This window comes from Epinephelus lanceolatus, chromosome 20 (assembly GCF_041903045.1).
Source record: "Epinephelus lanceolatus isolate andai-2023 chromosome 20, ASM4190304v1, whole genome shotgun sequence".
In the NCBI taxonomy this organism is placed as follows: Eukaryota; Metazoa; Chordata; class Actinopteri; order Perciformes; family Serranidae; genus Epinephelus; species Epinephelus lanceolatus.
The window spans coordinates 26,339,471-26,483,649 of NC_135753.1; positions in this window are offsets into that span (position 1 = coordinate 26,339,471).

The window sequence follows — 144,179 nt, forward strand, 5'->3', positions numbered from 1 at the left end:
GCTTCAAAAGCCTTTTTACTGTACATCATAATGCCTTCTCAAGTTTCTATTTTACACTACTGTGCAAACATCGACTAATTTCTCCTTCAAGCAACTATAGTTGCTATACTATTATTCACGTTTATCACCAGACAGTACATTTTACAAGATTACACTTAAACATATCATTATAAAATTCTAATATAGCTTCACCTGAGAGCTTTAACGCATCATAATGTAACTGTATGCAACCTCAGTGAGCTGTTAGTTCTGGCCACCGGCTGCAAACAGCTAATGTTACCTAGCTCTCCTTCTGCTGATTTCAACACAGATTTGTTGTTCACAATGTGGCATTATCAGGGAGAAAACAGGATGCAGCTCCTGACACACTGATAGTGACTTTACTGTGTCCTTTTGTCCCAAAGGTGTCCTGGGGAAGATCTCTGTCTGTTTTCTATTGTCCCCGCAATGACAGGACAATGTAAGTAATCGAGCCGTGCTTTTTAGCCTGCGCAAAATTGATGTGTCACAATAGAAAATCATTGACAACCGCCATCGCGAATATTGGCCGATACCGATGTTCAACCAACGAATGTTGCATCCCTGTAAATAAGCTGATACCCAGCTCTACATAACTTTATTGTGTATTTGTTTTCTTACACTGTTAGCCATCAACAGCCCTAAAATAAAGTCAGGAATAAATAAAGGTAATGGTGATAAGCTTTAAAGAGACTAGTTACATTTATAGGTGTGCTGGGAGCGCTGACTGTAGGCAGGGTATGCATCTGCATTGCTCAGTATCAAAGCACAGCCTCCCCCAAAGACTCTGCTCCCTGTGGTGTATTTTTGTAGCTTTGAACACTTCTTTAAAAAAACATGATATGTAATCTCATTTTCCTTTCCAAAGCACCATAACAGAACCTGAGCGCAGGGAAACTATACATTTGATAACAGAACATGAGAATGAATACAAATCAAGAAAGTTGTAGTGCAGAGCAGGAGCGTCTGCCGCAGTGTATTGTATCTGAAGTAAATAGTGAATGACTAGTGAGGCGGTGTTTAAAACACACAGTGCCCCCAGTCAGAGCCTGCTCTTCATCAGTCAGAAAGGCAGAAATGAGAAATGCATCTGAGCGACGCTTTAAAAGGCAAAGTTCAGTAATTGGGAATGACAGACACACACAAAGCATCCATCACTCATGACCTTTCCATTTCTCCCTCTCTTTCTCTTTTCCCCCCTTCTGCTGTCTCTCCATTCAGGACAAGGACGAGAGAAGCAAAGCAAGAACCGGAAAGCACGTCTTTTAGACGACTGTATTTAATCGCTCTCTGAAAGACGCACCGTGATGCTATTAACTTGGAATCAGCTTGAAACCGATATTAAATAAAAGGAACAAACATTTTGCGTGTGTGATGGCAAAACATGCTTAAGAATGCCACAACCATTTAAACTGCTTAAGTCATTATATCAGAATCTGATGTGGATGTGAAACTAGGCTAACTGGCCTTTTTTTCCAGAAGCGAAAAACATGAAAATAACAAAAGGGTAGCACACACAAAGTAGACATAGTTCATGTCCCGGTGCTGTGCTCGAATTCTAAGGATAATAGGTTCACAGAAAGTTAACTTGTTCAAATCATGGGATTCCATTTGTCACAAATTCTTGTTCATGGCCACACTCTTTATTAGCCCTCTCTCCTCTCCTGTCTGTCTTACTTTATTTCTTTTCATTCCTTCTTCTTTCAGCTGTGGTAAAATGACCAGGCCGTGCACAAGAAACATGCTTCCCCCCTCTGTCTGTCTTAGACACACACACACACACACACACACACACACACACACACACACACACACACACAGACACACACACTTCACATCTGGACTTGTGTTTAATTTTACGTCAAAGTCCGGACAGGAAGCACCTGTCTAGATGAAATCCTGCAAGAAAGAGAAAAAAGGAGAGAGAGAAGGGACTGAAAAAGAGAGGAAGAAATACACGGGGAAAAGAAAAACATTAATCCATCTGTTGTGGAAATGCATGTCACAGTCGTCACATTAAAAGCAACATCAACAAACAGAGCGAAAAGCAAATTGGTTTGGAAAAGGCAAGTCATCTGAAATTAACACAAATTTCATCCCATCTAAATGTTAGCACGTCTGTCTGTGTTTTGGAGCTGAATGCGGGTCATTCTTTTTCTCCGAGGCTCAAGGGGCTGCTCGCTAGCCGCAATTACAGAGTAGTAAAACTTCCAGATGTGGGATTATTCTTCCCTTCACATTAGCAGATTAAAAGATCACTGTCTGGATAGAGTCACACACCTGTTAGAAAGGCGGCCGCGTGTGACAGTCTTGACATCATATTCGACTGGTAAACTTATGGCAAACAATGTTTTTCGTCTAAAACAACGATCGCTACTTGATGTTCGTCGTCTTTACTGTGAATAACAGTGTCTAGAACGATAAGGGAACCACAAATAAGTACTGAATGGCTGAATTAATTTTAGCTCCACCACGACATATGTGTTTTTTGAATATAAGGGAAAAAGCAGAAGCAGAATTGCAGTATGTAGAACGGCTTAAAATGGATTAAGGACCTTTCTAACTCGAGTCCTCAGATGTAAACGCAACAACACATTTGATTTAGCCCTAAGATCCCGGGAAAGGCTAAACTTTTCGGCAAAGAAAGATGCAACTCTGCATTTTTTGACGACTTTGCTCATCAAAAGAATAAAGTTAAAGCTAAAAGAAGCAAGGAGGAAAAGAGTTGACATTTTCTCAATGATCCCAAACACAGCTACAGTGAAAGCTCAGGGAAGTACATACCACCCAAAAGGTGACATTTTCAAATGCACACGTGACTTCGAGCCTCGCTGTGGTGCGTTTCTTCCCCATTATTTTGGAAACATTATTGTTTGCCATTAAAATAAGGGCAGCTGACCTCACTTCAGATTGTGTCTGCAGAGGCAATGCTCAGGTAAACACATTGTGTTTTGTTTCTAAAAGGAGAGTACAGAAAATACCTCAAATTAATCCTGTGGCAAGAACTAGTACCTTCTGCGATTCTTCAGCAGGGCTGAGTATAGAGTGGAGTTATTATTTACATATGAAGGAGTTCCTGACCCCCTCAGTTGGAAAAGATAATTGAAACCATGAACTATTTGCTTGTTTAATTACTGCAAGTATAAAAGAATCTCATCCCTCTATATAGCTATTGATCTTGAACATCCTGCACATCGTCTGCACCGTGAACTATGACAGTTTTTCTTTCCACTCTTGACTGACAAGATTGTTATATCAAAAAACTAAGTTAAATTAACTTTTCTCCAATTTCTTTATAAACTCTCAGGGATATTCATCTTTTAAACTCGGTGGGTATCATCTAGTCTTCTGGATGTAACCTCCTCTGAGATGATTAAATGAGTAATGAGAACAAATGGTCTTTCTTTTTTCCAACCATTGTTAATGAATCCTTGGTCCTTTTTTATGCCTTTAGATTTTGAAGCAAGCTAGCATATGAGTCTTTAAAAAAACATGTCCTCAACCTGCATGTCCACTCATTCATTTCCTTTTTAAAAGCTATCCTTTATTGTCAAGTCCTTGAAAAAGTGGTTGCTGAGTAACTTCTTTAAGTAGCTGAAATGACATCTTTCATGAATTTCAGTCAGGCTTCTGCCAAAGGGAAGGCAACGAAACTGCAATTTTGAGGGTCACAATGGTTGTAAATTCAGACAACTGTTCTGTTTGATTTCTACCTTACTTGATTGCTGATGTTTCTCACATGGATTTATTATCTTCACTCACAGCTTTATGAAGAAACGTGGCATATAGGTAAATAGTGGGCTTGTCTCATTACCAGCCTCTCTGACATGGGGCACCACAGGGTTCAATTCTGGTCTCACAACTATTTTATTTACATGTATTTATCCTATATGGACACTATTTCATCAATTTGGATGCATCTTTTAAAGTTACAGCATGTGACATTCAGAACATTCAGAGCAAACCACTATTTGCTATGTAAAGAAGTAGTGGAGTAAAGGTGACCTGAGCAGAGAAGGAAGTCACACTCCCTCTGTGTGTATTGTAAGCCAAGCTGGCCTTTGTTGTGGTAGTATGTGATTCCCTGTAAGTGTGTCCCATTGGCTAGCTAATCAAGGTTGTCCCAACCCACAGTGGCGGGACAGCATTGTTGCAAAAGAATAGCGCCCACTGGGACTGCCCCCCAATAGTCGACCAAACGTTAGTCGACCAGAGAGGTCATTATTAGGCAAGATTTCTTTGGTCGCTTAGTCGCAGAAAAAAAAACTTAAACTTTAATAGGAGCTGTGCCTTGTCAAAATAAACCAAAACCTGGATTAGAAAGGACAGACATAGGAAGAGGCCACTCACGCTAAGCAGACAGGAGTCACGTTACAAACCAATCACAGCTGACAGATATCTTTCCCTTCTCCTGTAAAAATTCAGTCTGATAAACACGGAAAAGTTGATCATGTTAGTGCAGGGCTACCCAGAGCTTTACATCTGTCCCATGGACAATAGGCCTACACACTTATAAACAGCTCCTGGAAGAAGATCAGCTCTGCACTCAGGATTTCAGGTAAATAGGTTATAAGGTGCTTGTTAAGGTTGCTTAGCAACCTCAGATGCAAGCTGCCACTGTGCTCTTGAAAGCTGGCACCAAAAAAGGCACAAGAGTAGCGCCCAACCTCACATTTTCTTGGCAATTAAAAATGCAGCATGTGTACAGCCTCTAATTTCCAGGGCTGGCACCTGCGGTTATTCCACAGGCTAGTTAATAACATGTTGGGCAGGAAATCCAAAGTGTGGGTTCATTTTGAGAAGGTGAAGGATGAACCCATGGTGATATGTAAACTCATCTTCATTGATCGACTACAAACATAACGTATCATCTGAAACATGGAAGTAGTTACATGCCCATTAGCCCACAGCATCATTAACAGGCGGCTCGCTCAGTGTGTGACGTGCACTTGTAGATAAAATATAGGCCTATATTAATGAAGGTTCATTAGTGTGGTTTTGTATTTCTCTGTAATGTAGCACAGTGTTAACAATGTTACTGATACTATTCTTTCTCACACCTTCAACTCAAACCATTGTGTTGTACTTGTTAGCTGGGTTTATAGAGTTAGCACTGTTAGCTGTTAGCTCAGCCTGCCCCAGACTGTAAATCATAGATATGCAGATGATACCTACATGTGTATGTAATTTCGAACCTGATAACTAGATCAGTCAAACATATCAATTAGTAAAGACTGGATAAACTGAAATGTCACCCAAAGTTTGAAGTTATTATCTGTCAGTATATTGGCCACCGCCAATATAGTTTATATCAATGAAACCTGTGATCATTACATATATTTTTACATAGTTAAGTTGTTAGATGCTTGAAAATATTTTTCTATGATTATTTATTCATTAGCAAATGCACTAGGATAGGTGTTATTATCTGTACCATTCTGATTAGTTATACTTTTTTATGACAATGGGGATGATTAGTTCTACATTTGAAATCATTTGAATGTATATACTTAATGACCAAAATCTGCTTTTAAAGCTACAGTCAATTGTTAGGCAATGATTACATTTCTAAGTCTGTGTTTCTGCGAATTCCTAACATTAAAAGATTCATGTTTGTGTTTGTGTAATTTTCTTAAAATAAATCCATAAAGACTCAATAAAAATTTAAAATTTCACCCTATGAGTGTAAACAAAATGTGGAAGTCCTTGTTTGTCGTTAAATCATGAATGTTTCCTCCAATCTTGGGGGCCGTCTTGTTCTATTTTCCATATTGTCATTGAAATAATATTTGATCTTTAGCCCGATTAGTGAAATTACTCCTTTCCTGTTTCAGATTGAGCTCCGTGACACAGAAGATTACTGACATTCAAAATTACTAACATGCAGTTCAGGAGAGTTCAGGCAAATCCACTCATGCAATGTTCTCAGCATGTCCCTTACATCACATCTGAGACATAACCTGATGTTTATGTCAGAGCATGTCTGTTAATTGAGTTGGTCAGAGCTCAAGTCGGCGCTGCGGGTAATGTCCCATCACAAGTGAAGACGCCAGCTGTGGGCCACATCTAACCCTGTTCCACTTCAGTGTGCAGCCTTAGACGGCGAAGTTTAGGTGTGCCAAAGTGGGTTAAGCTCAACACATGCACTCCAGGTGACACCAGACAGCTGCTACCGTGGGTTAGAAGACCTCAAAGGTTCTAAAGGTTGATGCAACAAGCATTCAGTTATGGTCGAAATCCTCACGTAACACTGAACATACGGTCATCTCTCTGCAATCGTATGTGTTTCTCGGTGTCCTTGAAACAGTACATTAAAAATCTTATTTACAATGCATAAAGTGAAGCACATAAAATGCCATCACAGCTAAGGACAAAAAAAGAAACATATATCTTGATCTCTGCTTGATGATATTTGCTGAGTTATTAACAAGTATGCTGTTTATCTCTGGCACTGTGGCCTGTATGTGACAATGTTTAATGTCTGGTTGTGAGCCAAAGTGCCATTAATCAGCTAATTAATTAGCACATGTTGGCAGTAGATACTTCTGGTGTAACTATGAGAGATAGGAGTGGAACGAAAAGTCATCAATTACACACAATCACGGAGAATGATCAGCAGCAGGAAGACAAGATGAAGCTCTGTTAACTCTGTTGGTGTCCCATAACTGTTTCTGTATTAGTTTCACAAAAGATAAATCAGTTTTTCTTTGCACAGACCCTGATTGATTTAGCAAATAAATGAATTTTACATAAATATTTAACCTGCCTTAATGACCAAGGTAAAAGGGTTGGAACTTCAGTTTCCACTGCAAGAAAAATCCTTCACATATCAACCTGTTTTCTTCGCCGAATTCCAGGTTTTATTTCGAGATGAAATGTTGTAATTGACTTCTTGATGTGCCTGTCATCCAGTAACCTTGTTCGCTTATCTCCACATCAGATAGTGATTTCCTACATTTTGCAGGATGACTTTCAGCAGCCCCCAGAGAGCATGCCTGAACTTGTTGCATCCAGTTGTTGGTTCGAGGTGTAGGTGGGAGGCAGCATTAGTGCAAGTGGTGGGGATAATAAGTGCAAGAGAGCAAATTTCTCTCTCGTCGAGAGAAGCCAGCGGTGCCTCGAACTCACTGTGTAGCATGTCTTGTGTCTCTGTTGAAATATGGACTGTTAAGGCAGATTTTTTTTTTTTTTTAGATTTTCGGGTATGATTTTAAATATTGAGTGTAGAAAGAAGGCTTTTGTATCTATCCTGCAGGGCTGTTTTCAACTGCAGAAAATGTGGCATCACACTCCACCAGTTAAGAAACATACAGCACCAAATAACAAAAAGGACCCAGACAAGGTGGACTCATTTAAGGTGGACTTCAATTAAGGCACTGTATTTAACTTTGTGTATGCCACTGTCCTAAATTCACCACGAAAGCCCTGCTAGCAACAGAGATCTGCCATTTTAAATCAGCAAAGGACTAAAGTTTAATATTCTAGACGTGGGAATAGCACATACAAATGCTCTTCAGCCAGTTTAAAAATGGCTACTCAAACACATGTGCATTTTATAGCATTACTAGTATTTGGAGGATGGCATTAAGATAGCTCAGAGAGTTATAACAAACAGACAGAGGCAGTAACGACCATGGCCGTATTCCTCTTTTTTTCTTCCTTCCCTCCTCCCTTTTTCCTTCCTTCCTTTCGTCTCCTTCAAGGTCAATCGTCAGAGTGAGGCTGCATGTCACTGCTCCTTTGTCTATTCAGATAAAATTGCTGCATTCATCGTATGTCAGATAAACCTCAAAAAAGGGAGCGAGGAGGGTATAGTGAGGGAGAAAGGGAGGGAGGGAAGAAAGGAAGAGGGAAGAGAGAGCGAGAAAAAAAACACAACACCCCTATCACGGCGTCCTCCAGCCTGGCCCTAGCTTGTTTTTATCTGTCCGTGACAAATTCAAGCGTTCACTCTCTCCTCTCCTCTTTCCTCCACATTTTCTCTTCACCTTATCTACTGTCTCAGCACTGCATCACTTGCCATTTTAGAATAATGTCCCCCCATGTCTATAATGACATTGCCTTTGTGCTTCAGATTACCTTGGGATTTTCAGTCCCCCCCCCTCCAACACACATGGATGCTGGAATAAAGATACACTCACACACACACACACAGACACACACAAACACGCGAGTTTCAAAGAAAACCTGTCCATAAACCTTGAAAGAGACTAGCTGAATCAAGGTACACCATTAACCAGCACATTTCTTAATAAAACCAGGGTTACGACCAGCAACGGTGTATAAAAATATTATTTCTGACTGTCATTGTTTATTCAGAAGGTCATGTGTGGATTGGATCTGGGGAAAAAGCATGGAGGCTCTCAGGGTTTAAATGTGAAGATGCATTCAGAATCAGACTTCAGAGTTTGAATATTAAGGGCTGACCGGATCAGATCAAACTAAGCAACTTTGAGTCTATAATTGTGCAGTATTATTTTTTTGAGGGATGACTGAGTGAATCTTTCATCTTTCAGATTAGTACAATAAAAAGGTAATGAGCAAAGTTACACCACAAATTAACGCAAGCTAAAAAAGTGCAAAATTTGTGAATTAAAAGTGCTACATCCCCAATATTTGCAGCTCATAATTCACAGTGCAAGTTCCTCCTTGCTATTTTCGCCGATAAAGAAATTGTTTTCCTCCAGGTACCATCAGACATGAAGCAAGTCTCCAGCATGTATTATTTCTGTGCTCTGATGAGCTCCTTAAACTGTGACAGGTCCTTCTCTCCCCTGCCTGGCCATGTCTCTTAATGAGATGGTAATCAGCCAGTCATCAGCAATGGGACCATGCAGGACATATAATGAGAACATTAGGCTGCATACTGAAAGGACCCCCTGCCAGGTGGAGGATCAATGGTCTGGCCTGATGAAAGGTGGATGATGCTGCTGATGGTTGGAGAGAAAGAGAGGGAGGGAGAGAGAGGCGGAGAGTTGCGGTGTTGATTGTCCAACACATTATCTACTGTACCCAGTCCTCTGAGTCACACAGAAGTCACACATGTGCAGGTGAAAAAGAAAAATAAGCAGAGAAGTCACGTTTACTGCTTTAACACCCAAACCAGTATCATCATTTTCTTTCTTTTTTCACTTTTAACTCCATTTTATTGGATTGATTCCTTTATATTTACATACTTCTATTTCATACTCTTCTTCTTACCTCTAATAATTCTCTATTCATTACATCAGAGCGACTGTAACGAATCATAATTTCCCCTCAGCGATCAATAAAGTATTTCTGATTTTTATTTATTTTATTCAGGTTTATCCTGTTTCGGGGAAATTTATTTGACTTCCAGTAATTTGATTTATCTTAACAGTCATTTCACACAAGTCTTTCTTTAATTGTGCTTCTCTGTGGTTCATTTTCTGTTTTCTGCTCAGCTTTTTTGACTGTAGCTGTGTTGGCCATCAGCTGTCGCTGACTTTATCCTAAACCCAGTTCAGACCAAAGATTTGAGAAAAGACAAAACCGTTTTAGAACGTTGCAGTGAAAAGTTGCAGCGGTGTGAACTGGCCTGTCTCAGCTCGACTCAAGCCGGCTGATTGTGTCACCTGCAACTCAGCATATCAAGGCGCCAATGGATGGTTTTAGAACTTACAGCATGTCACCTGTTTGACAGCCAATTGGCTTGTAGTGAAGTCCGCTGCCGAAATCAGTTACAAACTGTAAGCAAATGGCCTGTTCACTTGCTGTGACATCCTCTGACAGAGGCCCTCAATTTCCACTAAGCCCGAGTCCTTCTCATGTACATCCCTGCGGCTCTTGACAAGTATGTCCGTCTCGGTCTTGTCGATGTGTCGATGTGAGGTGGTGGGTCGATGCTGCTACTTGCTGTAGTGCATATCATACACTCGCTCATGTCGTTTTTATTTATATTTTTGCTGTTTCATCACTACTAGAAATACAACTGTAGCAAGTATCACTATCCTCAGTCATATTTTAAGAAACTACAAATTACATTCGGCTACAAAATAAGCCTGAAAAGCTGGAAATCAGAACGCACGAAGACGATACACTGTCTTGTTTAGTCTCATTGCAGTAAACTGGCACGTTTTCAGAACATTGCAAACCGGTGCATTGCAACTAGTTGCAAGTTTCGACTCGTCTCGAAGCAAGTCTTTGGTCTGAACTGGGCTTAACAGCTCAAGCCAAGCACCTGTACTCCACTGGAGGAAGGTTTGACCCAACAGTTTTGATACTGAGGAAAAAATTATGCTAAAATTCTAAATCCATCAAGGTCAACACTGTCAACAAGACTGCTCTGGTCAAGTATGCTGTTAGCCTGTTTATTTTCATGAATTCCCTGAATCACTGGCGACACAAGGACAACCGAATGCCCTGTGTTTCAGTGTTTCAAGCAGTGCTATAATAGAGTTAGACAGCAGGGAAAAAAGACTCATATCTAGAACACCAGGGCTAAATGTTTTGTCAGGTGCTGCTCTAAAAGAAACAAAGACAAAGAGCTTACTCAGCAATACACAAACACAAAGGTACCACATTTTCCACTGACAATGGAACAGGATCCAATATAGCCACAAGGGTTGGCATGTTACGTTCTGATGCCTCAAGGTTCCCAAACTAATGAGTTCGCATGGTAGCTGTATTTAATTGCCATAGACCCACCTTTGATTGAGAACAATGAGTTCATGCCTGTTTTCTGGGTTCTGTCAAAAAGGATTCTGGGAAATGTAAAGCGTAATGAATTGGCTGAGTTGTGACATGAGCGCTTGTTAACATGGCTGATTGGAGCAGGAAGTCCCATATAAACACTGAGGAATAATACACAATAAATCTAAATACATACTGTTTTTTGTAGTTTCAAAGATTTAAATTCCTTGTGTCCTTGTGTTGTTTGAATTCTTAAAAATCAAAAACTTAAAGGGATAATTTGCCATTTTTTTTGTGGGTAGTGTGTTTAAACAAACTTAACTTCCGTCAATCTTACCAGTGCCCAGATCTCACTGATCATCTCTCAACTCAGATCTGCCCAGTGATGCATTTTGCATCATGTAGTGGATTTTCACTGGCTCTATGGCCACCCTTCTCCCTCTCCCTTAAACTTCGACCAAACTCCAAACTATAAAACTCAGCAGTTCTGATCAAATATAAACCAAGATTCTATTCACCTAAAATATGAAAGCTATCTGTCTTCTTTCTTTTTTTTTATTGTCTTATGTCGTGATAAGAGTGATAACACACATTGTAGAAGCTATTGTTCACAGATATATATATATACAGGTGTGCCTTGAGATTTTGGCTTGCCCTTTGGTGTGGCACAAAATGTTTGAAAACCACTCCTTTAGTGCACTGTTTGTCTGTAATATGAGAATTTGTGAACAGGAAGTGGGTGCCATAGTGTTTCCAGGTTGTAAAAAGGGAGGAGGCTGAATATACTGAGATCAAATGCTAAGACTAAGCAGCGCTGATCAATATTAACCAAGATTCTTTCACTGCGTTACCTTTCTTGCCTCAATTATTTTCTGACACATATTTTAAACATATTATTTAATGGTTTAAGATATTTTGCTGCCAGTTGGCTGCCATATTGTTTCATGTGTCAAAATGGACAAGCTCATATTACATTACCCATCAGGCATGTTTATTTATTATTTTAACTTTTTACTATATTTACCCTCATATTATGTATTGTGATACTGTAATACTTGTTTATGACTGATATTATTTAATAGGGGAGATAAATTCATAAGCCAATTTTGGCTGCTAACCTCTCCTGCACAATGTTTTAACTTTTTCCCCTGTATTTTCTACAGATGTATGTGCAAATAAACTGAACTAAACTATTGTACGAGTACAGTGCAGGGCATTCTGGTAATTATGGGATTTCTATCTCTTGAATGAAAGCAAATGCCAAAGACCTTTTCCTCTGTTTTCAATGGTTGTGAAGCACCAATTTCAAAATTATTTGTGTCTTTTTACTGCATAGACAGCCCAGTTTCATGAAAAGACCATCTATCCACCTGTGAAATACTTCTTTAACTGGCAGCGTTGTGAGGCAGGAAGGGTCAAAGATAAGATGTTTCGGTAACTTTGGACTAACCAAGGACTAACTAATGTTTCGCAATTATTCCCTACTTAAAAAAGGTTTTGCTAATATTTAATATTTGTGATTATCATTCAATACCAGCTGGTGCTCAGTGAAAGGCAAAGAGTACTTAAAGCAAAAAGTGTCACCAGAATAACAAGAATCTCAGAAATACAGACTTCACCTCGGGCTGATGTGCACTGGTGCTTCTAATGGATTTCATTTCTGTTAACCGTCTTTGTGCTGCTCGTTACATGCGGCTGTTTAAGTGGCGCTGGTTTTGGGTCATACTTTAAATCTTTGACAATAAAAGATACATTACTTAATTCACTAGGCCGCATGTGTATTTAGAGAGTGAAATCGCATTACACATAACTGGAGACTACAATCAAAAGCATGTGATGTAGCTCAGCGAGCACTTACAATGGGTATGTTCTCACTTATTTGTAATTATGCAAAGAGGAATTAATGTGAGGAAATAATGGGAACCAGGGTCAACACTGCTTAAATATTTAGATGGGCAGTAAGAGTGCCACTGAACAAAACAGGGCAATAAAGACTGCATTCAAAGCAATATATGTATATGTTTTATGGGGTAATAGCAGCAATGGATATCTTAAACTCATCAAAGATAATAAAAAATCACTCAGTGCCGAGCAGCTTCTTTATACCTTCACATAAAAACAACTGTTTTTCTTCTAAGCTTAACAATTACAGTCAGCTCATATGACTTTATTTGTGCATTTAGTCTGATTAGATACAACCTGATCTAATAAAGTACAAGAAAAAAAACAGTATTAGGAAAAAAAGACTTTCAGTGTGAGTCATTCTGGTCCAATCCAGGCACATGTGAAGCACCAGAACATGACAACTCCCATCATGTTGTACATCATAAAAGCCACTGTGACAATTCAGATGTGGAGGATGAACTCTCCCACCCCAACTTCCCTTTCCCATATAAACCATTTGGTAACCCTTTATGGATTTCACATATGTATATTCTTATTTATGTCCACTCTGTCTTCTATCATCACTGTGAAACGCAGTCCCCCGTTTGAATCCGGCCATAAAACCGACTGGAGTCACGTTAATTGTCAGACACAGACGCAAGTTCTGATCATAAATGCTGTACTACATACTGCTGCTTTAAATCACAGACAAATCTATCCCTCCCCTCGCTGGTGCCTTCCAAAGTGATTTGGCCTCAATTTGTAATAAAAAAAGGACCAGCAGAGAGAACGCGTCGCCAGTGCCGGCGATAGGCTTCTCTTTTGTGTTTTGCATTTTTTCACCTTTTCTCTCGTCGCAGTGACTGACTTTTAATCTAATAAACATTGCATGAGCCCACTGACCAGAACAAAGGGGAAGAAAAAAAACATCTTTCTGAACATCTATCAGATCGCTCTTGTTAAAAAAAAGAGAGAGGGGGTTGGGGGTGGGGGGGTTCCTTAATAGGAATAGGGTAGGATATAAGGTTTCATGCCAAGATCATAAAATTACTGAGGAATAAAAGCCATTCATTTCACATGACATCACCACCTTCTGAGGATGTGAGCTTCAGCAGCTTCAAAAAGAGGACAAAATGTTTCCTCCATTGACTCCAGCACTGCTGTTGTCTGACAAGACGTACAACAAAGCAGAACAAAGGGAGTGGGATTAGCCTCCCTGCTATAGGCTGGAGTGTTTGAAACACGCAATAAAAATATAATATTCTTAACAGCATAACTGCCTTGGTACATAGTTTATATATATGATCAGACAGTGAGAGACTGTGCTTGGGGCAGATCTGAATGGATTTCTTTCTTGTAAGATGTGGGCACAGTAAAAGTTAACACACGCCTCACAGTGACCCTAGTGGTGAAATCACAAAGCAACAGCTTACACAACAGGGATGATAAATAGCTGCTCATCACCCTGCCAACTTGTTACCTTCACATCAGTGTTCTGCATTCCCCGTTAAATACTCGCACTTAAAGCATTCCCTCTTACACGCGCTATTAGCGCCGCCCGCTAATTTACACTTAAGCGCTAGTTTCCAGTGGGATCACAACCATTATGTTTATTCACATGGCTGTCAGTCACTTGCCATGGGAGCAAGTCAAATCAGTCTTGTATGCTTGACACAAATGATACAGCACTGGAGCATGCTCCAGGGGTACTAATGGTCGGTCTGGAGTAGTTCTCAGCCACAATGTCACAGAGAACACATAATTTCCAACCTGCTCCACAGCAAATCCATGCAACACTCAGAGATATACATTCGCTAATGGCAAATGCATTGGCGAACAGAGGTGGGCTAGGTACCTGTGATACATATCTGCTATCAGCGGTGACTCTCCACGTGTGGGAGAGAGGAGGAGGTATGTGTTTAGTGACTGTTAAATATAAATCAGTGGTGTACTCAACAAAACATGCACCATATGAACTCGGACGGCTTATCATTCCTGCCAGCACCTCTCACACTCTACGATGTATGGAGCCTTAAAGGACAGAGGGCCTGCAATAATTGGCAGTGCCAACGAGAGGCCTCACATCACTCTGTTGTATTAGTTTATCTACATAAGACAAACAGGGATGCTGCATTCAAAACACAGGCAGACATTATTAACAAAGTATAAAAGAATAATTTCATTTTTCTCCCTCTCTCGGAGAAATGTGACACATCATCTGGCACGGTATTGCGTTGCCCGGGGTGAGGGCCCTGCACAGTAGATGGACCGCTGTAATTTCTCATCTATCAAATTATGGTTTATTGTTCAGCACAGCAACCCCAGGCTACACACAACCCTGTGCACTGACAGTTATGAAACATTATATTTCCACTGTCATAGTCCAGGCCCGAGACAAAAGCTTAAGAAAGAAAAAGAGAAAGAAAACAGAAAGAAATAAACTCCAAAGTAATCTTAACACTCGACATGTCAACATCTATGTTAACCAGAGCTTTGATCATAGCCGTTCGAGCTACTGTTGCTATTTCTGGGGTTTGCTAACGACATTAGGTTACTCAAATTGCCATTAGCCACTACTGTATAAGCTTGTTTATTATTGCCATGGTAATGATTTTTCTACCAAATGAAATTTGTCGGCAGGAAATTGTGTTTAATGACGGTCTAATGAGTCTGCTGTAAATTAGCTGGCGTGCCAGCGTGGATGACTAAAAGGCCTTTAAGTAACCTTTGGTCTCTGTTGAGGGTAATTTGATACTGCCACTGATGATTCACTTAGCGAGGCAAAAAGCTATAGGCTTGCATCTCAAGGAGGACATGTGAAACTACTATCGCTTTTAAACTAGAAGTGAATGTGAAAATAATCAAATCGACTTGACAGTGGATGACTTTTAGACGGTGGACGTGAACTCCTGTCTGGAGTCAAACCAATTTAGTGTGTTTTTGTCACCAAGGTCAAGGTTCAGCTGAGCTAGTCTCGGACCTTGGCCTAAAATGGGCGCATCTGGTGCCAAGCTAACATGAATGCTCATAAAAGACCAGCAATGTGAACTCCAACATTCATACAATAATGTGTTTTTTCCATTGAAATCGAATTGGCACGTTAAATTGCACTGGGTGAACACACAGGGCCTCTTAGACTGGTCATCACTTGACATATTGTTGTTTTACAGCAGAACAATGAAGAGCAAATTATCAAAATAACAGCAAATACGAAATAATTTCAATGTCAAACAGTAAAAAACATTTGAAATAATATTAAGTACAAGTGAAAGCATACATACTGTGAAACAAAATACATGAAAGTCGAGTTATAAGAGGTGTCAAACATAAAAATGTGGTTTATTAACACTGATCTCTACGACTGCAGAATACAAACATGAGAGTGAAGTCTTACAGAGGAATAAAAACTGTTCCTTTAAATAAACACAAAAAAATCAGTGTATCAAAAGACCGTCTGGCCCAATATGTGTGTGTGTGTTTTGTTTCTTTATACATGTACACTACCAGGCACACAACGTCTGTGCGTTTCTGGCTCGGTGCCAAGTCTGCAGTAAAGACTGAGCTTCCTGATGCATCTGCGTATGCAAAAAAGTGCGAGTGTGTGTACGAGTGCACACACATCACTGGCACCCCTGCAGCGCTGTGGAAGCACACGTGGGTATCCCGTGTGGAAGTTACCCTGCTTCGTCACAAGCATGGCAGCCACACCCCCTTGGCATATTCCCCTGAGGTCTGATACGATAAGTGTGTGTGTGTGTATGTCTGTGTGTGTGTGTGTGTGTGTGTGTGTGTGTGTGTGTGAGGAGATTGACTGTGCGTCTTGTGTTTTAATGGTGTGACATTCCTCCTTAATGCAGGTGGCCCCTCAATCTGAAAACCCTTCCTCTTTAGACACTCATCTGTGTTTAGTGCCACCCCCCTGCCGCGCCCCCCATCTAACCCCCCATTTCCTCGTACCTCCCCCTGCACCTCGCCCACCCACGTCGCCCATCCTCCTTCGGCAACACGTGCCCCCTCTTAGTGCCAACATGCCCTCGCCCCCCCCCCTTCTCCTTCCCTTTCATCCCCCCTCCACTCCACCACTTCTTTTTCCCACGCCCGCCTCTTTCTGTCATCACGTAGTAGGAGTGGTATCACCGCACGTGCCCCTTTTTAGTGCCAACAAGCTCCCCTGTGGCCCTCCTGCCCCCCCACGTTCCTGTCTACCTCCTCCCCATCGTGTTTTACCCCCCGCCCAGCTCCCGCCTCCTCTTTCTCACACTGTTCGTCTCATCGCTATGTAAGTGGGGATACCAGACTGTTTTGCATACGGCTGTTTAGTCCTTTGTGGCAGGCGGGGCGGCATGCGAATATGCAAAACGGTGATGGGGAGGCATTTTGTAGTGTGATGAGGAAGGGGAGACGGCGGAACTGTGAATGATGCCGCCGTGTGTGCGAATGCTTGTGCGTATGTGTGTGTTTTCCAACAGATTCTTTGGCTCGTCAGAGCGATGGTTGGTACAGGAGCAGGTGCCATCAGAGCCAAAGCCCAGTTGACCAACGTGGCGATGGAATACCACCCCAAGCAGCCATAAATCCTACATGGAGGGATACTCTCATCTTCTGTGGCCTTTTAATTCCATTTAAGGGACAATGCAAGGAAAGGTCGTCATTTTTTTTTTTTCTTTCAACATACATCGTTACTGTAAATCCACACGACACAGAATCTGCAAATATCAGCGGCAAATTAAGAAGAAAGGGACGGGGAAGTTCTTTTCGCTTCCCCCTCCTCTTCACCCATATCCTTCTCTCTCCTACTTATCTGTGGCGGAGAGCCAATGGTTCATTATAATTGGCCGTTGTCATCATGCAGATGACACACAGTCAGCGCTCTGAATATCATTAGCGCCTTTGCATACCTCCGCTCTTTTTTCTTTTTTCTGTCCTTTCTTCTTGTTCCTTCATTCCGAGGCTCGTTTCGGGATTCGATATTCCAAAAGGTAATTATCATCCACGAAGCAGCCTATCAATATGTGGAGATAGGCGTAATAGCAAATGAAGGTGCATGTCTGATTGTCGTTTTCTCTTTCGCCATTTCCAGCGCAAAAATGTAGAAGAATCTCCCAGGGTGTGTGGGAGAATAAGAGTGTATTTGTGTGATTGTATTTGACTCTCCTTTGCAGTGGAGTCCATTGTATATCTCTGTGGTTAAAGAGTGTTCTTTGCCATCCTCCTCCTCCTCCTCCTCCTCCTCCCCCTCTCCCCCTCCTTTGCATATATCAGCCTCTCCTTGGGTAGAATAATAGCTCTTAATTCTTCTCTGCAGCTCTTGCCTTCTGATCCATGACAAAAAGAAAGAGCCAGCCGGTCAATTTGCATACTCCGCATACTGATGAGGTCTGTGTTGCCGGCTGCCTAATTACCAAGTCCTCCAGTGACTCTCTCTCCTCCTGCAGCTCTTGCTTTTAACCCTCGCTCGCCCAATCGCCATCTCTTCGTCTCCATAGGAAACCATTGTCGCATACAGCATTAATTCATCTGGAGGGGCATGTAGAAACAATAGAGAAACAAGAAATGAACAGGAGCATATTGCAGTGACGAGCGCTTCGTTCGTTCACCTTCGTTTATTCCCCCGTCTGTGTTTATTGGCTAATTTGCGGCTCCTCTCGCTCGCGGCGGCTCTCCTTAAGCTACCCTCTTTGTCTTTGCCTTTGAAATTTACAAAATCTTACAAGAAATCAATACTTAATTGATTATTCACTTTCCTGCAGCCTCAAACGACCGGCGAGTGCACGTGCGTATTAAATCCGGCGTGTGTCTGTGTGTACGTGTGAGTGAGTCTCTGGTAGATCCCATGGTATTCCCAGTTCTTTCGAGGCAGCAGGCGGACGAGGTGGCAGGGAGCTCTGAGAGAAACACTCTGCAGCATCTACGTGCATGTGTGTGTGTGTGTGTGAGTATGTGTGTGTGTGAGTGTGTGGGCATATGAGACGTACCAGGGTCCCGTCAATAGCACCAAAGCCAGGGAAGTTCCAAGGTTTGAAGAGGGTTTACTTCACAGCCTTTCTTTTTTTTTTTTTTTTTTCTTTTGCTCAAACTGCAACAGCCATCCAGAGGAGGGAGAAGCAGGGAAATCAACAACAACAACAACAACAACAAACCCAACACCAAGCCTGTGGGCACAGGAAGCACAGCAGGCTCCAAGCAGGATGTGGAAAGGAGTATATCCTCTTTTTCGGGGGTTTTTTTTGTTCTCTTCGCCGCGCTTCTTTGTTTTCCGTCCTGGCTTCCGAGAAGAGAGCAGGGCAAGATGCCACCTGGACCCTTTAGAGAACTCCGTGGCGAAGTGGGCGCGGAAATAGGGGCGTGAAGAGAGGGGCGTGAGGAGGAGGAGGAGAGAGAGAGGGGTAAAGGGTGCCTGGCGCCTGCCTCTGATATGCCATAAGGATGGCAGGCACGTAATGATAGCAAATGTAGAGCAGATTGGCTTGGAGGAGGAGGTGGAGGAGGATGAGAGACAGGGAAGGGGGGAGAGGAGGCAGATGGCAAAGCTGGCCTGGTGCCAACATAACCAAGACATGACTGCGCAGGGAAACCTCCCCCCTACACTCTGACACTTGTTGCTTTCTGTGTTTACGTGTTACGATCACATGTGAGGACGCATACTGTAGCAAGAAATTACCTCACCAAACCATGGGGCCAAAGAACTTCTCTTGTCTTTTATCTGCGAAGGAATGATGATAATTTAATGATTCGCAGCGTTGTACGCATTGAGGGAGATATTTAACTATGTATGAGAGCCTAAAGCAAAAGGAGGGTGAAAGATAGAGGTCTGGCCTCCAATCTGACCTCCATTTATGCAATGTGGCAAAGGTCAAATATTGACTGTCCTCGCATATCTTTTTTCATGGCCATAAAAAATAGATGTTGCAACCCTCATTTTTTTTCTGTCTTTGTACATAATGACGTTTGAGTTTTAGTGGGAAAATGAATGTGATTTTTGTCTCACAGTGTTCAGGGATAAAAACTGCTGGCTTGTGTTGGTTTATGACGAGGAAAACGGATGGCAGCTAGATAGAGTATTATGATGTTCATATTGAAATGTGCTGAGCAAACAGCTTCCTGCACCAGTAGACGTGCTCTGTGTGTGTGAGAAAGAGAGGGAGGGAGGGAGGGAAAGGGAGAGAAATGTTTTTGTGTAGGGTTGGGTGGTGGTGGTGGTGGTGGTGGTGGTGGTGGTGGGGGGGGGGGTGCAAAACACATACTGTACTGTATTCTTGAATGTGTGCCAACCAAGCAAGATGCATTGAGGTATGCTGCATATTACTGGCAGACCAGTACACAGGATATACAGGAAAAAAGGCTCAGACACCCCAAGGTGTCGTGAAATGGCCACAAGATTGGAAATGTGTTTAATTTTTCATGTTTTACTTGTTTTGCATGATTGGCAGCAAAGCAGGGTGTAGGAGCAGATTGGGCAAAGCTCTGTCGTCTGCAGATAAAGAGGAATGTTATCATATACTGTGTGTGTTCATATGTGTGTGTGCCAGACTGGATGGAAGGAAAAGGTGGTGGTGGGCGGGGGGGTTACCCAAATCAAACACCCTATTTGAATAAGAACAATCACAGCCCCAAAATCGAGCACAGAGATAGGGGGGGAAATAGCGAGGCGATTTGACTTGCGAATCAGCCAATGCATATCTGCATGCTAATTATGTGACAAGAAGGGGGAAAAGAGTGGAAAGCGCCCCCCATGCGCCAGACACAGAGAGGGCGAAGGAGGAAAGACATAGCAGACACAAGAGAGAAACAAGGGGGATGAGCGACGGAACAAGCGGACAAACAAACGAAGGAATCAAAGGGAGCTATAGACGAGACGGGTAATTAATTCCCCATAAGCCTTGATTCTGCGGCATTTGATTTTCTTTGGAAACAAATCGACGCGCACGGAGAAGGAAGAAAGGAGCTAAAGCAGAGGACGAGGGCAGGGATTGGAGCGGGGTTGGGGGGCATCCGAAAATTAAAATTATTGATTGATCTTAGGGTGCTGGGGATTGCAGAGCGGAGGGCATTTTGAGAATGTAATTAGAGCGGACTGGGACCAAGGCTGGAATGATAATAGATGACGTTGGAATTCGCAATGGCGATTGGCCATTAATCTCCATTAATGCCAACCAGGATATTAAAAATTCTAATTGGAGGGACAAAAATGATGTGGATGGTGTGCGTCTGTCTGTTTACAAGTGTGTGTGTGCCGGGATGTTGATCTCTGGTGTTTTGCGATAATTGCCACCATGGGGGAATTGTATCCTGAGGTAAAGTATATCAACTGTATTAACCCGCTGATTGGAATTATGAACTGTTGACGATGCAGCGCTGAGCTTAACGTACTTTCTTCTTCTTTTTTTTTTTATTTAATAGATTGACATAAACTCTAATTTATGGTTTGGGAAGATGGATTTTGACAAGTTAATTTTGTTTTTGCCTGTGTATGTGTTTAAGTGATTGTGCGATCGCTTAGTATGCACAGATACATGCTGATACTTGTATTTTTGCTTGGCGTATGATGACAAAGTTTTATTGATGCTTAAATATGAATTTGCCAAGTTTGCTATTAAGTTGTTCAAAACTAAATTATAAATTGTTTTTGTTGTTATTTCATTTTTATAAGTGAAGATTTTTTGTTTTATGGACTTTTCAGGACACTTTCAATGACACTGTGTAATTCCGTCATCTGTGCAATGAATAAACTGTGTCTTACTTGTATCAAAAACAATAAATGGCTCTCATATCCTTCATCGTCTATGTGTTATTTGGTGGCAACCTTAACAAACAGGAATCCCCAACGCAGTGCACACGGAAAAGCCCCGCTTTTAGGGAGTCCTCAGCCTCCATGGGTGCGGTGATGTCATCAGCAGTGGCCTTGGATCTGCCACTTGCACGAAGTTACATCAGCCCAGATTAAGGAACACGGATGACAGGCCAATACTGTGTTTATCAATAGCTCCACCACCTTGCATGACTGTGCTGTGACACTGTCAATAGATTATGAAATCTTACTGTGTCAGCTATTCAATATTACAAATTGCCTGTGTGTAGTCAGCATGCGTGCGCGCGTTCACGTTTGTGTGTGCGTGCGAGTCCATGACGTAAATATGCAAGAGGTTAATGCATATGTTCCTGTAATGTCTCCATGTATTCACTCTGCATGATTAGGAACTGTCCTTGAATTAGTAAGATGAAACTGCAACCCCCAACTGGGCAGCAGCTACACACACACACGTTCGATTTCCAACGCACATACACAGATATTGTAGCCAAACAATCGCAAAGATCTGCTGTTACCAATAAAATGAAGACGTAGCAGCACTCACACGAGCATAATAATGAAAAACATTTCACCTCCGCTGTTAATTCATCGTTCATTAGTGAAAGAAGAGAATGTCACCGCTCAGAGTTAACGCGCTCCTGTGTGTGGCGTTTGTGTGTGTGTGTGTGAGATGGCCAGTGTGATGTCATTACGTTAATGGTCTTTCACTGGGGCTAGTCATTAAATGAGGATATTAAAGCAGTAGGCTGTTTTTATATGCATGGAGGGGTGATGTGTGGGGGTCACAGTTGCTTAAAGTCATCACTCACGAGCCATGGGAGGACACACAAATACACTCAGGGACACAATCACACATACAAATGAGCAAAATATGCATGTAAGGGGTCACTCAGCTCTCTTCAGGAGAAATGTGTCTATTTGTCTCTCTCTCTTTTCCTGTGACGTGTACAATAATACCGGCGGAGCACTCACTTGCCCCTCGTTTGAGTTGTTTTTTTTATGCATATGTTCCCTCTCTCAAGCCAGATTGATCCCGATATTTATGAGCTGGGCTTGACGTGCATATTATTATTATCATTATTGTTATTATGCATTTCGGGGGAGGGAAATAACATTAGGCCATGCTGAGGCGGTGCAGTAGCAGCGGGTATCACTGCTGCAATCATCAGATTGGTCTGATTTATGATTTATGCAAACCGCACACTGCTTGAGACAACGCCCCTGGAGGAGCCGGGCTGTAAAAAATTGTTTTAGCCAATTGATTAATCAAGACTGGTCATATGTGCAAGTACTTCATTTGTATATGTGCTTAGATTGCAGAGGGAAAGAAGTGTTTATCATGTGTCTGTATCTGTATGGGCGAGAGGGTGTCCATCTGTGCTTGGAGAACTGATTTGGTGATGTGACCTTGTCTGGCAAAGTGAGAGCAAGGATTGGTGGATTAAGAAAACAGGCATGGAGAGGGAGGCAGGTGGTAACATGAAAGAGGGGCTGAATGAAATTAGATTTGGTAAGAAAATATTTCATTTTTAATGTCTTATTTTGTAACAGCAATGTAGGATTCGGCTTTGAATTGTATGGGAGCAAAATAAAGGACACGTAACAACAAATTCACATCATATAAAGCCTTGTTTGTTACAATGTTCCGTGCTGTTCATGTCTGGGCAAGACAATGGGCATTAAGGTCATACCCCAGCAATCCAAACAAATATATTATTCATAAGTGTAATGAATGGTGCAAAACATGCGCAGCAAATATGCCAGTCAGCATTCTTTTCAGCGTTCGCTTTAACCCCCTGAGGCCAGCTGGGTTTAGATCTGACTTCATGATTATCAATTTGTTCTGAAATTACAAATGTATGTGATCTGTCCAATCTCTCTTTCTCTTGGTAAGCAAACAAAAACACCCTCAACACATTCTGCCTGTGTAGTTTGAGCTTTAGGTTCTGTGTTAACTGGATAATTTGACACCGAAGGGAGAAGCTTGTGATTTTACACTAGGCACTGCTGGACAGATTCCTTTTAGACATCAGTTCAACCAGATGTGGCTTCACTACCTGCAAAATTTATTTCACTGAGAGAGGTTTATGCACAGAATCAGTCTTTGCTCTTTCTAAACAGTTAAGTCTTTTATTCTCAGTTTGTCTTTTTGTTTCAGACTCTAGATTATGACAATGATCACTGGGCAAATAATGCTTCTTCCTGCCGTATGTATAGCCTCCAACATGCTAAACCAATAAAATGCTTTAGGTTACAGATGTTAGGTTATGGCTATAGTCTGCCTGTCCCTGCAAAGGAGGCCGGATTTGCAAAGGCACAGACACCAAACTGACAACAACGAACTAGGGGTGATGAACGCTGACTGTTGTGTTGCCTTACATCGCCTGTGTCTCAGCCAAAAAGCTGCATTGAACACATGGCAAAGATTCCAACCGATGGCCAACTAGCACATATGTTCTGCACCTGTGTGAGAAGTAATAATTCCCCACAGTAGCAGGCAGAGGTAGTCTGTATCCGTCATTCAAAATGGGAAAGACTGACAAGACAGATTCAAGATGCTAGTTAGCCTAATGTGCATGCATGCAGTGATAAAAACATCAACAATTTCTGCTAAAAAGCTCAATGGCTAAAAAAATAACCTTACCTAAGATAAAAGTTTGTTCGATCTCACTCCCTCTTGACTTAAGCCATTTGGTTGCTTTGCTCACTTTGCTTCTGTTCTCATGCACTGAGCTAAACTGCTGATCAGAATGATTTCATTCACTGATGGGCTCTGCCGTCCCTGACACCTATTCAACAAGCTGAACTGGCCGAAAAAAGCCGACCAAAAAGGGCCAACGATGCAGACAAACCGCAAAAACTAGGGTGATGGACGCTCACCAATGGCTCAACACTGACCAATGGATGACCATTGGCTTGGTTTGTCAAGGTCTTAAGATGCTTTGGGGAAAGTTATGTCTGAGAGGCCCAACGCAGGGCAAATAGCCCCTGAACTCCAGTCACAGCAACTGGATAACTGAATAAATCAGCTTGTTCCAATAATACAGTCTTAATCTACACAAAGAATACTATACTGTAAGAACATAAGAAAGGTACAGTTTCTTTACAGACTAGCCCCCAAGAGCATAGTGTAGTGTAGTGTAACCTGTGTATTGTGAGACGTTCTGATATGGCTTTATGACCCCTGAGATTTATTAAGGAAATACTGTACAGACACAGCACACACATACACATACATACTAACAAAGGTCAAAGATTCAGATTAACTTTATGATGGAGGTTTCTATGACTTTAACAATGTTCAAGAACAAGAAAGGGAAAGGTTTAGTCAGAAAACTACATAGACAAAGCCAACTGTACTCAAGGTCAGTTAAAACTTCAAAAAACATTTTGTCTGCTTTTGCCAGCTGTTCAGGGTAAATCAATTGAAAGCTCCAAAATAAAGGACACAATGATTCAGTTTGGAAATCAGGATCAAGACGAGTTGTAAAGCTAACCTGTATAACAGGACTTGAATCAGTTACCCAATGGGAAAGTGGTGCCCTTTTGTTTAAAGACAGGGGTATATTTTAAAAAGCAAAAAATAAGTTTGTCTGTCTCAGTCTTTCTGAAACTTCTCGCCACATCAAGGTTGGATTTTATAGACATTTTGGAAACACCATGAGTGGATGTTTTTATAGAAGTATAAGCTTTCTACAAAGGTACGTCCTCACACAAATTGGACAAAATATTGGACACAATGAAATAAACTGAGCACCACAGGCTAACTCTTCAAAATATGTAAGCTGCATTAAAAATGTATTTGTTTTGGGGAAAAATATTTTCAATTTGCTTTCAACAACAGTAATAACTGATGCGACGGTGATGCTGGCATTGGGCGAGGTGTTCTTTATGACAGGCACAGCATATTCAAAGTGGCTTACCTTAATGACGTGTTGGGAGTTAGAGCACTGCAGCCACTTCATCCAAGTAGCTCACTGTGGCTCCCTGCAATATATAAAACTGATCAGTAAACCAATAAAGCATCAAACCTATACGCACCATTATTATCTATGCCAGTGGTCCCCAACTGGTCCAGCCACGGGGTCCAGATTTCTCCTTAGTCATTAGTTCAAGGTCCACACAGTTGAATATATTCACCATCATATCTGTGTTTGGCCATGTCGTCGAGCTAGTTGTCCGTTCTCTACAGCAGGAAACTGCACTTTAAAATAAAAGCTCCGTGCCAGAAATTTGGTGTACCTCAAAATAAAGTGTGTTTTTTACAAACTTGGCATGTTTGTGAGTCACTTGAGGTCCATTTAGAATGGATCCACAACCCACCAGTTGGGAACTACTGAGCTATGCCACTGCTAACCTTGATAATAAGGGCTACATTTCCTGTAGCCTCTTCACAATGCAATTTCACTGGTTTCCCAGTAAAAGACTTTGAATGTGAAATAGCAGCAGCTGAACAGCAGTGAACCTCATGACATTAGTTTGTGGTGCTTTATCGTTATTAAGTTTTTATTTAAGCAATGATGTGGTATCTTCAATGCCACTCATCCGTTTGTTAAAGTACCTCTAATGGCTAGAGTTTGGTTTTACCATTGATTGCCATCTCATCAGTTTTTGCAACCGCATAATCTCTAACAGAGTAAAGTTTGAACCATATAAATAAAATGAAAGTAGAACAGATATTCCCATTCAAGCCAATGTAGCAAGATGGTCAAAGCAGTGTCAATTTTTATGTGTGTGTTGCCACTGCAACCATTGTAGCCAGCTAACTGTCATATAAACTTCCACATAAACAAACCAACTTGCGGTAAGTCACAAACTCATTGAAGTGAGGTTTTTGCAGTGACGACCAGTGAAGCAGTAATGCTACATTTTAAAATGATCGATGTGTTAGTTCTGAAAAAGCGTCATAGCTGTTATTTTCTTGTTTCTTTTTTGCCATTAACTGCATGTTTGTTGAAACATGTAAACTAAAACCATAGCTGCCTCCGAAGAACGAGTGAGAGCCACTGCTCAGTGGACAGCTGAGAGACAGAGACAACTGGGATAGACAGCATGCAGATCAGCACAATATCACATCTAACTTGGTAGATTAAGGGTTCATGTTGACCAAAGCAGAGTTGGTGATTGTTAGAACACTGGACTAAATTCCTAAATGACTAACAACACCAACTGAGAGGGTTTTGGTGAGTTTCATTTTGTTTCTGTTGAGTTTGATTGAAGTGTTTTACAATGAGTTAACAAGGCAACTAAGCTGACGTTAGTCTTTGTTTAGTGAAAGACAGAAACTTGGACTGGTGCACAGTTGTCTTTTTTTTCTTTTACAAGAAAGAGGTGTAAAAACAGTTTAACTAGTTACTAATAAAATTTCAGTAATAATATTACAGTTACCCCAAACCAAACAACTGCATAGGCATGCCACAAAGCAGCAAGCTAAGTATGAAGATGGAATCGCTTACCTCAGCGGCTGGAAATATTCCCATTACTTTGATTTTGTTGTGAGGAAAGATGACAAGAATACTACTGCTGCAGGTAGATGTACTAAAACTCTTTGCACTGTAAAAACATGTTCTCAAATCTTTAGTCTGAAATACCTTCTACAACCCACAGCATAGCAACGTGAAGCTCCAGGAAATACACCCAACCAAAGGTGAGCACTCCTCGGCTGCAGAGGTCAGCTGTACACTAGCTAAAGAACCAAAACTGGATTTTACTAGTCGACAGCTGCAGCTACAAAGAAGTAATGAAGCTTGTGGCTGGATATGTTGTGGATGAAATGTTGTTCCATGATAAACTGTCTGTCTTTCAGGCAGATCTTATAAAATACCGGTCACAGGCAACAGAAGCTATGTAGCCTTACATTACACTTACCCTGGCATTCACACAGAGGGGCACATCTGAATTTTGGGGTGTAATGAACTACTGTTAGACAACTGTTGGCAGGGAGTAATAAGTAAAGTACTTTTGAAAGTTTTTGCATTTGAAGACGTATTTCTCAATAATCTGGGGGACAATGTTGCTGTAATCAGCTGAGTCTATGAACTTCTGTTTCGGGTGTCCAAGTTATCCCAGTGAGCATCTATGAACCTGGCAGTGCCGCCTTTATACTCAGTGTACTGAATACAACACAGTTATTGGGCAGCAGGTTGAAAAGGAGCAGCAGGTGGCACAATGGGCAAGAGGAAATATCTGCCACACATGTATGCATTAGTCCTCTTTGTCATAGGGGTAAGATTTAGGTGACTGCAAGTAAAACATCAGGTGATTGCATGCAGTACCTTACTGCAGGTTGTATGTGTCCTTGTGAAAACACACATACATAGAGAAAATCCAATCTACAGGCAGATTTCAGGGATTGGGACCAATTGCAGTATCGCTGAAGCAGAGCTAAAAGGAGGTGGGCCTGTATCCAGCCAGGGCCAGGCTGAAGGAACCACTGCTGAGGTGATTGTACATTCTGAAAGCAGCGCTGGACTCTGAGGCAGAGATTATTATAAATTTGGTCATTGGCAATGAGGACACTACAGGGGAGGGAAAAACAAATATTAGGGCCCCCTTCAATGCTGGGGCCAGTGTGAGCTGTTTTCCATTTTAATGCATTATGTGTGTATAAGGGAGAGAGGGGAGATGAGGTTTTTTTTTTTCTCCTCTGTGTGGGCGTGTGTGTGTGTGTTAGATTCAGCAAACTCAGATTTACATTTCCCTTGCACTGCCTGTGAAATGTTTTCAGACGTGGGCAGCGTGACTGAAATAATACATAAGGCTCGTTGCCTCGCACTCTCTCACCCTCTTTCTTCCTTACACGTACTTACACGCACACTGCGGGCAGAGACAGTTTGAGAGAATGAGGATAAGGGAGTGCGGCCGTAATTACCAGCCGTGTGAGAGAAATGGAAATTCACACTTAGTCTGATTCCGTGGTTAGCTTTCAAGCCACTCCTTCACTTAAGCTTATATTGACACATTGACTTAAAGCAAAGGTCCCCTGACGTCAAACAGTTAAACACACTAAGAAGTCGGATTCCACAAGTTCATCATTTGGAAGGTCTGAGAGATACACACGAGAAAAAAATGTGTTTTGCACAAATTAAATGTAAAATTCTGTTTCCATCTGTCAACTGAAATTACAGATTTTCATGTGCTGACTCTTAAGATTCTTGAAATCTTTTCTTCACTGTAACAGCACCTGTAGTGATATTTAAGTAAACTTTAAAGTACTCCAATATATTGACACAGGTGCTGTGTACACTTCTTAATAAACACTTTTCAGTATCACAGTTCTGATTACTTACCTTCCTATAATTCTACACAAGTTGCATTGCTGGCAGCTTGTCATGGTAGTAATTACTTTTTCATGGTTGCTATAATATATCAAAAGAATGCAAAGCAATTAAAGCTATAAATGTAATATCAGCAGGCATAAACAGATTGGTCGCATCACTGTTGATTTAATTGCATACCAGAAGCAGCTGAACGCCCCGCTTGCATCTGCGCTGCACTATTTCAAGGTAACTCACTGTATTCGTTATATCGCTTCTATCGCTCAGATGCTCCACCGCTGGAAAGGTTGTCTATGCCCGAGGGGTTCAGATTTGCAAGGATCTATCGCACAACCAAAATCACAACCATAAACGATCCGCACATTCATCTATACATTCAAAACTTACCCCGGGGCTGTGTGCCTGCATGAGCTCCGTCTGAGCACTTTGTCATTTTAAGTGTAACACAGGTATTGATTCCATAGGTTTGATTCTAAATGCAATGATGTCTTCCTCAGAGAGTTGATTAAACCCTTTTGGTATTGATGCACTGGGCCTATGTGTGTACGTGTGTGTGTGAGAGGCAGAAGGTGTATGGTTGCAACAGCAGAGACAGTTTGTGTACATGCATGCATGCGCTCATTGATAAAAGCATTACAGAAAGCCACGACGTCAGGGACTGTGTGATCTAGAATCATAGTCCCTCAGAGTGGGGATCCTGGATCGAGGCCTTCAAGCTCAGGGTTTATCTCGCCTTAAGTCATGTCACATTCACTCTGCTCTCTTTACTCCTCTCCTCACTTCTCCCTTCCTCAATCAGTGCTAAGCCAGTCAGTATATTAGTCGTCGCACCCGAAGCGAAATGTCAATCACACTTGGCTCTTTAAGTGAATGACTACCAAGTTGTTTTTGTAGCTAGACTAGCAGTACTGGCACTATCTTTACACCTACATTTAAACTGAACATACTGTAGGTACCAATTAGAATTAGGGCTGCAACTAATGGTTATTTTATCAGATCAATTCCCTTTTAATTGAGTAATAGTGAGGTGATGCTTTACATAACATCCATCGGCTTACTGGTGATGTGCCAGTAACAAGTAGTGTAACAAATCGCGAAGAAATTTCAGTAACAATATTACAATTTCCCAGAAACAAATAACTTGTTAATTTGATAGTATGATTGCTTTATTGAAAGTACAGCAGTATCATTGCCAATAGTGGGATAGTTAGTGGGCTAAAACTGTACATTAGTAGTTGAGGTAGCATGTTGAAAGGCAGATAGTTAAAGTGTTTATATGTTGTATTGACTTATAAGTGGGGCGCACTGGTAGAATGACTGACTGACTGAATGACACACTGACAGTTTCCGTGATTATGTACAGCATACCATACCATGACTTAGTCATACCAAAATTTAGGAAAAAAAACACACATCTGGCCACAGGGGGAGCCACAGCGATCAGTCGCATTTTAGCCATTTTTAAGCATTTTTCTGTTGTTATAGCACCACCCAGCTGCCAATTATCTACCAAGTTTAGTAAAAATCAATATGGCGGTTAGGTCTAGATAAGAAATTAGCTCTCTAGCGCTCCCATTTTGTTTGATGGGGTCAATAATGGAGGGGTCCCCTCAGATTATGTGTGGTCATATGCCTACAAAGTTGCGTGGTGATCGGTGAAACCCTTGAGATGTTATACACCTTTATGTGATGAGCCACGCCCTCCGCAATATTCATTGCCTTATAGAAGCTCAGTTTTAGTGAGTTTTCCAACTTTTGCCAAGAGGGAACTTTAGATATTGGTCCCTAGATTATGTTCACCCAGTTTCATGCAGATCGGTCAAACTTCCTAGGAAGAGATCAGTTTTAAGTGTTTTTCAAAAAAAACAAAATGGTAAAAATCTATATAACTGGAAGTTATGGGTTCTTGAGGCAAATTTGTTCCTCATGAGGAGAGGCATCTCTGTGCAAAGTTTCATGTCTCTACGACATACGGGGCATGAGATATGCCCATTCAAAGTTTACAATTTCAATCAGTTGCTATAGCGCCCCCCTTTGGCCAATTGATGTAATATTGCTTCATTGGCATCCTCCCATGACCCTCTACCACTGTGCCAAATTTCACATGGATTGACCAAGTCAGTGAGGAGAAAAACGTGGAACAGACACACCCACACACACACAGAGTTTTCGTCGTTATGTAGTAAGATAAAAAGCAAAAGCAGAAAAAACAACCTCACATTTGTGAAGCTGGAGCCATGAAATATTTTTGCACTACAAAACGACTCAGACGATTATTACAAGAGTGGCAAATTTATTTTCTGTCAGTTCAATAACTGACTTACAGATCCAGCTGTACTTTTACATTTTCATGTTTCAAATGCAAAACCTGAATTTGTAAAGTAACTAGTAACTCAAGCTGTCAGATACATGTAGTGTAGTAGAGGTAGATGTGGAATAAGAAGAAAAGACTAAGATTTGTACTTACAGTACCTGAATAAATGTATGATTTGACTTGTGACTTTCTTGACCTGAGCAACGATTTGACTCCACTTGCTTGACTTATAGCAAGGACTCCACTTGACTTGATTTATTTTCACTACAGTGACTTGGGACTTGCACATGTGTGACTTACTCCTACCTCTGCCTCACACATCCAGAAACACCTTCTACGACCAACAGCACAACAATGTGCAGCTCTTGGAAATACACCCCACCAAACAAGAGGCCTTCACAGAGGTTGCAGCCCTACACTGCCTCAACAACCAAACCTGGATTTAAATTATAGACAGCAGGCTACCAGCAACAGAGACCTAATGACTCTCATGGCTGGATATGTGGTGGATGAAATGCTGTCAAGCTCCACATATGACTCTCTGTCTTTCAGACAGATCTTGGCAAATACCAGTCTCAGGCAACAGAAGACCCCAAGGTAAAAGTCTTTTGCAAGCTACCCAGCCTCAGCTGCGCTTAGTGGAGATTACATGATGATGACACTCAAAGGCAAATGTGCAATGAGCAATTCTTTGGAGTGTAATGGAAAAGTAATAACGAGTAGTGTAACAAATTACTGTTGGAAGGGAGTAATGAGTAAAATAATACTTTACTTTTGAAAGGAGTAACAAGTAATGAGTAATTAATCATATATTTCTGAGTATTGACACCAACACTGGAAAATATCCTTACATTCATTAAATGTTTGGCACATTTGCTTTAAAAATCGACAAATCGATTAACTGACTAATTGTTTTAGCTCGAATTCACAAAACATTTTTAAATCCTCATGTTTAAAACAAATTTTAAAATTACTAGTGAGCCACATAGAATTGTAACCTCACACGAAATTCAAAGTAGAGACTAATTCAATACACCATCTCACCTTTTTTGCTAAGCTTTAAAGACAAGGTTAGTGAACTTAAAGACATCAAAATTCCATTTCCAATCTCCAGGACCGGAGTATTTCACGGTTTTGTTGAGCCTTTTCATGAAAAACTGATACTCGTAAATCTCTGTAGTAGTGTATGTACAATACAGATGGAAATGGGACTCTCTTACCAGTTTTCCAAGATTTCTTACACCTCATACAAACTATTTTCCTTGTAATATTTCCAAATCTGCCAACTTTAATAATTACAAAAAAATACCAGTTCTTAACTGTGCAACTAAGGAACGTTAGCGTCTGGATAATCCTGATGCATTATATAATTTAGGGTCATATTAATACAGATATATAGATACTTATCACTATCATCAGTCAACTAGCATTTTACGGGGTCTCAGAAATCTAAACACATGATCGTTCCCTCTGTTGTCCAAATGCTGTGTATAATGGGAATGGGAGAAACAGGGGAGCTCTTGAATGATAAAGAGAACTCTTCTGCATCTTGTCAGTTATTTAGCCACAAAAAATATCAAAGGACCACCTTTACACAAGCACTAAACTGCAGCACATCACCACAGTCACGCGGTGTAGCATGCATCTTAGTGATAACAGTCATCTTTGATTCACAGTGCAGGCTAAATAAGGGCAGATTTCATAGGTCAATACATTTGTTGTTGAAGAACTACTGTGTCCCTGAAAAGCAACGTGGGATTTTAATTTTGGTGCAAACACAGATGCAAGGAGAGAAACCAAGAAAGAAATACAGCCTCTGTGTATATCAATACAGACACGTGCACAAACACACACACATACACACACACACACACACTAACAGGCACATACACTTTGCCCAGGTCCCTGAAGCTAATTAAAGGGAAGGTAGGCGAGCAGAGATGTGATAACTCTGTGAATCATGTAGAATAGTTGTAATGGGTGACCTTTTTTTCTTTCCCCATGCGGCGGGCAGAAATCTCATTTGAGAGTGAGCCATTCCAATTTGCTGCGGCGAGGCAGGTGTCAAAGTCTCAAGCAGGCAGAAAAACATCCCTTGGTGCCTTCTCCTTTGTTTGAGATCATGTGAAGCCCTGTGTGAAAATGCAAAGAGCTACAAAGTCTACTGAAACTGGGTTTGTATTTCATCTCCCCGTACTTCTCTCATTCTTCTTCCCTTCTTCGGCACTTTGACTTAATGTGAAGAAACAAAGAATGTTTTCTGTCTCCGTGTTTTGTGTATAGAAAGGATTATGTTAGTGATCAGAGCAAACATGAGAATTATAAACACAGTCCATCTTCATTAGGCTGCAGGCCAGATATTACCGGGCTGGACAGCCTGGAATGTTTGGTCGTCCATTTAGCCAAGGGCAGGAGCAGGAGGGCTGCTGTGCAGGGCTCCAACTCCCTTTGATCCTCTGCAAGTGTGTGTGTGTGCGTGTGTGTGTGCAATGCAATTTCACAACCCAAGTACACCAGCTGGTCCACGTTAAAGTTCCAAGGTAACCATGGCGCCCCGCGGCTGGTGGAGTGTGTGCATGTGTGGATGTGTGTGTGCACGTCAGTGTGTGTGTATGTGTGCGATAACATGTGGTATACGTTTGGATGCGCTCCTCCACCCTTTCCCCCCCTTTGGCTTTGACTTTTAAGGAGTTTCGACACTGAGCTTTTGCCTCTATCAGGTAAACAGGATACGGGTCACTGATAAAACAATATATACACATACACAGCCTACCACCATGGGAGGATATATGTGTATTCCCCTAACCACTGCATACCTGGGGTTGGGTCATCTAAAATAGTTTCCTTTGTATCACTTTCAATTGAGATTTTTGGTATCACACGGTGTAAATAGTGTTTGAGCAGCTGTGCCAAGACATATCTCCGGGGGGAAACACTGATACAAGGAATATATACAAGACTGGAGTTAAGCACCATTAACGCAGGAGAGGGTCACATTTAATCAGTTTGCAGGTTTCTAGTTTTGCACCATATAAGGTAAGAAAGCAGAATTTGTCTGACAGTAGATTTTATTTTTATCTTATTTGAGTCTATTGTCTCCATTGTTAAAACATATGAGTAGAGTTATTAGGTACTATGATAGTGGAACACTGAGGTTTTGTGACTGCGATCTACTACTGCATTTGTCCATTACTGATTTGAAAATACAGCAACTACAATGTGCAAAATATTGTATTATGGCAAAGAAACACTTTGGTGAAATAAAGACATGAAGATATAAAGGACAGGCTGTAAATGGTTAAACCTGGGGATGCACACATTTCTTGGCCACACATCGGCATTGGCCAATATTGACCTTGACCTATCGGTAAGTAAGATCGTATTCACAGGTTTTTTTCCGTCATGTCACACCGATTTTGTGCAGACTATAAAGTAATGGCGTCCCCGCATCCTGGGGAAAATACAGAACATGTCTAGGACGAACAAACAACTTCCTCGGTACGCCATTGGGACGAAAGAACGCAGTAAACTCACGACCAACATGTTAGGAGATTCACCCTTTTGTTTCCATGATAATGCTACGTTATGAAAAACAAATCCGTGTTGACATTAGTAGGATGAGTGCTAACTGATATTAGCTGTTAGAAGTTGGTGGCCGTACCTAACAGTTCATGGAGACTGCATTGAGTTACATTAAAATGCTTTCAACCTCTCCTCAGTAAAGTATTGGGCGAAGGTAAATTATAACGTTCTCATGTAATCATGTAAAATGTAGCTTTTGGCATGAAACTATAATAAATACAATAAACACAGCTGTTTAAAGCAGAAATGTTTTGATGTTTTCACACCAATACAAAACAGATATTAAAAAGGGATTTCTGATATATATAGTTAAAAGAAGGGATGATATCGCTGATATCGATACTGATGATTAAAATAACAATTTGGCTGACAACTGATGCCGATGTTTGTTGTTGCTGTTTATTTTGTTTTTCTTTTGTTAATTATTTGCCCTTTTGTGCCAGGGAAACAAAGAAATCTTATTATAAAACATTAACTGAACTGATTTAAAGTAATTCATTCTGTTATGTCACTACCTATGACAAAGCAAAACCTCCATTGTACAACCTTTTTAAAAAAATAATTCTTTAACATGAAAAACATTTTTAAAAAACTGCTCCAAAAGCGTTTACACTATATATATATATATATATATATATATATATCATAATTCCCTCACTGTTATTTGTTTTACATTGCTGTGAAAGCATCAATAAAATTAACCCCCAAACAACCACATTTATTCAAGTTTCTCACCAAACACTAAATCTTATCACATTTGAACACATCCTGATAACATCTCAATTTACCTTCACACAATGCTAATTTTACTGAACAGAGCTCAAACACATCATAATGTAACTCACAGCTAACGCTAACTAACTCTCCTCCTGCTGATGTCAACACAGATTTGTAGCATTATCAGGGGCGTTGTCGGCCTTTTGTCCCAATGGTGTCCCAGGAAATATCTCTGTCCCAAACACGTTTTCTATTGTCCCTGGGACGACGGAGGGGAGCGTATCTATGTTTCCAGGGTTCTATGTTGCCCGCTCAACCAAGCGGGAAACATAGAACCCTTTTTGTGTACGTGGGGAACATAGAAGCTTTTTTGCAGGGTTAAGTGGGGAACATAGAACCCTGGAAACATAGAACCCCGGAAACATAGGGATGACCCCACGATGGAGTACCATTGATCTCGAGCTCTACTTTTTAGCCTGTGCGAAATCAATGTAGCACAACGGAAAAACATTGGACGCTGCCATCTGTTAATGCCAATGTATTTGCACATAGGTTGATGGAGGTCAATAAGGTGAATATCGGCCAGTGTGTGGCCAATAAATAGATGCACAGCTAGTAAAAAATACTTTTGAAGCAGCTACTTTTTAAAAATATTTCTTTGACACAAAAGGATAAATAAATAATAACAAAAACAAAATTTAAAAGAAAAGTTGGCCAGATTATTATTATGTTTTAGCTAAAAACACATGTATTATTCAAGCATCATCTGTCACACCTCACATCCATGAACTAATCTACAACATCATCATCCATATATCTCACCTTAAACAAATATTAACTTGGAAACAAAAATAAATCACAAGAGGAACAACTGCTCTAACAAATCTATGTGTGGAAATTCAAAAGAAGGATTCCAGAGGTCGTAGCATTTTCCCTGAGTGTTGTTTAGACGTTAGTGGGGTTGCAACAACAATCGCCATGGTGACAATGCAGTTGGACACAGACACATGCATTCATATTCATATCTGAGAAATGCCAGTATTTCTAAAGGAACACCCACTGAACCCATAAAAAAATAAATCAGAAAACCGTTATTTCTTTGAAAACAGCTCGCTATAATTCAGCAATGTTTGGTTCTCCTCGCAATTACATTCTATTCTGCCTCTGTCTTTCTCTCTCTGTTTCTATATATGTGATTGGTACCGCTGTAGAGCTACCGTGATGATTCAGATGGTAACAATTCGACAAGATTGGATAGGAGAAAGCACAAAACAACTCTTATAAGTTGGCAAAAGTCCACTCTGCAACTGATCACAGTGTCTGTGTATATCTGATTACCAGCTCTCCCACCATGAGCTCAAAAACAGAGGGTTGTGAGCTCAGGGGATGTTTAAATCCGCAATTCAGGTAAGATTTACACACACTGAAAACTAGAAATTATCCTCTTTTTTCTGTTGATAAAACTGGAAAATTTCAAGGGTGATGCTTTAATATTTTCATATGTATGTGGCTGAATAAACCTTGAATACTTTTATGTTTGCCAACCCTGTGCAGAGTTAATATTTTGTGTGTTTTGCAAGCATACATCAGTTTGTTGCATGTGTTGGATGTGAACCTCAAAGAGCTACTTCTGCCTCATTAGTCCTGGAAAGTACAGTTTGTTCATGCAAGTTTGCTGAGCTAAATTTGTTTTCATGCTTCACACCACTTCCTCAGGTACACCATTGCAACTGAATTTAAAAAAAAAACCTCGCAGTCTACCCAAAGGATGCGGCTTTCAAAGCGCACTGTGCACAAACATGCAATATCCCTCAATCCCTGCTTCTACTGTGACTTTCTGCTTCTTTTAGTAAACAGCAAAAAGCCTCTGCCTCCTCGACGGCCACAAGCTTCCTACGATGATCAAAGAGCTTTTAGCTTTTCTGCATTTTACATTTTAATTGCAAATGTTGCACCTTTACCGGCTTTTAAAATTAAAAATGGGAACATCACAACCATCAGAGGTATTCTGACACTCTGAGATCATCACACACGTGCCCAACGCTGACAGAGGACGCGCCAAAAATGTTAACTAAACTCCTCGCTGACATCCATAAAGATGTTTAATCTTTTCTTGAAATGAAAAATCATCCTGCTATCAAGCTGTCCACTGCGGAGAGAAAAATCTAATGAAAATATAGTGCTACATATTGATAATGATATTCTGTATCTTTCTATCCCCACCTAATCAGAGGTGGAATACGGCGCAGAGTCTCCCCTCTCTCCTGCCGTGACAGCCACAATTCATCACAGCTTTAATTTAGTCTGTTACTGGGGTGTCGATAGGACGAACACTGCCTGGCGACCCTCTATATCACACACATGCACGTCCACACACAAACACGGGCAGGGTGTCGCACGTTCGCACACATCCGCGCACAGCATGCACACTCTTACGACCCTTATGGGGAACCGTCTATCCCCAGCAGCTCATCTTTGTTACAAACACGTACACACACACAAATGCACGCTATCTTACCCACACATACATACACACTGAGGCACACCACCTCCCATGGTCCAGGAGAGTTATCTGTTGTGTGGTTGGCTGTGGCCCCTAGCTCAAGGCCCTTCTCCCTAGATGTATCATCAGTCATTTAAGGCAATTAAGCACTTCTCAATGAGAATAGCCCGCTCTTCCTTGAGCAAGACGGAGAGGAGCGATTCACAAAGCCATTTTCTACCAAATCCTATTAAAGGTGGAGAAGGGAGGGGGGGGCGAAAAACGAGGCTGAAGACTTAAAATGGAGGGCTTTTATTTAAGGACTATGAGGTATTACAGGCCAGATTACTCCTGGCTTATGTTCCTAGTCTGGGAAATTACATTCCCACCTTTTTTTTTGGAGTGCCCAGGCTTTGGAGTCGAAGATGAGAATCACCTTAAGTCTCTCTTGTTTTTCACTTCTCCACTTCAATGGGTTGTTCTTGTTCTTGTTGTTGTGTTTTGCTAGAAAGATTTCTGTTTTTCCACTTTTATTGGCACCTACTGAGCTTTTAGATGCCTCTTGGGGTGGGTTTTTTTAGGGCTGGGGTTTATGTCAATTCTATCCGGTTCTTTCAAGGGAAATTACTTTTTCATTCCAAGATCTAGTCTTAATTATTGATAGCAAGGAAAAGACATGAGTATGAATTTCACAGGATAAAACAGTTGTGCTTCAATCTCAGCAGGGTTTAAAATCATACACCATATAAACACAGCTGTGAGTCACCACATAAAGAAAAATACCAACAAAAAAATCTTTGTTTTGTTAGTCATTCACCACCTCAGTGACATGATTCCTTAGTTTAACACTGTAAGTCCAAGCCAACTTAAGTCAAATTTAAATTAACCTTAACCACACTTAACTCATGAGTCATGACCCAGTTGTTTTCCTAAAACTTTCATCGAGTGGTGTTGTCTAACATGCAGTCGAATAGCAATTAAAAACTGAAACACTCACTGAAACTGAACACACTTATTGAAAGTGTATCCTAGGTGACATAACATTTCTCCCAGAACATTTAACTCATGCCAAAAGGTTGTATTTTCATTCCAGGGATCTTAAAAGTCACCAGATCTTCATGGAGTTTTAGAGTTTTGTGCATCTGGCCCCTTTGGTGAAAGACTGCTCAAAATCCGACTGATTGAAAACACCTAAACTCATCAGTACACATCTGGATTGGACTTGGCCACTTAGCCAAAACATCAGAGGAGTCCTTTATTGTGAAAAACCTGAAGCATGTTGGGAAATTATATGACATGGTTGTTGGACAGTGTGATGCCATGAAGGACAAGGGAATTGTTTTTCTTACTAGGGTGAGTAAAATGTTACTCTTCCTGTTCTGTGGCTGTGCTGAAGACAAAACAGTCTACAACTGCAGCTGTGAGATAAACATACAGAGCAAATGTTGATTTCTTAAATGTAGTATGCATTAATTGCTATAGATTTACTATACAGACATACGCAGAAAGTACCAAGTACAGTGCTAAAGATTAATTTCAATTTTACAAATGACTTTTCTTCCCCTTTTGGAAAGGGATTAGTGGTTCTTTGTAGACAATGCAGGTCTGGTAGTTGCGATACATGCATCACCACTTTCTGATGTAACTGTAAACTTTAAATGTGATTGATAAATACATGTGTATTTTGATCTGTACTTAGTATGAGTGTTCATTGCTAATGTTATAAATATTTCACTCTATACTTTTACACTTTCTACCCAGCTCAGTTGCCAGAAGAAAATTTTGGTATTATAGATTTTTGCAAACCCCGGATACGTTACATTTGTTTCATACTTCACATATCAACATTTCTAAAATAACGTAGTTCTGATTACATGTCTAACGCCTGGTTTCCACTTAGGTATGTGACTAGTGTCTGTAGATCCGTAAATATACAGCTGATGTCTCTAGTGTCCAACGTAAGGAAGCGCATTTCTTTACGGATGCATAGAAACCTGAAAGAAACTACCTGTAGCCATGGGGGAGAGGCTTATTTTGTCAATTTTTCACCGTCCAGTAGTTTGAAATACTCGCTTGGAACACTGCCGGGACAGAAACAGGACCTTCCAGGTACGTGGCATGTTTTGGAACGGCTGAACGAGTCGTAATGACAATCTGACTGTATATATGTTTCACCATATTTTAGCAGAATAACATTACTTAGATTCATATGTCATATATGTTAAAACTAGATGAAAAAGTTATTTTTAATCATACAAACTCACTTGACAATCAACGCAGGCAACTGAATTAAAGAAAATAGCATATTAGCCAGTTAGCAGCCTGATAGATAAGCTAGCACACTGTCATACGGTCTCTCCGAAATCCACTGCAAAAGTTCTTTTAACGTGCCTGAGACAAATATTACAAAGAGGAAGACACATTGGATGGTTCAAGACCACCACACAACAAAACCGGTTGTTTTTCAATGAAACATCAGTGGCAATTCTAGCCAACCAACAAACAACGAACCTGCCGTTTTTTATTAAACATCGACAACATTTCCAGCCATGATTGTGTCACCAAAACAAGTTGTTTTTTAGTGAGACATCAGCAGCATTTCCTAGTTGTGACGGTGCCACCAGAACTGGCTGACTTTTAAAAAGACACTGGGAGCATTTTCAGCCATGATTGTGCCACCAAAATCAGCTTTATTTTAGCAAGACACTGGCGGCATTTCTAGCTGTATGTGCCATCAAAAACAGCTGTTTTTTAACAGGACAGTGGCAGCATTTCAGGACGTGATTGTGCCACTAAAACCAGCTTCAGTGGTACAGTGTCTCGCTAAAAATGAGACACTGGCAGCATTTCCAGCCCTGACTGTGCCACCAAAAACATCTGCTTTTTAACAGGACACTGGCAGCATTTCCAGCTGTGACTGTGCCACCAAAACTGGGTATTTTCGGCCAACAGATCTTTTCCTTACTACACAAAGTGGTTGCTGTGCCTGAACATAACCACATGTCAACCACAGTGCTGTAAAAAGATAAAATTTCAACATATCTGCAACAAAAGAACATAAAAATGTTACATATTTGTGGTTTGCACAAACATACAATGCCAACATTTATGCTGACGACTGCATTTTTCCACCATCGCAGTTTGGGAGGTGACCTGACACACATCAGTTTCATGTGGTATATTTAACAGATTTCCCGAGTTTGGTCAATATCATAAGCTTTACTAAGATCACTGACAGAACAAAGGTCCTGTTAAGTCATTATCCTCTCCCTCGATCAGCCACTGTACAACCAAAGGCTCCACTGTTGGCCTTCTTAACTCAAGGCACATTTACTATTGGACTCGCAGCCAAGACAGCCTGTCTTCACCTTGACAAAAGAGCACAAAATATTCAAAACATTGAAAAACTATGTATGTAGGTATGTGAGTCACAGTACGTGTGAGACCACTGATGTATATGACTACAGACATACATGTGTGCAAACTCATACGCACTGTATGTGTGTGCTTACTTTTGCCAAACTGTAAAACAGGTTTGGGGTTTATTTTTGTTATGTGAAAGCAAAGCTTGGTACTGCTGAAACAGACATCTGCAAAGAATAGACCTACTCATTTGGCGTTAATCAAAACAGCCTGACTTTGTTCATGTAGCTGCAGTGATCTGCAAGCCTCTGGCAAGAGTAGAGAGAAAGAAAACACAGATGTGTGCACGTTACGCAGACACATACACATTTAAATAAAAGGTCAAATAGCTTTATCAATAAGTGTGGAAAATGTGTTTTGTGAGGAGAAGGAGCAGTTGATCTGACAGTGGCCACCGCCCTGATGAATAACCGCCAGGACAATCAATAGGAAAGAGGAGTTGAGGTGGAGTGGGGGAACGTTTTGTCATCCAACGGTACACTCCAATATCTAAGCTCATCCATCAAAGGCAGCAATGGCACTCCGTCCTCCGCTTTAATTGAAAGCACACTGAAACAAGTTATTTACATGACGGGATGGATTTGAACGGGTGCACGTCAGCTGGCAGCTTTGCTGTTGTGTGCTTGCTAAATGTTTGTTTCATGAGCTGACGCTTGACTGTCTCTGAGCACGGTTGACTGTCAGCTAACGACGGAAATGTAGACAAATAGTCTTGTATCAAGTCGAACACAAAGGCAAGAAACAGGAAAAGGGAGTATTTTTCATGTAGGTGTGCATTTTTAACGTCTTCTACGTCTTCACCGTTGGCAATCAAAACGCTGCCTTCAAAGAACAGCAATGTTCATAATCCTGTCAAATAGATCATCATAAAATAGCAATATGTATAAAAAAGGAGCATAATTTGAAACCCAAAAAAAGCTCCTCATTGCTTAACTTCTTGTAGGAAATAAAACAACAAACCACAGCCTTGTGGTTTAAAGGCAACTAGGCATCTTTTTTATTGTTCGTTTTCAAATATGTCCTCTATTTTTTTCCTCCTTCGGCAGCATACAGGGATTGAATTGAGGTTGGCTGCCTTTGGTACTAAAGATGCTATAGGGTTTAATTTAATTTGAATTCACATATGGTTTAAAGGATGCCTACTGGGAATCCACTTCTGACTTTGAATGAGTTTTGGGGTTTGTGCTTCTCCTGCTGCTGCATTCAGCTGGATATAAGCTCTATGAATATTACATTTTGGTCCTTTCAGTACTCATCGCTTCATGTAGACGGTTAATTTTAGGGTCGTTTCAATATCATATCACAGTTGAATCTACAGTATGTAGCAGTATGGAGAGTGGGAATTGCCGTGTTACTCTGGACAGTTTGCTCTCAGTAGTTGTACAATCAATAACACACAGCTGATTTCTTCTCCTTTGGGTCCATTCCATAAAGGGAGTATCAGATGTTTTTGGCGGTTGCCTCGAGTGAAAAAAAGACCCTCTTCTTACAATTGCTGTGAAAGTCTCGGCCTTACCAGTTGCTACTACTTCTCATCTTGAGCGAGCACCAACTTGATTGAATTGCCAAAATATGAGTGGAGTTAAGTAGTGAAGTAATTCAAAAAATCCTAAACATGTCAGTATGTACAGTAGATAAGTAAGCCAACATATTTTTTTCCAAAATCCGTCCCACGATCCTCCGTTTCAAAGTGGTGGAAGGTCTTAAAAGAGCGAGTGATGTACTGCTCTGTATCGTGTTTGCCCTGGGTGACCCGGTCTGAACTCCAGATGCTACTGTGTGTCACCATGTCACAACCAGAGCCAAAAAGGCCAGGGGGGAGGAGAGCCTGTCTGCCTGGGAGCCAGCTAACATCTGTCGAGCATATTCACATGTGTAGCAGACATACAGAGAGACTCTTCAGACCACACTGACTCTACGCTGCAGCGCTGGATCCAGCGCCATAGAGACCGAAAACGTTGGAACCAAAACAGGGACTGTTTTTAGAGTTTCAGCAGACACAGCCAAGGCCAGACGGGCTAAGCCAACACTTATTCACACTATGAGAAACCCAATTTCCCTCAAAAAAGCAAAATTGATTTTTACTTTAATCTAGGTCCCATAAATATGATTTGCCAACTGGTTTATATACAATATGTGAGTAAATGACTTGTTCTTACCATTTAGTGCTGTGAACATGTTCAGTTGGCCCTGGCCCTGGCAAATTACCCACGGCCCTATTATGAGAAAGTGCCGATTGGGATAGCTCACAGAGAGGCCAGGCTTGCCTATTAGCAGGGGGTCCAGGGGGAAGAAGTCATATTTTGACTTTTCTTTCTTTCCTTTTGTGCTTCCAAACCAATAAAATAAAGCATGGGTTGAAATATTCCACAGCTTTGGCTCCTTGGAACTTAGCATTTATAGATAAAACAGATGCTTCTGGCAAATGTAAGGGGTGAAATTTACATCCACTTTATTCCAAAATGTTCTAAATACTCTTTCCGGTTATTGTCTGTATCCAGGCTGGGTCCCGGACGACGGAGGAGGGACTGGGAATGTACTGGGAAACCACAGTGAAGCGGGCCAGCCAAGTTCAACAGGGAGTTCAAGGCTAAATCAATGCATATTTCCCTTTTAGTGGTGATGAGGCTCGCCAAATGCACACTCTTCCCTCCACGCAGGATCTCAGCCTAAAGTGATTGGAAGGGTCTCGTCCATTGGTGGGTATGAATTTCACAAAAGATAATTTGCCTGCTTTTCTATCCCACAAATTCATATGGTTGAATTTCTTCTGCCTGCCCAAATTCATTGTCAAACTTATTAGCAGGGTATGGCTCTGAGCCACTGTTTGTTTAAGGCCGCTGCACTCGAAGGCCTTTGCAGACTACATGAGGAAAACCTTGGCCAGCTTTTCTAAATATGTTTTTGCTGAAGTGTCCAGATATATTTTCTCTACGGTCAGAGCTCTGAAGCAGCCTTGGCTCGCTGCAGCTCCGTACATGTGTTAATGCTGAAGAGGTTCAGTTATTTTAGCAGCACACTTGATAGTATGTTGACATATGTGATATTCAGGCCAAAACCCCACGTCACTATAGGCCAATGTGCATTGTTCTGGTTTCAGTTGCCTCTGGGGTTCGCAGATTGTTTCACATGCTGTCTAATCACTACTGTATTGTCTTTAAATATGACAACCATTGTCTGTACACATTCAGCACTGAAACTACTGGTTTGAAAAGTGAGTGCTGACTTGCTCAAATAATTGGTTTTATGTGCGTAGAGTAGTTATTTACATGGAGAGAAAGAATATCGGTGATTTAGTAAAGGATTCAGACAGTTGAAAAATGAGAACCAATGTTTTGGAGGTTATTTGCCCTCATCATTGAAACACATCTGCCTGGCCTGAGGGTTTGTGGGGTAAATGAGCCTTGACGATTATTTTCATAAAAAGCAATAAAGACCAGTAATTATAAAAATGCCAATAAGAATTCATCTTTCAAAAATCTATAAAGCTATTAAGTCCGTAATTAAAAAGATGAGCGGCTAAGTCTGAGAAAATTGCATTTTCCTGCACAAGCGACTGTGAAGCCTCATCTCATGTTTGTTTTGCAAATTCTTCAACAAAAACATTAACTTTGAAATATTAATCCGATCCATGGTATTGATAGGAATCTCCCATTAGAAGGCAGAGGCCTGTACTTCATACGCATACGCTTCATTAGCTACACCTCGGCTGCAGATCCAAAGGGTCATTAAGCCTCCATCTTGACAATTACACATACAGATATACACACACCCACACACAGTAAGGCAGATAAAGTGGCTACTGTACCTTCCAACCTCATCCAAATGAGTAAAAGAACACCCTAACTGAGCTGAGTGTTATTAACTCTGAATTACATTTTTAAGTCCCAATCAGTGTTTTTTGACTATGAATAAATGAAAGTTTTTTTTCACATATATATAGATAGATATGGCTGACATTTGGCATCAACGACCCTACAATGAAACATGTAGAAAACATACAAATAACCTATCATAACTACAGCTACTGAGATGCTGTAAGTGTTTTTGTCACTAGGTGATAAACTGGTCAACCTCAGGCCTCTCTGCGTTTCTTCTCGGCAATTACTCTCAAGAATGCTACAGTATGTTCCCAGTTTAATAAACACTACGCCGTAATGAATCGCACTTACTGAAGGTACAAGAATTCTTACAAGGCCGGATTTGAATTATAAATGTTTACTTCTCATTTTTCCAGGACTCTAAAGAATTCCGATGTTTACCTCTCATCTGAGTCCGCTACATGACGTCTTGTTTGCAGAGTGTGTGTTTGTGTGTATGTACATCTCGCTCTCATCCTAATGTTTTGATCTGGTGTGTGTGTTCACAGTGGACATTAGGCCATCTCTCAAACCAGTAATGGGCTTTGATTCCCCAGGGTTGCAGTGAGATGGCCACTTCTTACATTAGCCAGTCAGGTATGACAGCGCCACGGCTTGCTTTCCCCTCGGCCAGCCTGGATAAATAATAAATGAAAGTGGTATTTCAGTCCTCCAAATCATCCGCAGGGTCAAGACTCCCTTCTCGCAGTGAACTTTGTAAGATGCGCCGAAGCGCAGCGAGATGCTAAAGGTTAGCGTCTCGGACAAGACAATCGTGCATTCGGCCTGCAAGCACAAGTAGTTTATAAACATCCACCACAATATCCAGCCCCCGAGTTGTTGGTGAGGAGCCTCTTTTCCTGCTCCCAGTCTCTTCCCTCTACCTATGTAGGGGAATGGAGAGACACACGAGGAGGAAAAAGTTAGCATTCTCACAGAGCATACATCTGCTGCTAAGCTGGCATTTTGTATTGATTTTTCCCAAAGCCTGTGATTTTGAAAGCTTGTAACAGAAGATGAGGTAAATATCATTTTATTTGCTCAAATGGTTTCAGATTGGATTGGATTGAGATGAAAATGGTGGAGACAAGCAAATCTAGATGCGAAAGCAGCAATTTCACATAATTGTCCTCAGACCTGGTGCCAGAATATATTACCGTTGTTCTAAAACTGTCAAGCCAAAGACCTAGAAATGGACTGGAGTAAGTGAAGGCACTTATTCCTCAAGTCTCTGACATGTTTTACTCTACTGACAATTTTGTACTATGATGCGGTTCGCATTTATCCTTTTGTGAAGAGCTCTCCTACTAGAGCTGAGAGTATCAGTTACTCCGATGCAAATTACATCCTTGACACTCACAAAGACTATGTCAGTCCCGGGCTGTAGTGGACTCTGAAGTGAAAATATCAATACAACTTCAGACGTCAGATTAGCATCGGATCGGTTTACGTCTGGGAGGAGTAAAATGTAAAAAAATCCCACAGCCTAAATCACAAACAGATCAGCTCTCCACTGTATACATTTAATATTAATAAAACAAATGACTGATTGATTTTTGGCGTTCCTTACCTCAGCAAAACTGACATTTCACAAACCTCCCTGTGAGCAAGCAAGTTGCAGAGCTGAGTTAATAACCTCTGTTTATAACCCGATCCCAGACAGCCATTCAGGTTCATTTTTCTATTTACCCTGGAAGGTGAACCTAACCTTCTTCAGCTCATTGTAGCCAGAGGAGAGTGGCAGAGATTAGTGTATTGGTCATAGTGATGTGACTGTGCATAAAGTAAATGACAAAACCCAACCGCATGGACAAATACTGCAATTCCCTATGAAGCAGCTGCTATTGGACTTGGGGCTTGCTGTTTATTTGTCTTAGTGGACGGCGAACCAAATGCTTTTTTTTTTTTTTTTTTTAAATGCTGTTTATTGTGTCAAGCGTTGTATATATCTAACAACCTGACTTAATACCTTTCGTCCAATAAAACAAGTGGACAACTTTCTCTCTGCCTGTTGGCATACTGCCCAACAGCAGCACTCATCTGTTCTAGAGTTTCCCTTCTCTGTCTGTCTTCATCCATCCATCTTTCCGTTCATCTATCCATCAATCAAGTGGGCTACTTAAGCCAGAAACTCATCAGAACAAAGCAATCAGCCTTGTGCGTCAGTCCTCTTTTCATTAGAGGCACATACAAAGCACGGTGCATGCTGCGTGTGTGTGTGTGTGAGTGTGTATGTGAGTGCTTATTAGCCGAGGTCAGCTAATTATTTGGCCGGGGCTAATGAAGGTCAGCGTGTCTCCATGCTGACGGCCTGTACCTGATTGAGATAAGTACTCCTCTTCAACCTTCCTGTCATCTGTCATCTTGATTAAGAGACCGTATGGAATTAACTGCACACCTTTCCTTAACCTGTCTTATACCCGCTCACCTACACATATTCTACTTTTATTTTCTTTTGTATTCAATGCCACATTTTCTGTATTGTATAAATTGCTAGAAAGCTCACAATGCTGGACTGCACATGCAATTTGACAATAAGAACATGCACCATGAAGATATTTACATTCTCTTTATGAAATACTGTAGAAATTCTTATGTAAACTAAATGGAATTCACCATGAGATTTCCAGCTCTGTATACAAGTAGGAGCACCTTCTTGTCACTCATGAAATGAAGTACACTGTCATCAACATTCAATAGAGAGATCTAAAACGCATGGTCTGCAATTATCTTTAATGGAAAAGAGCTCCGATGCCGATGGTATTGTTCGTATATATACAGGCTTATCACAATAGGAAGTGTGTGCACAGAATGGTGCTATTATCATGATGGATGGGCCAAACCAAATTAGGTAGATTTGATAATAACAGTTAATTACATATCCACTTACCTGGATGCTTAATGAACTGAAAGCGACATTGTCTATTATTCTTGTATCATGCATGATTAGCACTCTGTATGAATATGTCGAAGCTGCCTTGGCTGTCACTCACTCCAGATCCAGTGCAGGACCCCGCTATTGTGTGTGTGAGGACAGGGTTATTGTAACAGAAACAGAGGAGATCTTGACTCTGTCAGTGCCAGCCATTTAGCGGAGGATGATTATAATTGAAAAGTTTGAGTCCTAAATCTCATACAGTGCTCATAATGTCAGGGGGGAATAAAGGACAAACCCCTTCTTATAGAGCGACTGCTTATGTCGAAAAATAATTTGGAAATTACATATATTTGTCACTAAATAGTATCATTTTATAAGCTGCGTAATGATATGAAGTGTGTTTTGAGAGGAGACAAATCATAGTCGTACCTCTGTTTAAACAGTGTGTCAATAAACGTGTGGATCCACGCAGAGAACCAAATATGTCCTTGAATAAGCTTTGATCACGCAGCAGCTGAAAGTGGAACTGATATTGATTCTGATAGTGAAACTATTGAATTATGTGGCGTTAATATTCTAAAATGGAACACCGCTGCATCACGGTCTTTTTCACAAATCACAATAAAGATGAATAAGTAGATTTTCTGTTGCCCTTTTCTGTTCTTTTATACACTGAACACATTCATGCCTGCTACTGCTTTACACATTATGAACACCTTATATTATTATTGTATTTTTCAGGTTTGTTTTCCTGTAAGAAGAATCACAGCCATACAGATTTTCTAATTCTGAGTGCCAGCTCCAAAATCCTTTGCTTTTCTAATAAGGAATGCTCCAAATATTTCTCCTCCATCAGTCCTAGTCCCTCTCTGGCTACCTCTGCAAGCCCCAGTTCCTGGGCCCCAGCATCTCTAACAAGCAGCGGATACAGCGCTGGATTACTGTAGGCGTTAAATCAATAGCTGCTGGTCTCCCAGGCACAGCTATAGATTATGAATCAGTGTTGGTGAGCAGAGCGCCATGGTGGCGAAAGGGAGTAGGGAGACAGAGGGAGAGGTGAGACAGTGAGAGAGAAAGGGGGGAAAATATAGTGATTGGTTGTGTCGAAATGACGCACAGGGTGGCCGCATTACCTTAAATATACTGGCTTTGAATGGCAAAAGAGGCATAACAATTGTACTTTATATATAGGAAATAATTATGAGTTATTTATTTATGTTAAACAATGAAGGGTAAATAATTAAAATGTGTGTATTGATACGTCACAGCGTCTCCATAGACACAATCACATAAATACATTTTCAAATCATAAAAGTATACTCAGCATTTTAAGTACAGCTAATTAATTTAGCTACTGATACCTGTAACTTCACAACACTGTCATACTGATTTATGTTCATGTATCATCCTCTACAAATTTGTATCATTTGCAATTTCACACAGAATTATGGGTGAGGTGAGGTTTTCAGCAGAGCCCTGCCAATATCTATATAACTGATCTATGGCAACAAAGCCCATTAACCTGTGCTGAACCTTTGGTAATCTCTGCAGTGAGCTCCACTGTTTCCAGCCCTCGGTTTAATTCAAGGCCCTCTGAGTCCTGTTTACAGATGGTATCTAAGTGGCTTGATTCAACTGCCAATGAATATTGGCATGTGTCTACACCCCATAGACCCTGCTATTACGGGTGGAGACCACAGGGTTAGCCAAACACAAACTGAACATGACATCTCCCTCGCCTCTGCGAGTCTGACACACACACATGCATGCACATACATACACACACACTCACACACCTGCATGTCCAAAGTCATGCATGTACAAAAAAGCGAAAAAGAAACCCTGGTCTTTCCGCATAACCTAGATTCTCTCAAATATGCAAGCACATATTTAGAACTCAAAAAACGACATCACACATGCGCCCACACGCAAACAAACACCACACATAAACACTCCACAACCTTGCTATAGGGTGGGTTGCTAGACCCATACTGCCCCCTGGCTCGCCTCGCCTCTCTCTGTTTGTCGAGCAGCACAGACGCCTGAGGAATAACTTGTCTCCCACCACAGATTCAGGGTCAGATTACCCTGGACCAGCTCCCTAACCTTAACCATTAGGAGGATAAGAAAATATCTGTTCTAGGATCAGTGACTGGGGGGCTGGAGATGATATTAAGGAGCTGTCAGAGGTGACTGAGTTCAGGGTCAGGCCCTCGGGAGCCATGAGGTGGGAATAGGGTCGACCCAGGCTACCGTACAACAGAGCCTGAGAGAGAGTGAGAAGGAGAGCTGTGCGTGTGCCATTTTAGCACCAACACTGAACTCATTTAAATTTACATTTTAAGAACTTACCCAGCTAATGCTTCTGGCTCAGTCACGGAACAAAGGGGCACAGTGGATTTAACCATCCTGACTTTAAGCACCAAATGTTAATGACAAGTTAGTTAAGGTATTAAAGTCATTACAATATTACTAATTACCCATTATTTAAAGCTGGTAATTACACCTCAGGATGTTTAAATAGGTTAGGTAAAGTATTACGTTATATTGCAAAGCAATTATGAAGCACACAGTGGTTGATAAGTGTTCTCTCTATGGATAATTGTAGAGCAGACACGGTGTTAACTGTTAGTTGCAGAGTCTGGTAGCCACGAGCCGCCAGCTGCGTCTGAATGACTGACTCTTGGAAGTGGCTGTTGCTCTCGTATGGAGCTGTCAAGGTCAGCAGGGACACACACGCATACATGCACACGCGCACACATACTTCCTCCCAGATATCCAGAAACACATGAACACACACGCATGCTTACACACACATGCACACGGTACCAGAATGATTAATCTGTCAATCAATGCTCCCATTTCCTGCAGTGAGCCCTCCTCTTTTCCCTACAAGGTTCCTGTGAACAGAAACGAGAGCCTGAGCGGGGAGAAGACTGGTGTGTGTGTGTGCGCGTTTGTCACTTTTTCATCGCGCTAGTGTGTGTGTTTGATTTGTGCAATCAGAGCCTATTCACAACATTTTGCACACCACACCGCTGTAGCACAGCTGAGATGCAGAATGTTATATTGCGGTATCCAATCTCCTTATTCTGCATCTCCGCCGTACACCGCAGTGAGTTTTCATGGCATGTCCATTTCACTGCATGCTGGTCTGGTGATGGCAGCTGGGAGAGAGCTGGCTGTCAAAAAGGGGCCCTGACTAGTGGAGCCATTAGGTAGAAATGGAGTCACAAAAGATGCACAAAGCACAGTAGGGGATACTGTGGTGACGCATATCGCACTTGTGGCTAGGCTGGTTGTCATGCTGTGTTTGGATGGCCTGTCAAATGCAAAAACTCTCACAGCAGTGATGGTGGATGGATGCACTACACGTGCAGCTGTGTCATCATCAAAGGTAATTCATGCCCAACATACAGGATGAAAACACTATACAACATAGTAAATCCATGACAATATGGTCAAGGCAGGTCCTAGAATAAATAGGTACTTCACAATTCTGTGGTTAATAACACAGGAAATTTCTTACATAGGGGTGTCCAGATAGGGCCACTGAAAATTAGGGATGTCCCTTTTGTCAATTATTGGTATCGCCTATATTCCAATGGCGTGGCGTGGGGAAAATTTTTGAGGAGGCCAAGAGACAAGACCTCTAATCTATGCACGTGCCGATACACAAGCTCTCTCTCTCTCTCTCTCTCTCTCTCTCTCTCTCTCTCTCCCTCTTTATCTCTCTCCGTCTCTCTCACCCACTCACTCACACACACACGGTCCTCCAAAACAACTTACTAATCCATGCAACTCCGCTACCCAAATGCATGACCGGCCGCTTAATACACAGTACAAATTTGATAATGAATAAAAAAATCATTCATTCATAAACTCAATCAGGGAGATGTTTCAAGTTTTATGTTCACATTATGAAGTATCAATAAGCTGCATGTATCAAATACATGACTTACAAACCCCGATGTATGTGCTTGATAATGTTTATAATGTCAAAAGAGGCTATAAACTACCTCATCTATTCAGGTAACCTGGCCCTGTGGGCGCTGTCCGGGTATGTAAACAACCGCAATAAAACAACTACTTCAGTGAACTGACAACACATACAGCTAAATCCAGGCAAGCAAGGCACAATAAGCAAATAACCACATCAAAAAATGCACACATAGCTACATAGGCTGTTCAATCAACAGTAAAGTCACAGAGAGAGGGAGTGTGCATTTAACTCACCCTATTTGACAGGTTGGCAAGGTCGATGAATCCTGTAGTGACCCAAGGATTGTTCAGCGAGCCTGTATCCTTGTCAAAAAGAAGACAGGGCCAGCAAAATAACCGCTAAGGGTTAGCGCTACCAGCTAGCCACTCCGTGCGGACGTAATTTTCCTCATTGAAAGTCTGAGTCCCTTTTTTCCTCTCTGTCCGCAGCTCTAGTTTTGTTGTTGGTCTGCCGTCTGATTTAATTTTAAGTTGCTGCTGTAAAGGGAGTTTCGCAAAATTGTTTTTACCAAAAACTCCAAATCGCCATCCTCCATGACTGCAGTAAAGTTGCTAACGGTTACTCTGGTTACCTCCCGGCGTTATTTGATTTCAGTGACGTTGATAACGTGCTATTTGATTGGTGTGAAGCCAAAGGGCGGCTGGCTTCCCTTGGCATAGTCCTAACTAATCACAATTTGACATTGGCATGACGATAACCTCATCTGATTGGTTAATATTTCTTTTTTTTTTTTCACCAAGGGATGCCAACTTGGCCTGGCTTCCCCGCAGACAAGACAGTCTACGGGAGTGCAATATAAAGTGCAATACTGTGTTTCACCACACATTCATTTAGAGGGGCGCTGTTTCAATCATTGTAAAATACTCAGAGAAGAGATGACAGCAACAGCACAGAAGAATTACCAAAACTGTTAAACGAAGTGTTTTTATTAAAATGACAATTACAGTCTGAAAAAACAGAGGAAGCTTGGCTTCCCTTGGCCTCTGGGAGAAAACGCCACTGCTATATTCAGCTATATGGAGCCCAAAGCAATCCTTCATTTTACATCAGCTGTCACGTGGGCGTTTGAACTGGCGTAGCTTTAATGCACAGCAACTCGGAGTGCACCCGTCGTCAACTCTCCAACTCACAGCTGTCTGTCTTTCGTCAACTCTGCTAAGCTCCGGTGTTTGTAAGCGTAAGGGTTGAGCCCCGCCTGCTGCAAAACACCGAATGCCACAACAAAAACACAGTATGAGACTGTTTATGTTATTTATGGAAGAAATGTGGTTTCATTAAGCCCAGAGTTTCTTACATTTATGGCGTATGGTGTTTGACTGACCTGCTTGGAGGATCGAGGGACAGCGGTGCAGAGCTTACGACAACCACACTCACCATACCACTGCAAGCGCAACTAAAAAGTTACATAAGAGTAATATGTGAATCTAGTCTAATCCACACAAAAGATACTCAGACAATGGAAATAAACATTCAGCAACAAACAGTTCTTTCAGGTAATTCAGACACAGGAGACTAGACTACTCTCTTAAAGGGATGGAGACATTCCCTCGAGACAGCGACAAGGCCAAAAGACAGAAGAGAGAGTTTGTTATTCTGAGTTTGTTATTTTGTGAAACATAATGATAAACATGAAAAACATTAAGGAACAGCTTTAAAGCAGGTTAAGCATTGTGAATCATAGGTTATGCATTTGATTGATTTTAATATCCGTGAAGGACTTAAAGTCTGCACTGTGCAGCTGTATTATCTACGAAAACTGAAGTATCGGATCAAGACTTGACATCAGCGGATACTCAATGTTAAATGACTCGGATTGGGATCGGGGGCAAAAAAAGAAAAGTTGAAAACGACGAGCATAGACTAATACCGGTACAGTCAACTCAAGTTCCACATCAATCCTGTTTTAGTATGTTAAGTATCCGGATATATATGTTAGGTGATTCACTGTTTTTCAAACAGGCTGGTTGTCCTTTTACTTAAAAAGACAAATATACAGCTTTAAAATCAAGGAATACAATCATTTTAAGGAGCAAGATATTCATTTGGGACAAGCATTCTCAAGTTAATGCCCAACTTGCAGGTTGGAGACCATGGTGAATAAATGCGTAGGAAAATGATGTAGAAACTCGATTAAAACAAAAACAAAAACACATACACACTACAGTGACTTTTGGGGTCGTTTTTGTGAGAGAATTTTGCTTCCGCATCTGAAAACCCACTAACCGGAAGTAACATAGCGTAAGGGAGTCCGGTCGAGTTCGAGTGTAATAAACATGGATCCCAGTACTAGTTTTGAGACTGAAGAGGTTGAAAATGTACATTCATATGCATATGACGGCCCACAGGCTTATAATTATGAGCCTGCTAGGTGTCCAAGAGACCAGGAACAGATCAGGGTGAGGAGAAATAACGGCCACAGGAGAGAAATAGAGCTGTGGTGTGAGGAGAACCAGTGGAGAACTGGGCAGGTGTCTTGGTGAGCGACCAGCGTTAGCTAACGACAGCTAACGATGTCTAACACTGTGTTCACATCACAACATTAAGTTTGCCATCACGTATTAGGTTATAACAAAGCTACCAATAGTTCTGCCAGTATTAGATAACTAATGCTACTTACCCATAACAGAAACTAATGAGCAAATATCAGACGCATCTTGCTATGCGTGTTATAACTCCGCATTACGGTGTATAGATGTCCGCAGGGGAGAGAGGGAGAGACAGAGAGAGATGAAGATTTCCTGATAATTTTTTGTATGATAGGTGCTTGTGTGGGAACTGCCAGCCCATGTCCTCAGCTGTGGAGAGTATGTGCTGCAGGGAGGTGGATGCCTTCTGGGCCCTGGTGGAGAATCTGACCCCCAGACCAGACATAACATGCCTCACACTGCCCATCAACCCTCACGCCGCCTACTCCCATCTCAAACACGGAGGCCTCCCTCTCCGCAGAGCCCGCCCAACCACCCTCGCACATACCCCTGAGGCTCGGGTCTTCGCGGCCTCGCTCGGGTCGGCTCCACCAGGAATATAATCCTCCTGTCCAAAATGAGCGCTGCACACGACCGCGTTTTTGGTCACAGATGAAGCCGTGAAATCGCGCCTCTTCACCCGCACAAAATGCACCCAGGCACGAAAACTAACTCCACTCCTTTTTCTGTCCGGAAAACGGTGGACTCGATGTCCTGACAAACACAATAATTCGGCATAATCACAAATGGTAAAATGCACTGTTAACAACCAAAAAAATACTAACTCATAAGTTTACTACCGCTCAGACTCATTACCACCTACTACTGCGCATTGGACAGAGGCAGGGTCAAGGACGCAGAGTCCCTCTCGTGACGTAGTATCAGGCAATGTTGAAATAAAAAGGTTTTTAGAAGAGGCTAAAAAGAGCCACTTTTTCCTCTGAATTTGTGCCCTTATGCCGCGTAAACCATAATAAATTCTGAATTAACTTCTCATATGGTAATTTTCAGACAAGATTATGTTTGTTTTTTTTTTTTTTTTAAAAATCCGCCTGCAAGTTGCACTTTAACCCCCTCCTGTGGAGCCACTGCAAAATGAGACAAAAAGTGTAAAAAATATTTCACTGGCTTTATTTTCCATCTCAATCACGTCCGTCTTTGATTTTGCTCCAAGCTATACTGCAAATTTGTTGATGAGACGAGCGTGATTCATTTTGCCATGTTGTTTACTGTATGTAAAATCATGTAATTATTAATTTCCACATCATAATTGTATTTATTTCTCTTTAAGGAGATGCTTAGCTTGATAATGAACTATCACGGTTGACATTTTTCCAATTTATATTCCGTCATTAACCGAGCATAATAATATGCTAAGTCAATATCATTATAATTGTAGCATTCAGATTTAATGAAGACAGCACAGGCATATACATGTAATTAACTGCTGCATTGAGAATGTACTTTCAGTTTCATTAATTGTTTCTTGCAAATGGTTTTTTGGGACTTATTAACAAACACTGCATGTGATATGATGATGGTCATTTCACAGCGCTAAAGTTTCTTGTGTTATTTATTTTATTAGTGTGAATTTAATGTTACAGGACATTAATTCGGAGTTTCAATTTACAGCCGTCTCTTGTAAACCAGCGACATTAATGTTCTGCAACTACTATCATAGCTACTACAGTCACACTAATAACCTGGGAAGTGTCTTCTGATACCAGTCGCACTAATTTAACCTAAAGTTTAATGTGTAGTCTTGGTGTAATCCATCCTGTTTCATTTGACTGTCATTCTAAAGGTGCTGTAAGAACATAGTGTTCAGTGGTCGCTCGTATCACTACCATCACTAACTAATCACCTCTTCTCTCTCTTCCTCATGCTCCCCCGTTTACTCCTCCACTTTCGCTCGTTCCCCCCATTACTTCATCTTCTCGACCACCCACCGCCTCGCCAGCACTAATTGCGGACGACCGGTCCAGTTGAGGAGGGAAAAGTTGGAAAATCAGGGGTGAAGCCATTAGCGCTTTATTGGGGGAGCTAAAAGAGTTAGCCTTATTCCACTGGATCCAATCCGTGTCAATCACATTGGGAAAATTGGATTCCTGAATAAGGAAATCCCATGAGGGGGGGGGTTAGGCTGTCCATCTGGATCAGACGGAGACACCATTTCTCTCTCTCCACCGAGGCACTGTGCGTGGTGAGGTTCTGTTCTCACTTTAGTGAACCAATAGGGCCATAATAAGTATTGATTAAGCTATTAGCCAACATTACCCAGGCACTGGCAGAGACTGTGTTTAGAATCAGCACCTCAGGAGTCTGTCACACCGTGTCTCACACACACACATACAGTTTAAAGAAGCTGATTGGGAGTGCCGCCGGGTTAGTTAGTTAGTGAGGCGACTAAACTACCATTCTCTTATCCATTTCCCTCTGTCTCCCTCTGCCCATCTTCTACCTCTCTATCTAGCCCTGTAACTGAACTCCAATCAAGTGAGGACACAGTCCAGAATACATGGTGTTCCAATGAGATGGGTGTGAGTGCAGCACACACACACACACACACACACACACACACACACACACACACACACGTGAGAAATCAGATAAAAGAGGCTTGATTACAAAGGACAAGGTCATAGTGAGGGGTGACACAGGTTGGAGCCAAGCTATCAGAGTCAAGCATCACACAAACACCCACAAGTGCATACACACACACAAACACACACACACATTTGTGGTTTCAGCAAGGCATAAAAAGGAGATGTGTTCAGGGAGCTTTTGAATAAAGAAAAACATATTTTCGTCCACTCACAATGCTGATAAGTGTTTGTGTGTGCAAGGTGGACAGGGCCAGTTATTGTGCGACTTTAATCACTTGACAGAAAAACAGAACGGCGGGGAGACGGACAGGCATTAGATTTAGCTGCCACCAAAACTCAGCGCCACCATGTTTTGAATATCTTTTCCAAGAAGTCATCTGATTGAGTGATTTCCAATACACTGTCAGGACAAATTACCTCCACTTAATAAGATCCTTGGTGGAAGCAGAGGACGGCCTCGTGGAGAGGGGGAGAGGAAACGACAAGTATTAATTTGGGATTTTTCACAAACTGACACTCTAGTCTCCATCCTCAGGCCCTGGGGCTGTGTCACTTCTCACCCATACTCACACAAACACACACACACACACACACACACACACACACACACACACCCCTCAGTCGCTCTCTGTCGCTTCCCATCCCTCCCTCCGCCTTCCTCCTGATCATGGAAGAAATTCAGTGGCGTAGCAATTACCTAAGTCTTTTATCAGTCATTTCAAAGGAGGAAAATTAGAGCAATTGTGTCAGGATGGTCATATGGGCAGAAATTGCACACTTATTGGGTGCACTTAAGCCTGTGACTCCGCTGCCTGCACTGATGGAGCCCATTGTTATGGGACGGTGCCTTTGAGGCCGCTGATTGAGGCTCACCCCTCACAAGTCTCCCCTCCACCTTAACAGACCCCTTCCTCGTCACCAACCCCCCAAAACCCACCATGCTTTTGTCTTGACTCTGCAAGCACCCCCCTTCAATTGAATATAAATTACGGCAGTGCTTTGGTGTACACTGACTATCATCGAAGTTAAAAACCGAACCACTGTCTTTTTTTTTTTTTTGAAAGATAATTCATTTGACCCAACTCCACTTGTCCTGCGTCACACACCCCACCCCTCCTCCTCCTCATCCACTTCCTGATAAGCTCCTCTTCATCCTGGGAGGGTGATGATTTTAGTTGTATTTTGAAAATACATGATTGATTTATCATAGATAGGTAATGTACATGTGTTGGGCAATAAAACTGTTATCATAATTATCTAGTGAGAATTTTCCTCAACAGAAATATAGTAAATAAATCCCTGAGATAATTTAGCCATCCATATGCCCATAGAAGGGAGCAGTAATGCACCTTCAACGCCAGTTGCCTTCCACCTTTTACCAGAAGAAGAAGAGTAAGAAGATGATGAGGATGATGACGAGACAGGCCACTAATGAGTAGGGTTCAACATGGTCATAAAGTTGTTTTTAGTACGACTGGTTTGACCACGGATAACATCGCTGCGCTACTGCACGGCTGAATTGGCCCTGTAACGGTAGCTAGCTATATGGGTAGTTGACCCATCTAATGCTAATGTAAGTTAGCACGTTAACGTGACTGACTTGTGGTTATTTCATTAGAATGAAATGACATAACGTGACTTAACGTGATGAAAACTCATAAATTTCCTTCTGTAAACAAAATGTCTGCCACAGTCACGTCGGATTCGTTTTCATCGGAAATAAATGACTCCACGCTATTTCGCAACATCATCAAAGTGTCTTTTGTTCTTGTTTTGACTGAGAAACGGCAAAGATTACATACTGTCAGTTTAAAACTTGAGATTTTTCTTTTGTCTATTTATTCTGTTTATAGTGTCCGTTAAAACTAGGGATGTCTCAATCCGATCCTCGGGTCGGGTGTCAGCTCCGATCTTGTTATTTGTACAAAATCGGAATCTGTAATAAAAGATCGGAGGAATCAAAGCAACAAAAATGGCCAGGTTTTTCATCTATGTTGTTCATTGTTACCTCCGCTTTCCAATATAGGCCTATTTTGTTTGTTGAAGACAAGAAGAAGATTGAATTTGTTTACAATTTGTGCTGCTGAACCACCGATAAGCTTTCTGGATACTATTTAAATAAAAAACAAACCTTATGGGACAACTTGGATGCATTCTTTTTTTTTTCTTTCTTAATGCTTTGCAAAGTATTGGATCGGACTCTGTATCGGACTCGGTTTCAAAATAAAGGACTCGGATGCAAAAAAAATGTGATCGGGAGATCCCTAGTTAAAACGCTTACAAAATGTTTTCAAAGTCTGCAGAGAAGCTGACATGCTCCTGACCAGATTTACGATTTCTTTGTCCATCTATTCTTTTATTTATAGATATTATTTTGATTATAATTGTTTTAAATCTACCTTAGATTTGTAATATGTTCCGCTGATTGGCAAATGTTGTTATATTCTGACAATAAACCATAGTTAAAACCACAATTAACCATAGCTTTCTTTAACTTTCACTCCAGGAGCAAAAATCAGCCTTTAAATGTGAAAGAAATAATGATTTCACATCTATCGTGGTAATTATCGATATTGGTTGATATGAACATTTTTATTGTGGTAACATTTTGAACTATAACGCCCAGCCCTAATATGTAATAGTTTGTTTCTTACAATGAAGAGCTCCTGCAGCTGTAGTGAAATGCGGTAACTGAACTACAGAAAGTGCAAACAATTAAGAGCAACAAGCATATATTAAAAGAATACTGCTTATAACAAATGTTCGAATGGTTTCCAGATTCAGGTAATGATAATTCATTCATAAATCAGCTCAGAATATTGGAGATGATGTAACCCTTTTCTGGCAATTCATTTATTAAGCCATTCTCAGATTTGGAGACCCAACCCCAGAGCAAGACATCACCTGAATCCACTTCTTCAAGCCAAAATCTACAGTAAAAGGTGTAAATACTAAGCGAACAGAGGATCCACTGATTCGAACAATGAATGCTAAGCGTGTTGAAACACTTCTGCCCCCACCCGACCCCAGAAGATGATAGGCCACTCAGCTAACGAGCGAAGCCTCCATCTAATGGTAACACTGTCTATTCGCAGGGATCTTTCCCTAAATGCTAACTAGATTCAGGCAGTGAATCCTAGCAGTAAATGCTAAGTCTATGGCTTAATCGTCGACTCTAGCCCCTTCGCACCACAGGGAGCTGCCAGGCCTCTCTATTCCCACTCCACTGGCCACACATCTCCACTCAATCTGTCTTAGCATATTGATTTCCCAGCTGTCTCGTTGGTTCCTAACATAATTATGGCTGGCTGTGCTAGGGGCACAGGCGCAGGGCTAATACATTTACACCAGGCCCCATCAGCGCGGGCTTATATTCATGTCATTGGGAGAGGCAGGAGATTGGATGCCCCTAAGAGGCAGATCTACTAAGAGAATTTGGGGGGCTTTGCTCTAATGAAAAAGGGAATTAGCTGGCTCGACCTCCGCCACATTGCAAGATCAATAGCAGCGTCCATGAAAATATTCAGTGGAAAACAAAATGAAGAGGAGCAAAAATGACACATCTGTTAATAAAGATGTTATTAAGTTCTGTTTATTTATGATATTATTTCTCTTTCCCTCTAATATAAGATGCTAATGTGAACTTGGGACCAAGGCTTGCTGCTGTGCGTGAAGTTCAAGTTGGAATTTTTAGATTTACTTAGAGAGAAACAAATAAGTGCGGTTCTTTGATATGTTCTTCTTACTATAGCATTTTAACTGTTGTCATATGTACTGTACAGCTGTTTATTTTCCTGTCCTGACACTTTTATGTTGCTTTACAGAGCATATCTGTGCATCTTTACTCCTATAACATCCAAGTTTTTTTCTATTCCACACGCAGGATAAGGCAGGTGAGAGAAAAAAGAAACCTTAAGGAAGGGGAGAGAAAAGAAGGTCACAGTCTATCTATTTCGATGTGCCTAATTGTTGTCAGAAGCTGACCTAAAACGCAGAGACAGTATTTTTCAAAGTCAAGGATGAGGTAGAGGAGGGGCGGGCAATTCATCACGCTATCTCCCTTCCTCCTCCGCCCACCGTCCGGGACCAGCGAAGGTCTGCTAGTTATTTAATTCCATGGATCAGGCCCTTAATGGCAAACTCCAGCCCCATAAATTAGACATGCACTCGATTAGGATGTCTGGCTTAAGAAGCGGTCCCAGGTATGATACTGACGTGTAAGGTCATCCAGGATTTCTCAGGTCTGCTGCAATTAATGATCATTAGAGAAAAGCCGGTGTGGAGAGAGTTGGCGCCTTACAGGTTGTTGTAAAAAAAACAGAGATACATGAAAATACCGATCATGCTGTGCTTGAGATCACGTTTTATTTCATAATGTTAAAACTGAATCCAATTGGCTAAAGTGCACTCGTGAATCAAACTTAAACACTTGAACAATCAGTGGTGATGTGGCAGGAACAAAAGTAGTCCAATGACTGTTCAGAATTACACAAATGAATATTTAAAAATAATAATAAGGCATCTTTATGTAATTTCTGGTACGCAAGCTGTTATTGTAATCAAAGGGACATTAATTATACTACACTGCTCTGCATGAGAACAAAGCTGTGGTGATGACTGTACCTACACAAGGCATGAATATGTACAGTACAGGCACCTCGCAGCAAAAATAAAAGGCCCTCCACAGTGTGGGCACATTAGGGCTGTGATCAGCGTGGCGCTGGGCAGCATAAACTGGCCTCTATTGTGTTCCTTGAAGGACATAAAATACATGTGACACATTTTAATGGCTGCAGCCGCACTCACTTGGGCAAAATGACTTTATTGTATTCATAGTTTATTATTAGGGGTCCCATTTACCTTCACACCACAGCAACAACTAGTCTTTCAGGGTTCTTATATACAAAACTGTACATGACTGAATGAACAATGCGCTCGACTCAGCGGCGATTTCTCCGGGCATCACTAAGGTTTTTTTTTTGCTTTGCCAAATTTCATTTATTTATTTATTTATTTATTTATTTATTCATTTATCAGTCTTTTTTTCTTTATTGTCTTGGTGGCATTTTGGACAGTCTCGAGCATTTGCTGACAGTTATTTTGGCTCCTGGCAGCGCAGACATTGACTGTCAACGGGACGTCTCCTTTCTTTTATTCATTTCTTCTTTCCTGAGAGATGCTACTGAATGCAAGTCAGCCTTTTCTCCCTGGAGGGTGGGGAGGACAGTGGTGGTGAGGCGGGGGGGGCAGACAGGAGGGATGGTGGAAGAGGGCTGCGGGGAGGGGAGGGGAGGGGAGGGGAAGGAAGATGAGGGGAGGGGGGTGATAAGACATGTCGGGAAGGTGTGGTGTGGTGGACCGTCTCACTTGCTCTCTCTGTGCTGTATGTTTAGCTGTAAAGTGTGTTTGTGTGTGTGTGTGTGTGTGTGTGTCGAGGGTTATTCAGGAGGACACTCTCCTGACCATCAGATCAGCCTCCATTCTGACATTCCTGCACTCCCTCAGCCCAGAAAACACAACCGCAGGCTCGCTGAATGTGCTCACGTGTGTTCCTGAAATAACAAACAAAAAAAAAATACTATATATCTGTGTATCAAACAGTTACTATATATCTGTGCGCACACACACACACACACACACACACACACACACAAATGTGTGTCAGAGCTTGAAACAAAATCATAAGTGCTTATGTGGCTGCCTGTGTGTGTCTGACCTGTGTAAGTGTATATTCTCGTCTGTGTGGGCATAATTGGGATGTTGCGTGTCAGGGGAACACCAGCCGTACTTTTTTTTTTTCTCTCTCCTGAGCAAGCCAGCCAGTCAGAGACCGTAATGGGTGTTTTTGCTTGATGAAAGCCTCAAAGCAGAGGTCCAGTGTCTGTTTTGATAAAGGGAATGTGCATGCCAGTGAGTGAACCCTGCATTGATGCTCGGATAAAACACATGATCAATAAAATAAACAGTACATCACCTCTATTAGTGACACAACACCAGGATCAAGGTATGTGGAAATGGAAGCAGAGGGGCTGGGAGCACTGCAGAGGTTTTTTAGATTTTTTTTAAGCAGAATTAGATGCTGGGGTGTGTTTTGAAACTGTGTGATTACTGCACACAAAGTAATAGGGAGCCAGGGACTGGCGGAAAAAATATACCAGCAAATAACAAGCGTGGCACGCCGCTGCAGCTGCTAGTAATAATGACTGGAAACACATTTGTATTGATGATTTAGCTTTACAATTAGATACAAGATTTGATTTGGAGCAGGAAATAACATAGCATGTTGACAAGTAACATAAATGGGCTGATTTGACAAAGTTGTCTACGTCTGCCAAAAACAGAGAGGATAAAAAAACAGACTGAGGCCCAAACAACTCGGGCTTAATGCAGATACTAAAAGCCCTTAGAGTGGAGTTCCTCACTCAGCCAAATTGATTTCTGTTTGCTCTCTTTCTGTTTACAAGGTGTGCAGATTAATTTGCAACATGCCCCAACACATCCACGGCTAGAACCCCCCCCCCCCCCTAAATCAACGTGGCTTTTTCTGAAAGCAGCGGAGATGAAATAATGACAACGATTAGATTACTATTCTTAAGGATCCATTAGTCAAAAATGACACCCAGGAAATCACACAGTGCATTCTACCCTAATGCAATAAGGTGCCAATTATAACACTCATGTGGAATAAGTGGGCTCCTATCCCTCTACTGGCTGAGGAGAACACAAATCATCATTACCATGTATTTCTTAATGCTATCTGCACTGAGAGGCATTAAGAACAGACTAATAAGTTTAGCTCCTGCAAGCAGAGTGCAGCTGCGTGCTCCATTTTCTCACTTGTTTCCCTTCCTCTTCTCATCAGCTTTCCGGACCTGTCTCGCTTGTCAGCTGTATCAGTGTTGTGTTGTTACGTCCATCCGTCCGTCCGTCCTTCTGATTGTCCTTTCATTTGTCTTCTACTAGTCTACTGTCTCTCAAGGCCCAAACAGTTGTCACATAACAAACCCAGATATAAAGTGAGTCCATCCTTGGCCTTCGAGCGTTTGCCTGTAACTGACTTCACTAAACATTTTTTTTTTCCGCGTGCATCTGCATGTGGCCTTTTGAGGCATGCAAAAATTTAGTTTTTAGAAGTTCTGCTGCTTGTATCTATCATCTATAACCTCTCTAAATAAAACCTTGTATACACAAACAAAACAAGTAAAGAGAGCTGACCTAGGCAGCAAACATTCACCAAGCGTTCGGCGGCTTTAAGCCAACACTGGTTTCAAGCCATCAGCTATAAGCTGGCGAGCTAATAACATTGTCCGACTTTGCCACCAGTGGCCTGCTAGTGGGCTGTTAGTTGCCTGCCAGCTGGGAAGGGCATTAACTGCTAAAAAGGATCCTGTTGGGCGAGAGCAACTTTTCCAAACTTCATCTCATTGGATGAAAAGACAAAAAGAAGGAAAGAGAGTTTGATGGCAGTAAGGCAAAGCCATGGGGAATCTCAGACGATGATGAAAGCAAACTCTCGAAGAGCCACAAAACACCACACACCCCCTCCATTACATCAAGGGGCAAGCAAAGAGAATTATAATAACACTGCCTTTTCTTTTTTAATTAATGAAGACTGTTATTTGGTAGGAGGCAGGGCAAGCTGTAAGGGATCTTGGATGATTGGCAAACATCAAACGGAAATGGTGTGTGTGCATGTGTGTGTATGGGAGTATCTAAGCCTGTGTGTAGACATGTATGCAGGGTGTGATTGTGTGAATATGATTGTGTTCGGCACATGTGTGTGTGCGTCTGCTGCCTGCAAGGCCAGCTTGTTGCCTTTAGTAAATATGCCCATCAGTGGCAAGCGGACTTTGGCGTTTGTCTTTTTTATGTGAGCGAAGCTTCTGCTTTTCTGCATTAACGATTGAAGAGGGGGAAATGAGGAGAGGAAAACATTATTCATACAACACATTATACAAGTTATGGAAACTTTGAGAACTTCCCCCGTTACCACTGAAGGTGGTTTTAATAAGGTTCCATGGGAGTTGGTGCTTCAGGGTGTTGACTAACGGTGTGTGTGTGTGTGCGCGAGTGTGCATGCAATACATGCATGTGTGTGTGTTTTTTCGGGTACATGTGTGTATATCTCGTGTCTGAATGTTCAGTGGTGGGGCGGCACGTGGTATGTATTACACATCAAAGAAAGGTCAGGCTCAAACACAGAGTCAGGCTAAAGGTTAGGGCACGGCTCTATATAGAACAGAGAGAAGGATGGGGCTTATCAAAGCTATCACTTGGAGAGAGACTGCTAGAGGTCACCAAACCCTTGACATGACGTACAGATCTAATGTCTTAGCCAAGGATCAATACGACTACACACAGACAAACTAGATAGGCTTAACATCAGTGTAGCCCCACAAGCCACTGAAACCGAGCACTCACTCCCTCAACTCGGGCGGAAGACGAAACAAAAAAAGGAAGAAGAAAAGGATGTGAAATGAAATGAAAAAAGACAAATAATCAATTAAACAGGAGCTGAGGGATGAATAAAAGAAAGGTCTCTTTGGATGCAAACGAGTGCTGGGAAAGTGTTTCTTCACAATTTTGAAAATTTGATGGTGATTTTTTGGCGTGCATGCCGAATGCGCCGGGAGCATCAGATGGAATAATGCAGTGAATAATGCACATCGGAGGTGTTGAGAGATCATTGCAGTGGATTAATATGCATCCGTTTTCAAGCTTGAAGCAGACAGACAGACAAAAACAGACAGATGGTAATGTGGATAGATAAGATTGATTGATTGATCGATCAAACCTTTATTTACCCGCTCCTTCTCGTGCACTTAATGGCTAATCAGTTGACTTGTGCTCGTCTCAGAGCTCTACAAAAGTGAATTACCTCCGCTGACAGTTAAAATGGCTACGGCCCCAAGAAGAAAAAAAGAGAGTAGGCATCATCCTTCTTCCTTGTGACTTCCATTCTCCTCTGCGTTCCTGAAAGTGACAGGACGCAGTGTGTTTTTGCTTACTCATCAATATTTCAGAGCACTACACATGGAATGCTCCAGTGACTTTGAATATAGGGCCCGTGCGTACACCTCTTCTCTCTTCCTTAGTGATATGACATCAAGTAATGCGCAGTGAAAGTTGAAAAACCAGTGCATCAAGCCCCCCCCCCCCCCTTCCTTACCTAATGAAATCTGTGAGGGAATTGCTGGAAGACATCGGAGCCTTTATAAAATCAAGTGCAAGGAAACAGAGAAAATACAGGATATGTGAAGAGATATTGGAAAGTAGGAGTTCTAGAGGGGCTAAAGGCTAAGCATTTGTCTGGGAGGATCTGCATTGCATGCGTACACTATACACAGAGGTGTCCACCCATGCATACTGATAGTGAAATCAACTGTATTTAGAGCGTCCTGAATATCCATCTTTGACATTTTTTAAAATTAAAAACACCCTCTTCACAGTCAAGTGGGAGGATTCACCGTGTTTGATACGATTTGAACTGAAATTTTATGGAAGAAATTTTTTGTAAGGGTTGTGACCATTTTTTTAAAGCAAGTGTGCGTTCTTTTGACCATGTGTGTGTGCGTCGGCGAGCATTGTGCGCTCTTGTGTGTGTCACTTGAAGCACAGAGTCCATTTATCAAGGACAAAAGGGCCCCAAAGTGTCAGAGACTAATGGACGTGGCCCCGTCCTCTCTTTCTCCCCCCGTTGTGATCATCCTCAGAAATTAATTAGAAATAACGAATAGACGGTCTTTTTTCACTCCACTCTCATTTATTACAATGGTAATTGCTCTTCCCTCATTGTAGGTTAAGTCTTTAAACACTGTCTTACATCAAGACATGCTCATCCTTGCCATCTATAATTCATGATATACTTTGCACCAAGCAAAGCTGTTAAATATTTAGTGAATCATTGCCTTAAACTTAATCACCCTCTGATAAATGCATGTGTTTTTCCCCCCTCTCGCTCTGCCCCTCGCTTCCCGCTCCCCAATCAAGAGGATACACACTCCAGCTAGTTGTATAATCTATTTTTAATTTCTCCATCAGAAATTAACATAATACAACTTCGCATATTGTATTAATTACAGTACATTGTTAAGTGCTACATTATGTTTCTGTGAAACGAGCTATTATCATTGTACTTCATGAAGTATTAAATCTAATCCATATTTAAAGAATGCTAAAACATTAATTTGCTAGACTTGCTGCTAATGTCTTCTCTCATCAAACTCAATTTTCCCACAACTGTTAACTAGCACTAAGTCTGAAGGCTTTGCACTTCATCACGTTCTACACCGACTCTGTTTAGCCTCAGAGACTTTTCATACGCCAGTTGTTGTTTTTTGTACCACCGGTGTCAAAAAATGTGAAACACTGCTGGTTGTGTTTTCTCACTGAGGGGAAACTGCAGTGTATTTCACTGGATCAATACAATCTTTACTTGTTATGGACAGAATGGGTGGTGGTGAAGGCGTGTACACTTACCCAAGCTACAGTAGGTCAACCGTCTAACCCTAACTACATCACACTTACACGACAGGATCATCAGTGTTTTACACAGACGACATCAGAGCTGAATCGAACAGCTGATCAAATTAATCTGCATCTATTCTCATATTGAAATGATTTTTTAATTGTAAGGATTTACTGATTTTATTTGTCTTATGTGACAGTGTGCTGAAACTGTTAGATTTTAGACTGTAGGTCTGACAAAGAGTTTGAAGAAGTTACCTTGGGTGACTTTTGGGCATTTGTCACTGTTTCTGACATTTTATTGACCAAATCAATCGATCAATTAATCAATAATCAAAAGTAGTTACATGCATCCCCAGTTTTGTAGTTAGGCCTCTAGAATAGAGGCATTTTAGGACAAGTATACCTCATAAAGGTCAGACAGACCAAAACTTTGTTACTAGGGATGATAACGATAGATCATCAATCGAATAATTACTTTAAATGTGAAATTTAATCAATCAAATAAAGATCTGATTCTGAAATATAACCAATGTATGGTCTCCTATTACATTCTAGCTCTCAGTAGGATAATGTATTTTGAAAAGCATGTTTCAATGACTAGCATCAGCAAACAAAGTGCACAATATAACTATTTTATGACAAGGCGGCCATCTTGGAGTCTGAAAGAAGAATTATGAAGAAGTATTATTCAATTATATTCAATGTGTTTGTTTGTCCAAGTATCTACATCTTTATATGTTTCATAGGTTATGCGATATTGTAAGAGAATACCAAATATGTTGCTGGGAGCTTTGATTGAGGTAAACAGCACATTTGGTATTGTTTGGTAAATGCAAAGTTTTTATATTTGTTCAAAATCACAATCAGTTGCTTAATTGATCATTATTGTTACTGATGATTTATTAAGTAAAATGTTTATGATTTGCAACCTCAATAGTTTTGTAATCGAATTAATATTTCAGCAGTAAGTGAGATAATGTGTGGTTCTTCTCTTTGTTTTCAATGATGCACCTGTAATATTCTGGTGCCCAGAGATTTGTTTCAAAACTCACATTTTAAGAGACAAAAAGCAGTATTGTCTCTTTAAAATATATAGGCTTGCCTTCTTTAACATGCATTTATGTGTTTCTTTTACATTTGACCTTCCATTTTGTGTGTAACACACAATTTAATTACACTTGTTGTAGAATCGCCATCTTGTGCACTGTAGTTTGGTCTTAAAATTAAATTCATGACTTTTTTATACCCTAAACAAGCCAGTTTTAAATGTATATAATGTATATAAATGAAGGGTGTGCCAAGTTATCTCGTTCATGATAATACCGGTATCAATTTTAATATCATATGGAAAACTGTGATACTTGCAATATTTGGACTTGTTGACATATTGTCGTCATACTGTTACCCACGGCAACAACAAGCATAGCTGTAAGCGAAATTATTACAGACTCCGCGGTAGTTCCAAAAAGAGGAGCAACTTCAGTAGTGTGGAATAAACTGTAGCATCCTGTGTTTATGAACAGCCCCGGACTTCTCAGACTCTTTTAGTGACTTACTGCTCAGAGGGAACTCATTCAGCGGCTCCTCTGGCAGCAGCACAGCGTCTCTCCCTCTCCTCTCTTGCACACACGGTAGTCGGTGTCATCAAGTGATTTTGACCTAAACCTTTGGTAATGTAAACCAACAGAAGATGGTGGCTCGACAAAAAACTACATATACAGTACAGGCCAAAAGTTTGGACACACCTTCTCATTCAATGCGTTTTCTTTATTTTCATGACTATTTACATTGTAGATTCTCACTGAAGGCATCAAAACTATGAATGAACACATGTGGAGTTATGTACTTAACAAAAAAAGGTGAAATAACTGAAAACATGTTTTATATTCTAGTTTCTTCAAAATAGCCACCCTTTGCTCTGATTACTGCTTTGCACACTCTTGGCATTCTCTCCATGAGCTTCAAGAGGTAGTCACCTGAAATGGTTTTCCAACAGTCTTGAAGGAGTTCCCAGAGGTGTTTAGCACTTGTTGGCCCCTTTGCCTTCACTCTGCGGTCCAGCTCACCCCAAACCATCTCGATTGGGTTCAGGTCCGGTGACTGTGGAGGCCAGGTCATCTGCCGCAGCACTCCATCACTCTCCTTCTTGGTCAAATAGCCCTTACACAGCCTGGAGGTGTGTTTGGGGTCATTGTCCTGTTGAAAAATAAATGATCGTCCAACTAAACGCAAAGCGGATGGGATGGCATGTTGCTGCAGGATGCTGTGGTAGCCATGCTGGTTCAGTGTGCCTTCAATTTTGAATAAATCCCCAACAGTGTCACCAGCAAAACACCCCCACACCATCACACCTCCTCCTCCATGCTTCACAGTGGGAACCAGGCATGTGGAATCCATCCGTTCACCTTTTCTGCGTCTCACAAAGACACGGCGGTTGGAACCAAAGATCTCAAATTTGGACTCATCAGACCAAAGCACAGATTTCCACTGGTCTAATGTCCATTCCTTGTGTTTCTTGGCCCAAACAAATCTCTTCTGCTTGTTGCCTCTCCTTAGCAGTGGTTTCCTAGCAGCTATTTGACCATGAAGGCCTGATTGGCGCAGTCTCCTCTTAACAGTTGTTCTAGAGATGGGTCTCCTGCTAGAACTCTGTGTGGCATTCATCTGGTCTCTGATCTGAGCTGCTGTTAACTTGCGATTTCTGAGGCTGGTGACTCGGATGAACTTATCCTCAGAAGCAGAGGTGACTCTTGGTCTTCCTTTCCTGGGTCGGTCCTCATGTGTGCCAGTTTCGTTGTAGCGCTTGATGGTTTTTGCGACTCCACTTGGGGACACATTTAAAGTTTTTGCAATTTTCCGGACTGACTGACCTTCATTTCTTAAAGTAATGATGGCCACTCGTTTTTCTTTAGTTAGCTGATTGGTTCTTGCCATAATATGAATTTTAACAGTTGTCCAATAGGGCTGTCGGCTGTGTATTAACCTGACTTCTGCACAACACAACTGATGGTCCCAACCCCATTGATAAAGCAAGAAATTCCACTAATTAACCCTAATAAGGCACACCTGTGAAGTGGAAACCATTTCAGGTGACTACCTCTTGAAGCTCATGGAGAGAATGCCAAGAGTGTGCAAAGCAGTAATCAGAGCAAAGGGTGGCTATTTTGAAGAAACTAGAATATAAAACATGTTTTCAGTTATTTCACCTTTTTTTGTTAAGTACATAACTCCACATGTGTTCATTCATAGTTTTGATGCCTTCAGTGAGAATCTACAATGTAAATAGTCATGAAAATAAAGAAAACGCATTGAATGAGAAGGTGTGTCCAAACTTTTGGCCTGTACTGTATGTGAATGTGCGATAGCTGTGGTATCATAACAGCCTGTCACAGGTTACAGCGTGATGATTAGAGGAGAAATGGAAATCACCTGTTTATTTATATATATAGATCCGTGGATAAAAATGTTTTGTATTTGGGAGCTGTTTAAATGTGTAATTTATGGTAGATTTTATTTTGTTGAACTATTAATATTGTATACAGAATATGAATCTCACTCTGAGATACTGGTGTTGTTCACAAACTAAAGAAATGAGCGATAATTTCAGTTTTATTTTACTGAATATCTGAAGGCAAACTGGAAGACTGTATCACTTATTTTGTTGCAATTCTATTTTCATAAATTAACAATATTTTTTTTATTACTAATCTGTCATATTGTCGCAAATATACCCTGAAATATTGTGATATTATTTTAGGGCCATATCACCCACTTATAATAATCAGTTAGTTGTTAATTGTTGTTGTGCAGGTGTGAGCCAGCTCTTGAGTGTAGCGATATTGTTAGTTATAGTTCACCAGGGATCAGCATCCCGTTCCTCTTTCCTGTCACTGAGCAGAAAAATGCTAAAATAAAACTCATTTTTTGAATGTTTGAGCAGCCTCGCCGTAGCACTCAGGATCTGTAGCGCAGTTACATTTCTCACTTCCTATTTTGACTTCCTGATTTACATCCTGCCTGCCTGTCATTGGTGGCAGAGATAATAGGCGGGTACTATAAACAGTCTTTCACATTATCATAAAATCACAGATGTAAATACATACACACTCTTTCAACCGCACCTCCCTTCTCTCAAAAGACAAGAGTGCGTCTTTAGATTCTAAACACCTTCCTCTCTTCTTGTCTTTCCTCCCTCCTTTTTGCCTCTCTCTTTCTGCCTCTCTGAGGCACTCCATCTTCCTGATGTTTAATTCATCACGCTTTTCCATCATCCTTCCACCTCTCTCCGCGGCTCTGTCAGGTAACAAACAATGAGTTTTTGATGTGAATAATTTAATGCGTGTACTGCAAATGCCGGCGCTCGGCATTACCCATGCTGCACACTCGGCTGTCATTAAGACACCTGATTTCCCCCAAGATTCCTCTCCCCGCCTCGTAGATGAAAAGGTAACACACATGTCGAAATTTCTCCCCCTTTACATCTGGGGAGGAAGACTATATTTTTAGACAGGCTAAATGAGACAATGACAGCGGTAAGCAGTGAAGAGAGAGGGGAGAGAAGGAAAGACGGAAAGAAAGCAAAGGTGAGAGGAAAATTAAGGGGAGGGGTGGAGGGAAAGAGTGACTGTTTCCTTGTACATATTTTTCTTTTTCTCTCACTCTCACCCAGTGTCGCAGCATCAAACGCTAACCCTGCTTTCAAAAGCCGGCGGAAGCATTGATTCAATATTTTCTCCCCCATGTTGCTGTGATCCTGAAACTGCTCTCTAGCTAGATCTAGACACATGGAGAGAAAATGACGGTGGCAACATCAAACGCAAACGTGTTGAGGATAATAACCGACACAGCCTCCTCTCTCTTTCCCTCCTGATTTTCGTCCCTTCTTACCAGCCCGCCCTCACTTGTTTCTGAATACCCCCCCTCGACAGGATACATGCCATGAGCTCCATGCATATGTTGTGGTGACACCAAATGCCAAACAATTAATGGCTCGGCTCCGGCTCGCTTTTTGGTAATGGGAGCGTATTCATCTCCAGGATCATATCAGTGAGCCTTATCTTTCTTTACGCCAGAGAAAAAAAAGGGGGAGAAAGAAAGAGAGAGCAGTGGTGGCAATAGTATAGGAGCGGCAGTATTATGTGAATTACAGGAGCAGGGCCAATACGGACTCATCTATCCTATTCAGTCCTCTCCCCAGCCATTCTACAGACAGACAATCAGCGCACACTGGGACTGGCGAATGAGGATCACCTCCACTGGCAGCAGGGTCCTCCGTTTCATTAAAAAGGATTTTAAAAAAAGGTGGAGGGATGGGGGGGGCGAAGAGAAGGGGAGGGAAGCGAAGGAGAAGAGGAGGGAAAGCAGGGGGGGTTGACAGTGACGGAGATCTGGGCAGATATGAAGGCAAAGGGCAGTGGGTTTTTAAAAATATGAAGGACAAGGATGGAGAGCAGGATGGATTCAGGGGGAATAGAGGGAAAGGGGAGAGCAATGAGGGAGATCTGGTCAGATATGAAGGCGCCGGGGTAATATGAATATAACGCTGTGTGGCTCTGTGATGTGGAAAGGAGAGAAAGAAAGGAAATAAAGAGGGTGTGATGCAGTGAAGGTGGGTATGGTATTAATAAGCCATTGTGGGGATAATTGAGGAATGGGGGGGCACTGAAAGCCTTTTAAAACCAACTCTCCCTTCAATCTTTGATTCACTTTCATCACCTCCAGTGTGGCCACGTTGATTGTGTGAAATCTGCAGGAGGGCCTTCAATTACTGCATCTCGTCTGTGGTCTTCATACACTGGGACACGCACACACACTCAGAGGCGTTGACACACACACACACACACGAAGGCAAGTGTGCATGGAGTGCTGTGTAGCTGGCATATACATTTGAAAAATACTGTGGAACAATGTGAATGTACACACTCTCTCTCCACACACACACACACATTATGATGATCCCTTGATTTTATCCAAATGACTGGGGAGAAGGAGAGAGGGGAGAGCTGATACACAATAGATAGAAGGAAGAAAGCTGCGGAGACGGAGAAGAGTGTTGATTATTCTCTTTGTCTATTTTGTCATTAGCAGATGGGAGCTCGATAATGTAGTGGGTACTTAATGGCGGCCACACAATGGAAAATGAGAGAGAATCCTATGCATAATGACGCTATGAATGGATCGGAGACTTTATACATGCGTGAGCATGTGCGCACTACGGACACAAAATGCACACAAACACATCCAAAAGGGCCGGGGTGCACCAGAGTTCCTGAGAAACGCATGCATGTTTGTGTGAGAGCATATATGTACGGCATGTGTGCATATATGACGATCAAGTGTGAGGAAGATCAACTGAGGCTTTCACATTCTGGTCTCACAGCCGGAGACACAAATATGGAGGACCACTGTGATAATTACATCAATCCCTGCTTGTGTCTTTCCGTGTCTTTCCCTTACTCTTCTATTCCTCTTATCCCTTGCTTATAAACAAATAAATTTGTCATGAAAGACCTGGAATACATCATTTATATCCCCGCATACATACGGATACACACACACAAACACAGCTTTCACTGAATATAGACTCATTCTAGGTCATGGGCGGCTCTAAGCCCTCTTTAAACCAAGCCTTTATTTCCCCTGTTGCTCACTGGGAGTGTACAATAGTGTGTGTTTGTGTGTGTGTGTTGCTGTCAGTGTGTGTGCACGTATGTGTATACATATGGCACAATGTGAATGTAAAATCAGATGTCTGTGTGTGTGCCTTTATGGGTGTTGGTGTGTTGGTTTCTTGGTCTTAATTAAAAGTGAGGTTCCATTGAGTCCCGGTCACAAAGCAGCAACTGGGAATATTTCTAATTATTTCCTACCTTTCACATCCCATTCACTCTTCTATATGTGATTACTGACAGCGACCAGAGATTAACTGACGGTAGGGTGTATTTGCGCGCCGTCGCAGTTTGTCCAAGTTGACAGAAATAACTCCTGGAATGCAGAGAAAGCAGGAAGCCAACGTTGAACTTTGTTTTCTTGCATACAGTGCTATTACCTTAGAATTGTCTTGAATCAAATGCAACCATCAAAACCAGAAATCAGTCATTTTCAACCAGTGCTGAGCAAAATTAGGGAATGCACCTTTATATGCACGCTGACAGACATTTATGCTTATACAAGATATGCATACACACAGCGCTTGCTGACACACACCCCCACAAAAACACCTACAGGCATGCATGCTATACAAATCACCCCATATATTTTTAATATACACTAGAGGAGTACAAAGCGCTAATAGCCTGTCTGCTTGCCTTGCGTGATTTAGTGAGCAGCATATTAAAAACCGAAGCTATTCATTAATATGTAAACTAGTGTGCTGTCATTAATATGGGGTTGGGGTCGAGGGACCAGGGTGCAGAGGGGGAGCTGCGGGGGCGACGGAGTCATGGCTGCCAAGCTTTGGCTTGATTGAGTTCAGCAGCACCATTTGATAAGTGTGTGTCTGTGTGCATTTATATATGTGCAAATGCGTGCGCATGTCCCGTCGGCTTGTGAAGGTGTTTGTTTGAGGACCTGCGTGCGTGTCAACGTGTGGGTATGCATTTGCATGCATCCTTGTGCGTGTGCCTTCCTGAGGTCTCCAGGTCCCCAGGGTGATTAAAGAGAATAAATATGCTTGATTACAAATGTCCTACCTCCCCATCAACTCCCCTAATGTATGCAGTTTAATTGAGCGTCACGAGTAAAGTATGAGTTATGGAATGAACAGACAGGCCAATATCTCAGAAAGGCAGAGAGGGGGATGGGGAGGCAAGAGATGGAGAGAGAAAGGGAGAGAGAGTAATATCCTTCATTTGAAAAAAAAAAAAAAAGTGACATCTAATCTTACAAAACGCTGGTATCTAAATTAAACACATTACGCAATATTGCCAGAGTAATCCATAACATCAACACCTTTACATATCCATTCATACTAAACCGTTTATTTATGAGGGATTAATCATTTTCATTCCTTTAACAGTCATAGCTTGGCGTGGCTCATGTATTATGAATTTTCCAGGATCCAAATGTTGCTTTCTGAAAGCAAAGCTTCGATGCAGACACATCATTTTAACATCAAGGTGTAATTTTTACATTCATTGCCCTGTGGCTATCCGGTGATCTCTTTCATCAATCAGCCAATATTGTGGCTTGCGTTTCTTTGGATTTCCTGATGATTAAGTGTAAGTTTTTCTATTTTTACCTCATGCAGCCTTCTTAGCTATTACCGCTCAGTCTAACTACCCATTTCTTCCCCTTTAGTCCAAATAACTGCAATTACCACCTCTGCAAATGTTAAATACATCAGTTCCTTTGTGAAAGTGGAGTTATCTTAGGAAAGACTGAGCTGAATCACTTGGTACCAGATGAATAAAATTATATGTATGTTCTCTTAGAGCTTAACTGTCTGTTTTGCACTCCTGTTTTGGCGTGACCCAAAGTTTACAGCAGTAAACAAGCAATGTAAGCAAAATAAGCAATGTTCCTTATTTTCCATTGTACGTAATAGTTGCTATATGCATGCTTTCTGCTCCACATGGTTCCCAAATTGTCGATAAGAATGAATGCAAAAGCTGTCCTAAACTAAAATGTCCATCTTCATCCAGATTCCGGGCAGCAAGAAAATTATGCACAAGGAATCTGTGTTGCTATTCTTCTATTTCTGTTTCACCTCTAACTCACACTTGCACACTTTCACAAAGCCGCACACACTCACACAGGACCTGGCCCTTAGCTGGGTTTGGTCTAATTGGCTTATTGTCTTGAGGAGCCAGTGACAGAGGAGCCGGTAGGAGGCAGACTTTCATCGGAGGTTATTGAGAGAGATAGCTAATTTCCCCGTGTTTCCCTGTCCGGACCTCAGCGCTGCACACACACAGCAAGCCCTCTCTGGAGGGATCATTAAGAGTCTGGCATTCTGACTCTCTCTCTTTCTTACACACGCACACACTCTTTCTCTCTCCAGGTCAACAACCAAACACACACACACATCTAACCTTTAGAGGAAAGTGAGACAAGGCTGGCGAGGGCCAGGCGAAACACGACCACGGTCGGAATGCGCTGCTCTGCTCATCAACCCACTCTGACAAAAACACACATGTGCCTTTGCATGCATTCATAGACACGCACACACACACATCAACTGAAAGCTTACATGTGCACAGCAACACAACCCCACACACACAGGTCTGTACTCGCATAGTGATACTCGAATCATTCATATATTGAAGTACTTGCAGCCTAAATCATTCAATTGTTTGGGTGTCTACTCCACTGAAAGCTCAGCTGTATCTTCATTTTCTATTCCAAGGATTAAAAAAACGATAAAACATTGGCAATAGAGTAAATATATATAGAGTATGGTGTTTCCTGATAATGCTGCACACGGCATACAGTAGATACTCTAGGGTTATTCAGGTACTGGATACAGCTTCTGTTTAACAAAGCATCATAAAACTGCTGTAAGGCTTGCAGGTGGATAGATCTTGGACAGGTCGGTGGTCTAGCATACACATAGACGGACAAGGCTTTACACCTAAGGATAATTCGGAGATTCCAAAACATTTAACATGGATCACTGGATTGTCTGGGGGGAAACCGAGCTGGCAGAGGTCAAGTTCGAGACAAGGAGCTTCTTTTTTGCAGACAATGGCACACTCTTAAGATGTTATTATTTGTTCTTTTACAACTTCTATGTTCAATTGAGATGACCACATTATAAAAGGTTAACAAAAATGCAAAACCGCTTGCTTTTTATTCACTTAGAACAAGATGGATGGATTGTAGCAGAATCCCCATGGTCCTAAGAAGGTATAGAAAACGGATGGATGCATAGGACTCGTTGAATATGAAACCCCCTGGTATGTTTGTTGCTACAATATAATGAATTAATGAATTCAGAAAGCTGAAAACCTTTAACTTGGATTATGAACTTTGTATGTGCATGTGCCTGCCACAGACTGAGAACAGGGTCCCAGGTACAAGAAGAGAATGACAGTTGGTAGTTGGGGGTTTTGAGGGGTTAGAAAGCCAACCGGGCAGTTGGAGTGTGTGGGGGGTGGTGGTTGCCTCACAGGCCATAAAAAGCCGGCAAACCTCCTCTGGGGATTTAGTAGTAGGACTACGCCCTGGGAGAGACGGGGTACTACTAATTTACGAGCCCCTCTACTCCTTGGTCAACAAAAATAAAAAAGCTGGGGTAATTACTAATTCATTATTAACAGGCAGCATTATTTATGAGAGGCGAGAAGAGGTGCTACAGGCCCGTGGTTTCTTTGGTATCCCAACCAGACCAGAGCTGGTATGATGTGGTGAAGACCCAGCCTGAGGCGCTCCTGCTGCCTCTCTTGCCCGGGCCTGATGCACTATCCCCTGAGTGCAGAGCGAAAAGGGCTGGGGGGCGGATGTCGAGAGCTGGAGAAAGCAGTCCACCTCTTCTCTGTGACCGGCATCCATACGAGTTCCTATTATAAGAGAATTTCAGATCCCCATACTGATGGTATACTCTGTGTATTTGCCCATCCTTGTGTGTGCACATGATCCTGCATGCATGCATACATGCTTTGACATGTATAATTCTATCAGCACCTCCAAAGGAAAATCAGGAATATACGCATATTCATAGCCCGCATCATTTATTATTTTCTCCCAAGGCAGCTTCAGTGACCAAACAGGCCAAGAATTCAGCATACACAAAAATAAGATATCTGGCATGCATCAATAGTCATTGAATCACCGTTTTTTCGCCCACAATGGCACATTTCTAACAGGCCTGATGCTCGTCGGAGAATCAATCTTAACTGTGGTTTCTCTTAAACGCAGCCACATACTGTCACATTCTACAGAATTACGGAAAACCTCTCAACGGCAGAAATTCTAATAGCTCTCGATATGATGAGAATACTGGTATTTTTAGGCATTTGATCCATCCTGAGGTTCATGGATTTAAAAGCTTTTGTGTTATGGCTGTGAAATGATACATTTGCAGGCCTGCTTAAAACTCAATTTAACCGTAGCTGCAGCATTGCCATAATGGCTACCCTCTATTTCCAGAGCTCTCCCAATCAATAACAAATTGCTGAAAGCACAAATGATTCCATTTTCTGCTAGGGGGAAACGAGAATGATGAGAAAATAGGTGAAATTGATATGTGAGGGAATATTATCAATGCTCTAAATGTCAGCAGGATGAGGTACTATGACCTTTCAGGGCCGAGTGTGAAAAAAACACAAAGATAAACCCCAAAATGCAGACAAACAATCATTTTAATGTAACAAATGTGAAGCCTGTTCGCGATTATTCTTTTGTAGCAATGGATGACTATCCGACATGATCGCTATCAAAGAAGAATACTGGTGTGACCGAGGGTTTTCCTCCACTTCTTCAAGTTGATCCTGTTGACTCAGATCCATTTAAAGCATGTTAAACGTCATGACTTACAGGCCTGATAGTTGGTATCTGTAAAGCCATTAGAGCCTGTAATGTGGGAAGAGCATTGTCTTGCTTGTTTCACACATGACAGAAACGGCATGGTAAGAAGTGATGTTTACCTCGATGACAAGTCGGAAGTAGAGGTTAGAGAGAAGAGAGAGTCCATCGCAGGAGATCCCACGAGAAAATGAGAGGGATCTCTATCTTGTTCATACTTTTCAGTAGGGCTACCCCCTAACAGTCGACCAAATGTTAGACGACCAGAAAGGTCATTAGTCTGCAAGATTTCATTGGTCTCTTGGTTGCAGAAAAAGAGAGAAAAATGAAACTCTATTAGGAACTGCACCTTGTCAAAACATTACACAGGCTGGTTGACACTTTCCCCGCCATTGACAAGATATTCTGGCAATCCGTGGTTTCACTGTTATAAGACAGGGGGTGCTGTTACACATCTTGTGAAATTGGAGCACTGCCATGTCCAAAAACAAACGAAGAAGAAGACCCTCTGGAAATCGGAAGATGTTGTTTATAGAGATGTAGCAGCTTGTAAATTGCAGGAAGATGCCAGCGCCCAAGTTTACAGTTATGCAAGTCTTGAAGATGTTGTTGGACTCGCCATGACAGTGACAGTGACACACGGACAAGACGATCACAAACGACAGGGAGGCAACAGAAGACTGAACAATCACTGAATGTGGCAACGTTATTTTTTTATTTGAAAATGACTGTCTTTGACAAAAAATGCATTTTTCCCAGCTTTCTGTCTGAAATGTTTTTCTGTTTTTTTTGTTTGTTTGTTTGTTTTTTAATGAAACTGCACAAATTCAAGTCTTAATAAAAAAGAAATGGAATAAGATAGACTTTTTTGGGGGATTAAAAACAGAAGGCCTTTTCTTTAGTTTCATGTATATACTGTTTACATATTCATAGAACAGATTATTCTGTGGGTCTTGAAAGATTAGTGAATATGACCAAAAATACTGGCGGTGGCTGGCAACTTTTAAACAATACTCTGGCGGGGAAAGTGTTAATAACATGTCGGGCAGGAAATCCAAAGTGTGGGATCATTTTGAGAAAGTGAAGGACGAACCCAAGGTGATATGTAAACTCATCTTCATTGGTCGACTACAAACATGACGTATCATCTGAAACATGGAAGAAGCTACATGCCCATTAGCCACTTAGCACAATCATTACCGCTTTACCGACAGCATCATTAACAGTCGGCTCACTCAGTGTGTGACGTGTACTTGTAGATAAAATATAGTGTTGCCCCACCCAAAATATATAATTTAATAATTAAATTAATTCCTAAACATGTGGGCAACTAGTCGATGAATGGCCCTAAATGACAACTACTGGTTGACTAGGAAAATTCTTAGTTAAGGGCAGCCCTACTTTTCAGTCTACACCATACTACTACTGCTGTACCTCACTAACATCATACACAGACACAGTAATTTGTCCATGGTCATATTTCATATTACAATTATCTGCAACTGGGGCTTCCATGTTGTAGCTGCAGTAAATCTATTTACAGGTTTGTTTCTACAAAAAAGTAGTCATATAAAATAATTTTGGAATTCAGCAAAGGACATATTAGCTCACTGCATTTGCACTGTTTGTGAAATTGTACAAAAGTGTGCACATCAATGCCTTTTTGTCTAATGTTAAAGGGTTAAAATAGGCATATGCCTGCATGGAGACACAGCAAAACAACACTACATGTGCACGTGCACACACACACACACACACACACACACACACACACACACTTACTGGCAAAGGAACAGATAAATAGAAGGTCTTAACAGCCAGATTCAAGGTAAAGTAACATTTTCAATTAAATAGACAGTGAAAATCCACTAGAGCTCAAACTGCACATTTTCTACCTTGCACAGACAATACAACATTTCTATATTTATATAGCCATACAAAGAAAACAGTCAGTGTCAGCTTTACGTAAACATGTGTAAGCCCTCTAACCTTTTGATTGTATAGTTATTGTTCTGTGTATATGTCTGGTTAAGTGTGTGAGTGTGTGTGCATGCGTGTGTTTCATGCCTATCTCTTCAATAGTCTTGCCTTTGAAGGGAATGGCCTTTGAATGTCTAGCTCAAGGGTGATGTATACGGTTGGTATTGTGTGCTGCTTTTTTTTGTATTTGCAGGGGCAAATACATATGGGGAGACTCACTTCATCCACAGAATAGCAGACATGTTTGGAATGGTACACTCTACTGGGACATTATAAAGGACATTAGGTACATCAAAGCCAGTGTAACGCATGGGTTAAATGGTCAGAAAACAGCATATGACTGTATCCCAGTTCTTGGTAAGTGAAAGGTGTTTCATTAAAACATAAAATGTTCTATGCTTGGTTATGTGTTGATGGAAATATCTGGCCCCAAGTACTGGTTTTGAAGTTTCAACAACCCTGAGAAAAAGGGTATCAACTTGTTGCTTTCAGCTGAAGGCTTAGCGTGCAGCGATTGGAGACCAACAGCAATATAAAATTGTGATAGCATAGGCACTTGATGGAAAGTTTTTTAAAAGTGACATGTTGACTTATGCCCCTATAAAGTACACACTTTGGCAGCATTGCATTACAGTCTATCGATGTTACCAACTAGTGAAATAGTATGTGTTTCTTTGACAGTACAGTGTCCTTCCTCAAGAATGCTTGTTGCAAGTCATTGCAAATGTTTGAGCCTTAACATCCTGCGCTTTTTTTTAATGAAGAATTACGACTTCGTCCTGGGAAATGTTTATGTGGAATTTAAAAAATGACTGTAAATGACATCTTTATTGACTGCAAATGTTGGCCAATGGTCATTTTGCTCTGAGAGCGTCAAGGTTGAAACCTTGTGTATGTACAAGTCCCCACTCATAAAGGTGACCATAAATTAATTAAACTTTAAACTGCCGTATTCTATGAATGCAGTGTACAAAGGTTAAAAAAGGCACTTAAGTGTTGACTGGAAGCAGAATAATTATGTTTTTGAGGCCAATATATTTAAAGCATGTTTTCTATAAGCAACATTCATGAACTAGAAGGGCCCTCAGAAAGTGCAGACCTCTGCCAAGGCCAAATTCTCTCTCGTACAATTTTATACGTGCAATCTAGAACGTTCAGATATTCAATTAAGCGTCAAACAAGTCTTTGCTATGTTCATATATAATAGAATAATGGTGTCCTGAGCAGATAATGAAGTCATATTCCCCCTATGTGTGTTGTAATCCAAGTTTCTATGTGCATGAGTATATATTAGATAAATAAAATGTAAATGATATATGAAAAATATACAATAACAATATTATAACATAACAAACACGTATAATATAGCTGTTTCAGCTGCTAGGGGTTATGTCAGCATTATGCTTTACTGTAAGCTTGAATGAATATGGTTGGGTTTTATATAAATATGCTGTGTGAATAAACACTATTTTCCTACTTATCTAAAAACACAACAGGGGAACAGGAGGGGACGGGAGTGTTCTTCCAGGCTTGGGACGCTACAGCGCTGCAGGGAGTGGGATGGGGCAGGAGTTAAAGTTCCACTCCTGTGTCACACTCTGCCGCTGATAATGCCATATCGACCCACGTCGTCATGGAAGTCTAACAATCCCCCAGGTTTGTCCTGGTGACTGTTTGCCAACCCCCATTGAAGGATGGGTACCAAAATGCGGTATTATATGAGCCCTGGGGCTAAATTATCAAAGACCGCAGTATTAATAAGCTCCGACGTTATCGATTCCTTTATTGGTACTTTTTAACAGAGTTGACGGTGACTACGCTCATGACTGTAAGTGCAATTAAACCTTAGCAAGTAAAAAGCCAAGACTTTATCAAAGCACATGTACAGCAAGCATGAACATGTCAACAGCGGTCTCTCATCCACCGCCGCTAACATTATGTCTTAGGCAATGACATCATGCTAGTTTGGCTAAAAGCTAATTGTTACAAATACGCTAAAATGACAGTTGTCTGTATGTAGACTAACTTAGTTTGACACTTACCGTAAAATTGGGCAGATACTTCTAAACTTCGCTGCTGGCTGAGACAAACAGCCCCTCCTTTGTCTACCAGTGCTAATGCTACTTGCACGCAGTGAATCACATCAGCAGAGAGGGAGCAGGACAGATGACAGGAGGACAGAGGACAGAGGACAGGAGGACTGACTTACAGTGACTAATAAAAACTAAACTACAATCAGAATTGTGATGTCAGGAATATAATTGATATAGTGACGTTGCTGTTGTAAAAATTACTGTTGCTGCTCTGGAAACAATATTCAATAATCATCTTCTGAATTTATTATTTTTAAATTAATTTACTTTCTAAAAAGCAGTTATTTAGAAATGAAAAAGAACGGATGAGAGTATCAATAAAAGTAGATACCCATCCCTACCCCCATTTACACTGTGCTCTGTCACCACTGTTGCTCTTGTTAGCACTGCACTGCTAGCCACTGCCGTTTCAGCTACATGTAAGCCACCTTCATGTTTGCTTGTGACGTCCGAGCTGAGAGCTGTGGGCAGGCAAACCCAGCCCAGACTGTCACTCCTGCAAGTTTATCGAAAGTGACGAATAATCTGTGTATCTGCCCTGTGATTCAGATGCTCTCCAAATTTAATGAGGTCTTTCTTTGCCCATGCTACACCCTTCCACAACAGACAGATGGACAAACAAGTAAATAAAACCAAACCAAAAACATAACCTTCTTGGCGGGCATAATGACAAGTTATTAGAGGAAAGTCTTTAAGCCACTGGATAGGCTCTGACACCAGAGATTTTTTTCACCTAACATAGGGCTGGTTGCACATGTACTTCTGAGGCCAGGTCTTGGTTTGCATACACGAAAAGTTACGTGACAACAGTCCTGCTCATTAACACTTAAACTGGCTTCTTTAAAGAGAAATACGACACCGGGAGGAACATTTTCACATTCAAGTCATTCACTTGTGCCTGGACAAACATCCTCCACAACCCCCTTCAGTGAGTCAATATTATCATTTGTGTCATTACACGATTGTCTCCCCGCACAGAACAAGGCCATGGTGTACTAATTTCTCATAAGCAACAAAACAGAGCAGTGTGTATTGTCCTCATCACGGCCAGCGCTCAGCAAAATCAATAATGACAGGGCACATAAAGCTCAGCCAAGGCCCTCTGAAACCTCGTTAGTCTAAATACCTCCAGGAGATATGTGCTAATAAATGAAAATAAAATTAACAGCGCCCACTCTGGCTCCATTGGACTCTGATCTGACCATTGCAAGGATGTACCCTGCAGTGTTTTAAAACTATCCTGGTTAATTATATTTTCTAATGTGCGGGCCGGAACAAAATTAGAAGCATGCTAAACTTAACAAGCCTAACCTGAAGTCTGCTCTGCCTCTCGCTTTGGGTTATGAAAAAAATAAATCATGCAACCTTTGAACTTCCCCCATGAGCTCCTGGAGGCTAGTGATGAGGGGATGAGTGTGTGATGGGGGGTGTTGGGAGGTGTGCACATGACATGAGTGGATGATAAAAATAATATGGAAGCATTTGTTGGATAACAAGGCCAAGGGCACAACATGCACTTTAATTTTGTACGGACATCACTTTTACTGTTAGCTTAAAAAAGGTGTAATGAAATTTATTTGAGCCAGTACTTTTTTCCACAAATGACAGTAATTACCTAGAATTGATGATACATTCAAATAAGCCACTTCAAAACCAAATACTACAGCTGGAAAAAAGAACTGGTGCTATCTGAAATCCTTTGTTACTTTACAAAATGATAGTTGGAAACATTATCAACATCCCCTGTTAATTCATAACCAACAGATCCAGCTCAGTAGATCGTCAAAATGTGCAAACCCAGCTTTAAACTCCGAATTATACCATAAAAGACGATGGTGAATGGAGTCTATTTTTCTTATTTGTCTGTATTTTAAAGGCATGCACTTTAATTCAACCCCAGGATCAACCTTTAATCATAAGAATATCATGTTTACCACTGCAGTCGGCAGAAAAAAAACATGAAGATAATGAAGAAGACAGTAAACTGAGCAACAAACAAAACAATGTAACCCACATGTGTCTCCCTGACTCCCCTTTCCTGAGAAACATACTGAGTGAGACAGACAAATGCACATACACAAATACACACACACACACACACACACACGCGCACAAGGGCCTCAGAACACCTTGACATCATGTGCTGCCATGGTGATAGGCTGAGTCGGAGTCGTGCCATGGCCAGACAGTTCATCATTGTAAGAGCACTTAGTCTTTGTATGCATGCTGCGTGTGTGTGTGCATGTGTTTGTGTGTCACGGCTAGCCAGTTGTATACAAACCACAAAGGGACAAAATGTCACCAACCATAAAAGAAGGAACATTTTGAGATTGCTTGTTATTGTTTTTCAGAGCTTTTGATTTTGTGTTATCGTACAAATTTGGGTCAAGATTTTCAGTTATCATTATTAAATAAAAATGCAGTAGTAACATCTCACAATGTTAGGTTGAGTGGAACAAGTTAAGCAAACCATAAAAATTAAAGGGACAGTCAATCAAAAACACATATTATTCCTTTACCTGTAGTGCTATATAGATGTTTAGATTGTTTTGGTGTGAGTTGCCGAGGGCTTGAGATGTCTTGAGATGTCTTGAGATGTTCAAAGCATCACAAGCTAAAAAAAAAAAAAGCCATTTAAAAAAACTCAACAGCAACGTCTTCCTCCAGAAACCAGTTGCTCAAGATAATCCGCAGACCTTGTTGTGAGCAGTTTCATGTAGGAACTATTTTCTTTCTCTCACACTACACCCGCCAACCTTATCACGGCGCAGAAGGGAACGTGTATCTACTGCTAACTTACCTTGCATCACTGAGCTGGCTAGCGTCACAACTCAACTAAGGTGGACGCCTTTAAAATTTACATATCGTACTGCTACAAGCACAAGCCTCTCGGGCATGAGTAGATGCACTCTTCCTTCTGCACAGCGATACCTTTGGCAGGTGTAGCTTTATAGAAGGAAAATAGTTCCTACATGAAACTGCTCAGAGCAAGGTCTTTGGATTGGCCCGAGTAACCAGGTCATGGCCTCTGGAAAGAGACGTTGTTTTGGCACTTTGGGCACCACAACCCAAGTGCCATCTAATTCTGTTTTACTTAAGAGAAGGTAGGTTGTATTTTTGGTTTTGGGGTGAACTGTCCCTGTAAAGTCTGTGTCTGTTACTATGGTACTGATGCCCCAAAACAAGCCTGCTATATGTCAGGTTGACCCAATCTTAACCTCTGGTTTCATGCTCTAACTATCAAACATGAAGCCAGATTTCAACACAAACAACACAGATACAAGTACAAGAGGCTCTTATTGGTAGTATGACCAGCAAAAAGTTCAGCACCAACTACAAAATGGACATCTGTACATATGCATGTAGTACAAGTAAACAAATGTCGTTTGTCCAACCCGATATGAAAAAGTACCCGTACATATATGCAAACACTTTAGGCCTTTCTTAATAAATAGGACATAAATAGTCACCATGTTTTATTAAACACTGTATCTACCTCTCTCCATGTTGGTGATTTCTACCAACCAGATCTTAAAAGAAGGCCCATCCTCAGTTTTCAAAATGGTTAAAATATTCCTTTTTGCCGCAGCCATGCCATATTGTATTGTCTTTTGTTGCAAGTGGGATGGAGCTAATAGATATCAGGTTTGATCCAGGATGGCAGTGTGTGGGTCTGGTGTAATACCACAGTTGTATACCTCTGAAAAGTACTAGCATTAAAAAATGTCTAACCAGAACTTGTATTAAACATGAAGCTTAAATGGAATTACAATCTTCCGACAACGCTGAAACAAGGCCTTTTCTTCAATCTACTGATAGATCCATCTATAATATGTACTAATGTCAACCCACGCCATGTCCAAGTGTGCCATGTTGTCTTTATTGTAAATTGCTGAGAGTTGGATTTATGGAACGGCCTAACCTGGATCAACTTACTAAAACAGTCGAATATTTCCATAATAGTTCTTAAGGTTAGGTTATCTTGTTATCTTGTGTGTACTCCACGTGTGCACAGGTTTAAAAAACAGGAAATGCATCTGTGTGTGAGCATTTGAGTGTTTATGTGTATGCCTGTGTCTGCGTGTGCACGTGCATGCTTTCATGCACTCATGCGTTTGCGTGCTCGATGCAAAAGCTTGATTCGTCTGTCCTCCCCAGAGGAAAATAATTGACCAGTCACTCCGGTCTCTTGCTGCGAGTTCAGACAGTCTAAATGTTGTGTTGAAACGTCTTGTCTGGAGTGGACTTTTCAAAGGGAATTAGAGAGCTTCTCAGCCACCGTATCACTGCGGAAATGTAGTCAGACAGTCTAATCACAGACACTCACTGTTTCCTCCTCTAGAAGTTTCTTCCACTTGACCAGACCTGCCTCTGTTTGGCTGCCTCGCACCAGCCTTCACCTTACCTTCCCTTTCATATTCATTTCCTTTCTCTTGACATGCTTGTCCATCCATCTCTTCCACTGTATGTTTCTCATATCTCTTTTTTATGATGTGTATCTCACGCTCTCTCTACCTGTGTCAGGCAGTCTGATTACTTTCTCCCTCTTATACACCCTCCTCTGTTTATATGCAGCTATATGTGGAATTTATCAAATTTCAACACTGGCCGGTAAGGCCTCTGCGGGACACACAAGTGGCGGAGAGGTGTGAATTTGTGAGTGCTTTGCTTGTGTGTACATGTGTGAGTAAGTATGTGCGTGCTGACGTGTGCATGTGTGTGGGCCTGGCATGTGTGTGTTGACCATGGAGGTATACCATGGGCCATTTGTACCGGCCCAGTGCGCCTACGAAATTGCCTCTGGGTGTGGGGGTGCTCACAATGTTCTGGACCATTAGCTCAAATAAGTCACAGCCAAAACTCTTAGTATCTGTCTCACTGGCCAAATGACAAACTGTGCATCCTCCTAAATCCTCGCCGCTACCAAACAGGCAGGAAAGAAGAGGGCGGGAGACAGAGAGACAAAGAAAAAGATTCCTACGGCAGATTTTTGCCCCCCCCCCCCCAAAACAATAATGCTCTAATTACTCTGTTGTGATGCTGGGGGGCTTTATGATCTCACGCAAGTGTGACACACACATATATAATTCATTTTCATTTCTTCCCATCACTGTGTCCATCCATCAGCACACCATGCTGGATGCTTTTACAAATACAGATGTAAGCAAACTCACACATCAGGATCTTCTAGAAACTTTTCGACTGCTTCCTGTCATGGTGTTCTGCATTAAATCTTGTCTTCACAATGCAATCACAAATTTGTATCAAAGAGCTTTACAATCTGAACCACATACAGCACTGTCCATCCTCAGACCCTTCTCTGTTTTGTTGCTGCTGTGTTGATCTCACTGGATGAGCCCAGTCTGCAGAGGAAAATGCTGGCATTGTATGTTTTCTGCAAACAATTTGTACATTTCACACATGTCATATCAATGTTCTGAAGTGACATAGTTCTGATTAAATGTACTGTACAGTATATGAGCTGACTTTCTCATCTGGAGGTGAAAGGGGTGGTGGATGGCGCGGCATTTCCAGCAGCAATTGTATTTAAGTGAGGTATTTGTAGAATTTCCAGCAGAAATTCTGTCACCAACACCAGGTGTTTTTTAGCAAGGCATCAGCAGCATTCCCCTTGTGATTATGCCACTAAAACTGGTTATTTCAAACCCACACACAGTCTTGACTTCACCATAACCAAGTGGTTTTTGTATCTAAACACGAACACACGTGTTGTTGAAACGAAAAATAAATATCTATGGTTTGCAGAAATTTACAATGCCAACGTTTATCCTGGGTTGCACTGGATTCAACTACATTTTGTAACAATCAGGGGTGGGCGATATGGCAGTTTGTCTTCAAATATTAAGCAAGTTATTAATGCTGAGGCCTACAGAAACACTGCATGCAATATTCCACCTTCCACCTTTTTTCTCCCCTCTCTCTGTCTCTGTCTTTCTCAGACATACCAACACAACTTTAAGAGCACCACCACACTCAGTCCTTATTATCTCTGTAGTTATGCCTAAAATAATATAGCAATCTTTCAGGGTATTTCTGTGATAATGATTTTCTTGACGATATGACAAATTGGTAAAACATACATATAACTGTTATCAATTTAAGCAAATAGAATTGAAATAAAATAAGAGATATTGTTTTAGATGTCAATCTAACAGTTTGCCTTGAAACTTAAAGCATTTTTACCATTTATAAACCCCCCCCCCCCCCCCCTTGAAGATCTGCATATTTATTTGAACCCAACAGCGACAAAAAAGCCTTTCTCTATATGGCTATTTAGCGTAGCCTCGGTCGGGTCGGACACAGCGGAAGTCAGCAAACCAGAATACGGCAGAAGTAAAACGCGTGTAACCCTCAGTCGGGCATTCACCAAGTGGAGAGAGCTGAGAGATTTGAAAGGTTTTAAAACTGATCCCGAGTTGGCCCTTTTCCTAATCGACAGGTATGTAATTTTTGTTTTTATTTAGAGAATATACCGCAACTTGTTAGACGTTGTTTCACTTCAATATATGACGACATGGAAGTTAAAAGCAAGCTAAATGTAACATTAGCTGATGTGAACCACTTTTTTCTAGTAACGTTACAACAAACGCCACAAAATTATCCGTGACTGTGACCATGAACACAAATATACAGCAGGCAGTTGTCCTCAGTTTATAAGAAATTCAGAGCTACGCCAGAGCATTTATGATTTTTCTCTCGCTCTCCAAAACAAATGCATGCGGTAATTGCCGGTTGCAGTCGAGATTTTACGAATGAAGCCGAAGGCTGCAGTCAGAATTTTACGACACCAGGCCGTGGGTGTCATACCGCTTCGACCAAAAGGGGCGCTATAATCAACGAAAACGGAAAGTTCCGCACAGCTGCTTTAAAGTAAAAACTAAACTAAAATTATCTCTCATTTCTTCAGTTTATAAACAACAACAGTATCTCAGAGTGAGATTCAGATTCTGTATACAATATTAATAGTTCAACAAAATAAAATCTACCACAAATTACACATTTAAACAGCTCCGAAATACAAAAAATGTACCAAGTGATTTCCTTCTTTTAGTAAAATCCTAAACGATTGAGTTGGGGTTTTTTTTCCCACCTGGTCCTTTGTGCTCTGCCATTTCTCCTCTAATCATCACGCTGTAACCTGTGACAGGCTGTTATGATACCACAACTATCACACATTCACATATATGGAGTTTTTTGTCGAGTTGCAAGCATCACGTAGGTTTACATTACCAAAGGTTTATGACAAAATCACTTGACAACACCAACTACTATCTGCGTGGCAAGAGAGGAGAGGGAGAGACGCTGTGCTGCTGCCAGAGGAGCCGCTGAATGAGTTCCCTCTGAGCGGTAAGTTGCTGAGAGAGTCTGAGAAGTCCGGGGCTGTTCATAAAACACTCAGGATGCTACAGTTTATTCCACACTACTGAAGCTGCTCCTCTTTGTGGAACCACTGTGGCATCTGTAATAATTTCGCTTTCAGTCATGCTTGTTGTTGCCATGGGTAACAGTATGACGTCAATATGTCAACAAGTCGAAATATCGCAAAAATCACAATATGAATACTTAACATAATATTAAAAAAATGACTGGTATTATCATGAACAAGATGATATGACACACCCCTAGTAAGGGGTAAAAAAAATGTTTTAAATAAAGTAAAACATTACTTTCCATATATCAATTTAGCACAATCCTGCATAGCATACAGGACTTGTGTGCCTGCTGGAGCTATTTTCTTGGACAGACCTTTGCTTTCCTTTGTGTGAGACCAGTCCTCCATAAAGCCACCACCAGTACAAAAGCACTAAATATTCAATGGACACACACACTCTATGGATGAAAATACGTTTAAAAGTAGAGCATAGTGTAAATCATAAAATAAAGACATCCCTCATGTGCACGCACACACATCCATATACCCACACACATTTGGGGTAGCCAGACGACTATTTGGAGCCACAGCTCTTTCTCATTGTTTATTCTGCCTTTCTCCCTTTCTTCTGTTGTTCTTTAATTCATTTTTCATCTGCTCATCGTGGTTGTGTGTCTGGGGCAGCAGGCACGGCAAGCACTGCCCTCTGTAAGGATATTGTATTACTCTTATGCGCATGGACAGCACACTCACACACACACACACACACACACACACACACACACACAAAGCAACTCTCAGATGCATGGGAAAATACACTTGTGTGCACATTCGCACACTCACACACACGAACCATCCTCTAGAGTAAATGAAGTCTTAGAATTCTTGAAGGCACCCCCCAGTCAGAGCCAGACTTTGTTTTATTCATCCTCTCATCCCCACCCGTTCCTCCCTCATTCCTCACCTCCTCATGTCAATTTTGCATGTAGGTACTCTTCCTTGTTGCCACCCTTCACCTGGCTCTCCTCGCTGAGATCAGAGTTGGATTTGAATCCCCTCTTGGGGACACACAGAAGCACAGAGTGCGCGAAAAACGACACACGCATGCAACTGGATACAGTACACCTGAAGCGTGTTTCAACTGGTTTCATCATATCAGACCATCACATCGCTTGATGTGTGTGGGTCCAAGATGTTTGGCTTGGGTTGCATCGAGGTGTTTATATGTATGTTGTGTTGTTTATTACGTCACCATCCCTCTAGTTATAAGAAAAGTTATCATTATTACAAGCCTTCAACACCTGAAACTGTCACTGTTAGGGTATTTTTTGTTTGCTAGACACAGAGAGGGGACACTCACACCTTTATGGGAATAAACACTTCTGTTGAAAAAACAAAACAATGCCTGTTTTATGTGCGACACACAATGACACCATAATTTAACCATGATAAAAAAAAAGTGCTGTTTACAGATATGACCCCAACTTAACAACCTCAGAGGGAACATAAAAGAACTTGTGTTTAAGACGCTTCACGCTCTGACAGTGGTGTCTGTGTGGGAGAGATACAGGCTGTAACTAACTCCTCTTCCTACCTGTGCAAGTGTATAAATGACAACTACACTACAACAGCCTTGACCAAACCTGGCGGAAACATTTTAAAAAGAAAACAATTTATGGCAAATAAAGCGGAGGAGATACAGTAGGATTAACTGGGTGTTCTCGGGTCGTAATGATTTCTTGTTGTGCGGTATAAAAACATCTCGGTCTTGACTTTCACAACTTCCACACGATGTGGTAGTATCATTCATTTACACCATTATAGGTGTGTTGTCATGATTAGCTGAGCTAGCCTTGATTCGCGCAGAAGGCTGCTACTCAATTTGTTAAATTTAAAATGTTTTCAAGGACACTCAGGGGTACTGTTTGGGGTTAAGACATTTCTAAAAGGTAAAACGGACAGAAAAATAAATCTGCACAGATATAGCCAGTGTGTTTCAAACCATGGTCCACTCTGACATCAGCATCATACTTAACAGGTGGAGTCCAAAATTAAAATAAATAAATAAATAAGATAAAATTGTAAAGCCTCCATATTGTTTACTGCAGTGCAGCCACCAGTGCAGGCATTATGATGATACATATATATGAGATGTTCAAAAAATAAAAATGTCTTCAATCAATGTTTTATTATCAGTATTGTATCTTTTTAATAATTTTTGTGTCAATGAGCTTGTGAGACATGTTGATCTGGGGGAAATCAGGAAAATTAAATACCTGTCTTGTTATTTCATTCACTAAAAGCTTCGATTTTCCAGAAACTGTATTATATAAAGATTTAAAGTGATATAATGATAACTCAGGTCCATCCTTTGCCTGCAGATAGTAGCTACATGTTTACTTATAATTGTTTAGCTTGTTATTCTTTTTTAGCTGTATTTATGTATTTTAACTAGCTATTTTAACTACCTCTTGTAAATATCGTCTCTGCACTGTGTATAAGTAGGCTCTATCAGGAGCTATCATCTGGCCAATGGATGATGCCACTGTCACTGATGAATATCCGCTCACATTTGTTTTGTCTTTGATTTTTTGTTTTTAATTGAGTAGTAACGCTATATAAATATCACCTGCAGTTCCTGCAGGCAGGTGAAAAAGTGACACAACAGCATACCAGTAAGTTAGTAACACTAAGGCCTACAGAAACATTACATGCAATAGTCCACCTTCCACCTTTTCTGTCCCTGTCTCTCCCTGTCTTTGTCTCTTTTTAAACACACAAACACAACTTTAAACAGCCTCACCACACTCTGTACTTATCATCTCTGTAGTAGGGGCGACGATATGCCCCTGAAATAATGTCACAATATTTCAGGGTATTTTTGCGCTAATGATTTTCTTGACAACATGATAGATTGGTAAAAAAATACATATATACTATTATCAATTTAAGAAAAAAAAATACATATATACTATTATCAATTTAAGAAAAAAAAAATACATATATACTATTATCAATTTAAGAAAATAGTACTGCAACAAAATAAGTAATATAGTTTTACATGTCAATCTAACAGTTTGCCTTGAAATTTTAAGTAAAACTAAACAAAATTATCCCCAATTTCTTAACTCTGTAAACAACAAAAGTAACTACGGCATAGATAGCCCAGTTTCATGACAAGGCGGGGTGGGCGATATGGCCCTAAAATAATAATATTTGAAGGTATTTTTGCAATAACGATATTCTTGACGATATGACAGATTAGTTACCAAAAAAAATTATAATTCATTTAGGAAAACAGAATTGAAACAAAATAAGTGATATAGTTTTACAGTTTACCTTCAAATATTCAGTAAAAACTAAACAAAAATCATCTCTCATTTCTTCAGTTTGTAAACAACAACAGTAACTCAGAGTAAGATTCAGATTCTGTATACAATATTAATAGTTTACAAATTACACAGCTCCCAAATACAAAAAAATGTCCCCTAGGATCTATATATATGAATCAACAGGTGGTTTCCTTCTTTTTTAATAAACTCCGAAATGAAAGTTGTTTTTTTTCCACCTGGACCTTTGTGCTCTGCCATTTCTCCTCTAATCATCACGCTGTAACCTGTGACAGGCTGTTATGATGCCACAACTATCACACATTCACATATATGGAGTTTTTTGTCAAGCTGCAAGCATCACGTAGGTTTACATTACCAAAGGTTTATGACAAAATCACTTGACAACACCAACTACCATGTGCGCACAGCGAGAGAGGAGAGGGAGAGACGCTGTGCTGCTGCCAGAGGAGCCGCTGAATGAGTTCCCTCTGAGCGGTAAGTCACTAAAAGAGTCTGAGAAGTCCGGGGCTGTTCATAAAACACTCAGGACGCCACAGTATTCCACACTACTGAAGCTGCTCCTCTTTTCGGAACCACCGCAGAGTTGGTAATAATTTCGATTTCTACCATGCTTGTTGCCGTGGGTAACAGTATGATGTCAATACGTCAACAAGTCGAAACATCGCTAGTATCACCTTGTGAATTTTTCGTATGATATCAAAAATTTTACCTGCATTATTGTGAACGAGATGATATGGCACACCCCTGTTCTGTAGTCCTCAGTCCTGACAATTGTGCTACTATAATACAGAAAAGTGGAAGTTTGCCGGTCGGGTACGGTTCAGGATGAGGGTGATTTCATCCATACTGCTCTCTCCTACTTGTTTAACTGCAACCTCTGATCCTACAGCTGCTAATACTAAACCACTATAGACACAATGAACGAAATAGTTATTGCCGTTGGTGGTCCTAAAACCTGAAAAGTACTTGGAAACTACAGAGTGGTTTGTTTGGAGTACACAGAGGTAGAAATGGGTGGTTTACGTCAGCAGAGACAGCCATCATGCCTGAAAAGACACTTAAGAGCACAACCTACAGAAACTCAAACTCAACAGAAATCCCAGAGGTAAAGCTGTCACAGAACTGGGCATGGATATGATTGCAAAGCAATGACTGCTTGTCAACCAAGATGTCACCAAACAAACTGTAAAAAACAAACAAACATATTGTGGATTTGAATTTTAAAGGCACACATCAGAACATAAATAAATGACGTGTTTGGAAAGTCTTCACTGTAAAGCCGTGCATCTGCGAAAGAATGATGCAGCAGGGACAGCTTCCCTCACTTGGAATGAATGAAGCTTCATCAGAGAGAACCGCATTCAAATTCATTAACTGTGATCCGAGCCTAAGAGGGAACTCGAGTGCTGAAGCACAGACTTAGGAGGCAATCACATTAAGCCAGAGTTTTAACAGTTAAGACCTCTAACCAGAAAAACAGCTTTGAGTTGGAAAATGTGTGTAAAACAGTGAGTCGAACCCCAGCCTAACCACCTCATTTGTCTTCGTCTCTCCGCCAATGGAACAATGGCTTTTGTTTAACCTTGTTTGATTTCCCTCTTAGCGCTGATCCCCTGACGAAGAGGGCTATTATTGGGCCTCTCAGAGAGGCATGTTTCACTAACGAGCGATCACTAATGAAGGCTTTAATGTAGGATTAATTACACTCCAAATTGAATGTCTAATTGCTTTTATTCCCTCCCGATGAAATATGCTCCGGCTGCCACTTCAATGCCATCTGTTGTAATTAGAAAAAGAGAGACAGAGAGGGGAGAGGGGAGAGAGAGGGGGAGGAGGGTGGGAGATGGATTGTTAGGTGCAATAGATAAGACCTTTTTCAGTCAGCAAAGTTTATTCTTTAGTCCTGTTCACAGATCATGTCTTTTGCATTACAAATTCTTCCCTTTCCTGTCACCTTCCCTCCCCTCATTCACCTCTCCTTCCTCCGCCTCCTCCTCCTCCTCCTCCTCCTGCTGTGCCTTTGCTTCCACCTCTCTGATAGATGATGCGAGGTTATCTGTTTCCCCTTGCTAATTGCGTCCTCTGATGAGTTTAGGCAAACACATTAGCTAATTGCATTTGTGCTTCTCAGACACTGCTTGATTGATAAAGTGCATATGATGCTGAATCATTGCACTGTTTGGTGGTTATTCATCTCAATGGCAGTCCATATAAACACACACACACACACGTACACAGAGGGAGGCAGAAATGACACGAGTGTGATTGATGTTGTGTTTTAAGAGATTGTTTCTGATCTTATTAAAAATCATTGATTTCTTTTAACTGTTTTTATTCTGTGATGTTTCATTACTGCGAGCAATTTGGATGGTGATGCTTCCAGAGGTCCGCCTGTGTGTTGAGGCTAAACTCACATTAGCAGGTTTCTCTTGGTTGTATTTATATTTTGTAATAAATGTATATTAGCTCCCAAACAGTCTACACTGACTGGTACCTATTTGGTGTTTGATGGTGGTTAGCGCTGTGTAAATCATCCGTCCAAGATCTTCCATACTGTAGATATTCAGTTTGCTTGCAGATCTGGGGTCTCATTTATAAAACAGTGCATAGGTTCCATACTAAAAATGTACGTATGGACAAAGGCCTAAAATGTGTGCGCAAAAAAAATGTCCAACAATTTCCTGTCTCCAAAATGTTTGTAAGCAGGAGTCAAAGTTCCTCCCATCAAGTCTGTTTTTATACATCACAACTTTTGTGTGGGACATGGCCAGGATGTAAAATTAATACCCGCCAAGTGCCAATGGCGGGTAAAAAATGAGTTTGGCGTGTAGAACAAAAACACACACCCACCAGTGGCCGATGGAAAATTTTGAATTGCATGTGGGTTTTTTATGTACTTCGACCATTTCTGCCAGCTGTGTCAGACTATTTTGACCCTCAAGGCTTATTGTACGTGTGCCAGGAATGCATGACGTCAGCTACTAGAACTTCTGGCAGTCTATGGTAACTTCTGAGCAAGATGTGGCGACACATTCCTGGCGTGAAGCCACTGCCAGAAAAGAGGAAAAATGAAGATGAACATGTTGGACTTGGACAAGAAGAACAGACAGTTAAACTGAGTTCAAATGTCGCACGGCGTTTTACTGAAAAATGGAAACTAGACGAGGCTGGCCAGCCATGGTCATGGCTGACCTACGACCCCCACACCAACACGATGAGATGCAGCCTTTGCCGCAAGCACGCCAAAGAAACACAAAGGACAGGGTTGGATTTTCCTAAAGTTGGATTTTCATACTTAAAATGTAAGGTAATTATTTTTAGTCAAACAAGGCACGTTTTTTTTTTTATTTGGATGGTGAAAAATATGTTTGGCCGGTACATTTTTGGAGGTCACTAGCCAATGGCAGATGAGATAAAAAGTTAATTTTATGCCCTGGACATGGTGTACGCCTCTTTCGGGCCTCGTTTTGTGCGTACGCAATGTTTATAAATGAGACCCCCGGTGACTGCAATTCACACAACTTTCATACTCCTTACGCTGGGTTCACACTGGACATGGAAGCACTGCAAAGTGCGCTGATATTCCGTGAAGCGCCGCCTGCTTCGTTTTGGCACCCATGTTAACCAGTTGGGTTGGGTTAATATAGCATTCTTACAATCTGCAGCAATAGTTTTGGCTTTATCCAACAGCAAAACTGGCAAAAAAACTCTTGTAATCTATTGTGAATGAAATAAAGGATGTATTAAATATGATATAAATAATCTGATTATGTCAAATGACAAAATATGCAGCAATAATATTAAAGATGTACCGATACCACTTTTTCCTTCCTGATACCGATTCCGATCCCTGAACCGTAGGTATCTGCCGATACGGAGTACCAATCTGATACCAGCGTGTAAAATAAAAATGGATGGGATATGAATTGTTGTATAATTATATAATATAATTGTTGTAAAATATTAAGAAATAAATACATAATAGTAGAATGCCATAAAACTTTTTTTTATCATCATTATCCAGTGTTGACACAGATCAAGACACAGGTTAAAGTGCAGCCATACAATTTGGTAAAAAAGACATTTTAAAGGCTACAGCAGAATGCTTTTTAAACTCCGCTCCGTTTCCATTTCGTTTGCCTGTAGCGTGCGTATGCGTAATGACAGGTGGCTGCGTGACAATTGAGATATAGGGGCACTTTTGTGAACATGGCATTACACCACTCTCTGCCCTCTCATGTCCTATGGAAGCATGTGCATTCATTGCGTTTCTCTACCCAGTTATTCAGGGTTTTCTTTTGATTTGTCACCCATCTGTAGGTTGGAAAAAAACATTAATAACTCTATTTATATCCCCATTAATAAACTGCTTCCATTGAAAATGATTAGCATTAAAGTAAGAGTTTTTTGTACAGGTTAGCTACAACATAAAGAAATGACAATGTTTCAATTTCTTTCTTTGTTAACATTTTGCTTCTTTATGTGACATTTACAGTAGTGATATCAACAGGAAATGTGGAGATAGAGGGGTGTGTGACATGCAACAAAGGCCCTAGAATCACAGGAGGTTGCAGTTACAGTGTCTTAACTATCGGCCACCTGACGTCCATTCCTAATTTCTGCTACTTTGTGCTGTGTTTTTATACAAAAGCCGAGCAAAAGCTGTGACCAGCTTCTAGGTGCGTTTCATCCTCTAGACATTTGCTGACATGTCTTCTTCTCCTGTTGCCATTTCATGTATTCAAACCCTCTGAAAAATCACATCTGGGATATTCCATTATTATAACAGTACAGTAGCACATGTAGCAGGCCAATAGGTGGACCATAAGGCTATTATGTTCCATAATGGTATTATGTTCTTGAGCTCGCATTAGCATCCCAGTGAATGGACGTGTGGCAGGTGTGCTTTGTAGCAGCACACTGCCTCTGTCCGATAAGACAATGACACAATATGACGAGAAACAACGCCGGTTGTCAGCAATTGTGCTCACAGAAAAGATGACACAGTTGTCAATAGCCATGCTCTCTCTCTCTCTCCTTGTGTGTGTGTGCGTGTGTGTGTGTGTGTATTAGAAGGACTCCCCTAGGAGCAAATGGCTTTAAGCAACACAAGCGCCTGATCAATACATCAATATTCAGCTTAGGAGGTCTGACGACACACACATTTATACACACACCCGCAAACACTCAGACACACAAGCACGTACACACCCATGCACCGAGATACACACACGCTTCAGGCTCTGCTGTGTGTGACCCTTAGCTAATCAATTTTTCGCCACATGATAGGGACGCCACGCGCCGCCATCATCACTGCTGCATAATTAGACTGTGACACACATGCACTCAAACACACACACACACTTTTGTTGGTGTTATAAAAGATTATAGTCTACAAAGACAAAGATGGCTGTGATTAACATCTTGTCTATTCTTTGCCCGAGACAAATACACACACACGCGTATATGTACGCACATACACACACTTGTGTCTCCTGACCTCACCCCTGCAGCTACAGCATATTGGATGGATGTCAGCTTATGCCGCCGTATGTATTGTGTTTATTGTTATTCTAATGACGGGCTGAAACAACAGTATGGAAACCGGGGGAGATGGAGCTTGTGTCTTCAGATAATCCAACTGTCCGCACTCGACACACACCGATTGGTCACACTTAGGGGTCTGCCAAGTCAGATAGCACACCAAGCACGTGTGTATGCTGAGCTGTGTGATCCTGTCTGTGTGTGTGTGTGTGTGTGTGTGTGTGTGTGTGTGTGTGCAAGAAAGAGAGAGTGCGGAGGGGGTTGACCTGACATGTAAGAATCTCCTTCTATGCTGTATTTCCAACTGTGTTTTATACGACTGCTGTCTAGATCCACTTTGTAAAGAAAGAAAATAAATTAACTTTCCATACAAGAAATATTTCTGAAAATATATGTAGGTGTGTGCTGCTGACAGGTGCAGTATAAATCTAATTCTTTATAAATACATATTAACCAGTGAGATTACTGGACCTAAAGCAGGTGGCACATCCCTGAAAACAGTGCTCATGGCTTTGGTCAGCGTCCGCTGTATTAAGTCTGCCAGAAATGACAGTTTTGGATCAAGCCCGTTCAAACCAGCAGATGTTGGGACATTTTCCAGAATCGGCTTGTTGTCGATGAGGAGTAGAAGGAAAACTTTAGCATGTCCAGAGGATAACTCATATGTTTGAGTGTGTTCTTTCATCCTCATATTCAACGGGAATCATAATGAATAAAGAATGATGACATCTCTAGTTGGAGCGCTGAAAAAAGTAAGGTTACTGCCTTTGTGATGAGGGGAGACTGTTGAGGACAGCAAACACCTGCGAGGGTTTGGGGTCATTTTTGCGCTCTAGTGTGGACAGAGATATTTTGTTAAACAAAGGTCATGTGGATGGAATTATTTTTTAAAACAAAAGAGAAAATATCTGTTTTCAAAAGTAAGCATATAAGTGAAGACTAGGGCCTAAATCTGAATCAACCTTTATCCCTATCCCTAACCACGGAGAAAGTGCTACAGGAAACATGATTTTAACAGGACAGAAACACTATTTGAGGGGGGAGCAAACTTAAACAACACCAGCGTGGCTACTGCAAGTAACAATTCAGACGATGCAGCTACCAGTGCTCCTGAAGCCAGTTCATATGAATATATGACGGAGTTTTATGAACAAAAAAAGCTCATATTTAAACTGAAAAATAAATAAATAAATAAATAAATAAATAAAAGTCAGAAAATCAGCCAAATCTGCAACAATTCTAAATCGAAATATTAAGTTGGGGGAAAGAGGAAAAAAAAAAGAAGAAATGAATATGACCTAGTTCATGTTTTGGAACTTTGAACTAAGTTTGAAATTCAGAATTGTGAACTATGAAGATGAACTTCTCCATTTTAATCAGTTTGAAGTGTGAACTTGCACAAGCACTGCATACAAATGTAAAAGGGCTCACAAGCTTAATACAGCAAAATACCAAAAGCAGTGCTCTTTAGAAAATCTCACTGACCTCCACTGGTTTGCAGATAGTCACAATAAATTTCTGTTAGAAAAAATATATTCTGAATACGCATTTTTCTGCATCCAAAGTCCAGTTAGTATCGATAATTTGCAGAAATCATGCTTCTACTAACAGGCCTCACAGCTAGATGCGGCTTTTTAGCTCCTCTGCAGTGGCTCCATTTGGGTTTCTCAAAAAAGAATATTATCTGGAAATTAATACATGTTATTCTTAATTTTAAAATTTTCATTTATCATTGCTGTAGGCCTAAAGTAACTCTTACATTCTCAAACTGTAAAAATGTGTAGTCTACACACCAAATAAAAAATAATTTCAACATTTTGTCAACTAGAATGTGCATCATACGTCTACAATCTGACGCCTTTTGCTCTAAATTTTGCCGATCCTAAATAGCAGTGGTAAGTCTTAAATAGGCTAGCTACAGAATCCAAACTTTCACTTTCACTGCCAACACTGTAAAGTTAACAAATAATCCTAAATAGTCCAATGCAGAGTAGCCATCTTGTGTAAAATATACTAATAAATGCTCATTTAGAACTGATAGGCAGTGTTACCTTCATTATAAGGCTCAAATATGCTTAGCAGCTCCAGTTAAAAATATTTTTTGAAAGTAAGGGTTGCCAACCCCTGTACTAAAACCTTGCTTTCTTTTTTTTGCCACAAAGAAATTCCATTCACATCCACTGTATTGTGGCAGTGTATTTCATATCCTGGGCAAATATAACCTGAACTATCAGCATGGTTAGACACCACTAAATGTTAGTGAGAAATTTATGTAATTTGGGTAAACCGACCTTTGATTTCCTCCATTTTTTTTTCTTTTAATTGCTTGGTGCTGTTATGAGGTAGACAGAGAATTTTCCCTATTGAACCATCCTCCCTCTTTTCCCCACTACACACACACACACACACACACACACACACACACACACACACACACACACAGCACACTCTGTACACAAGCCCATCCAGTGAAGTAAACATAATTCAATTGCATATCTGGCTAACACGATTCAATTACACAGAGGCATTTAAACCAATCACTCCCATGGTCTTCATTCAAATCAGTGACATCATTCTGACCATTTGTGGCACCACTTAGGCCGTAATGAGCCAAATGAAAACGGAAATGTGGCACTGAGAACATCACAACAGGCTATGGAGGGTTAACGAGTTAAATGGGGGTTCTGTTTTTATTGTTCCAATTGATTGACTCGTGTATCTCTGGCAAACAAACAAACAGATGAGGGCTGCATTAGTGATGTTACTGAGCACTTTCAGAACTTAAAAGCAGCAACGATGTCAGGAAAAAAAAGGCATATGATGTAAAAGTGGTAAACTACACTCAGAACGGAGCTAATTATCAGAGGGAGATGATCAAGAGCCATTTGGTTTTATCCATGATGCAAGCCCGAGGTCAAAGATGTAAAAATGGGCCGCATAGTAAACAACTCAATGGCCTAAAATGAGGTCAGTAGTCAAGAGCTTTGCTGCAATTCACTTCTTCTTTCTTTTTTTTTTTTCGTGCTTTGATGTTTGAATACAATTTGAATTCTAGCCACAGCACTGGTCTCTGAACTTCCCCTATGTTGTCAAGAAAATTTATTGTTTTGCGGTTGATGTCTTGACCTTAGTTAGCATACAGATACACATAGCAAGGCGGAGCAAAGCGTGGAAAAAAGTGTCTCGGCTGTCAGCAGACTTTAAAATGGCAACAGTTATTAACTTTGAAATGTTAAAAGGCATCGCAGTGCGCCGGGTTGCTGTACAGTAAGTGGTTCCACCACTTAAGTGAAAGTTAATTGTACCCTACATGCATCCTGTGTGTAGGGGGCTATGGATATACAGTACTTAGTTTCCCACTGTGATGAAGCTGCCTGTGTGGAAAATCTCAGAAAACTGCATGAGGTGATATTGGAGCGAAAGAAGAAAAACAAAGCATACAAGCGAAGGACTAATCCACTCATTCCCACAAGGGGAGAGGGTGATTGGAATGGCTGAAAAGTAATGAAAATAATTCTTTCAAGGTTTAACCTTTTTACAGGGTTTAACCTTTCGGAGGTCACCAGACATGAGCTTTATTCCTGAGAGAGCTGATGGATGTTTTATTTACAGGCAAAGGTGAATAATCTTGGACTGTGTGGCCTGTCTTGCTGCTTTTCTCATACATTCAGCATGTATAGGCTATGTGTATGTGTGACGATATATTTAAAGACCTGTATTTACTTCTCACAGATTGGAAAGCACCTTGTCACGTTACAGTGTCAGTTAAATAAAAAGGTATTTATGTAATTAACATTTTACTTCACAGTGTAATTAAACGGAAACGTTTCAGTGTTTCATTTAAAGGAAATATGTTGTACCGCTCAAAACGCTGGAGCTCAAAGAAATATCTTCTCTCCCTTGGCATCTATGTCTAGCTCCTTTGTATAAACCAAACCTCTGACCTCAGCGAGTCAAGTGCCATTCAAAAGGACCAGACAAAACGCATAAAAACCACAGAAATCTCAGCTTTTAATTGGGTTTATGTAAGCCATAAGCTTACAGACAGATTGCATGGTTTCATGCTTTCTTCCTGGCTTTTGAGGACTAAACTCTAAGGCATTGAAACATCAGTTGAACTATGTTTTTTTAGTTTCAGTACATCACTTGCCCAATCACACGGCTCCTTTCACTTTAAAGTTCCATCAAAAGACTTCCTTTGATATATTTTGATGTATGGGTCAGCTTGTACCCAGTCCTTTCAAGGTGAAAAAGAGAAGTGTATGTTCTTCAAACTTCACACATCGCAGATGGGACTACTGGTCCATTCATTCACATTTGCTTGAATTTCTGTAAGACAGGGCCACATATAAAAAAAAGGAATAATTCCAGTTTTCCTCTTTTTTTTTCTTTTTTTCTTTTTTGTTTAAGTTTGCAACCAGACATATGGTTTCGAGTAGGCCAGTATTGTTGGGTAGCCTTCATATATTCTGACACAAAGATGTCTGTGTGCTTTTCTGGGAAGCTTCACTCAAGTTGTCATATCATCAGAAGTGAACACAAACAGATGAATCAAATTAAAAGATTTTCAGAGGAGGAACTGAGGTGAAGAAGAGGACAAAGACGGAGAGAATGATGGGAGAGAAAAAATACTAGAAAGGGACCGTGGGACTATTAAAGGCTTTTATAGAGAGCGGTGAGTGAAAAGAGGCAGGGAAAGATGCATTGTGGAATACTGTATGAACAGGAAAATACAGCAGCAGCCAAAATGACACAACATCCATACCAACACTTCAGATGCTGCTGATTGCAGAGGGGCCAATCAGCTATTTTATGCCACTGCTAACTCAAAAAAAAAATGCAGACGACCTACTTTCTTCAACTTATTTTACAGTTCGAGTAGCATGAAACCAAAGTCACTGCATCCCACATTAGTACAGGCCGATACAAGGTAGATGTATAAAATCCCAATCTGAAGCCTTTCCTGTGTATTCATCTTCACCTCCACTACGTCTGACATTTCATCCATCTTTCACTGAGCTTTCATCTGAACATCACAGAGGATGTGACCACTGGAAAATATAGATCGCAATGTCCATAATGTGTCCCCTTACGTGTATTAATCAACTCTATTGACCTCACTTTCTCTCTGCACGCCACTCCGATTGTTTGTTTACCATTAGGGGCGAGTGTCTTGCTTGTTCAATAGCCCACCTCCATCTGCATATAAACAATGAAACTATCAGCTAGGTAACAAGAGTGGGGACAGCAGCTCAATACTGCTATGAGAGGTCTCCAATAATCAGCTGTGTTGGAGGCAGGCGGGACGCGGGCAAATACAAGCAAGCGGTATTGACAGGCGCTGGTTGCCTTCAATCAGCTTATATCTACTGGCAGGGACATCGGCCGCACTCTGCATGGGCCCAGAATTATCACTGATGAAGACATCAGCTGGAAAACGAGAGGTGAGGGAATAAGAGGAAATAAGGGAGGAAGGGGCGAGGAAGGTATAATGAAGGGAAGTGTTGAGGGATTGCTTTGGAAAATAAGACTGTGACAGAAGAATTGAAGGATAAATCCAGTTTATTACAACTTGGGTCTTAGATTTGTACTTTCAGCCATCAATCTCATTGGTATTAACAACATTTAGTCGCCAACTTAATCACTGAGATGTTGGAACATAACAATGTAGAAACAAAATGCCAGTTAAGGCAAGAAACACAAGCAGTCATAAGTGATCATATAGGTTTAAAAAAAAAAAAAAAAAAAGTCTGCTCAGCCAAATTTTGTGGAAGATAATTACCAAATTCTCCAGCACTTGAAATAACAAAAAATATATATAAAACTAACACGAGAACAGAAATGTAAGTTTGCTTACAACGGAAAACTAGCCTAATCTAAAATTCATTTATTCAACAATCAGGCTTTAATGTCTGCTCAGTTAGCATGAGCTAACACAGCAGCAGCGGCTAACATCTGACACCTAGCTGTAAATGGTCCCAGGGCTGCCCCCAACTAAGAATTTTCCTAGTCCACCAATAGTCGTCATTTAGGGCCATTAGTCGACTAGTCGCCCGCATGCTTATGATATTAATTCAATTACTAATTTATATATTTTGGGCGGGGCAACACAATGGTTTGAGTTGAAGGTGTGAGAAAGAATAGTATCAGTAACATTGTTAACACTGTGCTACATTACAGAGAAATACAAACCGTACTAATGAACCTTCATTAATATAGGTCTATATTTTATCTACAAGTGCACGTCACACACTGAGCGAGCCGCCTGTTAATGACGCTGTGGGCTAATGGGCATGTAGCTACTTCCATGTTTCAGATGATACGTCATGTTTGTAGTCGACCAATGAAGATGAGTTTACATATCACCTTGGGTTCGTCCTTCACCTTCAAAATGATCCCACACTTTGGATTTCCTGCCCGACATGTTATTAACTAGCCTGTGGAATAACTGCAGGTACCAGCCCTGGAAATTAACCTGACTCCTGTCTGACTGCTGAGCGTGGCCACTTCCTGTGTCTGTCCTTTCAAATTAAATTCCCACATGGTCCAGTCATATAGGTTTTGATTTATCTTGACATGGACCAGCTCCATGGGGTTTCATGTTTGTTTGTTTTTTCTGCGATTAAGCGACCAATGAAATCTTGCCGACTAATGACCTTTCTGGTCGACTAATGTTTAGTCCGAACAAACTTACACCAACACCAAAACAGCTAGACTGTGTCAGTGAACCCGTTATTAAGCGTTAGGTGTGCGTTAGCCGCGTGATGCTAAAACGTAAAACTCTGAGCAGATAAGCAATCAGATAAGATTTAATAAAAAAAATGAAAACGTCATGCTCACGAGGGAGGGTGGGCAGCCATTACTCTATACGTTTAATGAATGTGATCAAGGTACAGTAGGTATAAGTATGGACAGTGTATCAAAACAGCCTCTGTGTGTTCCAAGGTCTTAGCCACAAAGGTACTGTCCAAATTGTTAAAAATAAAAAATCTTTTGGGGGAAAAAAAGAAATATTTTTCATTTATTTCTCAAGCTGCAATCAGAATTAAGTGAACTGCTCGCTCCTATTTGAATCTTGCATCAAATAAATAAATGTACTGTCCATCATTGCAGTGATGGTGACTGAAAACTGTGGGGGGGGGGGGGGGGGGAGAGATGGGATCAATTCAAGCCTGATTGCATGATACACACACTCACACGTCCACACACACTTCAAACCCCAGTGGTATCGAAGCTGCCAACACATCATTTACATAATCAGTTCTTGTTAGATGTTGGGCTTCCTTGTTTTGGTAAAATATGCTTAACCTCTTCACACGCACATGCAGACACACACACACACACACACACACACACACACTAAAACCTAGCCACGTAGTGCTGTGCTTGGGTCATATTAAGGTCAGGCGTAAATTGGCTGAGGGCAGCAGGCCTCACAGCTCCCAGTTTATGGAGGCAAATTAATTAGTGGGCCATGCAGCACTGTGAAGTCAACACATTACTGATGCAGCTCACATCACACTGATGGCAATAGGATGTCTAAATATTACTAAATATAATATTACTACTCATTTCTCTGCCCTGGAGCAAGGGTCACTGGTAGAGGACAGAATGTAGTCGGGAGGTAAAAGTGGAAAGAGCAATGGAAAATTCTAAAATGAAAAAATGTAAATGTGCATTCATATTACATTTTTATTTGCATCTGTAACAGCTCTATTTCTGCTGCACAAAAACAAAGATATTAACCTGTTAAACGAGTTCAAATGTGAAATAAATCCACCAGTCATCACAGTGATAACGCTGAACCGAGTAGTCGACTGACAGAAATATGAATTAACATCAATTCTGATAAAGAACATATTGTTTAAATAATGTGTAAAGCTTAAATACAAATCATTCAGATTGTAAAATGTTTTAATATGATGTTTTATTTCAGTTTAACTTAAATATGTTTGGGTTTTAGATAGGAATGCACGCGATTAGACGTCTAAACGATTAAATGTCCGCCCCTTCACTAGTTGACACCAGAGATATTAGTCTGTTAAACCAAAAAGTGTTTTATTCATGTTCAAGGCCGCTTAACTGTCATGCAGCCGCCCGCCACTAGTGGATGCTACAGAGCCGTCAGTGTCTCGTACTTCAGCGGCATTTGAAATCCGACATGGTCGTTGAAGATTGTGATTAAAGACGTCGAAGATCTCTTAATGCGCAGAATATTTTTTGGGACAACTTTTCAAATACTTAACAATAAACTGTGCTAAATTTTGACTTTTCTGAGTGTTTTCCTGATTTTAGACGAGTCGACTAGTCTTAACTAAAATTTTGTTTAGTCGACAGGGAAATTAGTCGCCAGGAACATCCCTAGTTTTGGACATTTGGTTGTACAATCAGGTAGTTTGAAGAAGTCACCGTGAGGCCTAGAAATCTGTGATAGCATTTTTTTTTTAAAGTTTCTAGACTAAATGATTCGAGAAAAAAGCAAACATCAAATTAATTAACAATAAAAATATTCATAAGTTGGAGCCTTACCCTGTATTTAGTATTTTGGCAGCATTTGCCAAATGATACAAACATCTAGAACTTCTATTCACCCCTTGTTTTGTGTCTACAGCTTGAAGGGCAAGCTGTGAATGACAACATGGAGAAAGTGTGTCGGTCAGTCAACAGTCAACATGCACATGTACACACACACACACACACACACACACACACACAAATGCATGCACTTCTTCTTGTCCTCTGTTCCATTCAGTGCTGAGTGCTGAATCATCAACAGGAGAGAAACTCCCATCGCAGCCGCTGTCAGTCAGTGCTGCACAGTTCAGCCAGTGACGGGGGAACAGTTGGCAGCTCAGGGGCCTCGGGCCAACCCAGACCATATGGCAGACGCTGTAGCACCGCTGTGTCATACTCTGGCATGTTTTAACGACCAATTAGGCTCATTAGGCCTTGATTAGAGACGGTGAAGCCTGGGGGAGTCGCGGAGGGAGAGGAGGGGTGGAGGGTGACGGTGATGACTTATCAGGGAAGGAGGATGGTGGGGAGTATGAATCAGTAATGATGTGCACTCACTGCACGAGAGATTAGGAACAGGTGTTCTTTCCTTGGGACAGACTGACCAGTTGAATTCAGGTGAAAGCCTTGATCTTGTTGTATTGATTCCACTTATTAAACCCCGCTCTGTCATGACGTGGACATGTAGATGAAGAAGGTTAAAGAAGGGCTTTGAATTTTGAGGTAGCCTGCTCTTTTCTGTCCATCTCTCCTCTGACACAGCTGATGATCAGATTTTGAAAATGTTGGATGCATCTCAGCACTATTTTCTGTCATCAACACTGATTGGCCCCGGGGGGTTCATCATCTATGTAATTAACCGTATGACATCTCGTCGCCGCTGATCAGATGTCGACGAAACATCAGGTAATAACGTATCTCACCTCAGCTTTTTAGCATGACCAAAATTGCACCAAATGGCCTGAAGGCAGATGCTACAATAACAGGAGGGAAAACACAAAGTGGGCCGCCACATTTATGAGGTGAGATCAATTTAATATTGCCTTGAAATTATCTCTGGAAGTATTCAGGTGTTTCCAATAGGACATATGATGTGGCCAGATGCGGGGGAGTCAGGAGCGACCGGGGCAGACGCTGAGGAAATGGGTGAGAGCGTGAGCGAATGAATCATGAGCTGAGTAATGGAGGTTGCGGAGAGTGAGTAAACGAAGTCAGAGGGAGTGAGTGAATGAGAAAACACAAAAAAAGCAGAGAGAATTCAATTTAAAAAAGGACTATATAAGATAAAATAATATAGCCTCCCCACTCCCTAATACCATTTCTTAGCCCCTCCCATTGGCTGTCTTCAAACAACATGCAGGGATTCTATATCCCTTGTGATTATCTCATTGTTTTTATGTTTCATATCACCATCGCTGGACTGACCGAGCAAAAACAAACCATTTACATGCAGGGGGACGTGTTTGAACACACTCGCTAACTGCCAATCGCCATCATCCCTGGGCATTTAGCAGGGGAGGGTGTGTTTTTTTTTGTGTGCGAGTGGTCTGCAGGGGATTATAGCTCTAATGATAATTCTACATATGGTGGCTGGATAAACCTGCCTGAGCACTGAGATCATAAATCCAATCTGAGGATGATAATCCTTTTGCCAGATGAGGAATTAATACCAAATGTTATGCAGTGGTCAGAAAGGGAAGATGTGTGATACTGAGGACTGAGGAGTGGCGTGTTTACCAGTCGGGGATGAAAACAGAAAAGCAGGGCGAATTTGTCACATTTATCAAATGATCTATTGTTGTGTTCATTTCATATGATTGTCCGTAAATATCCTTTGCTTCTAACTGAATTCCTACAGAACCATGTGTCTGTGTTCCTGCTGCCTACGACGTTTGCATCTGAGAGAGAGAGAGAGAGAGGCATTTTTTTCTGTCTTTCTTTTTTTTTATTGTGTGAAGTCACCCTGCACTAATCCCACAGTGTTGTTATTAAGCTCAGGGCCATGGAAATGGACAGGGTGTAAGACATGCAGAGTGCATATAAGCCAGATTAGCACTGAAACACCCCCACAAACATTGTCGCCATATTCAAATTCATATTTATGTCTGTGTTCTGCTCAATAGGCTGTTCTGCTGCGGTGCCATTTCTGTGTAAAAAGTAAAAAGGAAAGAAAAAAAACCCTGGGTTAAGTTAAGAAACAATTACATAAAAGTATCAGGCGGAGAGGGAAAGCATGTAGAGGGGATGGAAGGGCTGTTGAGAAAAACAATGGGAAACAGATGGATAATAGAGAGGGGTGAGACTGTTATTAACAGAATCAGATAATAGCGTTGACGGGCTGCAGACGCCAAGGTTTAAAAAGAGAAAGTGCCTCAGTGAGAGTGGTAGAGTGGGGTTAACGTTCAGAAAGAGACGGATTAAGAGTCAGAGAGAATGACAAGGAGACAGAGATGGGAATTCCACGTTAGGTGCGAGAGAGAGGTAGAAATTCAGACGGAAAAAAAAAATGCCTGAGAGATCTGGAGGAAGAAGTTGAGAAAGACAATCAGCATCGAGAGAGAGAAAATGAGGGAGAGTTTCTCATAGAGAAAGACAGACGGGTGGGAGGGAGGGGATTCACAGAGTGAGAGAGAGAGAGAGGGAGAGGGAGCTCCAGATCCAGTGTTTGACATTTCACCTTGCTCAGTTGATAAGGGGTGTCACCCTCTGGTCCTCGGGGCTTTGACTGCTGTCTGCAGTCATCACCCCTCCCCAGCACAGGAAACTATTGATCAACCAGACAGCACTGCCTCGGCTTGTGCGTGTGTGCGCGTATGTGTGTGTGTGCTTTGCTGTTAGGTGTGTAAAGATATGTGTATGCAGCGTGTGTGCCTATTTGTTTGTTCCAGGACCTAAATACCAGGATCTGCATTTGGCATGTGATCACTCAGCCCTGAGCACCTTCCTCCTCGCTTTGTTTTTACATCTCCGCCTCGCTCCTCGTAACGTCTTAACTTATCTCATTATTTGTGTAGTAGGAAGTCCATTAAGGTTCTGTGGCTTTGGCTGAGAGGAGTGAGAGATCACAGGGCTAAGAGACAGAGACTGCCATTAAAAAGCCTCAGTACTCAGTGCGGTGTGAAGAATGGCTTCGCACACTCAGATGTACTTAGATTCGACGACAGTGAAACAGTGCGCCGCAAAGGCTTCGATTACTGCTCATTTATTCCTCCGTTTTGGTGCAAAATATTGGTGGCGAAAACAGTTTGTAATTCTGTCACTGTGCTCTCAAGCAAGGCATCCAACCCTGAACTGCTGCAGTGAAACAGTTAAGTGAATTGTGGTTGTACCGGGCAGCTCCCATGTGTACTACTGTGTAACTGTAAAGCAGCACGTCACTGGAGTACACTGTGTACACTGTCAGCTGACTACTCCTGGATAAATACACAAATTACAAATGTCAGCCATTACAGAAAGCCCTATCTGTCTGAGGAACTTTTAAATTGCATTACAGAACAAATGTTATCTAAAAATCATTCATTTATCAGACCGATGCCTCCACTCCTCTGCCACTGACCAGCTACATTTCAGGGAAGAGGCTGTGTTATCAGCTGCAACAAAAGTGGGAGTTTCGGCTCTGATATACAGACTTACTCGGTTGCTGTTTTTAGAATGGGATTAGTGAGTTTGTGGATGACACACATTACTGAAATGTGTCAGTGAGTGCCAAGAAATAGTTGGATAGGTATGTCTTCCTTGTCTGGAAACACATGTGTATCCCCACTGACCTGGGATCAGATTTCAACAAAGGGGTTTTCAACAGTTTTTCCCTGTTTTACATTTTCACTGTCTAAATGAAGACTGGGCTGTCCACTCCCAAAATACACTGAAATATTCAAAATTAAAGTATCAAGCCTTTTTGTATGCATAACTGTTATAACAGCGCTTGCACTGATATTATTTTACTTATACAATTAGTTGTGTACAGTCTCTAACACTATCACAGATGGCATCAAACTCCATCTTGACTGGTGCTGACTGCTGCAATAACAGTTTCACAAAAAGGAAAGAATGGAAAGAGAAACTATACGTAAGGTGAGATAGATTGAGTTCCCTTTTTAGGAGCTTACTTTGTCATCAGGAGGTGGAGGGGATGGTGCATGCTATGAGACCTAGGCAGGGCTGGTGGGTGTTTGACAGGGCGAGACGGCTGCAAAACTGCAGACAACTGTTTGAGACCAACAACAAAACTATTTCGTAGAAAGTCCTTGTGGCACTTCTGGCGGCGATTGTGCCACCAAATATGGGCGTTTTTAGCAAGACATCACAGCATTTTAAACAGCAACTGTGGCACCAAAACTGGGTGTTTTTTAGCTTGAATTTGTGCCATTTCCAGTGCCGACTGTGCCACCAAAAGTGGGTGTTTTTAGCAAGACATTGTAGCATTTCCAGCGGCGATTGTGGCACCAAAACTGGGTGTTTTCTAGCTAGACATTGTGGCATTTCCAGCGGTGATTGTGCCACCGAAACTGGGTGTTTTTTTAGCAAGACATCACAGCATTTCAAACGGCAACTGTGGCGCCAAAACTGGGTGTTTTTTAGCTTGAAATTGAGCCATTTCCAGCACCGATTGTGCCACCAAAGCTGCAGTGAGACATGGCATTTCCACCTGTGAATGTGGCACCACAACCTTGTATTTTAAGCCAAAACATGATCTTTTTTCTCAGCCATAACCACATGTAATTCAAAGTGCTGTTCAAGTTTTAACGTGTCCGCTACATAATTACATAAAAATGTAACGTATCCGCTGTTCACAGAAATGTACAATGCCAACATTTATTCTGGCGTTTGGGTTGTATGCGGCAAAAGCAAGCAAGAACTATTGCAAGTATGGCAAACTTAAAAACAGAACAGGATGCTGAACAACCGTAAACAATCCCTGCTTACAACTAGGATCATCCAGTGATAAATGAAGGTGTCTAAATTTCCACTGTGAATTATTATCTGTCTTTCAAAAGCTTCAAGTCTCTACATGTTGATTTTCAAACTGAAATCAATAGCTCCCTGTAACTTAGGAAATTAGTCTAAAATTATGTTATGCTTTGGAAGACTGTCAGCTGTACTATTGCATAGTACCATATATGATTTTTTAATTCATGGGCTAGAAAAAAACACAAGTTCAGTCCTCTATGGTTCGGGCTTACCAGAATCATAACACAAAGTTTAACCAATGTAGAGCATGCACAGTCATGATGTTCATGCCTGACCTTGATGCCACACTTCCGATAACTGATAACCTCAGCCCTACACTTTACCTCAGAAATATCCTACAATGAACTTCACAATAAGCACCAACCAACCTCATCCTATTCTCACTGTGAGGTTACGTGGTCCTCACAAAGGTAGAAGTATAAGAACACACATATAAACACCAGCATGGGGGGGAAATAAATGATGCACCTGCATGCAGCATTGAAAATTCCTCCAGAGGTGGATAGATGCAAGGGCCTGCTCCACTCTGCATTCATTGTGTGGCTCAGGGGAGAGGGAGAGGAAAGAGAGTGAATAAAATGTGGGCAAGCACAGATTCATGTTAAAAATGACACAATTAGTTCAACTCTGAAGTGCGTGTTAGTCGCGCATGGCTTCCCTTCTTAGACTCACATGAGGTGATCAGACAGGCAAATACTCCCAGGGCCTGGATGTATAGTCAAATGAAACACACTCGTGCACACTCGCACAATCAACAAAAAGTGTGTGTACAGCAACACAGACACGGCATACTAAAATATAATCACACTTCCTCTCCCTGCATCTCATGCAGACCTGCATAAACAGGACTAAAAGCTCTACACTCTGTAATTTGTGATACAACATTTTGTGGGAGACAAAAAAAAAAAATCCATGCACACAACACATCCCATGAAAATAATGCAGTAACTACAGTAAATCACTCTGCTAGTGTGAAAAAAAACTGCTCTAATTCCAAAGCCTCTCTCACTGAAAAATTGATCTTTATTTTCGGGGCAATGCACTTTGAAACAAAAGGGAAAAGGAACTTAATATGCAGGAAATGAAGAAATGAAAACTACAGTACACGGAGCACTTTGAGTTTGCACTTTCAAAGCCGGGAGAAACGAGCGTTTGAATTTCCCACCCCCCCAAGAGATGGCAAGGGAAAGGCAGGGCCTGATTTTATTAATTTCATCTGTAGTTATGTTTCTCCTGAATAAAACATTAATACTCCCAGGAACAAGGGAATAACAGAAACAGAAAGAAAGACAGCTGCTTCTCTTTTAATTAGCAAGTGCAACTCACTCCCGCTCTCTCCAGCCGTCCCAGCTAGCTATCTTTGTATCGCCCTTCAAGTGCTTCTCTGTCAATCAAGCCATCTTTCCCCTAACTAGAATGAAAGGGAACTCTTTGTCAACTTTAAAATCACAGCTTCCTACTTTACGGCGACATCTTAAGAGTTGCACTCCATAAATAGTGCTAAAGACTCTAATGTGCTGTGCAGAAAAAACGGAAATATGGAAATGAAGTTTGTGGTCTGTGAAAAGTTTGCTGGTGTTTCTGCTGATTCTGGACACATCCACATCTTATAAAGTCATAAACAGCCGCGGTGGGTGTGTGCTGACTTCATTGCCTGTGTAATTCCACTTTTAACAGACTGCATTAGTGTAAAATTATCCTCACTGGACGCAGCTTGAATAGATGTGTGCGGGCCATCGTGGCACATGGGAGTCGGAGCCGAACTAAAGTAATCCAAATAATCAGCTGGAGAGGAAATCACACCGAAGCAATTAGTCCCTGTGGAAATATTAGACCAATGTGATAGTGATGCCATAGCAAATAAAAAGTACCGTAACATGAGGTCACTATAAAGTCAATAGTATTATTGGATTGTTACAGTGATGTTCATTAGAGAAAGTATTGCTGGTTGCTAATGTTCATGCCTGCTATCAATAAAACTGAATCAGGATTTTACAGTCTTCTGACGTTAGATGGAGATAGTAGCTAACATGCAGCCGGGCTAATAAAAAGCCCCTCTTCTCCGGAGGCGAAAGGACAATGTATGGAAATAGCAGGCTAATAGTGTTGCAAGGCGAACGCCCAAAATCCATAAGTTCCGGCCTGGCATAAGAGAGATCTCAGAGATCATAATATTGAGCTATGGAATCAAGGGTCTCGAGAGCGCTTTTCAGGGGTGGTTGTGCCAGCTCTAACACACCGTACACACACACACACATAGCGTATTCACTCATACACACGTATAGTCTCCTCTGCCTTGCCCCAGGGTGCAGCCAGTCTGAGATCACACTGGCAGGTTCACTTGTAAAGCTACAGCTTTAGGCTCTCAGACAGAGAAAACTACAGACAGTCGCTGCTGCAGGTAGAAACACTGAGCTTGAAGAGTTTCGTTCCAAAACAAGATATTCCCTGTTTGAAAATGTGTGACAAAATGATTGCTGGCATGAAAGTGAAACTCACATTTGAATGTTACTGATGTTATTAGCTTTCTTTAGCCTTTTACCTATAGAGAAGTAGCTTCCAACAAACACACATATCCAGTTTGTATTTTGTTTGCTTGTAAACAATATCTGATGCAACACGACGGAAAGTGCTCTGAGCATTTCCAGTCACTCCAGCTGCTTATTTTGTAATTCACATGTGTGTATTCTTGTGTGTTAATTCCAAGTAACTCCGAATCTAACTTTGCCAAAGACCTAAACTAATATGTGACCATTTTAGATTTTTAAGCAGCGTGATAGAAAAGTTATTTCTGTTCGTTTTAGCGCCTTGGAAAATGGAAAGAGAAGACGTGCTGAGGCGGGTTTGAAAGAGGGGAGTAGGAGAGAGGGAAAATGGATGGAAGTCTGGGGCGCAACGAGGGGTGAGAAAGTCCCACGAAGAGTGAAGGGCCTCTGTAATGATTGAGAGGGATTACCAGAAAACTCAGTGGACTGGGAAAGAGAGAGAGAGTCAGAGAAAGAGGTAAGGAGAATAAAAGTGAGAGAGAAAGTACTGTACGAAGGGCAAAAAGATGAGAAAGTGACGGAAGCCCGAGTGTGTGCGTGTGTGTGTATGGTGGGTGTGTGTGTGTGTTTGGGTTTGGGGGCTAATTCAGAAATAAATTGATTCAATCAGTAAATGAAGCCATGCGTAGGTTTTACACTACTACAATGAAAATAATGCAGAATGCTTAAAGGGATACGGTGACATTTTAAATTTTGGATGTTTTTTTTTTTTTCACGTCACCAGGAGCGGATCACAGCAGGGGCACAAAGTTTCTCTAAAGTTCTGCCCACAAATGTCGAAGCTCACCACAAACTAGCCAGACAATCAAATTGAACAAATTTCAAACATAAATTTACTAATCACCCGTAAAAAATGAAGCAATAAAGGTGTAAAAACTATCACTCTATTACCTAAAATAATAAATAACAACGATTTGTGAGCACATGTTGAGGTAACGCAGCCTTGGAGAGCAAGAGAGGCTCATTCTTCCACCAACTTTGATGTCAACATAAACTGATGCTATAGAAAGGGCCAGTGTTCAAGGTTGTGAGTGAGGAGGAAATTCAATAGAGCCAAACTGTTGCGAAAGCAGCAGCAACATATAGAAAATATACAATGTAAAGCTTTTTTTTTTTTTTTTTTACTTTAAAAAGACGTTTTCCGAGGTTTAAAATTCATCATTTGGCTGTTTTAATAGGAATAAGGTGAGATTATTGAATACAATTAAATAATTGTACATAAAGATAGAGATAAGAGATGTATTTTTTGTGCTATTAATGACAACACTGCTGTTTATTTTGCAGAAACATGAAAAATTTAAAAGTTTGAGGATTATGTTATTTTGTTTATTGGGGAATATTAATGTTTTTTTTAATCTGCTTCACATTATACGTCTAAGAAATGGCAAAAGTGCGACAGTAAAAGATGTTTAAATAATTCCTTTTGCAATATTTTAATACAGAGCTTTGCATACTTTATTATGAGCCAGTTAGCCGTACATATTATAATATATACACTGAAATCTATATCCATATTTGTCCTGTTTTTGTGTTGAACGGAAATACAGGCAGCTTTGTGCAACACAGAAATAAAATATTGAATGCTGGATATGTATCATCTCTCCCCCTCTCTCTCACTCGGTGCTGTGGTCTGTGTGTTTCTGTGGTCTACCTATGCCTCCTATTGGTCTGATCGCTGCAGTCCACAACAATCTCAGTCCTTTCATAGCAGACGGAAGGAGGAAGGGAGGGAGTCAGGAGAGACAGATGAGAGACAGGGAAGAACAGGGGAGAGAAGGGAGGAATGATGGTCACTGACAGAGTGGGAGAGGAAGAAAGGAGAAAGAGCCTGTGGGGGGAGGAAAGGGTGGGGGGTGGGGGGGGTGCGATAGAAAGAAATGGGGTGGGAGGAGGCGGGGGCAGGGAGGCTGCAAGGGAGGAAGGAAGATCTTATGAATGTTGACCACTGTCCCTCTACATAAATCTGCACATTAACTGCATCAAATGAGGCTCCCCATGTTTTCTCATCTTCTCCTCCCCTCACTGTGCCTTTTTCTCCCATACACACACACATATACACACACAGACACACACAGCACCACCACCACCGGTCGCCATCTCGCATCTGATTGGGCGATGTCATTTATAATGTCTGTCCACATCAGGGGACAATGTAGGGACCTCGGTCCTAACGACACTTCCCCCTGTCACGCCCCAGTGGCTGATGGGTAGAAATAAACCAACTGCCACGCCGCGGAGAAAGCGACAGTGTCACGCGGCTAATATCGACTATGAATAATGACACATTGCTATTACAACTGTTCTGGTTCTCATCTGCCTGATAAACATTGGGGGATTGGAGAAAATGCAGAGGCCATGTTAATCTGTGGTCTCGTAAAGGCAGCGAACGCAACGTGAAGAGGAAGTGAGGTAAAAAGGAAACTGTGCGTTGTTGTCGAAAGAATTGTGGTTGTTTTGTTGTACGTTTGGAGAGCCCACAGAGGTACAGAGGAAGAGCAGGAGAAGAGAGGCACAGGATGAGGTGTGGAAATTCATATCTAATACAAGAATGTGCAATATTGTTAATATTAAAAGAAAACTCAAAGTTTAATAAATATAATGAAAGGAAAACTACTGTGTAAATTAAGAAAATACATTTTTTTGTATGTATATTATACATACTGAGTACAAAATTAATTTTCAAACCAAAAACCAAATTGATTATGTATCAAAAATCTATCTGTGACTTACATTATTTATTGTTCTGACAAAAGATTAAAGATAAAATGTTATTAGGGGATAATTAAATAAATAAAAATATAAATTGTCTCTTATTCCTTGATTTAAAAAAAAAAGACAAACATTTATAAGCCTGTAAAGTAAAGACAGGTTTCTAAAATAAGTACAAAATATTTCAATATAATAAAAGTTTTTTTTTAATATTCACTTGCATGTTTGCAACAGATGTGCGAATAATGTAATTTGTCACCACTGCAGATATTGTGTTGAAATTGAATTTTCTTTCATGGTGATTTTTTTTTTTTTTAAGTGTTATAGCCTACAAAAAATTATTTCAAAATCCCGGACACAAAGACCTCAATGATGACATGACGACATCAATAGTAAACATATACTTTTCACCGCAGGTTGGATTCGTTGCAGAGGTGCGGCAACCACATGTGAAACCTACATTCGCTCCTATTCTTCTGTATATTCTCATCACTTCACATGAGAACGACATGAAAGATTGAGCCCAGCCTTTGAAGCGGATGCCAGGGCCACCGACTCCCTCCCCTACTCCGCTGCCACCTCCTCAAAGGCAGCTTGACTCGCACATGCAACTCAGGGAACATTAAACAGGCCCAACTAAATTCTAATGACCCTCTAGATTTCTGACCACACACACAAAAAAAAGGGGGCAGCCACCAATTTGCATCGCCATTCTGGTGTTCAAGCAATCTCCATATGTAATGAGTGTGTTGTTTGCTACTCGCTCCCCTCCCGGTCAATAATTACCAGCCTCGCAGCCTGAAGTGAGTCTATTTTAGGACGGAAACCCCCTGGTTCAACAAGCTTAACTTGGCCATAAACACAGCCACTTTTTTTTTACTCTCCCTCTCTCCCTCTCTCTGGGTAATCCCACTTTTGTTGGTTGTGAAGAGGAAGGTGAGGAGAGAGGGAGCGAGAGCTGAGGGCCAAAGCCAAGGAAAAGATTCACGTCACCAAAGATCAAGAGGGTCACCTCTCTCTCCTTGTCTCACCGTGTATCTCTGGCCACTAGCATTGCCGCTTTCCGAGCTGAAATCTCAGGAAAACCGCAACACAGGTATTTAATTCACGTGGTCACACATCATGTGTAAGTCTACTGGATTGACCAGAAACAGTGGAGTTGATTGTTTGGCAGTCCCCAGGAGCTGCTTTATGCTAATGTTTGCATCGATGCCTACAAAGCCACCGCCGCTGTCCAAAGGCACATCAAGGAAATGAGAGAGCAAGCCAAGCCTTTGTGTGCGCTGTGTACAATAAAGGGAGGATTTAGAGGCCTTGCCGGCCAACCGCAGGGGACGAACAAAATGAATGAACTGAAGCGGAGTAGGGGCTGGGGTTGGGGTTGGGGACTCTGCCATGGCAGGTTGGGGTGGCGGGGAAGAAGGGGGGGGTAGAGACTGGCTAATGCACCCCCTCCATAACCTCCCTACCCGCCCCGTCTCATCAGGACAGCCTATATATAACGCAGACACGTTTGGTCTCTCCAAAAGGTCACAAAAGGGTAAAACTTAAGAGGAAAGATGAGAGCGCTGCTGTCATAAAAAAAGAAAAACGTGTGTAAGGGGAGAATAAGTGGCTATTCCTCTTAAGCCGTGGATAAAATATTTCAGATTCAACGATGCAGTGTCCCGGCCACCAGGGTTGTGGATTTATTGCTGGGGTCAAAACTCAGTGCCAATCAATAGTCAATCAGAGTTATCAAACACTAATTATATGGCGACAACGTCCAGATGTGCTGCGCTGATTTATCCTCCTGTATTTGTTATTTCTCAGCAGAATGTGTCTAATGGCTGGAAGAGGAGTGGATTTATTTAGATTTTAATTAATCATGTAAATTCTGTAAATCGTCCTAAATATAGTTTTAAGCAAACCCTATAATGTGAAAGTAATAAAAAATGTTAATGTATTACATTTAATATTGTATTAATTAATTCAAATATACAGGTGCATGTGTACAAGGTTGCTTTTTAATTATTTTTTACTCACAAACAACACAAAAAATTGAATTATTTCTGATTATTTATTTGAATATTTCATTTAAAATCTGAATAAACATCATGTAAAAGCAAAAAATGAAAAACTGAGCAGTGCCCCTTTGCATCTGCACAAACTAGAGACCTCACAGATCTGCTTTCAAGAAAGGGAAAAAATAAAATGACTGGGGGGCTGCTGGAGAAATGTGGTGTAATGGAAGCACTTAATAGACATGAAAGGTTTATACTTGAAAGCCCCATCATCCCCCTTAATGCATATCCATTTGTTTATTGAAAAGGGTCTTCATTAAAAACAAGTTGGAAAGGGGGAAGAAAAATGAAAAATAATAATTATGTTGATGGCTTAAAAATCGCATCAAAATTAAGATATTTATCAGAAGCAAGTGCACTGTAATCCCCTAAGTGCTCGCTGAAGTTCTTTTATAACGCCACAGACACAGCAGAAGCAAAAACAAAAGCACCTCTCAAAAGAATCTCCTCTATTCCTCCTCTCCCTGCTTTGTTTCACCATCCATCTCTCCCTTCAATCAGCCTCTCTCTGTTTATCTTCCTCTTTTTTGCCTTTTCCCTGCCTTTTTTGTCTCTCACAGAAAAAGGTCTAATTGCACCTGAAAAGGAGAAAGAGCAGCAAGAGGAGAACATCCTCAATAGCAAATCTCTTTGAGATTGAATTTTGAATTTCCTCTCGTTTTCTTTTTATTTTTTTTATTACTTTCTCTTTTAAATTTCAAGGGCGTCTGGACGGTGCGTCTATCTGTCAGGCAACGGGGGCTCTTGTTCCTTTTTTCCTCTCTCTACGTCTCCTGACGGCTTACCGCAGCCCAGATATGCATCTCCTGACCTGTATGTTAAATTCATAGTTTCACCAGTGACATCAGCAATGCCCGGACAACTGAAGGAAAAAATGGTGTGTCTGTATATGTGTGTGTGTGTATGTGTCATGGGGGGTGGGGTGGGCCATGGGGTGATTTTTCTGCCCCCGTAACCATGACAACCCTCATCTCTAGAGCGTTGGAAGGGAAGGGATGGCGACTCACACTCAGGGAGATTCTGATGTCTGAGGTCCCCCTGATTTCTTTTGTTGTGCATTTATTGTGTCCACGCGTGAGCATGTGTAAGTGTGTGTTTGAGTGGGGTGCACACAATTTAATTTAATTTAATTTAATTAATTATAAAACATCCAAAATATTGTCAGGCCTAGTCAAAACTTTATTTAAAAAATTTAGTGGATGGATTTTAAATAAAAAATACAAACTTTTTTTTTTTGTGTTGATAAATAAAAATCTCCAAAAAAATTTATAGAATAACATGTATTGTCTGAATTATTTAACTGCTGCAGATGAGTCAATGCTCTATAATTGTCCGAATGCAAAATAAAATCTTATCTCTCCTTTCTCTCATCAAACCGACACTGTCACCAAACGCAACACGCCCCAAATTGCATCTCCAGCCATAAACAGTCCTCAGATCAAATTCTATACGGCCATCTCCGAATTCATATTCAACGCAGCCCATCGTACGTAGGCAGGAATCCAGATAGGGGAATATGAATGTCAGAGGGAACATTTTAATCATTTGGCAGGGTTGGAAGCCCAATCTCCAAACATCCACATTTTGACACACAATCTCCCTCTCTCTTCCCGCCCTCCCTCCCCTCTATCCTCTGGTTTCATCATCTCATCTCACACCCTTCGTGTCTCAGGGACCTATTAAATCCCCCCGCCCTCCCTCACCACTACACACCTCTCTCTCTCTCTCTCTCTCTCTCTCTCTCTCTCTCTCTCTCTCTCTCTCAAATGTCACCTTCATTTTTCTGTTCATATTCTCGGACTGGAGCTCCCTGCAGATGGTTTAATTTTTTTGGCCCTCACCGCCACCTCAGCTGCCCACGGTGCTCGCTGTGGTCTCTCCTACAAGCCCACACTATAGCAGATAGCAGAGGGATGCTGAGGCCTGTGTGTGCAACAGTGTGCGTGCATAAATATGTATAACAAAATATTATTATTATTATATTGTTTCCCCTGTTTTCCTTAAACCCTTTTTACGCGGGGGTCGTTTACAAGGACAAGAACTGCACTTTATTTTAATCCTTTCAACCATCAACAAACCGACAAAATACCCGCTATCCTTATTTGCCCCCAACGGGATCAAAGTTTTCTTAACTACAATCTCATGTTGTTATGGATTAGCTGTTCATAAAAAACACAGCGCTACAAATGGTTTGTGTTAGCGTCTATACTCGCAGGCTTGGCCGGGCAGAGTTCTTTGTCTGCCAGGCCTTGTGGAGTTGATCACACAGTCTGGTGTTGACCTCAGTTTTTAGAGAAAGAGTAAAAATGATCACAATAATGATGCTTATCAGTCAGCGCCCTTTCTTAGATATCAGCGATTCAGGGATGACAAATAGCTTCTTTTAAACATGGCATCCTAGGATTGAAAAAAATCAGATTGGACATTATAAAATTCTACGTTTTTTAGGACAAAACCTGCATAATCTTCTGAAATCAAAAAGCAAATGATTTTCTAATAGTAGTCAAGCAGTACGTTTTTGCCGTAATATTATGCTGTGAAATTGTTGTGCCCACTTGGGTTCATCTCCGAATCAAAAGACAAGATAAAAGAAAGGAGATATTCAACGCAGCTCTTCTGTTTTCATCGCTCTGTCCTCTCTTTCCGCAGCACGCTGCCGTTGCCATCGTGTGAACCTTGTTTTACTGAATAAAAACATATATCGGTATACGGAGGCAGCGATACCGAACACCTTTCTGTTAATGCCCCTTGATAATGTCACTTTGCTGCTATGGAGTATTGTAGCTTACCTTTCCTCTCCTCCACCTCTCTCTCTCTCTCTCTCTCTCTCTCTCTCTCTCTCTCTCTCTGTATCACACACACACACACACACACATACGCACACACACGTGCACACTCACCGCAGGCTTTGCAGGCTCCAGCTGCTGCCAAGCACTGCATGAGGGCATAAATTGTTAGGTGTTGGCCAGTAATTCTAAAATGCAATCTTCTCTACTCCTTCCCTGCTATCTCTCTCTCTCTCTCTCTCTCTCTCTCTCTCTCAATTTTATTCTCTCCTTTCACTCTCCCTCGTTTCTCTCTAAAGCTCCTTCCTACCTTGTTTGTCTCTTTACTTGACCTTTCTTTCCGCATCTCTGAATGTATGCTTCTTTGGTTTTGGTTTTTGTCTCTCCGTGTGTCCCTCTCTCTTCCTCTCTGTCCATCTCTCTTCCTCTTTCGCTCTTTATTAATGATAGCAGGAAAAGGTCACATGATAAATGAGTGGCAAAAAAAAAAAAATCAGAGTGGGTTAGACTATGGCTCTGTTATTGCGCTGCTGAGTGGGGGCCCCCCCACCCCACTGAGAGACAACAGTGTCCCCGCTCTGAATAATTCTGCATTACATTTCTACAACTCTGTGCGGGGAATTAACGCCAGGGACACGGCGAGAGACAAAGAGACGGAGACAATGTAGGGAGACAAGAGAGTGACAAAGTGGGGGGGGGGGGGAGAAAACAAGAAATTAAAAGAGAGAAGGAGGGACAACAGAAAAAGAAAGAGCCCCCCTCTCCTCCTCCACCGCCACCACCTCTCCACACCCCTGAAGAGATGGAGTCAGGGAGTATATGAAAGAGAGAATAAGAATGAGACAGAGAGATAGCAGGCTGAGAGAAAGACTATTTGTCTCCTCTCTTGACACAGTGGGATGATAATGCATTTTAATGACAAGACCTGAGACCGGTTTTATGAGGGGGACACACGCACGCGCGCACACACACACACACACACACACACACACACACACCAAACAAGGGCACGGGAGCCATCACCCCTCACACCCTCTCCTATCGCTCTCCTCGCACATTCTTCGGTCAAACCCAAGGAAGCAGCTCACCGGGCTAGACATCATTCCCTGTTCAGAGAGGCGGGCAGGGAGGGACGGAGGGAAGGAGTTCACGGTGAGAAATCAGCAGGAAACTATGGGAGAAGGCAATTTAGAAGCAATCAGAGGGAAATTTGAGGCGGATTAGGCTGAGGGCTTATAGGAGCGGGGACCCAACGCTGTATCCATCTGTCTATGAGAGGCCTTCATCAGCAGTCATCTCCCGGCCGGCCAAATCAATCTCTCCTCCTCACTCCTCTCCTCTCTCCTTTACCTCTTTCCTTTCCATCCACTCTACTCTCCTTCCCTCTCTCCTCCACTTATCTCCCACTCCCCTCTTGTCCCGCGCCCCAACATTTTGCACTCAGGTTCAGTCACACGGTCTTATCAAGAGCAAACTGAAAGATAGAATAGGTAAGCGGCCAGTGTTCAGTGTGTTGCTCAAGAGCACATCAACAGCCTGAGTACTTCATAGACTTTCAACCTGTGATGTGTATGCTGATTACTACTGGGCCTCTTCACTATAACCATTTCCTCCGCTCCCTTTCTTCCATTACCTTACTGAGAAAAGAGTGTGTGTGTGTGTGTGTGTGTGTGTGTGCGCTTATGTGTATGTGCATGCTTGACCATACAGGCGAAATGTGTGTAAATGATGATGTGGGAGTTAATATGAAATCTGCAGCAAAGCACAGACTGTACCTTAAAAAATTGTAGGACCCACAGTAGATAGATACTTTGAAATGAATTGATTCAGTCTCCAGACACTATTCGCCCAATTTCCTATATTATCTTCTCTCTATCATTTACCATACATCAGTTATCATTGAGACTCATTTATGAGGCCTATTTCATCTTTAGAGAATTCTCAGATGATAGAAAACTGATCTCTTCTGCTTTGGTATTACTTTTGACTGTGGCCCAATCTCAGAGCGGGCAGAGCTGAAATTGCTTTAATATTCCCTCAGATTCTGCGTGTTGCCGGCGTAGTGCTTTATATTACGACAGGACAGTCACAGGGTTGACTAACAAGAAAAAAATCGAGTTAACTTTAAATGTTTAAACTTCATGAAGTAGACCCCATCACGCCGCGCAACAAAGTGCTCACGGGCAAGGCGTGGTAAAGTCCAGAGGGCAAACACCAGGGCTGCTCAGTCGTCAACACAACAAGACTTTCAAAGTAATTCCCAAGTGTGAGTGTGTGTTTGATTAACCTCTAATTGCGAATGAGCTCCAAGCTGTTAAGACTAATAACGCTTTTTTTTTTTTTTTTTGGTTAATCCTTCTTGTTATATGAAACGCTCTGTTTGACTAAACTGACTTCCACACTTTCCAAAATTAATTGGTAAAATTAGCAGAAAGGATCAAGTTGAAAAAAGGTTGTAGTTTACAGACAGTTAATGTGTTTGAAACTGTTTTTATACCGTGCTCTTTCTATTGTATTAGTAGGTACAGTGTATGTATTTTAAATATTTTCTGATGCTAAAATAAATCATGATATGGGAAAGGAAGACATTAAAGTGAAATGCAATAAATAGTTTTAAGTAATGTTGGTTTTTAATCACAGCTTGTTTGGAATTATTAATGTGAACAACAGAAATTTGTTGATTGATTGTTCATGATACAATCAGCTCATAACGATAAATACTATTAACAAAACTGTCACCATGTTAAATAATGCGTTTTTGAGCAGTTGGCACCAATATAACCAAAGCATTTCTACTGTGCTTTAAGTTTATGTTTTTAGGGATACACCAATTTATCGGCCACACATCGGTATTGGTCGATAGTCGCCTTGCTGACTGCCATCAGCCGATTGGCAAATACGATGCAATTCACCAATGGGAGTAGCCGATGTTTTGCGCAGGCTAAAAAGGAGAGCTCAAGACGGCATCAAACCATCTCAGGGACGATAGAAGATGTGTTTGGGACAGACGGACATCTTCCCCTTTGGGACAAACTCACTGACAACGTTGTTTCCCTGATAATGCTACGTTGTAGACATTGGTTGACATCAGTATGAGGAGTGTTAACGTTAACATTTATGATTAGGGCTGTCAAAATAACATGTTAATTTTGGTTAATTAATCACAGAAAAAATAACGTGCTAAAAACATTAACGCTGATTAATCGTGTTCCATAGCGCCCTTTGACCCGGTGCATCACTGAAGGTCCCAGTAGCTTTGTCACATGATGGAGGCAGATGAGACGATGCTGAATGGAACACTTACATTAAAAACCACCCAGATGGAACTGTTGATAGAGCACCGCTTCGTACCATCGGAGTGCTTCAAGCCTGAAATATCACCTCAGCGCAAAGCATTTAGCAGCGAACCAGGAGGTCCGAGCTAGCACAGCCTCTGATGCTAACGCTAGCAGCCAGTCTTGTCAAGCCACACTCAACCAGGCGTTCAGACCTAAACTGAGTAAATCTACCTCCAAACTAACTCCCTTGAAAAATGGATTGCAATAGACTGCAGACCAGTTTCAGCTTTACTACAATACATCTGCCAAAATTTATTTGAATTGAAATATTTTTAAAACTTTTACAGCAAAAGTTGGTGTATGCGATTAATTTAGATTAACGAGATTTTTTTTTTTTTTTTTTTTTTTTAATCGCTTGACAGCCCAATTATGATGCACTGAAGCTCTCTTTGGTAAAACTGAGTATTGGATGAAGGTAAATGATAACGTTCTCAGTATGTGTTTAAATGTAATCTTATAATGGTGAGAAAACTTGAATAAATTCAGTAGTTTGAAGGAGAAAATTGTCGATGTTTTCACAGCAATATAAAATAGATATTAGTGAGGGAATTATGATAAACAGCAGTTATATTTTTTAATGTTTATCAAGGGAAAGAAGATTTTTTTAAAGGTTGTTTCATTTATATGTATGAATGAATTTGTGCTTATTCAAAGGTAGTGTAATGGAGGATTCAAGGATAAAGATTTCTTTGTTTCCCTGTCACAAAAGGAGGAATAAACAACAACAAAAACAAACATCAGTATCACCCATCAGTCAAATTGATATTTTAAACATCTGTATCGGCCCTGAACTTCACAACTGGCGCATCCTTAGTTTTTAATGTATGTGATTCTCCATCTACTTTGCCATTTATAGCTACAAATAATGCACAAAGTTTCCTGGTACGGCCTCGTGAACACTGTTTATCCTCTACGTGATGGTTTGAGCTAAATGCTGGTGTCATTAGCAGACGCTGGCTTATAGCTGGGAGGCACTGGTCATGCTTAACGGTTAGCATTAAACTGCTAACGAAGCGCATGTGAAGCCATGCATACATGACATTTATTACATTAAACAACAACACCCGGGTGCTGCTTAGAGCAAGACACTGATCCCTCGTTGGATAATGCATAATTACCCCAGACGTTGTAAAACTGGCACGCACACACATACACACACACATGCCCACACACTAACACTAACACATGGCGGAGGAGTCACCTTAACATAAGCACAGAGACATGTACATATACAGGATATGACTGACTGGGACAATTAAATGCACAGCATTAGAGGCAATTATAAACAGGTCACAGTGAGTCACACACCCACACATGCAGTCATGATCAGGATGCTTTATCTAAGAGTTTTTATACTGTAAGTATTTCTGAATATAGTGTATAATATATTAATATGTGCAGCCTGTTTTTCCTTTCCCGCACACATTGTTACTAGAGAGGTCCCTGATTCTTATTATATATTGACATTTGCATATATTTTTAGTAAAGTGAATGTATCTGTAATTCTTCTACTGTTTGCATTTTTTGTAATAAGTCAGGTTCAACAATTATTGTACTAATAAATGTAGAAAGTTTTTAATATGCCCATTTTGTTACTGAGCTGCACAGAGTTTCACTGTAAAGGGCTTCGTTTCTATAGCTAGGTTACTTAGGTGCTAAAAAAAAGACAATGTAAATGATTTAATAGATGATGAAGTAAAAAAAATGTTGTTTAAAGATATGGTTTTATGTCCTTAACTTTTACTGTTCGCACTCTTCCTCAAAACCAGCACATAAGATGCAGACGGATTTGCACGTCGCCAAGACGTAAGCATTGTTTAGTTATCAAAAGGATCCAAAGCCTGCAGTCACGCTCGAAGTTAAAGAGATCCCTATTTCTTTGTATGCCTTTGGGCTACAGTGATAGTGATCTCCTGCTGAGATGGAATTAGCCATAAACTCATTTGCGGTGCCACGACCCGGATTATGGGAAAGGTGGGTCATGGCAGATATGACATTGTCCTTATTAATATTCAATAAAACAATGGAGGATGATACGCTGGAAATCAAAGGCTCAGCAGGTGGGGACTCGTCTAAGTTCTGTTAGCATTCAAAGAGATAAAGGGTTACCGTGGCGATTATTGCTCTGTCCACTCAGAAATACACTGAAACAACAAAGCAAATAAAACATATTGTATGTATATGTATTTATGACAATATAGACGCTTAAAGTTGTAACTGGCTGCACTTGGAGTGCTGTAAATAATATATTCTTGGTATAAGTTTCTTACATCCCAAGAGGAAACGCTAACTTTTTCTTCTAAGCAGAAAAAAAATACTCTCCTCTTTATATTCATTGTTCTGTCTCACGTGCAAAACAACAAATCCAAAAACTTAGCAGTATACCTTTGGAGAATGACAGTTACACGTTCCACCTCTTAAATGAGACAGCTTAAATGACTCTGAGGAGCAGATTGCTTCCAGTCAAGTCCTGCCTACGATACATTTGCCATGCTACATATTCATTATTACAGAATCACTGGATGTTTACGCGAGGCGGAGGATGGAAAATAAAGAGAGAGGTAGGGAAACAGAGAAAGGAGTGTGCATAGCATGTGGAGGCCATTATTTTTGGCGTGCTCCAAGGCTGGGAGAATTAGAAAATATCATTCTGTCAGGGTGATTTGATAGTGCGATGAAAAATGTCAGAAGTGGAGATGACAAATCATGGTGCTGAGGAGAGGGGACTGGGAGACAGGGGATGTCATTTGTCATGAGTGCCATTTGACTGCACCCCTCTCCTCCCTCCCTCCCTCCCATCTGCCTCCTCTTCCACATCTCACCCTTTTCCCTCGCCCCCCCTCCTTACTCCTCAACTTCCTCCTCTTTTACCTCCTTCGTTGTCTGCCTGTCTCTCCCTTCCTTTCTCTTTTCATTGTAATGATCTATTTGAACACATTCTACCGTCTCTCATCTTTCTTCATCCTCCCTCTCATGAACCCTCACTCCGCCCGTCTCCCCCCCAATATTACCTCAGTTTTCCACCTACTTACATTAACAGTGGTACAGTATTTCGAACTTTGTAAAAAGAAAAGAAAATTCACCCATTTCTGACTCAGCGCACGAGGAGAAAGAAATCAGATTTATTTATACGATTTGTTTTCCCCTCCTTGTCTCCACATCATCTTTTCCCCGCTCCTCCCACTTCTTCTTCGTCTTCCCCCTCCTCTTCCTCCCAGAAATCTCTGTTCTCGGTGAATGGCGGTCAGTGCAAGGCGCGCACACACATACACAGACATGAAGTGCACGCCCACACACTTCATATAAATACATACATACACATATGCGCGGTCAAAATGTCAAGTCTGGTGACATTTCAGCGTTTCATCGTGCGTGCTGTCTCTTTCTCATCTTGAAAAAAAAGAGGTTGAACCACAAACAATGCAATTAAATAATTTTGGACATGTAGCAAAATCTGCAAAATAAAAAAAAAAGTGACATGTCATGTGACAACTCAACTGGGGAAAAAAACCTTTTTGAAGTGCTCACACACAATCACAGATACTACTATTCTGCCATCCTCTGCCCAGTGCAGCATCATTTGCAGTGATTACTAGAAAAAGACTCGGAAAATTCATTCGCTCATACTCCTTCTTTTTCCCCGCTGATTGTCTCTGTGTCTCCCTCATTGCCCTCAATTCACCCTTTCTCTCCTACAGTATCTCCTGCCCTCCTTCCCTCACCCATCCTTCCCCCCTTGTTTCCCTCCTTGGCCCATCACACCCCTCCTTTCACTGTAGCCTCAAGGTGTTATGTATCTGTGTGTGTGTGCATGTGTGTGTGTGTATAAGAGAGAAATAGAGAGAAAGAAGGAGCATACATGTATGCATGAATGCGTGTAGACTTCAGTGCATGGATGTGTATATTTATTCCCGAGTTTATGTGTGTGCGCGTATATGTGTATGTATATCTGTGTGCATTTTTGCATCAGGAGGGAGGCGGGGGGTGTGGGAGGGGTTAGTGACGAGGGGGGGGGGTCGCTGCTTTGTTGGGTCTGGCCATCCTCAGTGTAGCGTGGTCTGTAGCACCGTCCAGGGCCTTAATGCTGGGGTAATTAAGGAACAGCTTCAAGGTTGCATGGACACAAGACAATCCAGGCCTAATGAAGTATCGATCGGCCGCATAGGGGCCCATGCTTGGACTAAGGCAAGCTGACATTCATTTAGAGCAGGGCCACTGCGGGGAGAGCAAGCAAACACACACACACACACACACACACACACACACACACACACACACACACAGAGCACACATCACAAAAGCAGGCTGATGACAATATAAGAGACTCAACGGCACTCGGTTTTAATCACATGGGAAACAATGAAGAGCCTCGTTTAGAGCCGCTGGGTTTATCTGTGTGTGTATATGCATGTGTGCACACGTCTGTGTGTGTGTGTGTGTGTGTGTGTGTGTTTGTGTGTGCCTCCATCTCCCTATCACACCCTGAACAACCAATAGGAGGCTCAAAGCAATCTCCCACTGAAAACAGTACTGATTATACCAATGATGATTATGGTGATAATGATCGTCCTGCCATCAGCCCGGTCATTACTGTCTGTTGTATATAAAGAAAATGTGTCACACCTTACAATCAATGTCATCACCATTTTTTTTTTCAACAGGAGGGTAATAACCCAATTCACATTATCTCAACCTATTATATTTACATTTTAATTTTCTCACATTTAGCAAAGTCTGACAACCTCATCCAGTGCAATCTGAGCTCAGGCGGCACAACATGATACCCATATGGATTTTTTTTTTTCCAATTAATATAGGTGGATATGGATCTGTCAGTGGAGCTGCTCCCAAATCAGCCTTGATGTCATTATCATAGGTGTTATGCTTTCTTGAATACACTTAAACCAAAAACAGTAAACACATCTTTCACCATGTGTTCTGGGGGTTTAACAGGCTGTTAGTGAACCACACTAAGTGAGCAGGTACATGTGAGGTTTCAGAGTCCTGCTCAGGGACACTTTGACCTGACACATGGCGGCTGCCGGCGCAGTGGCTAGAAATCAAGCTGGTGACCTTTTTTTTTTTTTTCTCCTGTTTTTCTATGAAATGGTCTCCATTTGTATCTGCCATTTCAAAAAATATGACATGTGCTCTTGAAACTTTTCCCATGAAAGCTTAATGTGTGCAGCAGCAGGACTTGGCTGGAGTAATGTACAGTGTGTTCTTTGGACTGTACCTTTCAGCCGCTGCTGCATTCTGTCTGTTCACACGCCTACATATTGTATTCTATTAAAAAAAAAAAGCTAAAAGCTATCAATCGTGGTTGGAGCAATGACGGTGACAATGACAGTTGGTGCACAGAAACTAACTTTGCGCCATAAAAAATACAAACACAAGCAATCAAAAATCACCCCGCGCCAAGCTCTCTGACCTTAACCGGTTCCAACATGCATGCTTTTGTGAATACATATATATGAATGGGTGCATGTGTGTTCCTGTGCGTGTGTTTGTGCATCCATAGGGTCCACTGTTACAGTTCCCACCTCAGCCAGAGGCTTGGTGATTATGTCTCTGATTGACATATGCTTGGATTCACATCTATTGGCCTACTTCTGCGCTGATTGGAGACTTGACTTCTCATCTCCAGACAACTTTATCAAGGCAGTAATGGTCAGACAATCAGACTGACAGACAGAGACAAAAGAATAAAGAGGAGAGAGAAAGACAGAGACGCAGAGAGGACGGGCTGAGCATGAATGATCTTGATTGTAATGGGTATAAGTGCTGTTTTTCTTGAAAACCTTGATGCAAAGACCCTAAATCTCCCTCTCTCTCCCACTCTCTTTCTGTTTCACACACACACACACACACACACACACACACACATACGTACACACAAACACACACGTTGCTAAACCATGCCAAAAAAAATCTATGAGCACAACTTTGCCATTAAAACATTCATAATTGCGCAAAAACTGCACTGCTTGCACTCTTTACTCCCACGACAATAGAGTTACATGTTCAGTGCCTATTATTCCTCGTCCTTGTATTCAAATGTATTTAAATGAGAGATGTTTAGATCCACTCTGCGCTGGCAAAACAGTCTATTGCTGAGAGCTGCGCAAAGATGGGGCACTGCTGTCCAACTTATATCTATAACCATGATTTTCAGGACGTAACCCCACTCTCACCCCCGCAGTCCAAGCAACTTTTAAACCTGCAGTTAAAGCGCTGACTTCACATTACTATGCCTCCACCCCCCCCCTCCCTTGATCTGGCGGCATACTGTGAATTTTTGAGCAGCGCCAAAATGCTCTCATTTTAACTGATCGCTCCAATCATATGCAAATGTGGCAGGCAGGTGGGGGGATATCTTTCAGCGGTAATTGGCGGTTTTCTAATGGAGACTTCGGGTGTCAGTTGGAAATATGTTTTAAGCCTTAATGAGTTTTGACGGGTCAGATCAGAAAGCGCCTGGCGCGCAACTGTGTGTATGCGCGCGTGTGTGTGTGTGTGCATGCTCGTGTGTCTGCGCATGTGTCTAAGCCGCCACGCCGAAACCTGATGCATTTTTAAACAGCACCAATTACCCCACATAGTGAGTTTTACTGAAACATTTTTATTGTGTAATACCCGTCACGTATAGAGACATCAGCATTCATTAAACTCACAGTCACAGCCAGGTGATATCCAAGGTAATCCAGAACAAAAGGGGAGAGCGACTCAAAATGGATGCTAAACGCAACTGACTCGGGAGGGTCAAATATAACCTTTCATATGATAATCACATGCGCTCAAGCCAACTTCATAAAACTCGGTTCAGATGTTTCATAAAAATGTAAAATAAAATAAAGGATACTGGATCAGAGTGTTGCAGAAAGTGTTTCAAAAAAGATGCATCAGATAAAAATGTTACACAGCTACACATATGACAGGACTGTTATCACATGTGTCATGGATGCATAAGTACCAAGCCTGGCTGCTATATTGATTCAAATATATCTTGTCTGTTTCTGTCCCCCCAAGTTAAGTATCCATAGCATAGCCGTGATACAAGTTTTGCCACAAAACATCCAGGCATTATTCATTTTGCATTGGTCAAAATGCAGGGACATCCAAAATCTTCCATTAATATGCATGTGTTGCTATCCCTGCAATTTACAAAGCAACTTATCATTTTGCCCGGCAATAAAAGTGCAGCAGAGGCAACAGATTGCTTTGACACTCCAAGTGGTTTTAGATTTATTGTGCATAATAAACACATGAGCAGGTTTTGAATGAAATCATCCAATGCATCTACATCTAGTTTTACTTTATCTGTAGTGGGTGCATGTATAAACGAATGGCTGAGTAGACGGCGGTACTTCTGCACTCTGATAGATCGTAAATCATGTGAATTATAAATCACGGTTTGTTTGGACGTACAGGAGGGGGCTGAGGAGTGAAACTGCTGTCCAGTTTATAAAAGTGTGCATTAATAAGAGATGCCCTCCTGGGTGGTCGTAAATACAGAAACATGAGGTGGCAGCTGATGATTTGGGTTTGGAGAATCAGATGATGACTGATTCTGCGGAGGAAACGGCTGCTAAAGTTTATTCTGCTGGCATCACTTAAAAAGGGACAATCTAAAACATTATAGTCTCGGATGCCAAATCAGTATTTGTGGCTGGTGACAGCTCTTACACAAAGCTGCACTCCAGGGAGCCGAGAGAACGACAAGGTGACTTATGTTGGACTCGAAGACTGTTAAGTCAAGTCTCATTGCATTCGGAGAGTTATAAACTAGAATGTCATATGACGTGTTCAGTGTGGTCATTTCCTTTTAAAAGTCACATTGACAGTCTCTCAGCTCACTATCAGTAGGACAGGATGTGTTCTCTTGTCAAAGCTAGTGTCCTGTGTCTTATATTTCCAGGGGCCTTTTGTATAATAAGGTAAACGTTTCTCTTCTTAAAGGGATACTTTGCCGATTTTCAACCAGCTTTGTATCATAATAATGTGGGTAGTATGTGATATCCCTCCATCTTACCAGCACCCAGCAGAATTTTCCTGGATCTAGGGCTGTTGTTTGAACCACAGATTGTACTTTGGCGTTTTTGTATGCTCACCACCAAAGAAACAAAGAGTTTAGAAGCGGATCAAGAGAAAGACCCAGCTCTCTCCCTCGCTTTCTAGAAGGCAGACCAAGTTAAAATCACAATGTAGCAAGAGCACAGCAAGAGGGTTCCTCAGTGGGGGAGTTTGCATGTTCTCCCCGTGTCAGCATCCACAGTCCAAAGACATGCAGGTTAATTGGTGAATTGAATGTGAGTTTGAATGGTTGTCTGTCTCTATGTGTCAGCCCTGTGATAGTCTGGCAACCTGTCCAGGGTGTATCCCGCCCCTTGCCCCATGTCAGCTGGGACCCCCAACAGGATAAGTGGTTCCAGAAAATGAATGAACAGGGCTGCTGCTCGAACAACAGATTGTACTTCATGCCACCAAGAAAACAGAGAGTTTAGAAGCGGATCAAGAGAGAGACCCACCCCTCTCTCTTGCTCTCTGGAAGGCAGACCAAACTCAGATCAAAATGGAAAACCAGCCAAAGGTGGTTAAATATAAACCAAGATTCTGTTATTATATTGATTTCCCATCTAAAATGTCTTAAGAAACATATTTTAATGCACTGTTTGCCTGTAATGCAAGAGTTTGTGAACAGGAAGTTCACAAACTTTCATTTTTACGACTGTAAAGATTGAAAATACTGACATCAAATGGGAAAACTAAGCAGCAATGACAAAATATGAACCAAGATTCTGCCACTGCACTGCCTTTTTCTTGTCTATAATGTTTTTAGAAATGCATTTTTGCTTACGCTTTAACTGTATTACAAGATCAATTGTTACCAGCCTGCTGCCATATTGTTTCCAGTGGAAAAACAGCCAAGCTCACATTATGTCACCCAGCAGTGCAGTGTTTCCCATACATTCATTTATCTGTGGCGGTGCGCCACGAATAAATTATCTCCGCCACATATAGATTTTTATGCTTTTGGCGCTCCCTGTTCGACCTCGCTCATAAACACATTATAATGGGACTCACTGTCTGTGAATGTAGCTTGTCGTTACAATTCCGGTGCAATAGGTGGCGGTATGCATCGTAAAGACGCACTTAATGCACCTGGTCCGCCAGAAGAAGAAGAAGAAGAAGAAGCAGACGTAGTAGCAGAACGGATCCAAAGACCTCTCGGTACAAATATGTGGGCAAACAAGTCCAAAAGTGGTCCAAACAACTCTAACTCATCATGTTATATTAGCCTGTGTCTGTATTAACATAGCTGGAAGCTCAACATGTGCAGAGACATTAACTCACGCTGTTAGTAGTGTTCACTGCAGCGCGAGTCCCATAGCAGCTCGCCCCCATTAATCAATTACAGCGGCTGCACCGGCAACGGGAGCGGCGCGACAACCACTGTCTGTCGCGCGACAACTCTTTATTTTACGCGGCTCTTCTATTTTTGTCGCGCTACGCTCCCCTACGCGACCCTCCAGCAGATAAAAACTACATGAAGTAGTGTGCTAAACAAGCACAATGTGTTTTTAAATGAATAAACCATTATCAGAGGTGATATGTGATAATTCTTTTTCATGCATTTACCCATGTTTATCCGTGACATTGTATAAATGTCCGTGGCGGACATTTGAAAGTGAGTAGATAACAAACAGTACAGTAAACTTGTAGTTAACTCAAATATATGTAATAACTTAGGTGGAAAATGCTTTAACATTTCATGCAGCCTACATGCAGCCTCTTGGCTCAGCAAACGGTAAACAACCCAGCTGGCTTCTCTATGTGTCGCTTCCATACGCAGTCAGTGGAGCCCAAATGAATACGCTGTGACGCTACGCTGACATGACGCTTATGTTTGCAGGTGGAGCCCAGCTGTAAGGTTCTGCTCATTAGTAATTAACTCTGACGTTGGATGTTCACTCCTTCACACAGATGAGTATTGAAAAATACCCCGCCCCCCCCAAAAAAAAACACCACAAATAGATTCCTGTCCTGTGGGAAACACTGCAGCGGGAACATTTTTTGTACCAGTGCAGTGCAGCGCATTGTGGTACTTGTAGGTTTTCTACCTCGTAAGCAAAAGCAAATGCCACAGTCATTTTCCTCTGTTCTCTCTGGTTATATGGCAATAATTAGGGCTGACCTTCAACTTCATTTTTGAAAATCGAAGCTTCGATTTTAAATCGATTGATTTAACACTAAAAATTTAAACTCTCGGCGTGCACTGCAGCACAAGCAGACAAATGCACGACTCAGAGCAGCATGTGTCACTGACACCAGACTCAGTGGACCGGTGGAAAATGTCACCATCAGCATATTTTACATCAATAAAATCTATTTTATCAATATTTTGAGTCACATTGTTGAAAGAATTTAGCTGTCTGTGTTCAAGCAGGATAATAGGTCTCCATTCATTGCACATCGGGCTTTCTATTTCCTTGTTGGAGATGGTGTTGCATTCAAGGTCCCCCCAAAAACAGGGAGAAAAAAAAGGCTGAATATTCGAATTTTTTTTTTTTCACAATCGAATCCCGTGCCATCGAACGAAGCTTCGAAGCTTCAAATTTTTTGGGTCAGTCCTAGCAATAATCTAAAGTATTTGCATCTTTCTACGGCAGAGACGGCCCAGTTTCATGACAAGACCATCTTAACAGCAGTGTAATAATTCTTTAAGTCCTGTAACATGACACACAAATAGAAAAAGGAAATTCAAATATCAAGAAGCTTTTGCTTGGTTAATTTATTTCAATCTTTGTAATGTATATTTCGTTAAAAGTATGTATGTGTTATAAAACCCCGTCAATGGAGCCTGAACTTCACAGTTTGATTTGAATTGTGCAGCACTGTGAATTAATAACTGCTGATTATCCTGAAATCTGCGGAGGACCGCAATATCCCTAAATGCTGCAGCCTGCAATCAAGGCTCTCTGTGCAACTAAGGAGTTAAAAGAATGTATTTAGCAGTACTTTGCTAAACAAACCTCCATGTCAATTTATGCCATGTGAAAAAGTAGGACAGCATAATCCTTTAGCACAAACCCAATCTGGGAGATCTGAAGAGTACGTGATTAATTCTTTGGTATTAATCATGTAATTTTTTCATATAAAACAAAGCTTAAGCCTTATTTGCTAAGATATTTGACCTTGGCGGAGAGTTAAGACATTACAGCTTGGATTTAAAATGCATCTAAAGATTAAAAATGATGGTTCACTATTACTGAAGATTATAAACCCAAGGAAAATTGCTTTTTCATTTTGAAACAAAACTGATTTTAGAAGGGCGCTGCGGGGTCAGGTGGTATATGAGGTGACAACTTGAACTAGGATACAGCGTATTTTCTGATGGATAGGAAGGTTAGATGGAAGACATGTTACATTTCTGTGTGTTTTTTTATTTATTTTTTTCATAATTTGCCCCCCATATTTCTCTTTTTTACCCAAGCATAGAAATTAAAGTAATACCCTTGTAAGAGAAACAAGATTTGTTCTAAATTTATGCTTCACTGCTTGAGGCTACGCGGCACCTCAGACACACAGAGTTTATTTGATCTCTGCTCGTTGAGGGGAAAAAATCCTTTATGACTATCAAATGTGTCTCACTCTTTCCCCGTGAATCTTGTTTACCGATGCTGCTGTGTGTTTATCTGTGAATGAAAATGACTCTGGAGACACCATGCACTCCTTTGCCCCAACAACAACACATATTTCTTTCATTTCATGGTCTTTACAGAGAGTGGGAAAAAAGTAAAGTGAAAGTACAAGGTCGTTTTCAAAGACATCGGTTTTATAATTCATGCTGAAGTTAGATGCGGGTCTTCAACTTGAACCAGAGGCCTTGCCAAATGTTTTATTTAAATTCATTGGTCAAACAGTTCATATCTTGGGGGTTCCTTCAATAGGAGCCTCTGTTTTCTATTCATATAAGTACGAAAATCAAACTAATCATCAAATAAGTAAACAACTTCCCTCAGAACAAGAAACACAAAAGCTTTTGCACAGGTTATGCAACAGTCAATAATTTCATTGCTGTTGAACGCCCACACACTGCTCCGTGCACTCATTATAACTTGCCTGTGATCAGTCCTATGTTGTATAATCCACACATAAACACACACACACAATCCATTTTATGTCAATAACATCTTCACTGAAAGTTTTATAAAATGGCCGACAGCAGCCTGGTTTTATAAAATGTTCTTATTTATCTATTTCATTACGTTACCGCTTTGAAAAACTCCTATAAAGTATGACTTAATTTAACTTTCTTGCTTGGATTCTTGCAAATTAATTCTGAATCGATGTGTTCAGCACTGCTATACACTATTTTCCAGATTTAATTAAGGCTACAGTAACCACAGAAAACAGACACAATTTCAAGTTAAGTTTAAAAAAAACATAAGATTAGTATCCAAACATCACAGCCTTTATGATAATAAATGTTAATAAGACTGAGAAGACATACACTGATATGAATGAAACATGGGCAGAATTGGAATGAATAACAATGTTGTCTTGAGAGGGTTATTGTATATCAGACAGCAGCCTATACAAAAAGACAAAGTTTATGATGTGTTTCGGGTATCATAAACATGAGGATTAAAGGAGAGGGGTGGATAGTTCTGGTTCCTGCGTTCAAAGCCATTATAAAACACTATATAAACACAACTGGGACTGCATTACAATTTCAGTATTGCTGTGCCAGTAAGGGTGCTTTCACACCTGCCCTGTTTGGTTCAGTTCAATCAAACTCAAGTTCATTTTCCCCCTAAGTCCGGTTTGTTTGGGCAGGTGTGAACACAGCAATCACACTCAGGTGCACACCAAAACAACCAGACTGAGACCTTCTTGAAGAGGTGGTCTTGGTTAGGGCTCAATGATATGGAAAAAATTTCATATCTCGATATTTATGCCAGATATCTCGATACCAATATGATAAGATATGACTATGGGTTCAGTGAAAACTAAGCATTCTTTATAAAAAATTAAAAAAAAAAAAAAAAAGAGTCCGAACCATTTTCTGGAAGCCCTCTTTAGTGACTGAATACACGGGAATCACGTGTAGCAATATGGTACTTTATAGTATTTGTAATGTCTTTGTGCCTGCTGGACGTCGATTGGTATGGCATTATGCTACTGAATGCATCGGCAATCCGACCTTGCTTGGGCTTGACACAGGAGGACCCAGATGTCCCTGCCGTGTCTTTTAATGCAAGGCACTGTTCATACAGTCCTCAGTAGTGTTGTCACGGTACCAAAATTGGGACCCACGGTACGATACCAGTGAAAGTATCACGGTTCTGAGTAGTATCAGGATACCACAGCCAAAATGAGGCAGATGTGCCTTTTGTCATTTATAAAAAGATAAATCACTTTTCTATAATACATCAATGATATTTCAATGGAATAAATTACTTATTGACTTATTCATACTAACATAGGGTGGATCAAAATAAAATAAAAAAATAAAATAAAAATCAACCAGCCACCCTCCTCCCCTGACAAGTAAAGAACAGTCCCTTCATAAGTAAAGAACAGTCCCTAAAGTGCGGTGAGGTTTGTGGAAATGTTAACGGCTCGTTTCTCCTCTGACACGTCACATACCTGTGTGCCGCTACGGCTCGGCTGTTCCGGTACTACTGGGCAGTCATGACACCAACTTATTCACCTGGAGCCGGGCTTCTCGGTCGCCGGTAGCCTCGCGTCACCAGGCTCTTCATGTACGGCGAAACGCCGGTAAACCACGTTATCTTGCGGCGGCCATAGCGCTCCGCCGTATTCCCGTCTGTGACCCCCGTTCAACCCACAACCGGTAAGTTTCGCCTTTCGTTTCTGCTGCTGGTTGAAATCTGTACTCACACAGCGTGCTGAATGATTTAATTTGCTCGAACAAAACTATTTTTAGTCGCAAATGTGTTGTGTGTACTAGCAAGTTGCTAGCAGCAGCACGTCTCCCTCGCTCAAGGGGATGTTTGTGATTGGCTGGCTTTGTTGTCGATCCAAGGCAAGCAGGAAATGAGGTTTGTGATTGGCTGGCCGTAGCTGTACATTTAGGGCAAGCGTAAAAAGGATGTTTGTGATTGGCTGAGCTGTACATGCAGGTCAAGCTGGGGAAACTCATGGGGAAATTATATCGTCAATATCGTTGCCTTTTGGGATATTAATATCTTGCATGTTCATATCTCGGTATAGATACGATAACGATATATCGTTCAGCCCTAGTCTTGGTCCAGTTACAAACGAACTCTGGTGCGGTTCGTTTGTGGTGAGAACGTGTTCCAAACCCGATCTGAACCAACTGCAGTCACATGACACATTGTTTGGGTTAAACATGAGTATGTTACAGTCCTGGAGGATTATTAATGTGCACCTCCTCCTGTACTGCCTTAATATGCACATTCAGCACATCCAATGCATCAGAACATTGTTTTCTAGTTGGAGCCACGCCTCGTTTCAAACTGTATGGTTTGACTAAAATGAACAATGACAGCAATATAGTCCACGATGACCAGCGCTAAAATCAACCTGCGTAGTTGTCCCTCCATTGCAGCGTTGCCAGGTGTACAATAATTAACGTATTTGTACGATAATTTGGCCCACTGTACGATGTACGATCAATAATCCCAAAAAAGGCCAAATGTACAATAATTTGACCATTTCATGAATGTGTGGTTGTAATCAGTATGCCAGAGTTTTTTTGTGGGCCCTGAAGGCATCTGTTCCCATGTGACATGTTTCCAGCCAATCGCACTTTGCTTAACATGAGATATGGGTGATTTTTGTCTCTGAACAATGAGCACGATTGGCTGAACGGTCAGCTTTACCCGCCCCATGAGGCGCTAGGACCCGTCAGGAAGTTGAGCGAGAATGAGATTCAAAACAGAAGAAGAAGAAAAACAGAAGCAAGGAAAATGGAAAAAAAAGTAAACACTAGAGTGACTATATTTGCCTATAGCACATCAGTAGGATTGTTATTTTGGTTACGACGGATGTACGATAATTTCCCTCAAAATACGATCATTTTGAGTCTCTGGTACGATAATCCTACATTTCCCAACTGGCAATGCTGCTCCATTGTGACATTAGAAAGTGTCGCATTTATCTTGTAAGTGTACTCTTCTTCAACGTTTGGTTTACTTCCTGCTTTTTTCCCGCATGAAAATGTTGCCGTGAGAACATGAACCAACTCTAGGGAATTATGCAACTTTGTAACAAAATTAGTCCCTGATTCGGACCAAAGCAAGACAACTCTAGGTCTGAAAGCACCCCAAGTCACCTTTTATCATATGGAACGCAAAGCTAAAGAGCTTGAAAAGCACAAATAATTTTCATCCACCAGGACGAGAACGCTCAGAATTATGCAATGCAGCCAAGTCAATGAATGCACAAAAAACCACAAAGATGCCACAAAGAAAACAAAGAGAGCCTACGGGGATTTATGCTTGAGCAGCCACTGAACCCACTGTGTCCTGATGCTGATTAGAGAAATACCTGTTGTTGCCGCTGCTTAATTTGTGTCTACATCCAAAGCAAAAAAACTACACCAACAATCTATGGTGAGCTGGTAACGAACTTCTGCTAGCTTGCATGTTTTTATTTGTAGCCTGTTATGCTCAATTTTCTCTTCCTATGTTGTCAATTGCTAGCACTATCAGTTTTGTTACAATGCACATCAAAAAATAAGAATTAAAAAAGCAATAATCTATTGATAACAAAGAATCATGTTTTTGCAGTGTCGTTCTTCAGCGACACTTATGGTTTTCAAGCGCCATATAGATGCAGTGGAAAGTGACTGCTGCTTTACAAATCTGTGGCAACATGGAGCCAAAGAAGTTCACCCCCATGGGCTCTATAAGGCTGTAACACCAATTCTGTGTTCGTCACTTGGCAGCAATATCAGTTTTTTGTTGCCCAGTTACTTGCTGAGTAACCACTGCCAGGTATGTGTAGTAACTATTCTATAACAGCAATAATTGAGGCCAGAGTTTACAGTGATTTCAGAGCAGCTAAGGAGGGTTTTAGGCTCCTTGCTCCATGTTGTGCCTAACTACGCTCTTTAGCTGCTCAAAAATGAGGATGTCCACTGTAAACCCTGGCCTCGAGTATCTTTATGCTGAGATTTACCACTTCATTTGAAGATGCATTTGGTTTCATGTGCCTTGATTCAAGTGTGACCTCTGACCTGGTGCATTGGAAGCATAAAATAATTGTTAGGTTAGGGCCGGGTGATTATTTTTACTTATTTTGGATTAAAGATGAAATAACTGCATGTTAATATGAAGATGTTAGATTTAGCTCTGCATTCAGCTGATGAGTTTGATAATGACGGATAAACCACAGAATATCGTCGTTATTATAGTGCACGTTATTATTGTGTCCTTCTATCTCTTAGAGAGAGACAGACACAGTGCTGTAAACAGAGGGATTAAAGATTATGTCAGCTGGTAATAGGGCTCCACTTCAAGATATCACTGTGAAACGTCATTTAACCTGTAAGTTGCCAACTTTCCAGTCATATAACAGAACCTTGTTTTTGTTTAAATTAAAGTTATTCCATTAATTTCTGCTGATTGTAACTTCAGCTCTCAAAGTCGTGTTTCTCTCAGATGTTGGGGGTTGACTTTGAAGGATGGGGCATTTGTGGTGTAAAAAAAAAAAGCGGGGCCTGGCCTCTGAAGCAGATGAGCCCAGGGGACAGCTCAACACGACATGCACAAACAACTTGTGTTGACCTTGTGGCTCTGGGCAAAAGGCCTTCAAGGTGTATGCAAAAGCCGCGCAGACAGCTCAAAAAGAAGGGTCTGCTTTTGAAGTGAAGTGTGTGAGTGTGTGTGTTTGTCAGTATGTGTGTGTGAGTGTGTTGGGTGGTGGTGGTGGGGTGTGAGGGTGCATTTTTCAAAAGCAACCAAGGATACCCATAGGCCTGAATTCTATGAAGCTCTTTGATATAGGCGTCTCAGAGTGTTTATAATAACAAACAAACCCGATCATGATTAAAACATTGCTACAGAGCACAGAGGTGGCCAGGGAGAACTGATCTGACCCAGTGTGTGTTTGTGTGTGGGTTTGTGTACGCACATATACCTATAGTATGTGTGTGTGTTTGAGTGTGAGCTTGGCATCGCAGCAACAGGGGTGGCCTTAGATCTCACGTTGACATCATCAACTGTCGCCAATGTGAAGGCGAGCCGTAATGACACGCGATCAGCTTGTCACACCTGGAGGGCTGACAGCCAACAGCGCTCATGTCTCTCAGCATGTATATTATGTGTGTGTGTGTGTGTGTGCACGTGTGTCTGTGTGTGTTTTCATCATGGCCATGTTTCAAACAGAGCATGTTTCAAAGGGAAGACTAATCCTCAGAAATGAGGCATGAGATCAATATTCCCATGTTTAATTGGATGCCGACTGATTTGGCTCAGAAATAGTCGGCACGACATCCCTCTGTCATGGCAATATAGGCCCACATGTCTGCCAATTTGACTCTTGAGGAAAGCGTGTAAGAAACAGGGAGACAGACAGACGGGCAGACGGGCAGACGGACAGACAGACGGAGAAAGTAAAAAGAGTGGAATTGGGACTTGACTTCAAAGTGTTAGGACGTTATGATTGCTCCAGCCATTTAAGGAGTGGTTGGGGAGAGAGGAAAACCTCAGGGGGTCGTCCCATCATCATATGCCCCACTTGCCGCTGTGATTTGGTGATTTTTGTCCGGAAGCCATGTTTTGAGAGGAGCAGGAGGGAGTTTGGGAGGGGAGGAGGAGAGGAGGAGGGGGGCTGAAGGGGCTGAAGAGAAAGGACGGGAGGAAGACAAGGACAGAAGGAGTCAGGAAAAGAAGATGGGTGGGTGGGGAGGAGTGTCCGGGACCACTGTCAAATGGTTGAGGTGTTACCATGGCGACAGTAATGAAGGGTCTCAGGACACCCTCGGGGGAT